This window comes from Schistocerca americana, chromosome 8, assembly GCF_021461395.2.
Source record: "Schistocerca americana isolate TAMUIC-IGC-003095 chromosome 8, iqSchAmer2.1, whole genome shotgun sequence".
NCBI classification, from domain to species: Eukaryota; Metazoa; Arthropoda; class Insecta; order Orthoptera; family Acrididae; genus Schistocerca; species Schistocerca americana.
Genome location: NC_060126.1, coordinates 149380818 through 149524996, shown reverse-complemented (window position 1 = coordinate 149524996; position 144179 = coordinate 149380818).

The following is a 144179-nucleotide window of genomic DNA, read 5'->3' as shown; positions in this document are numbered from 1 at the left end:
AATCGAACCAAACATACCACAATAAAAATGAGACCAATCGATGTTCGTGATAATTTACTCATGGATACGGTGTACTATCGCATGCTGGATCCACACAAATAGAAATTTACTGTAAGTGATTGGGTGTGTCTCTCAAAACACAAGACGGCATTTGAGAAATCATACCTATCGAACAGGCCAACGGAGATATTCACAGTTTCAAAGATGCGACGAACGAACCCTAGAACTTATACATTGAAGGATAGTAAAGATGAAGAAATTTCAGGCTGCTTCTACACGGAGCAGTTGCAGAAAAGCTCAGAACCGGATGTTTTTCTCGTGGAGAGAGTCATAAGACGTCATGGAAATAAAGCACAAGTCAAATGGCATGGTTTTCCTGCTCCATAAAACAGTTGAATTGATGCCAAGGATTTGCTATATAATGGGGGTGCATAGTCCACAACCACCGCAGTAGCATAACATGCGTGCTAGCAGACGCATTAGAGGAAGTGGTGGTATTCTAGAGAAACTGCCAGTGGAATTACACATCCCTGGGTATAACTACTGTGGATCTGGGACAAAGCTTCAGAAACGCTTGGGAAGAGATGATAAGGGGGTTAATCTGCTCGACGAAGCGTGTATCGGACATTGCATTTGCTGCAAATAAAGATCTATCAAGTCGTCACATTGCAGATAGGATTTTAGCTGGTAAGGCTAAGACGATATAGAGAAGAAAGGATATTGGTACACGTAAATGCATCGCGGCATTTGCAGTTGATTAAACCATGGGAGGAAAAATTGAGTTGGGTTTAGGAGTGATGAATTTCAAGCGAGTTATGAATGCTGCACGTTGTACACTAAACAAGAAGAAGAATGACAAGGGCGGGAAGCAGAGCTATTTGAAGAACTGTATCCTGACAGCGATGTATGCAGCTAAAAACGCACTCAAGCAGAAAGATGCGGGAAGCAGCCCCTCCAACCCCCTCTCTCATCCCCTCCTGATCCCCTATCTCTCTCCACCAACATTCCCTACCGTTCTCAGACTTTTCCTATCCATGCTGATCCCCATATGTAGCCCTTGCACAACAGGTCAATGAAGTAGTCCGATACCAATCCCACAAAACGCATGTTTAGGGCTGTAAAAGTGTTTCATGCCGCTGACATGTGGGCTGCCATGGAAAGTAGTTTGACAGAGTAGGCTAATACTATTCCCACACAATATGCCTGCTGCACAAGGCAGCCTATACACCTGGGGCTGAAAAAAAAACACGTTTTTGCCTGTATCTACATTCCTAGAGGAGCTAGAAATCTATAAACTCCACAGTGGTGATATTCGTTGACCGTGCTCTTTCTGTGTCAAATTGGGTTGAAAATGATCCAGGGATCTGAGAGAAGATCCCATACATACACACATATGGTCTACTTTATATGGAGTGGTCTCAAGAGCTTGTAAGGATATGTCCTACTGAGAAATAATTAAGAAAATGTTCGATACATTGCATAATTTCTGAGTTAATTAGCATTGAAATCAGTTCATTAGATAATTGCCTTCGCAAATTGAAGCAACGTGCCAGATGTAGTTAATGTCGGTAGTTCTCACTGTGTAGCGTCCCATGTACCATGTCTAATTTTTGTATTGTTCTCTTGTTTTACTATAGGAATCCAAATGGAGAACACATATAACAACCCTATCTCTCGTGAGCCGCTTGAATTTGTACGTTCAGTGGCCTGATTGGCTAAGTGCAATGCTAATTAACTCGAAAATGGCGAATCGAATTTTTTTAGAAGTTATTTCTCGGCACAGCAACTGTGAACTGTGTGACCTTTCTGATAGAAAATCAAGAATCCATCTTGCAGCTGAGACGATACTCCATGGGTAATCAGTCTGTTTAGAAGTCGCTTTTGAAGAGCAGTGTCGGAAGCCTCCTGAAAATTTAGAAATATGGAATGAAATTTATTTATTCATTTATTATTGTTTGTTCTGTATCACTGTTGTTGATACTTGTAAATGGGCTTCAGGGTTAAATAGTTCTTAGATTTGTGCTTAAAAGCAACAGTGTCTGACCAATCCCTATTGATTTTGAGAGCCACAATAAAAATTAGGTCGTACGTTACTCACAGAAAGATGTTTTATCCAGTCGCTATTGAGATGTGTCTAACAGTGCCATACAGCTTGTCAAGTTCAGTGTCTGTTCAGAATACATGAAGACGCACACTATTCTCAGTTTTTACTGGATTTAATTATTGTCCTCTTTGATTCTGTTCAGTGGCCATAAAAGATTACTGTTCCATATTGCACAGTAATAATCATTGAATAAGTACCTCGTACTCCTGTTTGCACCATCAGGGGCTGCACCCCCTTTTGTACTTCTTCCCTCACGAGCCGATCTCGCAGACTAACTACCTCTGTACCTTTCTGGATGTGCCAGAGCTTACCTGCTTCCTAACCGAGAGGACATCCCGAGCCACCTGTGAGCTTGGGCCCAGTAAATATGAGTAAGTATAAGGTTCTATACATTGTAGCGGTATCGATATCTATACCTTTACAACACTACAACATGGTCTTAATGCACACTGGCCAAAAGAATTAGGGGAATATGACTCTGTGCGTCTGCCATATTCCTCTGAGCAATGATAGAGGACTGTTATCTTTCACAAATTAAGTACAGAACAAAACATCATTACATTCTCGATCGTTTACGTAAAAAGAACTAAAATTTTTGGCAGGTGTCGTGAAAAGGGGGACATAATCATTCATCTCGTCTTCCTTGGTACTTTCATTGGATTTTTCAGAGCGTCAATAAAGTGTATGCACTTCGTGAGTGTTTATCGCTACCTGATACTCATATGGCATGCTTCGTCTTAGTCAACAGAGGTCGCTCTGTGATATTCACGTTCCCATTTTTCAATGAAAGGCCATGAGAGTTCTTGAAGATTCTGTGGTCAACATGACGACCAGGAACACGTCTGTCGAGCATATCCAGATATGTACGATGACGTTTATATCGGGACTCACCATTATTTCAAAGAGCATGTTTCACAAGACATCCCTGGTGACAGGTGCCACATAGACCCTGGCATTAGAAGGAAATAAGGGCCAGTCCGAACGCCGTGGTCTAGTGGCTTGCGTTGCTGCCTCTGGATCACGGGGTCCCAGGTTCGATTCCCGGCCGGCTTGTGGATTTTCTCTGGCCGGGGACTGAGTGTGTTGTCCTCGTCATTTCATCATCATTCGTGACAGTGGCTCGATTGGATTGGTAAAAATTAGAACTCGGTACGGGCGCTGATGACCGCGCAGTTGAACGCCCCACAAACCAAACATCATCATCAATTCAGGGCCACCACCGTATGCAGCAGCCACCACATGGTCCAACAGAATATGGTGAAATACTACCTGGCGGTAAGGCGACCATGGACGGCGACAAGATGCGGATGATTGTCCACACCACAGCCTCCGCACATCATCACAGAACCTTGGCAATCAGTCGACTTCCTGGTCAATATTTGATCTGTACCGCTCACCGTGGATATCTGCACATTAACTCGGGCGTCATCCTGCCTGAGAGGATGCCTCAACTCGTCTGAGAATAACACGTTTCGCGACGTAGTTGGCTCTGGCCATTGTGGCCGAGCGGTTCTAGGCGCTTCAGTCCAGAACCGCGCTGCTGCTACCGTCGCAGGTTCGAATCCTGCCTCCGGCATGGATGTGTGTGCTGTCGTTAGTTAGGTTTAAGTAGTTCTAGGGGACTGATGACCTCAGATGTTAAGTCCCATAGTGCTCAGAGCCATTTGAACCATTTGAACGTAGTTGGCGGTTGACATGGGAAGGGTAGGACAGAGGCGAGCTGCAAGATGTAGTCGTGTCAAGTGGGATACTCGAACAGTACGTTAGGTCGTAAGATTCTTTCTTGTAATCTATTCATTACACTCTGATTGGACACAGCGGCTCCAGTGGCCCTTCTCAGATCTTCTTGCAGTGCTCTGGCGGTACCCGTACGACGCCGCAACGGACAGATGGCCTGATATCGGTCTCCACATGGAGCTGCAAAACGTGGAGCAACAGCAATCTGCAGCAACACGACCGAACTTCCATCCTGTTTGGATCAAAAAGACCGCTCTTGCAACTTGCACTGTATTGCATGTGCTAGGTTGAACACACTGTCCATCTCACTCTGAGAGGTCATCTGATACAGTAATTCATAAGACAGCCAATATATGGTGAATGATTTTTGTTGTTGCCTACACTGAAAGCGAAGATCTCAAAACATGCCGTACGACCTCAGGTACCGACTGTATCAAAATAGATTGAAGATGCGGACATTGACACACGCGTTCCCCTAATTCTTTTGAACAGTGTATTTTAGACTCGACAGACGATGTCACAACTAAGAACCGTACGACAGACAGTAGTGGACAGCAAAACATCCTGAAGAAGATCCCAGCAGAGGGGTCGAAAACTCGAACATTTTAAAAGAAATATGACGCGGCCTAATAACGCGGAAGATTTTAACTTTAGTGACAACGGCCACGAAAGCCCGCAGACTTACAGAATCGGGAGTCTTTGTTAATTTGTATGAAGGCTCTGAGACTGCTATCTGTAACGACTCGCGTTGGCTGCGTAACTGCGCTCGGGCAGAGACGTCCGACTGTGGCAGGGGGCGCTGACGCGTCACCGGCCCGCTGGCCCGCCCCAGGGGCAGCCAATCAGGCGGGCATGCTCTGGGCGGGGCTCGCCGGGGAATCCCCCGACCAACTAGCCTCGCTGCCGCCCCTTCACCCTAACCATCCAACCAACTCATCAATCGGCCTGGGAATGGGCGTGGAGGAGGGGGGGGAGGGGGTGGGCTCCCTCTCTCTTCCGGTGCTCATCCGTCGCGGACCCCCGCAAGATTAAACGACATTCGGCATCAAAGATAAAATTTAATGAGAAACATCTCCGAGTTACAATGCGCCCGTGTAGCCTTCCCTTCCAGCGTCCTTTTGTCCGGGGAATGTGGCGGCCACAGCGAACGCAACGTCTATTTCCGTTTCCATCTCTTTCTCCTGTTTATCCATCACGGGATGAAAGGCCGCAGAAACCACTTTCGGCGCAGAAGGGGCAGGGGTGCGGGGGCGGGGTTCGCAGAAACAACACCTACACACTTACACTCACCCGTACATAAGGCAGTCTGTGTGGGCGGCGGACAACTTCGTTATGGAAATAGCCGCGCGTTATTAAGTTACGCTACACTTGACAAAGGACGCACCGGCGCGACATCTCGACGGACAGCGCGCCGCGCTCACCGTAATGAGACATTACTCTTTAACTCTTTTGTTTCGGCTCGGAATGTAGAACATGCGGAAAGGCACATTTCCTGTAGAAAACGCTGTTATACGCCGAAACAACGGGCAAAACAGCACACAACGTACACCGTTCAGAACTGTCGGAAGAATGTGCAACCAAAGACTGATTCGCAAAACTCCCACTTTTTTTTGGGAAAGATATTATTGGAGAATCTCCTGTGTAGTGTCACGGGACAATTAAGTACCAAGATTATGAGATTTCCATGTACACTATTTCTCAGTAAGATACCAAAGATCCATTCACAAACGCAGGTGACAGTAAAATGCAGTGTGAGCCACGTAACGGTTCAAGATGTCGAGATTCTGGATCATCCTTCGTGTAAAAGAATGGGAAATTCAGGTAACGGCGGTGGACGCGGATAATGATCATGCACCTCGCTCTCCCAAACATACTAAACAGGCTCAATAACACTGAGATCTGATGACTGTGGTGCCCAGGGGACATGCGGCAATTCGTCTTCGCGAACGCAAACCAGTCGTGGTTTTCTAAACAGTGGCACTATCGTACTGGAACACAGCATCGTCACTGGGAAAGAAACACTATACCATGGGATGGAGCTGATGGGCCAAACTGGTCACATAATCTTGGCAGTAAAGCGGTCTTGCAGAGTAACCATGGGCTCCATGGAATATCACCATGTGGCTGAGCCGGTGGGTTTCTGGCGCCAGACGATATCGATTCTTATTTCCATCTTTGATCGTTGTCCCTGTGCCTTGTTCTCTTTGCGCTTTTTTTTTTTTTTTTTTTTTTTTTTTTTTTTTTTTTTTTTTTTTTTTTTTTTTTTTTTTTTTTTTTTTAGGCGGAGCCCCTCCACGCCCACACCGGCATGATGGCCAACACAATAGGTCTACTGCCATCTCTGCATAAGGGTTAGTATTCACTAATGGTGTCGCAAAATGTGGGTACTGCGAAGTTTGCGTACGTCTGGTTAAGGTTAACCATTAATACGGGCCCATCTGGAGATAGATTGGGTCGAAATCGAACGAAGGGTAGCAGTTTGAAGGGCAGAGGAAAAAAAGTGCTAAGGCAAGAGCCAAGGGAAAAAAACCTCTGCGATAGTTAGGTCGGGTGGTAAGAGCAGTAGCGGTTGTCTTGCTGCCTGCGATAGGTCGTGCAAGGGTAGGCTTTGTTAGTAGTGGGTATCATGCACGTCGATACCTTGACGTTGTGCGTTTGTGTTGCTCGGAGGCTGGCGCTGGGTGCTGGTGTAGAGTCCTCGTTCAGCGCCAGCAACCTGCAACAGGTTTATTATCGATCTTGTGTCCGATAGGTCATATATCGGAAGCACAGTGTGAGGGAATGTTGGCGGATTGTTTGTGCGTCTGTGGGCGAGCTCGTCGGTATCCCTGCTGTGGCCTGTTGGTCGGCTCTAATAGCAGCTGGTAGTTACCAGTCAGTGTTGCTGATATGCAGGGGCTTGCCGACGTTTGTCGCTTGTTTGCGTGTGTAAGTTGGTCATAGGTGGCTATGCCCTAGCTAGCAGTGTTTTTGGCCGCTTGTGCTTCCACCTGTGGTTGTGATCGTAGTTTCCCAGAGTGAGGATGAAAGGATTGTTCGAGTGTCTCGAGTTCCTGTATAGTCGTGTGGCGTGTTTTTTGAACACTTCCTTGAGGGTTTCAAGGCGGTATTCTTGGTGAAGATCCACGGTGCGTGTGTAGCTTAGAGCATTGCTTATGATTCGTAGCACCTTGTTCTGTATGATCTGCAGGCGGCGCAGTCGTGTAGGAGCTGCATATCCCCAGACGGGAGCTGCGTACGTCATCAGAGGTCTATTCAGTGTCATGTATATGGACCTTGACACCCTCCTATTCAGTGTGCTTTCCCTGTTGAGCATTGGGTAGAGTTGTTTGAGCCTCGCGTGCGCTCGGTTGGCGTCTTTGAGGCAGGCTATTTATGGTGGCGCGCATGCGCAAGTCGAGAAGAGTGGGTCCGCGCATCAGCCGAGTCAGTCTGTGACGTGACGTGCTTTCGATGTTGTCGGTGTGGGGAGTTGGCGACACCATGTCACGTGGCACGGGCGTGTGCCGTGAGGACCAGTTGAGTTGGAGCAACGAAGAAGCATGGGCCGCTGCCGGAAAGTATTAAAGTTGCATTGACACGGCTGGCCAGTGGCAACCGGGATTTGCTAATTCCTCGAGAGCTATGTGGATGGATGGCGTGTAATTTTCACAAGAAGAAGAAAAAATTAATCGCCAAGATTGGGTTCCTCCTCCTATATATAGAGAATATTATTGCGTACTTAAGGACTGTTGACTGTTGTAGTTGCTCGTGTTAGTGGACAGCAAAACATTCACCGCATTTGTGGCGAGGCGAGTTATGTTCTGGAACGACCATGAAATTATGTTACTAAAGTGGTTAGAAATAGCGCCTCACGTCTGGATTTGGTGCACGCTGAGGGTAGCTGGTTCACTTGAACGTCATTTCTTAATTTAGTTATATATTTAAAATTTTCTGGTCTTACGAATTAGTGGTAGTTATTGTTTCTTAATAATTTCTTGTGTGTATGGAAGGCAAGTGGCCATGATAAATATAGGTCACATTGTGTTTTATGGTAGGATAGAGGCCGTGTGCATTTTGGTCTGTGGCCATAGGGGCCGTGTTTATGGCATTAGCGACCTATTGAAGTGACATTAGTTTTCTATTGCAATTTCAAATACCTATCTGAAGGTTGATTGTCACGTTAGGTACTGAACGTTTGTGTAATTTGTAAATACTACAATGAGTCTGCGGCTCATGTTTCCTGTTGTCAGAAACGTGTATAGTGGTCGACGCGAGCTAACCTCGCCCCGCGAGCTTGCACTGTGACGGAAATCTCAGGATTTGAACTCAGGGCTGTCCAGACCCCGTTAACGCGTGTTTTCTCTATTCCATTCAACGAGAGGCTTGTTTTAGGCAAAAGATTTCATACTGCCCAAAGTTGAGTATAAGTTCACTCTTTGGATCGTGTGTTTGTGAAATCGTAATAGATTAACGTTTGCTGGCGTCCATCACATGTTCATCCAATTGACGTTTTGCCTTAAGCTTGCATAAAGTCTAAAACCTTCCGGACGTTGAGTGTAGTAGAATGCTAAGTGTAAACACAACAATTAATAGTACCCTTCAGGTCAGATAGCATCAAATTAATTTTACCTTTTCAGTAAGTGTAAAACTGATTGAGAAAGGCGATAGCCGACATTGTAAACATTTGGTTGTCTATTTCATCTGTTATTTTTGTTGTTGTAACCGGCACGTAAAGGGGCCTTTGTCACAAGTGTGACGTTTAATATTGTAAATACTAATTGTGGATAGGGCCTTGATATGCAAATGTTGTTAATTGATTATTACTGCTGATGAATTCACGTGTATGTGTAATCAATAAAGAAGTGTTGCAACTACAAACTGGTTGTGTTACTTGTATACAAGGTTAGAGTGTGCAGTCGCCACACCAATGGCTGTCCAAATCATCACCGAACCCTCACTACGTTTCATTCATGGGAAGCAAACTGGGCGAGGAGTTGGAACTGTGTGGAGCAGGACACATCCCACCAAATGACTTTCTTCCATTGCTTAATGGTCCACGTTTTATGGCTTCAACGCCACGTTTCACTGTTACAGGCATTTGCACCGCTGATGAGGGGTTTTGGAATTCCAGCTCGCCAAGCAGTGCAACATCTACGTAGCTCGTGAGAGCAACATTCATTTGTGCAATGGTTTTTTCATCTGTTGTCCTCTTATCTATTGTTACATTCCTCTTCAGTGACCGATCACCAGTCACACTATTTTGTTTTAGCGAGTGAAGTTTTGCAGTTTTTCTCTATGTGATATACATCTACGATACGGTGCCTCTTGAAACACCAAATACTTCGGCCACCTAGGTTACGTAAGCAACCACCAGATGAGCACCAGCGATTAACCCACATTGGAATTCAGTTATCTTCTACATAACTCACTCAAAAATGCACACAACGCTGACCCGACCACGGCTGATACTTGCAACATATTGAGGACATTGCAAAGCGCCGTTTGTGGTCCAGTACTGGTTTGATGCGGCCCGTCACGAGTTCCTCTCTTGTGCCAACCTCTTCATCTCCGAGTAGCACTTGCAACCTACGTCCTCAATTATTTTCTGGATGTATTCCAATCTCTGTCTTTCTCTACAGGTCTTGCCCTCTAAAATTCCCTTTAGTACCATGGGAGTCATTCCCTCACGTCTTAACAAATGTTCTATCATCCTGCCCTTCTCCTTATCAGTGTTTTCCGCTACATCTACATGGATATTCTGCAAATCACATTTAAATGCCTGGCAGAGGGTTCATCGAACCACCTTCTCAATTCTCTATTATTCCAATCTCGTATAACGCGGGGAAAGAATGAACACCGACATCTTTCCGTACGAGCTCTGATTTCCCTTATTTTATCGTGATGATCGTTCCTCGATATGTAGGTCGGTGTCAACAAAATATTTTCGCCTTCGGAGGAGAAAGTTGGTGATTGGAATTTCGTGAGAAGATTCCGTCGCAACGAGAAACGCCTTTCTTTTAATGATTTCCAGCCCAAATCCTGTATCATCTCTGTGACACTCTTTCCCATATTTCGCGATAATACAAAACGTGCTGCCTTTCTTTGAACTTCTTCGACGTACTCCGTCAGTCCTATCTGGTAAGGATCCCACACCGCGCAGCAGTATTTTCTACGTGTCCTGCCAATAAAACGCACCCTTTGGTTAGCATTCCCTACAGCATTTTCTGTGTGTTCTTTCCGATTTAAGTTGTTCGTGATTGTAATACCTAGGTATTTAGTTCAATTTACGGCTTTTAGATTAGACTGATTTATCGTGTAACCGAAGTTTAACGAGTTACTTTTAGCACTCATGTGGATGACCTCACACTTTTAGTTATTTAGGGTCAACTGCCACTTTTCTCACCATTCAGATATCTTTTCTAAATCGTTTTTGTATTTGTTTTGATCTTCGGATGAATTTTTAGCCGATAACGACAGCGTCATCTGCAAACAACCTAAGACGGTTACTCAGATTGTCTCCCAAATCGTTTATATAGATAAGGAACAGTAAAGGGCCTATAACACTACCTTGGGGAACGCCTGAAATCACTTCTGTTTTACTCGATGACTTTCCGTTAATTACTACGAAGGGTGACCTCTCTGACAAGGAATCGCAAATCCAGTCACATAACTGAGACGATATTCCATAAGTACGCAATTTCACTAAGAGCCACTTTTGTGCTACAGTGTCAAAAGCCTTCCGGAAATCCAGAAATACGGAATCGATTTGAAATCCCTTGTCAATACCACTCAGCACTTCATGTGAATAAAGAGCTAGTGGTGTTTCAGGGGAACGATGTTTTCTAGACCCATGTTGACTGTGTGTCAATAGACCTTTTCCTTCGAGGTAATTTATAATTTTCGAACACAATATATGTTCTAAAATCCTGCTGCATATCGACGATAACGATATGGGCCTGTAATTTAGTGGATTACTCCTACTACCTTTTTTGAATATTGGTGTGACCTGTGCAACTTTCCAGTCTTTGGGTACGGATCTTTCGTCGAGCGAACGGTTGTACACTCCTGGAAATTGAAATAAGAACACCGTGAATTCATTGTCCCAGGAAGGGGAAACTTTATTGACACATTCCTGGGGTCAGATACATCACATGATCACACTGACAGAACCACAGGCACATAGACACAGGCAACAGAGCATGCACAATGTCGGCCCTAGTACAGTGTATATCCACCTTTCGCAGCAATGCAGGCTGCTATTCTCCCATGGAGACGATCGTAGAGATGCTGGATGTAGTCCTGTGGAACGGCTTGCCATGCCATTTCCACCTGGCCGCTCAGTTGGACCAGCGTTCGTGCTGGACGTGCAGACCGCGTGAGACGACGCTTCATCCAGTCCCAAACAAGCTCAATGGGGGACAGATCCGGAGATCTTGCTGGCCAGGGTAGTTGACTTACACGTTCTAGAGCACGTTGGGTGGCACGGGATACATGCGGACGTGCATTGTCCTGTTGGAACAGCAAGTTCCCTTGCCGGTCTAGGAATGGTAGAACGATGGGTTCGATAACGGTTTGGATGTACCGTGCACTATTCAGTGTCCCCTCGACGATCACCAGTGGTGTACGGCCAGTGTAGGAGGTCGCTCCCCACACCATGATGCCGGGTGTTGGCCCTGTGTGCCTCGATCGTATGCAGTCCTGATTGTGGCGCTCACCTGCACGGCGCCAAACACGCATACGACCATCATTGGCACCAAGGCAGAAGCGACTCTCATCGCTGAAGACGACACGTCTCCATTCGTCCCTCCATTCACGCCTGTCGCGACACCACTGGAGGCGGGCTGCACGATGTTGGGGCGTGAGCGGAAGACGGCCTAACGGTGTGCGGGACCGTAGCCCAGCTTCATGGAGACGGTTGCGAATGGTCCTCGCCGATACCCCAGGAGCAACAGTGTCCCTAATTTGCTGGGAAGTGGCGGTGTGGTCCCCTACGGCACTGCGTAGGATCCTACGGTCTTGGCGTGCATCCGTGCGTAGCTGCGGTCCGGTCCCAGGTCGACGGGCACGTGCACCTTCCGCCGACCACTGGCGACAACATCGATGTACTGTGGAGACCTCACGCCCCACGTGTTGAGCAATTCGGCGGTACGTCCACCCGGCCTCCCGCATGCCCACTATACGCCCTCGCTCAAAGTCCGTCAACTGCACATACGGTTCACGTCCACGCTGTCGCGGCATGCTACCAGTGTTAAAGACTGCGATGGAGCTCCGTATGCCACGGCAAACTGGCTGACACTGACGGCGGCGGTGCACAAATGCTGCGCAGCTAGCGCCATTCGACGGCCAACACCGCGGTTCCTGGTGTGTCCGCTGTGCCGTGCGTGTGATCATTGCTTGTACAGCCCTCTCGCAGTGTCCGGAGCAAGTATGGTGGGTCTGACACACCGGTGTCAATGTGTTCTTTTTTCCATTTCCAGGAGTGTATATGATTGTTAAGTATGGAGCTAATGCATCAGCATACTCGGAGAGGAACCTGATGTCATACAGTCTGGATCAGAAGACTTGCTTTTATTAAGTGATTTGAGTTACTCATGTTGGCAGCTGTTCTCAATTTGAATTATGGAACGTTTAATTCGTCTTCTTTTGTGAAGGCATTTCGGAAGGCTGAGTTTAGTAACTCTGCTTTGGCAGCACTGTCTTCGACAGTATCTTCATTGCTATCGTGCAGAGAAGGCATTGATTTTTTCTTGCCGCTAACATACTTCACATACGACCAGAATCTCTTTGGATTTTCTGCCAGGTTTAGATACTTTCATTGTGGAAACTGTTATAGGAATCTCGCATTGAACTCCGCGCAAAAATTCGAGCTTCTGTAAAAGATCGGCAATCTTGGGGATTTTGTGTCTGTTTAAATTTGGCATGTTTGTTTCGTTGTTTCTGCAACAGTGTTCTAATCCGTTTTGTGTACCTAGGAGGATCAGCTCCGTCGTTTGTTAGTTTATTTGGTATAAAGCTCTCAATCGCTGCCGATACTATTTCTTTAAATTTAAGCCACATATGGTCTACACCTATATTATTAATTAATGAATGGAGATTGTCTCTCAGGAAGGTGTCAAGTGAATTTTTATCTGCTTTTTGAATAGGTATATTTTTTGCTTAATTTCGAGGATTTGGGGATTATAATATTTAATCTCGCTACGACAACCCTGTGTTCACTAATCCCTATATCGATTTTGATGCTCGTTATTAACTCAGGATTATTTGATGCTAAGAGGTCAAGTGTGTTTTCACAACCGTTTACTATTCGCGTGGGCTCATGAACTAACTGCTCGAAATAATTTTCAGTGAATGCGTTTAGCACAATTTCGGATGATATTTTATGCGTACCTCCGAAATTAAACATGCATTTTCGCCAACATATCGAGGGTGAATTAAAGTCACCACCAACTATTATCGTATGAGTCGGGTACGTGTTTGAAATCAACCTCAAGTTTTCTTTGAAGCTTTCAGCAACTGTATCATCTGAACTGGGAGGTCGATAAAAGAATCCAATTATTATTTTATTCCGGTTGCCAACAATGACCTCTGCCCATACTAACTCACAGGAAGTATCTACTTCAATTTCGCGACAAGTTAAACTACTTCTGACAGCAACAAACACGCCACCGCCAACCGTGTTTAGACTATCTTTTCGGAACACCGTTAGGTTCTTCGCAAAAATTTCGGTTGAGCTTATATGCGGCTTTAGCCAGCTTTCAGTGCCTATAACGATTTGAGCATCAGTTCTTTCTATTAGCGCTTGGAGCTCTGGTACTTTCCCCAACACAGCCACGACAATTTACAACTGTTATACCAATGGTTCCTGTATCTATGTTTTTCCTGTGTTCAGCCTGCACCCTTTGTGACTGAAGCCCTTCTTTTGTTTTCCTGAGAGCCTCTAACCTAAAAACCGCCCAGTCGACGCCACACAGGACCTGCTACCAGTGTATCCGCCTCCCATGTATAGTGGATACCAACCACATATTCCTTTCCTCTCCATTTATGTGGAGAACCTCATTCCTTACCTTATCAGTCCACCTAATTTTCAACATTCGTCTGTAGCACCACATATCAAATGCTTAGATTCTTTTCTGTTCAGGTTTTCCAACAGTCCATGTTTCACTACCATTCAGTGCTGTACTCCAAACGTACATTCTTAGAAATTTATTCCTCAAATTAAGGCCTATATTTGACACTTCTCCTGCCCAGATATGTCCTTTTTGCTATTGCTAGTCTGATTTTCATGTCCTCCTTGCTCTGTCAGTCATTGCTTATTTCACTGCCTAGGTAGCAAATTTTCTTAACGTCATCTACTTCGTGACCATCAATTCCGATTTCAAGTTTCACTATGTTCTCAGTTCTGCTGCTTTTCATTACTTTCGTCTTTCTTCGATTTACTCTCAGTCCGTATTCTGTACTCATTGGAATGTTCTTTCCATTTAGCAGATCATGCAATTCTTCTTCACTTTCACTTGGAATAGCAGTGTCATCAGCGAATCGTATTTTTTATATCCTTCCACCTTGAATTTTAATTCCACTTCTGAAGCTTTCTTTTATATCGATCATTGCGTCTTAACATATTGAATATTAGGGGCGAAAGACTACACTTCGTTCTTGGTCTTCCACTCTTATTATTCCCTCTTGGCTGTTGTACGTATTGTATATTACCCGTCTTTCCCTATAACTTCAATTTTTCTCATAATTTCGAACATCTTGCAGCTTTGACTTTGCCGAACGCTTTTTCCAGGTAGATAAACGCTATGAATGAGTCTTGATTTTTCTTTAGTCTTGCTTCCATTATCAACCGCAACGTCAGAATTGCCTCCTCCTGCCTTTACCTCTTCTAAAGCCAAACTGTTCGTCATGTAGCAAATCCTCAGTTTTTGTTTCCATTCTTCTGTATATTATTCTTGTCAGCAACAGGGCTGCATGAGCCGTTAAGCTGACTGTGCGATAATTCTCGCTCTTGTCAGCTCTTGCAGTCTTCGGAATTGTGTGGATGATATTTTTCCGAAAGTAAGACGGTATGTTGCCAGACTCATACATTCTACACACCAACGTGAACAGTCATTTAATTTCCATTTCCCCCAATGATTTTAGAAATTTTGTTAATGGTTTTCTGTGAGGTACTGGATGGGTTAAACAAACGATTTTGAACGCTAAGCATATTTTTTGATTTAACTAGGGCGTTTGATTGTGTTGGTCACAAAATATTGCTCCAGAAGCTGGACCATTACGAAATACCGGAAGAGCTCACAATTAGTTCACCTCTTACTCTAGCAACAGACAGCAGAAAGTCGTATTCACAGTGTTGAGGACGGCTGTGATGTGGGGTCGGACTGGCCAAATGGGGGGTGCCCCAGGGATCAGTGCTGGGGTCATTCCTGTTCCTTATTTATATAAATGATAGGTCCTCTAGTATTACGGGTAACTATAAAATATTTATGTTTGCTGATGGCATTAGCTTGGTAGTAAAGGATGTTGTGTGAAAACATTGACTCGGTTTCAAATAGAGCAGTTCAAGACCTAAGTTCATGACTTATAGAAAATAAACTAACGCTAAATCACAGTGCGACTCAGTGTTTACAGTTTCTAACACACAATTTATCAAAACCTGAGGTTTTAATTTCACAGAATGGGCATATGATGAGTGAAACCGAACAGTTCAATTTTCTAGTTGTTCAGATAGTAAACTGTCGTGGAAAGCCAACGTTCACTGGCTTGTTCAAAGACTTAATTCTGACATTTTTACTATTCGAACGGTATCTGAAGTAAGTGATCGTTCGACACGAAAAATTAGTCTACTTTGCTTATTTTCATTCGCTTATGTTATATGTTATTATATTTTGGGATAACTCTTCCCATCCTAAAAGAGTATTTTTGGCTCATAAACGGGTGGTTCAGGTAACAAGTGATGCAAGTTCACGAACCTCTTGCCGACTCCTGTTCGCGAGTCTCAGTATTCTGACACTGGTCTCTCAATATACAGGGTGTAAATTTTAAGTTGACAAAGCAGAATAACTCGAAAAATAAGCTTCACACGAAAAAATGTGTAGAATCCAAAGCTGATTATTTTCGAGGGAGACATCTGCTGGTGCTAAAATTAGCCCGCCATCCCAGCCCCTTGGGGGTAGGTTGGGAGGCAACTTTAAAATTTCAAATGGGAACCCCCATTTTTACTGCAGAGTCAGATTCTACATAAAAAACTACGTACATTTTGTCTTATGCATTTGATTCTTGGTAGTTGGCGCTATTTTTATTCGCTAAGGCTAAAACTCCCCCTATCTCCCCATAGGGTGGGGTTTGAGAAAGAGAGGAATCAGAGTTTTACAAATGTTGACCCAAATATTAATGGGTCAACACTTGTAAAACTCTGATTCCTCTCTCTCTCAAACCCCACCCTATGGGGAGAGAGGGGGAATTTTAGCCTTAGCGAATGAAAATTTACGAAGTAGATAAGTATTTTTTACTTATCCATGACCATTTTCCACGGAAAAATGAGAACATGAATTTTCTTGAATTACAGCACCAACAACCAAGCATCAAAAGAAATGTTTAATAGAAAATGTATGTAGTTTTTTATGTAGAATCTGATTCTGCAATAAAAAATGGGGGTTCCCATTTGAAATTGTAAAGTTGTCTCCCACCCCACCCCCCAGAGGGCTGGAGTGGCGGGCTAATTTTAGCACCAGCAGATGTCCCCCGCGAAAATAATCAACTCTGGATTCTACACATGTTTTCGCGTGAAGCTTTATTTTTCGAGTTATTCTGGTTTGTCAACTTAAAATTTACAGCTTACATATACAGGGTGAGTAATAAATGAGGAAAAATATGTCGTGCCAATTGTCACACACTGAGCTGCAAATATAAATTCGTTTTCCGCATGTCCCTATGTCAAGAAATGACAGTGCAGTTGAATGGTAAAAATCTGGAAATATGAAGTGGACGTTTGAGTGTTACTGTGCGCCGACATTGGCCAAGGGGACAGATCGGCAACAGCGCACAACATGCGAGTGTTGCACGTAGTCTAGCCGCTCACGAGAAGGGGAGGCATGCGGCGCCAAACGTCGGTCTGCGTGACGCTGCGGGCAATGACATCGCCCACATGTATCTCGTAATGGTTACGCTGGGCAGTATTGTGTATAGTGGGTAGTTGACACAGGGAAAGGAACGTGAGGAGGGGCTGCACTACTGTACATGCATGTTTTATAATTTGGTTTTCGTGTCCCAGACTAAGAAGCGAGTACATAGATGCAGAATACACAATACAACTACACAGGTATGTGGCAGTTAATACAAACGAATACAATACAGCTGTACAAATCGAAACTAACATAGAAACACATGACCAGAAGCTGCAGTGGCGGGGATAATTACTGTTCGAAATGGCGGCCACGATGTGTGTGGCAAAGTTGAACTCTTCGCAGGAAGGATTGCTGAACAGAGCCGGCCGTTGTGACCGAGCGGTTCTAGGCGCTTAAGTCTGGAACCGCGTGACCGCTACCATCACAGGTTCAAATCCTGCCTCGGGCATGGACGTGTGCGACGTCCTTAGGTTAGTTAGGTATAAGTAGTTCTACGTTCTAGGGGACTGGTGACCTCAGATATCATGTCCCATAGTGCTCAGAGCCATTTGAACCATTTGATCTCTTTGCGTAATATCACAGGCATGTTGTATTCTGCGTTGAAGGGTGTTGACATCAACAACCTCTCCTTCATAAATCACAGATTTCAGATGGCCCCACAAAAAGAAATCCAGTGGATTCAGGACTGGCGTTCTTGCTGGACATGCTACAGGGCCTCCACGACCGATCCATTTCGAAGGGAAGGCGCTGTCCAGGTGGCGTCGCACTGTGCCGCTGAAGTGAGCGGGGCCACCACCATGCATGTACCACAGGTTCATACGAGAGGCCAAACTAACGTCTTCCAACAATTACGGTAATGTAGCATCCAGGAAACGCAGATACCGCTCTCCTGTAAGCCTTTGTGGCAGCACGTGTGGCCCTATGAGATGGTGATCAATAATACCAGACCAGATACTGAAACCACATCGTTGTTGTTACCCACGTATCACTGTGCTGTGGGGGTTTTATTCCGCCCACTCGTGCCAATTATGCGAATTCATTATATCTTCCTTCGTGAAATAGGCTTCGTCGGTGAACAGGATTGATTGCGAAAAATGCTGGTCGTGGGTCTGATGCCGTAGTATAAAGTTGCAGAAGTCGAGCCTCCTCTGGTACTTCCGGCAATAATGCCTCTACCTTCTGCATGCGAAAGGGATGGTAATGGCTTTTACGGAATACTCGCATAACAGTAGATTGTGACATTCCGACCGCAGTGGCGAGAGACCTGGTGCCTATTGTTCGGTCCTACGTAACAGTTTGTAAAATTTTTTCTTCGTCATCCGCACTGTACGTCGACGGTCGGCCACGACCACTAAATCCTGGAGGTGCTACACATGCACCATACTCCCTCAAGCGCCTGTCCACAGAGTAAAACGTTTTTGGGAATAAAAGCGGCGCCGGCTAGGAAACCTCTTGTGATACAGTTGCCTTGCAACGTCATCTCTTCCATCTGCAAGCCCATAGATGAGGTGGATCTCGGCGTATTCCTCGTTTGTGAAACTTGCCATGATACTGTAGTAACACTGCGACGAGGCCGTTAGCAGCTGTCGACACGGCGAGTATCGGGCAGAATGAGCAGCGCAGAGGTGTTGTAAACATGTCATGCACGCCGTTGTTTTACTTCCACCGTTAGCCACTCTTTTCGCTTACAGGACACACATTCCCTAGCATGGGACTGTACTCTCCGTTACCGCCGGCAACGTGTGATTCACAAGTTCTGATACAATTTCACATACTTTACGATGGGATTTGTTCTTTCTCGTATCTTTCAAACACTAGCTCATTGGTGTGTCATGTGTTGTATCTATGAGTGAATGACATGTTCTAACCGTGAGGCTCGTCGGTATCCCGTTCAATGGTTAACAGGTGTTTTTGTTTTACATACATAGTACACCGAAGAGAACGAAATCAACAACGGTGTGTCACGTGCTACGCAGCAGCATGCGGTCCTCGACACAGTTATCCTCATTTATGACTCATCCTGTATATTCCTTACTGTCATTTCTTGCTAACAAAATTAGCTTACTCCCAAGAATAAGGATCTTTCACTCAGTTAATACTCTGCATAAATCAAACCTGCATTTGAATTGGACTTTCTTAACTCTTGTGCAGAAAGGTGTGCAGTATACTGCTGCATCCATTTTCAATGAGCTACCACTAAAATTAAAAACTCTTAACAGTAATCCGCGTGCTTTCAAATCGAAATTTCTGTTCTGTCGAGGAGTTCCTTGAAAAATTAAGCTGATTCTTGTTTTGTGGTTGATTGCGTTTACTTAAACTTATTGCTTGACTTTTTTCGGGTTCATAGACATTTTATTTTTATCTATTGTTGCTTTTATGTTGTAATTTCATCTACTCACACTTTGGAGATTTGCTTCTCAATTTGGTCCTACGGAACTTGACGTGTAAATAAAAATAAAATAAAATTAGTGAGGGTCTTACATCTTCTGGTACCAATAGAGCCTAGCTTTTCGATTTAGTTAACTCTGGGTAGAGCATTAATGTTCGAAAGGTAATTATAGAAATACTGATTATGGCTGTCAATAGGATGTTAAGGTTGAAGACACTTCTCTTTAGTAGGTGCCACAAAAATCTAATAACCCAAGCAGGCAGTATAACTCGTACGCAATATTGAAAATGTCGAGCATATGCGTATGAACAAAGTTTAAGGGTAATTCACAGCACGCCATAGAAAGGCATGTGCAATTTAAGTATTATTTCGTTTCCACACCCTCTTCCGGTCGTCTACCTTTTCGTCAGGAAGTGTAGTTTGTTGTTAATGCAATACTTGTATATCTATGATCACAGTAACTCAGGTCCTCTAATTATGCAATCAGCTGAGTTTATAAATGTCCAAGCATCTATCAGCACCTTTGTTCTATCTTCTGTGATCCATTTTATTCAGTCCTGTGAAATGTAAACATTATTACAACACTGAATAGCAGAATTATTTAGTGGTTCAAATGGCTCTGAGCACTACGGGACTTAACATCTGAGGTCATCAGTCCCCTAGAACTTAGAACTACTTAAACCAAACTAACCTAAGGACATCACACACATCCATGCCCGAGGCAGGATTCGAACCTGCGACCGTAGCAGTCGCGCGGTTCCGTACTGAAGCGCCTAGAACCGCTTGGCCACCGCGGCCGGCAATTATTTAGTGACTACGACAAGAAGGTTCTGCAATATTTTAGAGCATTTATAAGGTGCTATCTGAGAACGCTACTGCAGCGTACATGCAACGTAGAGCGACACCGATGCGGGTGGGTAAGCACCGATATGTGCGAAAGGAATTAATGTGTCATTCGTGGCTAGCCGACGCGCGTGCGGTAAACGCGCAAACATGGACTATGGCAACGCTATTACCAAATGCTTCCCAGCAGGATCAACGTGCTGTTGTTCTGTTCTTGGCTGCCGAAGCACAAATGCCGGTAGATGTCCATCGGAGACCGAGGAATGGAGTACACTTGTATGTGGTACCCGAGTATGATATTAATACTTACGTAAATTAAAATAAAACTATTTAGTTATAAACGATGTATGTCTCTGACTGGCTTTATATAGTGGATCGCTGACTGTGCACGACCGCAGAGCCAAAGATACTGCTTCTGGTCTGAGATCGTAGTACTGGAGTAAGCTGTTTGTGAGTGAAAGAGGATGGAGTAGGCAGTTTTTGTGGTGTGCTCTGTGAAGCCACCAAGTGTTAGATTAATGTAGCAACTACGAGAGCATGTAAGCAGAAGTCTTCTCGAAAGCAAGGTAACGATGTTAAATATTCATGACTCTCGCTTTGCCAGCGCGTTAGTGTAGATGAGTTGGCTGATAATTTGTAATTGTTGAGTAACCCCAGAATGTCTGTAAAGTGATTTGATGTAAAGGCTAATTAGATATTTCCTTTTTGTAATGTTTCTAAGATTTGTTAACACAGGTACATGTAATTTGATGATTTTTATTTATGCTTTTTTAGTGAGGTTAGATAATGCTTGCTGTATAAAGCTCACTGTTTGTCAATCAGTTAGTAAAAAGGATGTAATTTTTTTGAGTAATGTAATTTCAATTGTCAGGTGTTTTGAAAAGCCAAACTTAACTTGGAACATAATTTCAGAAAAAAAGTCGGTGTTAGTCGTTCACCACAATCAGTACCACCTCCCTATCAAGGTCATAAGTTTTTCAAAGACGTTGGATATTTCTTAAACGTTATTATTTATCAGAAAAAATTTCGATTTCATGGTATTACGGCCAGCATTGCACACCGCTGAGCCTGTAGCTACCATATTACAGGGTGGTCCATTGATAGTGACCGGGCCAAATATCTCCCGAAATAAGCATCAAACGAAAAAACTACAAAGAACGAAACTCGTCTAGCTTGAAGGGGGAAACCAGGTGGCTCTAAGGTTGACCCGCTAGATGGCTCTCCCATAGGTTAAACGGATATCAACTGCGTTTTTTTAAAAATAAGAACCCCCATTTTTTATTACATATTCGTGTTGTACGTAAAGAAATATGAATGTTGTAGTTGGACCACTTTTTTCGCTTTGTGATAGATGGCGCTGTAATAGTCACAAATGTGTAAGTACGTGGTATCATGTAACATTCCGTCAGTGCGGACGGTATTTGCTTCGTGATACATTACCCGTGTTAAAATGGACCGTTTATCAATTGCGGAAAAGGTCGATATCGTGTTGAAATGGCTATTGTGATCAAAATGCCCAACGGGCGTGTGCTATGTATGCTGCTCGGTATCCTAGACACCGTTCGCCGGATAGTTACGTTATTTAAGGAAACAGAAAGTGTTCAGCCACATGTGAAACATCAACCACGACCTGCAACAAATGATGATGCCCAAGTAGGTGTTTAGCCTCCTGTGGCGCTAATCCGCACATCAGTAGCAGACAAATTGCGCGAGAATCGGGAATCTCAAAAACGTCGGTGTTGAGAATTCTACATCAACATCGATTCCACCCGTACAATATTCCTATGCACCAGGAATTGCATGGTGACGACTTTGAACGTCGTGTACAGTTCTGCCACTGGGCGCAAGAGAAATTACGAGACGATGACAGATTTTTTGCACGCGTTCTATTTAGCGACGAAGCGTCATTCACCAACAGCGGTAACGTAACGTAAACCGCCATAATATGCACTATTGGGCAACGGAAAATCAACGATGGCTGCGGCAGCTGGATCATCAGAGACCTTGGCGGGTTAATGTATGGTGCGGCATTATGGGAGGAAGGATAATTGGCCCCCATTTTATCGATGGCAATATAAATGGTGTAATGTATGCTGATTTCCTACGTAATGTTCTACCGATGTTACTACAAGATGTTTCACTGCATGCCAGAATGGCGATGTACTTCCAACATGATGGATGTCCGGCACATAGCTTGCTTGCGGTCGAAGCGGTATTGAATAGCATATTTCATGATAGGTGGATTGGTCGTCGAAGCACCATACCATGGCCCGCACGTTCACCGGATCTGACGTCCCCGGATTTCTTTCTGTGGGGAAAATTGAAGGATATTTGCTATCGTGATCCACCGACAATGCCTGACAACATGCGTCAGCGCATTGTCAATGCATGTGCGAACGTTAAGGAAGGCGAAATACTCGCTGTTGAGAGGAATGTCGTTACACGTATTGCCAAATGTAGTGAGGTTGATGGACATCATTTTGAGCATTTATTCCATTAATGTGGTATTTACAGGTAATCACGCTGTAACAGCATGCGTTCTCGGAAACGATAAGTTCACAAAGGTACATGTATCACATTGGAACAACCGAAATAAAATGTTCAAACGTACCTACGTTCTGTATTTTAATTTGAAAAACCTACCTGTTACCATCTGTTCGACAAAATTGTGAGCCATATGTATGTGACTATTACAGCACCATCTATCACAAAGCTATAAAAGTGGTCCAACTAAAACATTCATATTTCTTTACGTACTAGAGAATATGTAATAAAAGTGGGGATTCCTATTTTTAAAAAAAGGCAGTTGATATCCGTTTGATCTATGGCAGCGCCATCTACCGGGCCAACGATACCGCCATCTGGTTTCCCCCTTCAAGCTAGACAAGTGTTGTTCTTTGTAGTTTTTTAGTTTGACGCTTATTTCGTGGGTTATTTGGCCCGGTCACTATCAATGGACCACCCTGCATATATCTACCGGGTGATCAAAAAGTCAGATTAAATTTGAAAACTGAATAAATCACGGAATAATGTAGACAGAGAGGTACAAATTGACACACATGCTTGGAATGACATGGGTTTTATTAGAACTAAAAAAATACAAAAGTTCAAAAAATGTCCGACAGATGGCGCTTCATCTGATCAGAATAGCAATAATTAGCATAACAAAGTAAGACAAAGCAAAGATGATGTTCTTTACAGGAAATACTCTATATGTCCACCATCATTCCTCAACAATAGCTGTAGTCGAGGAATAATGTTGTGAACAGCACTCTAAAGCATGTCCGAAATTATGGTGAGGCACTGGCGTCGGATGTTGTCTTTCAGCATCGCTAGAGATGTCGGTCGATCACGATACACTTGCAGCTTCAGGTAACCCCAAAGCCAATAATCACACGGACTGAGGTCTGGGGATCTGGGAGGCCAAGCATGACGAAAGTGGCGGCTGAGCACACGATCATCACCAAACGACGCGCGCAAGTGATCTGTCAGACATTTTGTGAACTTTTTTTTGTTCTAATAAAACCCCATGTCATTCCAAGCATTGTGTGTCAATTTTTACCTCTCTATCTACATTATTCCGTGGTTTATTTCGTTTTCAAATTTATACTGACTTTTTGATCATCCGGTATATTATGAGAGACCAGAATATATCTCGTTCCACAGCTGCTGCTTCAGAGGTAAGACTATTTAATTGATTTGTTGCGTGCACAGCGACCAAAGTTACCAGTTTTGAGCAGCTCCAGAGGATTCAGTGCCTAAGGGGCTGAATGTATTTTGCAGTGACTGTATTTCTGTATTGATAGTGGGAGTTGCATTGCCCAATCTGTTCGTATAAAGTTTTCCTAACAATCACACAGAGTAAGTACACCACTTGCAGTTACAACACGCTACACGATAACTCCTAAGTTCAGGCATCCATTCAAAGCAATCAAAGAATTACTTTTAAAGATCGTTACAATGTCTGTGCAAAACCACCGTTGTGGATTGATGTGCCGAGTTCCGTGGTGGTCACGGTTCGACACACGACGCCCGTCGATCTGGAAGACCAGCATCGCACATTACGGACAAGTGGGAGACACTAGAGCACCAAGTTTATGGTTCTGACCGCTCCTCATGTGATTATCAAGACTTCGGTCCATTGGATCTGACGAGAAAGTGCAGCAGGCAGTTACTGACTTCTTCACGCAGCAGGACACAGCATTTTACCAATCGGGTATCTTCAACCTGGTCTGTGGTCTCGATGGTTACCTCAGTGCTGACGGGAGTTTGGTCTGATTGGGATACCGACTTCGGACTGTACGGCCTTGTAACGGAAACTTTTTAATTGCCCCTCATGTAAAGAACAGTTGTTTGCTTAATTGGCTTCCCTGAAATCCAGCAAACTTTATGTGCAAACCTGGCTACTGCTTGAAGGTTAAAACTTAATTTCTAACATTTGCTTGTGTTTCGTTAATGCATAACGACTTATTCGACATTTCTGAAGGTTCTTCTTTTCGGTGTGATGTATGAGACATTACGAATGAATGAATGAGTTGAGGCGGCCAGTGGTTGGTCGATACAGGTTACTGCATGATGAAATGATTTTGTGATTGCAGACGCACTACAAGAAATAGCAGAGAAAGTAGGCCTTAGAATGTCATTTGAAAAAACGGAGATTATGCTAACTGATCCACCACTTGCAAACAAAATTACAATAGGAGAACAGGAAATCAAAATTGTTGATAAATTTAAATATTTAAGCGAAATAATAACATACAATCTAAATGAGAAGCCATCATGACAGAATAGAATAAAAAAACTGAACTACGCAAATTACATTACCAAAACTACATACAACAAAAAAAGCCTATCTATAGATGCAAAATTAAAACACTATAAAACAGTTACACAACCAGAAATAACTTATGCAGCTGAAACTATCTTCAAAACAACTAATACAGCAGAAATTGACAGAATACTAAAAATAGAAAGCTGAATAAATAGGACATGTATAAATAAACAGTATAAAATAAATGAAACTTCCTGGCAGATTAAATCTGTGTGCCGGACCGAGACTCGAACTCGGGACCTTTGCCTTTCGCGGGCAAGTGCTCTACCATCTGAGCTATGCAAGCACGACTCGCGCCCCGTCCTCACAGCTTTTCTTCTGCCAGTACCTCGTCTCCTACCTTCCAAACCTTACAGAAGCTCTCCTGCGAACCTTGCTTGGGTAGCTCAGTTGGTAGAGCACTTACCCGCGAAAGGCAAAGGTCCCGAGTTCGAGTCTCGGTCCGGCACACAGTTTTAATCTGCCAGGAAGTTTCATATCAGCGTACACTCCGCTGTAGAGTGAAAATTGCAATCTAAAATAAATGGACATTGGAGAATAGCATCAAATGAAACAGTATATAAGAAAATAGAACCAGTCATGGGCACAGTCAGGAAGAAACGCATCTCATTCTTTGGACATCTGATGAGAACTCCAGAAAACAGAAATAGTAAAAAAAATAATACAAAAATTGTGGAATAGCAAGAGCGAACATTAAATGGATCACAGAAATTAAGGAAGATATAAAAGAACTTCAAATTACAGTAGATGACCTAAAAAACAAGACAGAGAAAACCAGAATACTGAAAGACCCGCATACCAGACTATAAATGAAAATCAGTAAAAGGAGTACAGGAAGAGTGGTCTCAGATGAAGAAAGAAAGAAAATATCTGAAAGAGTGAAGAAATATTGGGCAGACAGAAGAGCAAAACACCTTTCATATAAGAATAGACTCCAATAATTATATTATCTAAATATCATATTAAGTTATTGTTGAACCAAATTGTATCCCTGTATAACAACTTGTTTATAACTTTGTATTTTTGACTAGAGTGGTCCAATGAAGCCCATAAAATAAATAATAGTAATTGTTCCTAAAGGATGTATCTACACACTGTAAAACTTTCAAACATGTAGAATAAAAGATGGATTTGAAAAAAAATAGTCTGCATTTTGAAGTGCCCCTCGTAATAACGTAATCTCTATTCATTTTACTGCAAAGCTAATTTTAATCGAGCCGCAGTCAGTCCGCGACGGTAGGTCTGCGGGAACTCTGTACAGCTAACACTAGCGGGTGTAAGCGACCGAGGAGGGAGAACCGGGAGCCGTTGCCCCGCGGTGCGCCCACCACTCGCCGTTACCAGAAGCTCTGCAGGCGGCGGCGGCAGGGGCGGCGCCACGCACCATTACGTCCGGGGCATCCCGCGGCAGGCTCAGCCCAACAGCCGACCGGCGCCTCTCCCGCAATCTCGGCTGCCACGGCTCGCCAATTTTCTGAGCCATCTGGCTAACGGAGAAGGAGCACCAGCAGTACCGACACCGGCAACGGCACCGGGCGACAGGTTGATGGGGGGTCGCGCGCAGTCTGAGTGTCGCCGCATGCTGTTGTCAGTGGCTGCGGCAGAGGGAGCTTACTGCGTGGCGCTTGTGAAGTCTGCAAAGGTTGGACAAAAATATGGAAACAGGGCGATGCTATTGAAGTCTACTGATTGCGATGTTGTATTTGACCACGAACTGCACCTGTGAACTGTAGTCGATACGTTGGAAGTGCCAGTCGTGGTCAGAAGAGTTCCTGGATAACAAAACGCAGCATGTCATTCTCAATGGAGAGAAGTCTTCCGAAGTAAGAGTGATTTCAGGTGTGCCGCAGGGGAGTGTCGTAGGACCGTTGTTATCACAATAAACGTACATAAATGACCTTGTGGATGACATCGGAATTTCACTGACGCTTTTTGCGGGTGATGCTGTGGTATATCGAGAGGTTGTAACAATGGAAAATTGTACTGAAATGCAGGAGGATCTGCAGCGCATTGACGCATGGTGCAGGGAATGGCAATTGAATCTCAATGTAGACAAGTGTAATGTGCTGCGAATACATAGAAAGATAGATCCCTTATCATTTAGCTACAAAATAGCGGGTCAGCAACTGCAAGCAGTTAATTCCATAAATTATCTGGGAGTACGCATTAGGAATGATTTAAAATGGAATGATCATATAAAGTTGATCGTTGGTAAAGCAGATGCCAGACTGAGATTCATTGGCAGAATCCTAAGGAAATGCAATCCGAAAACAAAGGAAGTAGGTTACAGTACGCTTGTTCGCCCACTGCTTGAAACTGCTCAGCAGTGTTGGATCCGTACCAGATAGGGTTGATAGAAGAGATAGAGAGGATCCGGCGGGGAGCGGCGCGCTTCGTTACGGGATCATTTAGTAATCGCGAGAGCGTTGCGGAGATGATGGATAGACTCCAGTGGGGCATTCTGCAGGAGAGACGCTCAGTAGCTCGGTACGGGCTTTTGATAAAGTTTCGAGAACATACCTTCACCGAAGAGTCAAGCAGTATATTGCTCCCTCCTACGTATATCTCGCGAAGAGACCATGAGGATAAAATCAGCGAGATTAGAGCCCTCACAGAAGCATACCGACAATCCTTCTTTCCACGAACAATACGAGACTGGAAAAGGAGGGAGAACCGATAGAGATACTCAAGGTTCCCTCCGCCACACACCGTCGGGTGGCTTGCGGAGTATGGATGTAGATGTAGAAGAGTGTTCCGTGTGGGTGCGACCTCATTATTTTGGGACTGACTGATTTCTAACGTGGAGAAATTATTGGTGTTTCCAGGGCTCTCGGGTGTCCGACCGGATGCGATCGTTGAAGTCCCAAAATATTTCGGCGAATTACCTTTCCGCTATCATCAGGTGGTTCTCATAGGTCTGTCTGACGCTAACGCCGACGCTGACGCTGAAAAGATGAGCCCATCCTTGGCTCGAGATGGTGCAGTTTGGACAAAAATTTGTCATTCCTGCGGTTCCTAGGGGGAAAGATGTTACCATTATTGTTGATTTGTCCTTGCTGGTGGAGCCTGAAAAAGAGAAACACACTCTCATTGGGGATTAGTAGAACTTAATCCGTCAGCAAGTCAGGCCAACGAGTGGTTGACCTGTGATGAGGTTGTTGGCCCAGTCCACGGATGAGCTGGTTGCGGGAGTGTCCCGCTTTCTCGTCGAACTTCTTGGCGATGGCGCGAAGCCTGTCTCTTAGAGGCAGGATCCCGGTGTCCTCGTGGAGTTGGTGCGTCGAGAAGCGCCTCGGAAGATGCGTGGCAGTCTTTAGGCGCGGTTCTGTATCCGCTGCAGAGTCACAATATGCTCGCTCACCGATAGATCTGTACCAACAAATTGGAAAATTGCGCAGGTCGCACCAGTGTTTAAGAAGGGTAGTAGGAGTAATCCCTCGAACTACAGACCTATATCATTGACGTCGGTTTCCAGTAGGATTTTGGAGCATATACTGTATTCAAACATTATTAATCACCTCGAAGAGAAAGATCTATTGATACGTATCAGCATGGTTTGAGAAAACATCGTTCTTGTGCAGCGCACGAAGTAATGGCCGCTATCGACAGGGGATCTCAATTTGATTCCGTATTTCTAGATTTCCGGAATGCTTTTGACACCGTTCCTCACAAGCGACTTCTAATCAAGCTGCGGGCCTATGGGGTATCGTCTCAGTTGTGCGACTGGATTCGTCATCTCCTTTCAGGAAGGTCGCCCTTCGTAGTAATAAACGGCAAATCATCAAGTAAAACTGAAGTGATATCAGGTGTTCCCCAGGGAAGCGTCCTGGGACCTCTGCTGTTCCTGATCTATATAAATGACCTGGGTGACAATCTGAGCAGTTCTCATAGGTTGTTCGCAGACGATGCTGTAATTTACCGTCTAGTAAGGTCATCCGAAGACCAGTATCAGTTGCAAAGCGATTTAGAAAAGATTGCTGTATGGTGTGGCAGGTGGCAGTTGTCGCTAAATAACGAAAAGTGTGAGGTGATCCACATGAGTTCCAAAAGAAATTCGTTGGAATTCTATTACTCGATAAATAGTACAATTCTCAAGGCTGACAATTCAACTAAGTACCTAGGTGTTAAAATTACGAACAACTTCAGTTGGAAAGACCACATAGATAATATTGTGGGGAAGGCGAGCCAAGGTTGCGTTTCATTGGCAGGACACTTAGAAGATGCAACAAGTCCACTAAAGAGATAGCTTACACTACACTCGTTCGTCCTCTGTTAGAATATTGCTGCGCGGTGTGGTATCCTTACCAGGTGGCATTGACGGAGGACATCGAAACGATGCAAAAAGGGCAGCTCGTTTTGTATTATCACGTAATAAGGGAGAGAGTGTGGCAGATATGATACGCGAGTTGGGATGGAAGTCATTAAAGCAAAGACGTTTTTCGTCGCGGCAAGATCTATTTACGAAATTTCAGTCTCCAACTTTCTCTTCCGAATGCGAAAATATTTTGTTGAGCCCAACCTACATAGGTAAGAATGATCATCAAAATAAAATAAGAGAAAACAGAGCTGGAACAGAAAAGTTTAGGTGTTCGTTTTTCCCTCGCGCTTTTCGGGTGTGGAATGGTAGAGAGATAGTATGATTGTGGTTCGATGAACCCTCTGCCAAGCACTTAAATGTGAAATGCAGAGTAATCATGTAGATGTAGATGTAGATGCGGCTTTCCCCCAGACCACGGCCGCATACTCTAACAGTGGGCGGACCATTGTTAGCTACAACGTGATGCCGTGTTGCGGTGGCAATGACAACTGCGGGCTTAGCAGCGGATACAGGGCGCGAAGGCGTCCTATTGCTCTCCCTTTCACATCACGGATATGATGCTTCCAGGTGAGCCTGCTGTCTAGGGTGACCTCTCCCTAGGTATTTCGCCGTCCCACTCCATGGGATAGGTTCTCGCAGGATTTCGACTGGCGTAAGCCCTGTCTGCTCATTGTCAGTGTTATATATGTCCGTTATTCGGGCTTCGATTCCCTGCGCCGACGGTGAGATTGCGGCCGCCGACCATCCATCAGAACCACCTGATGATGGAGGAAAGGTTATTCACCGAAATATCATGGGACTTCAGCGATCGCATCTGGCTCGACACCCGAGAGCCTTGGAAACAACACATACGCCGGGTAAGCCTCCGATCACATATAAATTATTGGTGCTCGTACGGTGGGCGCTTCCGTAACCAAAGGAGGCGAAATGTTTGGTGTTTCAGGATACACTGATCGAAGATTTATACCACATATAGAGAAAGCGGAAAAACATCCGCTAAGTCACAGAGCACACGAATGTGTGTGTCAAGTCATCGTGACGGACGGTCATTTAAGAGGATTGTGACGGAAAATAGGCGGCCGATACTTGCAATAGTCGCTGCAGAACTGAATGTCGTACTTGCGAACCCTTTCAGCTCCAACACAACACAAAGGGAGCTCCTTCAGCAGGCAACTGCAGGGCGACCTGTATTTCCAAAACCACGCATTAGTTATCAATTGGTCGTAACAGGAAAACCTGCTGCCGAAGCCATAAAATCTGGACTGTGGAACAACAGAAGAATGTCTTTTCTACGGATGAGTTTTATTTCAAACTGTTTCCAACCCCTGACCGAGCTTACGTCCCAAGAGTGAAGCGCGGTGCTGTTTCGGTGATGGTATGGACAGCCATAATGTGGTACCCTATGGGCCCCTTTGGTCACTGTGTAACGCCGCTTTATTGCCAAGGATTATGTGACCATTTTGCTTCATCACGTCCCTCCCATGGTTCAATATTCGTTTCTCAATGATGCTAATGTGTCCGAAGACGACAAGGGTCCCCTTCTCACAGCATGCATCGTCCAGGCTGTGTTTTGTGATCACGAGGATGAATTGTCGCATCTCTCCTGCCACTACAGTAACAAGATCTCAATATTATTGAGCCTTTGTGGCCTACTTTTTAGAGAAGTGTGGTTGATCGCTATGCACATCCATCACCTTTACATGAACTTGCCACTATGTTGCGGGAAGAGTGATAAAAACGGCTCTGAGCGCTGTGGGACTTAACATCTGAGGTCATCAGTCCCCTAGAACTTAGAACTATTTAAACCTACCTAACCTAAGGACATCGCACACATCCATGCCCGAGGCAGGATTCGAACCTGCGACCATAGTGGTCGCGCGGTTCCAGACTGAAGCGCCTAGAACCGCTCGGCCACAAGGGCCGGCAGAGCGATAAAAGATTCACTTAAAAACCGTACAGAACCATATCAAGACGAATGGAAACTGTTATGAATGTCAACGCTTTTCCTACAGCGTAATAGGCGTGGTAATGTTTTTTGTGGCTGCATAGCTTTGTTCAAGCGCTTTTGCACATACATAGTGAGCAAAGTGAATATGCGGTACTAACTAAGAAGTAATGAATTTAGTGCAGTACTACTACTACTACTACTACTTGTGCTACTGCTGCTGTTAATACCACTATTAATAATAACAATAATAATAATAGTGATAACTCCTCTATTACCGGTCCCAAGCCCAGGCCCCTGTCTAGCGAGTGACAGGGAAGGAGGAGGGGGAGGAGTAACAGCCTCGTTAAAAAACCTGGGTCCGTCTGGCTCCGGATGATAGTACCCCGTGAAAGCCCCTGCCTAGTGTTACAGACGAAACCCAGCCAATGGTCTCGAACTCGGTAGAGGAAATCTGAGATCTGGAGAGAACGGAAGAGCCTACCGGAGTGAACCACGAACAGAAAGTCAAATTTCTGACTAACAGTCCGACCTTATTTTGGAATTCAATTCCTTACTTTAAATGTAATACAATTTCAGTTGCAGCATGGGAAGTCTGGAAAATGAATGCACTACCCCAGATGGTAACTTGAGAGAGGACTCCACCATTGCGTCAAGCACTGCATTGGGACCAAGGGTGCTGCGCAGTACCAACAACTGCAATCAGAGGGTTGAATCAGAGCAACCTTGGAATTTTTCTAAAGTATAATTCGAAAAGAAATTCTTTCTAGGCGCTTTCAATGTAAATCCTCTAACCAAGACTGGTAAACAAAAAGAACTAGAAATGGTTTTAGAGAATAACAAAATTCAAATTTAAGCAGTTCAAGTAGCTTGGTTTCTAGATGAAAACGTAGTAGATACTTGTAACTATAGAATATTCAAAAGCAAATCAACACTCAAAATTATGAATCAGATGCCATTATTGGGTACAACTTTCTATGTTCATAAAGGTATAATAGGAAATATGACAGAATTTATATCCATCTGAGACAGAACATCTTTCCTATCAGTTAGATGCAAAAACAAGATATACACACTTGTTAATTGCCATGGACCAAGAAATGAAGACAACAGGAAAAAACCACAAAAACAGAGAAAATCTCGGATATTTTGGAAACTGAAATATCTAAAATCCAAACATGAACACCATATTATTAGGCGATTTCAGTGCACAAATAGACACAGAGAAGAAATTTATAAATTTAGTAGGTCAATATTCAGCTCATAGAAGAATCAACGCATATGGCAGAGGCTAATCAGTTTGTGTCAAAACTCTCACCTGAAACTACTGTCAACCATCTTTAGGAAACTCCTAAGAAAAGATAAAACGTGGATACCTCCCAATCCAGTATTCAGAAAATTTCAGTTATATCACGTGGATAGTTCGCAAACAAGTGCAATGGAAATTATGAATGTGAAACTAATAAGGAATGGTGAATTTGATTCTGATCATTACCTCTTTAAAATTAAAGTCAAGCTCCTACCTAATAAAGAAGAAAGAAAGTCACAAAGTATGATAACATATAAAATAGACAGACTTACTGTAACAAGAACTAGAACTCCCTCAGAACAGGTCTTGGAAGGTGCAAAGGGTACCGACCGGCCGCCGTGTCATCCTGAACCACAGGCGTCACTGGATGCGGATATGGAGGGAGACATGATGTTCGAATACGTGTGCTCGCACTGTGTAACAACGTCACGACTGTATTTAACAGTATTGACAACGACATGCAAATGTGTCAGCTTACATTACGTTGACATCGCTTAAAGCCATAATATCAGCACTTGATTATGGCCTAAGGCCGAATTTGCAATAGTGTAATACAAACTTATAACAATCACTGGCGTAAAGGTGATGCCCATCAAAAAACGTTAGAGATCAATTACTTCAAAGAGAGCTCCGAGCCAGACGCCTTGTAACGTGCCTTCCACCGACCCCAAACTACTGCCATTTGCGTCTTCAGTGGAGTCAAGCGAAAGCTTATTCGAGGACGTGATAAAAACGTCTATTGTGTTTTCTGATGAAAACTGGTTCTACATATGCATAATGTATAAGTATACAAGTACAGTATCCCTGACAGTTTCTGTACGGTGGGTGCAGCTGTTTCGCGTGTCTGTATCTCGATTTTGTGAACGTCTCTATTGCAAAGTCTCTTCATAAGTTTATAGACGGCTATTTTTTTCGTTTGCATCCGTTTGCTTGTCGCTGTTGAAAGATGTCAAAAGCGCTGCCAGGTGTCAGGGACTTTCGTAAGCTGACTAGACCCTAGGAGTGTCTTAGTAGTAAAGAGTAAATGCTTGTATTAAAGCTTCATGCATGACTCGGCGTTTTTTGACGCATGTCAGTGTCTATGACGTCATATCTCTTGAACTTTATGTTTTAATCTTACATGTGTGTAATTACATTCAGCGGAATATGTGAATACCATATGCGACATATGTTACGAATAGAGGTAGCAGTAAGGAAATAACAAATTTAAACGTCATGCACGATGCAGCAGTTTTTCACACATTTCATTGTCATACTCGTCATACTCCCGAACTCTGATAGGTAGTTGGTTCTTACTCCCACAGCGACTATTACCTGACAAAAAGGGATATGTGTACCAGGTTTGGTTGAAATCGGTTGAGTGGTTTAGGAGGAAATGTCGAACATACATACATACATACATACATTTCTGTAATATGTGACGATAACAGAAAAATGCAAATGAGAAATTACTCTTCAACAAAATAATATGTCACAGTAACTAAAACAAGTCATGAGGCTCAGGTAGTTTTTGGATTCCATGACTGCTGAAAGCTACTTGTTCGGAGATAAAGATGTCGTCAACCCAGGTTTAAATTGCGTTTTCGTCCACAAATAAATTTTGTTGATAGTTGTTCGATAAACAGCAAGAAAGACAAACGTTTGAGAACCTAAGAAAGAAGAAAAAATTTGGTGGGAATGGTTATCCAGCCGAGCTGGTAGATAGGTTCCTTAGCGAAATCGGCAAAGTGCGAACGGGCGTTCTTATACTGTAGCAACATTTGACGCAATTTCCTGGTCAGTTTTTTTTTTTAAATTTTGTTACCGCAAGGAGCCTCAGTTGTTGGCAACGGATGCCAGCTGCTATGTGCATAGACCTTGGGTGAAGTTCCTACAGTAAAACACGTTCTTTCTGCCACCAGCGGCATAACATTACGTTTGGGGGTCTCACAAGGGGGAGGCCTCAGACACGGCCAACCAATTCGGCTCAAAATTGGCAGATTGCTTTATACAACCTACAACGAAGGGATCTAAGATATTTTGGGTCTACACCCCCCTCCCCCCTGGTTTTTGTGAAAATCGCCTGTAAAAGTTATGATGAGCAATCGATCCACAGTTGGTCGGATCGACAGATAATTGTTAATAGAGAATTTTTCATCATCAGGTATGGGATCCGCAAACGCATACTTTTCCAGATATTAAGGAAAGAAACTTTTACAACTGCCGCTTATGCACTCACATGGTACACGCCTTTCGGCGAGAGCGCCAATAGCGGAACGGTCAAGGTAAGCCGGCACGGTGGCTCAGCGTGTTCGGTCAGAGAGCTGGTTGGCCTCTGTAATAAAAAAAAAAAAACGTGAGAAGAAAGATCAACAAACGAACTTGAACGGATGTCATGTGACGTCCCCAACGACAAAACACAACGATCAAGAACGAACAAAATGGAAAAAAAAAGGTAACTGGCTGGGAAGCGGAGAACCCGTGTTCGAATCTCGAGGAAACTGTATGGTTTTAATTTTTTTTTAATTGTAGTTTTTCGTATCAGAATTCGTAGGGATGGGAGGGTTAATAAGGTGCGCAACTCAACACGGAATAATGATAGCAATAAGGTAGGCAAACTAATTTCCCAAACGACGTGGATTAGTAAAGAATTACTCTTTTTTGCCTTGTCACATGAAAACCAAGTAAGAGTGCTGCGAGTTCCTCACGAGGGACCACAGATAGGCAACCGCGCGACCTGGTTTACAGAGGCACGGGACAGAATGCACACGCGGAGAGTTATGTTGTCAAGGTTGCATGTTCGCCTTACCATAGCTGTGAACCTCGAAGAGTGAGGGTGTCCAGCACGAACCCTATAGAATTCAATTGGGGAGAGTTGTTTTCCGTCATTAGGTTGCCGCGAACTACGAAGATATATGTAATGATTTGTCATCTTTAATCCGGCGAATAAAATATGTTTTGTGAAAAAATACAGTGATCTCCCGTAAATAACATGTGACTTGTACAGTATTCAGTTTGTAGTAATTACCTTTTCTGTTTATGCCGTAGTAACTAGTTATTGTTTGTTCTGTCATACCTTTCAGTTGCATGATCTCAATAATGGAGGATGTACACCTTTCGACCAGCTCTGAAATATATACACTCATGCTCATAAATTAAGGATAATTGCATAATGTGGTACCACACAACGTGGCACTACACAAAACTGGCACTAATAGCATAGGCATATAGGGAACACACATGACACAGACCTCTAAGTCCACGGTATTGGTGAAAAGGTGAGAAAACCGTCCCGAAACACATGTGCTGCAAAACGCCACTGTTTCCTGCACATGTACCCCGACATCAATATGGGATATGATCACCATGCACACGCACACAGGCTACACAACGGGTTAGCATACTCTGGATCAGGTGGTCGAGCAGCTCCTGGGGTATAGCCTCCCATTCTTGCACCAGTGCATGTAGGGGCTCCTGAAGTGTCCTAGGGGTTTGAAGACGTGCAGCGATACGTCGACCGAGAGCATCCCAGACGTGCTCGATGGGGTTTAGATATGGAGAACGGGATGGCCACTCCATTCGCCTGATATCTTCTGTTTCAAGGTACTCCTCCACGATGACAGCTCGATGGGGCCGTGCATTATCATCCATCAGTAGGAAGGTGGGACCCACGGCACCCCTGAAAAGGCGGACACACTTGTGCAAAATGACGTCCCGATACACCTGACCTGTTACAGTTATGTGCACCAATCCACCCTACGTCATCAAACCGCGACCCCCATACAGGCCCCTTTCAAGGACATTAAGGTGTCGGTATCTGGTTGCTGGTTCACGCCAGATGAAAACCCGGCGAGAATCACTGTTCAGACTATACCTGGACTCGTCCGTGTACATAACCTAGGACCACTGTCCCAATGACCATGTACTGTGTTCTTGAAACCAGGATTTCCGGGCTCTCTTGTGACTAGGGGTCAGTGGAACGCATCTTGCAGGTCTCCGGGCGAATAAACCGTCTGTTCAGTCGTCTATAGACTGTGTGTCTGGAGACAACTGTCCCAGTGACTGCGGTAAGGTCCCAAGCAAGGTTACCTGCAGTAATCCGTGGCCGTCCTCTGGCACTGATGGTTAAATATTGGTGTTCTTGTGGTTTTAAACACTGTGAACGTCTCGTACTGTAGCGTCTGGACACGTTTCCTGCCATTATCTTGAGATCACACTTTGTGGTACACTTCGGGCCCGTGCTACGAACTGCTGTTTGACCAGCCTCCAGCCGCCCTAGTATTCTACCCCTCATAACGTTATCAATATTTGTTCTTTGAGCCATTTTCAACACACAGTCACCATTAGCACGTCTGAAAACGTCTGCACACTTATTCGCTGCTCCGTACTCCGACATGCACCAACACACCTCTGCGTATGTGGACTGCTGCCAGCGCCACCGTGCGACGACAGCAGGTCAAATGCACCGCATGGTCATACCACGAGGTGATTTAAACCCGCAAACCGCCCACCAAAGCGTTGTTTCACCATTTAGCAGCATTATCTTTAATTTATGAACATGAGTGTAGTTGGGAGCCTGTCACAGACGACGGCAAGCGGGAAGTTACCGACACTGTGTTTTGATTTGTGAAAGTGTTGCAAGACAGATGTATTATCAATGCACTAGCGGAAGCAGGCAGTTCTGTTTCTCGGCGTTGCACATAGATAGGAGTGGCTTTCGTCGAGTGATTTTTGGAGCTAAAGAACGAAATGACTTTTGTTGATACTGAATAACCATACCATGAAGGCAAAACAGAAGGTTATACAGTGGAATGTATCACGACTAGTGAAACGCAAAATAAACATAACACTTTGGAAATGTCCGCGTCATAAGCATTCTGTGCTGCATCTCTTCCCGATGAGTATTACGAAGCAGCTACTAAACGATTAAACTACGGCGCTATACCCCTTTAAGTAAAAGTAAAGGCGGTAGCGCTAGCAAGGAATCATCCAAATTGCAACCTACAAAGACTGCAAAAGAATGGAGCAACAACAGGCCAGAAAGGAAGAAGGACCTAAAAATGTGGGAAAATGATATCGTTAAAGGAGAGACAAGATACGACAAATACCAGGCAATAAATAAGTGGACGTACGACCGATTTGTTGAATCCCGTCGTTGTAACGAGAATGTAACAACGAGAATACTCTAGGAGTGGGCTGCAAGTGCAGCGCTTTAATATACGACCAACAAGGATGTTACGTTTGCTGCATCATTATCTTGGGCAAGAAATTTCAAATCGGAATATAAAATTCGTCAGCGGTACGTCACTAAATATGTCTCCCACAAGGAGGTAGAAAATATAGAAGATATACAGAAAGTGGCGGCCCTTTTCAGCACGAAACGGCGTCTCTTGTAACCGCTTTTAATTGTGATTACGTGATCAACATCGATCAAACAGGATGCGAGTATCGGGTGAACATTCGACTTGCGTTATCGCATAAGGGAGAAAAACTAACCCTTTACAGTCTCTGGAAAAGTGTTACCTAAGGTTTTCCTGTGTTTACAAGAAACGAATGTCACATTTGGTCCTCGTTGAAAATGTTTCCATTACTTACTCCAAATCGGGAAATTGAGAAATGCGATTTACAGAACATTTCTTGAGAATGTTTTAAAACCATACGTTGCTGATAACAAGTTTTGTCTAATATTCGATTCCTGGGGTGGACAGACTAATACTCTAATATATGACACCATGTTTATAGATGACGGGTCAACCGACGTGCACAGTAAAAGTAATACCGCCAAACTGCAAACCTGTGTGCCAGCCGTGTGACGTTTATTTCTGTCGCCAGGTTAAAAACTTTATTTAGAGGCTTCAGAATTGAAGTGTCCTTCTGTAAGCCCCGCGGGAATTGCACAACCACATGGATGCAATATCTATTCACAACATAATTGATAAGCAACTTTCACCACCAATTTTTCAGGGAATGATATCGTATGCGTGATACGCATCAAAATTAATTCCCGAAAAAGACATAGTTTTAAAAGTAAACCAAGTTTGTTTCCCGCCGACTCTTCGGAAAGAACAGTGCAGTTTTCGAAATACTGCATTCATTAGATGCTCTCGGTGCCGTGAGTATACTTGTTTCGAATGTTTATATGACAAGTACCATCCATCTAGTTGTTCGAAGAAAAGTGATGAACGTAACAGTGACTGGAAGAGCTATTGTAAAGTGACCTGGAGTAACATTTTAGTTGTTTACTATCCCAATAGCTTTGACAAATTTATTTGCCAACCTTTTTATCATTCCTTATCAATTTACTTACCTTATTAACCCTCTTACCCTTAGCAATTGAGACTGGAAAAATACGAACGAGAAAAATGACATCCTTTAGGTTTCCACGAGATTCGAACACGGGTTCTCCGCTTCGCAGCCAGTTACCTTGGCTGTTGCGCTATCGGCAACGAGGCGCAAAATGTTTAATTCCTTAATAATTCTTCGTCGTTTTGGAAATTAGTTTGCCTGACTTATTACTGTTATTATTCCGTGTTGAGTTGCGTACCATATTAACCCTCCTATCCCTACGAATTCTGATACGAAAACAACAGTTTAAAAAAATGAAAACCGTACACTATCCTCGAGGTTCGAACACGGGTTTTCCGCTTCCCTGCTAATTGCCTCGGCTGTTGCGTTATGGCACTCTCCCCGAAAAGCGTTTAGCACGTGGATACAGAAGCGGCAGTTTAAAAGTTTCTTTCTAGATTTCTGGAAAAGTGTGTATTTGTGGACCCCATACCTATTGATGAAAAGTGCTCTATTTACATTTATCTATCGATAACGCAAATTTTGGATCGATTTTTCGTCATAACCTTTAGGGGCTATTTTCTCAAAAACGGGAGGGTGTTGAAGCAAAATATCTTAGAGTCCCTCGTTTTAGTTTGTACACAAGCGACCTGCCAAATCTGAACCGAATGTGACATGTTAAGAACGGTGACTGTGCCCTGTCTTTGACGTCTCTGTGAAGTTAACTTTCAAGAAGATAACTCAAGACAGTACGTTCGCGTTGCTATCTTGAACGAGCTCTATTCAGAGAGTGTTCGACTGTTGACCTGGCCGGTACTACATCTATGCGCAGAGTGGTCGATTACTCACCTGGCAGCACGCTTCACAAGCGCCTCACGGCTTGAAATGATCCGGTCAGGCTGCTGCGATACTGGCGCTCCAGCACTTGCCGGATACTGCTACTGATGAACTGTAGCATAGAGTTTACACATCATGAAATCACTACTGTTATCTGTCATTCATGATCAGTTGGACTAGATTAGAGAGACCGTTTATCGAGAAATGATAGCTTTGTGTAGTAATTTTGCATTCTTCTTCTTCCTCAATTACCTGCAAATATAATTGTTTACTGTCACTGCTATATTTTACACATACCATGTGTAAAATTTCGTTGTTTGCTAACCTTCCCGGGGCTACAGTGTTCGGCTCTACTTAGTGACAAGTTGTAGCGCAATATTGTGTGACATGAGCTGAGCCATCTTTCTGAAAAGAGAAAAAGTACATGGTTGGAGGGGTAATAGTGATTCTGAATTTCATATGCACATCTGCCTTCTTCCGCCTGGTTTCAGAGATATAACATATTCAGTAAAATTTTTGTACGCTTCTCTTAAATAACTCGAAAGCCGCACCCTCCAGCGGTGGACTCAAGGACTGACAGTTTGTGCGAAAAGAGTGCGACAATAATAAAAATTTCGCACGTCGCCCATGGGCTGTACCATAGGCAGTTTTTGCAGGTCAGTTCCAGGTTGTTACACGACTTCATAGATCACCAGTGTACTGTATCAAATTGTTCGTCTAGACCTCCTCTACACTATTGTAGAACGTTGTAAACAATGATAATTTTGAATATTACAGAAAATAAATAACAGTTTGCATTACATGTGTTCTACCTCGGAAACCATTCGCTATGGGGCATATGTTCATAAGAACTTTTTTGTTCATACCACTAATATTGACACGCCTCAAAATATGGTTTTAATTAAAGTGGTGCTACTTACGAAGGCCCATTGTGGGCTGTGATGATCGTATAGCAGCGAAACTGCTAATGAATTAACGTGGTAGCGATTCATGCTTCTACTTTTGGCCACCAGATGAAAATATGGCACTGTATCACTGTCTGCATGGCGGTATGACATTCACGCTGTCATTCGACAAACCATAACCTGAGTGAACAGTATGGACTTCGAGAAGAGAGGCTGTGCATGTTAGTGAAACTGTTTTATGTGTTCCGTAGCAACTACAGTGCTGCATTGACGAAGTATCGCCGACTGAAAGCTCTGAGGAGAGAACCGATGTCATTAAATGGTGTAAAGAAGATGATAATGAAATTAGAAAACACGAGTGAGCTTGGTGCGGCAGCTGGAAGAGGAAGGCCTCCTATCCCGGTGGAACATATTCACGACGGTGCGGTTGCCGCAACTCACCACGCCTCACGTGCCGCGGGTAGTGTTGTGGCTCGTGCAGTGTCACGAGAATTGCCCATCCCATGGTCAGCAGTACGGAAAGTTTAGCGGTCTGTTTTACGCTGGTATCCGTACAAGATCCAGACGGTGCAGCGACTGAAATCTCATAACCCGCAGCCAAGTTCCGAATTGCTCGTCGGTTTCAGGGACGGACTGAAGTTGATGACACGTGGCCCGGTGATATTCTAGGGAGCGACGAGGCTCATTTTACACTACAGGATGCAGTGAATTCACTGAACTGCCCCATTTGGAGTACTGTTAAGCCGCTCGTTGTGCACCAGTAGCCACTGCACTCGCCCCGTATGTGAATGTGTGGTGTGGATTCACAAACACCTTCCCCGTCCTATCTTATCTGAAGACAATGCGCCAAGAGGACCTATAAGGTGTACCGTGATGTCTGCACCTTATGGAGACCTCGTTCTGCAGCTTGTGATCCCTGCTTTGGAAGAGTGTAACTGTGTAGAAACCACTGCTTTCATGCAAGATGGCGCAACACTTCATACGGTTGTCGAGTGAAAAATCTGCTTAAGGGGGACGTCGAGAAAAAACACACACTATTTCAAAAATGCACCAAATCCACAGTTTTGGAGATATGTCAATGCAATTTTGTACCACACTTTATATGAAAGTAACACATTTATATATAAAATCCTCTGATTATATATATTCAACTTTTTTTGAATGAAATTCTAAGTTTCTTTTTCAAAAAATAATGTTTATTCCTTTTTCTCAGGTATTCAAGAGATTTCTGCAAACATTTCTGTGATTCATCTCTTTATATGTTGTAAGATTCTCTCATGAGGTTTTTGGAATAGGTCGAATAGGAGAATTTTCATAATTTTTTAATTATAATTCCACAAGTACAATTTTAAATTCATGCAAAATTCCAAGTACTTTGCCCCATATCTCAGCTTGCAATCAGAGTTTCAAAATTTTCTCTTGAAACAACGTTTCTTAGTTTTACAGAAATATGTGTATAAAATTTCATAATTGTAGAATTCATAGAATCTGAGGAAAAGGTACATAAACTTCAAAAACAAACTTTTCAGGATATGCAATTTAAAGTTCAACCTAACTTTTTTCCTTATGCCACTTCTTCAGAAGGCATCACATTTGTGCTCTGGGTCGTTTTTCCCTTCAAGGCTTCTCTTCTGGTTTCTTGTTGTCTATCTTCTTTCCTTTACCAGATCTTCAACTGACTTTGCAGCTGCAGAGACGTGCTGTAAATCTATTTTTCTCAGGATGTCTTGAGTAAAATTTGCTATCTTGAAGCCCATTCTCTCTAACACCTGCATCTTCCTCACGTTCCCATCATTAAATCCAATAACTGCATCATAAGTTGCAATTCCGACAACTGTAGCAGATGCAAATGTGTTTTTAGGGCATCGTTTCCATATGAGTGAATTTAGAGACTCATTTGGATTTTGGGCTTTGACATGAACACACTTTTTGAGAACTGCAGCATAGGCCAAAGGTGATCTATAAAAGCGAAGAGCATGTATCACAGCCTTCTAGATACGTTTGGTTGAAAGTAATATACAGAATAGTTGTTCACTCAGCCGGTACTGAAGTGCTGCTTCAAAACGTGGGCGTGGCAGGGAGGCCGCGTCACACTTTTAATTAATTTTCAGGCATTTTGTATGCGATGTCAACTTTGGGAACTTATTGTCCATGTGTTGTACTCACAAATAAAAAATAAATCGAAAATTGACATTTTTATGTCAATTTCATCAACGTGCCCCGTTAATGCAACCTTCCACGAACGTATTGTCTCCATAAGTTTTCCAGATGGATGGCCTGTAGGATGTCCTGATCTGAATCCATCTGACTTTTGGCTCCTGGGATATCTAAAAGAACCTTGTTTACCAAGGACACGTGCGGTCTCCGTCTGATCTGGAGGACCGTATACAGGAACATGTAGCTCAGATTTCTCCGGAACTGCAGCGAGCAACTGTTGATGACGTCGTTTTACGGGTGCAGCATGTGTTTAAAAAGATGACTTCAGGTATGAAAACTTCGGAAAAGAAAATGGCAAGAGTCTGGTCCGTTCATCTTTGAGGCCAGTAACGTAAGACTGAATCATCGGGTTCAGTGCGACCGATCCATTGTTCAGTAATCCTTTGATTTAAAAATTCCCGCACTTCCAGATGCTAGTGTGGCGGTGCCCCACCCTGTTGGTAATTGAAGTTGTTCGAATCGTCTCTAGCTGTGGGAAAAGAAAGCTCTCAAGCATATCGAGATATGTGCTGTAACAGTAAGTGAGATTGTCTGTTCCTGCAAGCTTGCCTGAAGGACATTGTACTGTGAAGATAAAGACACTGTGTAAACATACTGCCGGCCGAAGTGACCGTGCGGTTAAAGGCGCTGCAGTCTGGAACCGCAAGACCGCTACGGTCGCAGGTTCGAATCCTGCCTCGGGCATGGATGTTTGTGACGTCCCTAGGTTAGTTAGGTTTAACTAGTTCTAAGTTCTAGGGGACTAATGACCTCAGCAGTTGAGTCCCATAGTGCTCAGAGCCATTTGAACCATTTTTTTGTAAACATACTGATTTTAACTGCTGAGATGAGTGCTGAACACTGCAGAACGCATCGAGACTGGAGCAATACCATCGTAACATTCGAAAGTATTTACTAGAGGGTATATCAAAGAGGATCATCCGATTAAAATATCACAACTATTATGTTGTTTGACATATGTACATGAATAACGTATTGTTGGAAAGACCAAATTCTCGAGTTTCACATGGTTCCCGCTAGGTAGCAGCAGTGTGCGCTCACTTCAGTTCTACTAAAAATGATGCGGGATAACAGACTAATAACTATTCAGCGTGACTTGCGTGCTAGGTATGGTGTGGATCGTCCCACAGCACAGAGCATTAGACGATGGCATGAACAATTCCGAGAAACAGATTGTTTGTGTAAAGGCAAATGGCCAGGGCCATCTCCGAGTGTCTTACACAGACGTCGAACGCATCCACCATCATTTCACAAGGAGGCCTCAGAAACCCGTTCGCCGTGCAGCTCGACAGCTCAACATGTCCACGATGTGTGTCTAGTGTGTCCTGCATCGAGGTTTACACATGAAACCACGCAAAATTCAGTTGCTGCGAACTCTTCGAGAAGGTGACAAACAACAACCTGTGGAGTCCTGTAATTTCGTTCTTGGCAAGATGGAGAATGACAGTTTTCTTCCACGCTTAGTGTTTAGTAACGAGGCAACATTCCGTTTGAATGGAAAGGTGAACCACCATAATGCCAGAATATGGGATACGGAACAACCACATGAAGTTGTACAACATGAGAAGGACTCCCCAAAATTTAATATGCTTTGTGCAGTTCTACGGGAAAAAGTGTATGGTCCATTTTTCTTTGCCGAGACCACTGTTACAGGAAGCACATATCTCGATATGCTTGAGAGCTTTCTTTTCCCACAGCTAGAGACGATTCGAACAACTTCATTTACCAACTGGATGGGGCACCGCCACACTGGCATCTGGAAGTGCGGGCATTATTAAATCAAAGGATTACTGAACAATGGATCGGTCGCACTGAACCCGACGGTTCAGTCTTACGTTACTGGCCTCCAAGATGAACGGACCAGACTGTATGTGATTATTTCTTGTGGGGGTTTATAAAAGACCCTGTTTATGTGCTTCCGTTACCAAAAACAATGAATGAACTGAGAGATCGCATGGATTAGATTAGATTAGATTTACTTTCATTCCAATTGATCCGTAGTGAGGAGGTCCTCCAGGATGTAGAACATGTCAGCTGTGGAGGCTGTATCTCAAGACACGCTCGCCGTAGTTTGGGAACAATTTGAATACTGCATTGACATATGCTGTGCATCTCGAGAGGCACATATTGAACACGTATGAAACTGTATGTAAAAAAAAAAATAAAAAAATAAAAAACTTTTGAGTTTCTCGTTTCTCAAAAAACAAAAATCACTGTATATGTTTATTAGTTTCAGAAATATAGACGTGCCAGATCCGATGATTACAGTGAAATAAGAAAAACGCAAAAAAGTGCTCACTGTGTTAATGTTCATGATTTGAAGTTAGAGACTCATCATTTGATGAAATATATTTTTAGTAAAGTCAGCTTAAATACCTTATAATGTAGCTGTTTGTGTCCAATTATTCTTTTGATCATAGCATCTCAATATGCTTCCTTGTGTATCTCGATGGTTAAAATCAGTATGTTTACACAGTGTCTTTGTCTTCACAGTACAATGTCCTTCAGGGAAGCTTGCAGGAACAGACAATCTCACTTACTGTTACAGCCGTGATAAACATTTCGGAATAGTTTCGGATTCTGCAAATATGCATTGACTTCAGTTGTTTGCGACGCATTAAAATTTGTGCCAGATTGAGACCAGAGGCGCGTTAGGGCAGCCGAAGCGCGTAAGGTGACCAGTCACGGTAAGTGGGGAAATCCGAGTTCGAATGCTAGTCCGGCAGAAGTTCCCATGTGTCGCAAACAGCTGAAGTCAATGCACAGTCGCAGAATGCGAAACTACTTCGTAGTGCTTGTATACAAATTCACTTACACTCTTCGGTGACCGAGCGAGGTGGCGCAGTGGTTAGACACTGGACTCGCATTCGGGAGGACGACGGTTCAATCCCGCGTCCGGCCATCCTGATTTAGGTTTTCCGTGATTTCCCTAAATCGCTCCAGGCAAACGCCGGGATGGTTCCTTTCAAAGGGCACGGCCGACTTCCTTCCCCGTCCTTCCCTAATCCGATGAGACCGATGACTTCGCCGTCTGGTCTCCTTCCCCGAAACAACCAACCAACTCTTCGGTGATTGACTTAATTGTCAGACGAAGATTTGAGACGTGCTCTCAATACTTAAAAAAATGACTTATTCTTAGCAACGTACACAATGTTTATAATTTACTCTTCATTTCGTAATCATCAACAGTGGTTTTGAATTAGTCTACTGGCATAATGGTAAAAATTGTCAAATTTAGAGACAGGAATCTCAAATACGGACACGAGTAACTTAATACACAAAAATTTAGCCAGTTATTTCTCCCATCCCCAGCTGTTCAACACAAGCCTCTTCACTGAGGAACAAACAGACAATTTTACAGACACTTGCTTTTCCGTAGTAGTTGTTGTTTTTATGGCGTATAGGGAACGTATACGACTTGGATATGGCAACGTGGACGGCAATATATTGCTAATGTTGTGGGAATTCTAGTCCTCTTTGTTTTTCTCAGTCACAATAGCGGCGTATGGTTGAAGCATTCTACCAAGTAAAACCACCATCTTCTTGTTAGTCCAACGACTGTTTTCATCAATATTTTTTCGCGTTTGCAAAACGCACATGCTTTTATTCCTATTGATGAAACGGAAGATTTTTGAAAAGAGAGACAACGCTAATTAACGAGTAGAACTTGTAGCGAGCGGGTGGGATAATTTCGCAGAACGCCCTGATCAACTGGAAGTTTCTGCAACAGCTGCCTAACTTATATATTATTTATGTTAACCAGCTTAATTTATCTTTCGAAGTGTTTTACGTCTTAAGCAAAAGTAAGGAAAGTTTCAATGAACAGTGCCCTGAAGATACTGTATGCTCACAATGGATTAATTAACTGCCGTAACAGGATAAAGACAGGTATCTGGGATAGCCACCCGAAGGGATAAGAAACTTTGACAACGATCGTATAAGCTGTGATGTAAACAGTCGAGAGAAAAACAGAAGACTGGAAGGCAAGATAATTAATGAGAAAGTTGATTCGCCCACGTTATAGCCCAGTTAAGCCACCGCGGTACCTCGTATCGAGGGAGACCATTCTGGAGTTGTAGGCAGGAGAAAACCTCTTGGGATGAGCAGGCAATCAATACCTCATCCATGCTGGTCAGAGCATGTCATCTATGAGGGACGTAGTTAATTTCTAACGGATCTGCAATAGGGAAGAGGACAGCGGCTCGTCTTTTCCAAAAAGCTTTTAAAAAAATGGCTCTGAGCACTATGGGATTTAGTAAGCTTTTAAAATTGTAGTATCAAATGACAACTATGAAACCATGATTTAATACTGATTCGGTCTATAGCTGATACTGTGTTGACATCGCCATGTGGTAAGCTGAATCGATCAGGTCTGCTGCGAAAAATTATATCTGTTTTTTATACATCATTTCTGGGTGACATTTGTCAGCAAACGTAAATAAACGTAATGCACTGCTCACAGATAGGTGGAAAAGCTCATTTACGATAAATATCTGGAAACAGTCACAGCCGTTAAATATCCGGGAGTAGCTGTCTGGAACGATCTAAATTGGAACGTTATGACGGTTCTGTTTTTCTTGCTGCTAATACTGCTCAAGAACCCCCAAAGACGTATTGAACCTGATAGGTTGCTTACCCCAGGTAGATTCCTAAAATGTACGGTACTACTTGAGCCTTAGGCTCCAGACTGCAGCGACAAACGAAAATTTGTACCAAAGCGAGGATTTCATCGCGTTTCTTCTGCGCACTAACTACTACACCAACTTGGCACAGTGATTTTCAACAACTGTATCTACTATCCCTACACTCCTGTGTCTTCAAACCTGACTCGCGAATGGCAGTTTGGAGTGAGGAGCGAAGCGTGCTAGCATAATTTGTGCAGTTGTGCAAAGCCGAGTGGCGCTGTCGTTAGTGCATCTCCCTAGTAAGTAGGAGACATAGGTTCGAATCACACCCTTGGTACAAATTTTCATTCATCACTTCAGTCTGTATATATACCTCGTACATATTTGATACTTCAAAAGGTGTCTGGAACCATATAGTTTCAGTTGATTGAATCTGTATTTATGGAGGTTTATTTGAGGAACCACTAATGACTTATTATATAATCAATTTCGGTACTAGCAACCTCCTGCAAAATATTCCAAAATTACATTACACGTGCGTTATAACAGTATTACTGTATGTTAAAAGTCGTCAAGCCTCTACTGGTCATGAGATCAGATTAAAATTCCTTACCAGTTACAAGATCAAACTGAAATTCTCAGGCATAATCCAGACTATACACGCAATTTCAGTTATTAATTATTATAGAAAAAATATTAGTATGTTCTGCACTAAGTGTGTCAAATACCATTATAAAATGCTGGCAATCAATTCACATTTGAATTTAGAACCATTTAGAGAGAGAGTGCGTATATTGCTCTCAACTAGCATCAACCATTTATGGCGTCAAGAAAAAACCTCTACGATAAAAGCGACACCAAGACATAATAAAATGAGATTCCATGTTCCATCAGTTATAAAGGATGGTCTGAAAACGGTCTGAAAAGCTTGCAAAGGTGTTGCAGGGTAGGTTGTACTGAGAAGTAATTGCTAAGAAAAAATATCGATACGTCGCTCTGTTTCCTAGTTAATTATCATTGAAGTTAGCCAATCAGGTAGTCATGGATGCAAATTCGAGCACCCTGCCAGGGGTGATGCCGCCAAACGTGTGCTTAGTTTGGTTTTCTCAAACCGAACAAACATAGCTTCTGCTCACCTAGTTTAAATTTATCACTTCCGAAAAAACAGGTAATGAGCATTTCAACAGCTGGTAAGTCAGAGACCCACAAATGACTGTGCATTACTACATTTTAGCGCTTAAAAGCGATTGAAATTGCATGCGAAACTACGTGATTGGTTAACGTGAATGCTAAATAACTCTTAAATGGCGCAACAAATAGAGGATTTTTCTTAGAAATTATTCCTCCACACAATCTTTTTTAAAAAACCTTACAAGCTTTTCAGACTATTTCTGACCACTCTGTATATTCATGGATTAAAATTAGGCAACTGTTAACCTGTGTGACCGTGACAGGATAAAGTAATACTTCCTAGAAATAGTAGGAATTATTTTGTTTAATACAAGGTACAATTACTCATAGCTACAGCTAAGAAGTTAATAAAATAATATTTGACACCTTATGTGTGTTTAATTTCTTCCTATAATGTTGGCAACCAATTTTCATTTGAATTAAGGACCACTTACAGCGCGAGAGTGTACATTACTCTCTACAAACATAAACCATTCATGGCGTTAAGAACAAATCTCTGTGATAAAGCAGTAACTCACACATAATAAAGTATTATTCTGTGTCACTGGCAAACACACTCGTTGACTAACATTAAGTAACTGTTCTCCTTTGAGAACATAATACGATAAAATAACAGTTACTGGAGTCAATACGACCTAGTCCGTTTCATACATGGTATTATTGTCTTACTTTGCCAAGTATTTAATCTAGTCCATTGTAGGTGGTTTTGTACTTACATTATGTGATCAAAAGTGTCTGGACACCCCCAAAAACATACGTTTTTCACATTAAGTGCATTGTGCTGCCACCTACTGCCAGGTACTCCATATCAGCGACCTCAGTAATCATTAGACATCGTGAGAGAGCAAAATGGACCGGACTTCGAATGTGATCAGGCGATTGGGTGTCACTTGTGTGATACGTCTGTACGAGAGATTTCCACACTCTTAAACATCCCTAGATTTCCGATGTGATAGTCAAGTGGAAACATGAAGGGACACGTACAGCACAAGGGCATACAGGCCGACCTCGTCTGTTGACTGACAGACCGCCGACAGTTGAAGAGGGTCGTAATGTGTGATAGGCTGACATCTATCCAGAACATCACACGGGAACTCCAAACTGCACCAGGATCCACTGCAAGTACTATGACAGTTAGGTGGGAGGTCAGAAAACTTGGATTTCATGGTCGAGCGGCTACTCATAAGCCACACATCACGCCGGTAAATGCCAAACGACGCTTCGCTTGGTGTAAGGAGCGTAAACGTTGGACGATTGAACAGTGAAAAACATTGTGTAGAGTGACGAATCACGGTACACAATGTGGCGATCCGATGGCAGGGCGTGGGTATGGCGAAAGCCTGGTGAACGTCATCTGCTAGCGTGTGTAGTGCCAACAGCAAAATTCTGAGGCGGTGGTGATATGGTGCGGTCGTGTTTTTCATGGAAGGGGGTTGCACCTCTTGTTGTTTTGCGTGGCACTGTCACAGCACAGGCTGACACTGATGTTTTAAGCACATTCTTGCTTCCCACTGTTGAAGAGCAATTCGGGGATAGCGATTACATCTTTCGACACGATCGAGCACGTGTTCATAATGCACGGTCTGTGGCGGAGTGGTGACATGACCATAACATCCCTGTAATGGACTGGCCTGCACAGAGTCCTGATCTGCATCCTATAGAACACCTTTGGGATGTTTTGGAACGCCGACTTCATGGAAGGTCCCACAGACTGACATCGATACCTCTCCTCAGTGCAGCACTCCGTGAAGAATGGACTGCCATTCCCCAAATCTTCCAGCACCTGACTGACCTTATGCCTGCGAGAGTGGAAGGGTGGGCCAACACCATTTTGAATTCCAGCATTACTGATGATCATTTTCAGCCAGATGTCTGGATACTTTGGTCACATAGTGTAGGTACTGTGAGTCTCACGTAAGATTACGTGAAGATGTTCTACACATGTGGATTAACCCACTGTCGTTGGTAACATAGAGACATAGCAGTATGGGACCCAGTGTACGCAAATATCTACTGTATTAAATCTCAGCTTCAACCAAGCATGCCTGACGAACCCAATAATCTGCGAGGCACATGTATAAGCTAGCGCAACATGTAACATATTGATTATTCCTTGCTTCTGTAGTGTTATCTTGAAAACTTATAAACTTGTAGTGCTCTGTAGTTGTTGGCTTAGTGTTCATATTGGTCATGGTAAGCGCTAAGTTCTTATTCTTTATTAGGCCTACTCCTGTATTACCCATATTTGATTTTGTGTTGATAATCCTGTACTTCAACTTATCTACTTCTCTCCTTAAATCCTCTAACATACTTCCTACTTGTAGAATGCCAACTTTGTTTCTCCTGATCACATTACCTTTCTCAGTAGTCCCCGCCCAGATATCAAAATGAGGAACTGTTTTTCCTCCAGAATGTTTTATCAGAGAGGATGCCATCATAATTAAGCCACATAGTAGAGCCGCATGTCCTGGGAAAATGTAACGACACTTTCAGCCATTCGCAGTACCAACATAGGAATACTGTGTTGGCTAATGTCACAAGGACAGCCCCTGCAGCTACTGACACGTCTGCTGCACTTCTTTGGAAACCATGGATCAGTTTGGCCTTTTCACACATACCTCTCTGTTGTTGTTTCACCTGCGGTATGGCCATATGTATCGGTAAGGCACGCACCCCGCCCCACGTCGGCAAGGTTCATGTTTCATGTAATGTAATAACGTGTACATAATAGATATATGAAAATAATATGAGAGTCTGACAGATTCATTGCTTGAATCCCAAGCAGGGATAATTCATACTCGAAGAAATGTCTTACAAAACAGTCGTTCGGCCAGTTCTAAGATATTGCTCGTCACTCTGCGACAATTACCAGGTAGGGTTGTGGAGACAGAGAAGATGAAAAGAAGATGGGCGCTTTCCATTACGAGTTACTTTACCAAGCGCAGCAGCACCCCTAAGGTAATTGTCGAACTCCAGGTGCAGACGCTATGGGACAGGCGTTCTTCATCACCGGATGGAACGCTGTTAAAATTATAAGAGCTTATTTTCGTATAATAACCTGGTAACACATTGCTTCCCCCTAATATACGACTGGCAAAGTATCTACCGCCAAACACTGTAAGGAGCTTTGCAGCATATGTTGTGGATTTAGATTTCACAGGCTTGCCATCGTGTATTACACCACCTGGATTTACTTAAAGTTCATTAGATGTACTTCCGCAAATAAATATGGTTTTTGTAAATAATTTTGTGCCTTTACTGCATCCAAATCTTTCCAGACATTTCTTGTTTTACGAAATAATAAGAATGACATTAATATCAATAGCAACAACAGTTTCTGGTGCGACTTGTGCTATAATGTGACGCCTAGCGTTTGCGCCGTTTCTTTAGTAGAGAGTCGTTAGTTTTGTTTCACGAAAATAAATCCGGGCCTCTACCTTCGTCAATGTATGGCATCCATACAGCCACCAAAAGCTGCGTATCTTACTACATACTGGCTATGTTGGCCTTTCTCTGAAACTTCATGTATACATTTGTTAGATTACAAGACACAAAATAAGCATTTTTTTCGTAGATATTTATAAGGAGAAATACATCTTCTCGCGGCTTTGGAAACGGCTCACGGAAATTGCATATATTATACGAAGAGATGATGATGTACTGGATACCCTCTGCCACACAACGTAAGGGGCTTTATGTAGTATGGACATAGATACATATGTTGGTGTAGGTAACAAACACTCAAAAGAGGTTTCACGATGTTAATATGGAAGCATTAGTACTGCGATAAGCCATAAACTCTACAGGCATACACACACCGTCACCTAAGGAGAAGGCCGCGGTGCGCCCGGTATGACGTCACGCATAGTGGTCAGGGTCGACGAGACACTACTGACAGAATCGAGGTGCACGCCCTACAATCTTTCTCAAACTGTTTTACAGAATCTATTCGGTAACAGTTTCGTTTCTAAGTTACTTGCACCTCTATATGTCAGCTTTGTGGTGAAGTGGCGTCGTTTCATTAATGATGCTTGATATTGTGAAATTTCACATATGAATAACAAATTCGAAAACGTTGCAGCGAAATGTAGGGGTATCTAAGAAATTGCATTTGCTACATATTAGACCATATGTCAAGACGCAACAGTATCAATGGCATTATCTGACAGTGGGCATTGATTTAAATAAATGGGGCAATTCGAAAATGTGTGCCAGACAGGGATTCGAACTCTGATATCCTGTTTACTAGGCAGGTGCGCTGATCACTACGCTGCCCAGACACAGTGGTCAAAGCAACTGCACGGATTACCATAGCACATCTCCAGCCAGACTCAAATTTTCAAGTTATTCACGCATTACTGAAGCAGTGTCATTTACCCGTTGTCCTAATTTTTTGCGTCAATTCTCCGATTCTTGTAAAGTGTGTATCCACTCTGAAGTGATCAATGGCTGTGCATGCCTTAATTACACATGTGGTGTCTGTTGTTCCAGACGTGTCAGACATTTTGACCCTGTAGCTACTATGAATCAAGACAAAAAGGAATTAATGACATTAGCTGCCAGAGGGCATTGCTTTAAATAAATGGGGAAATTTGAATATTTGTGCAGGACTGGGACTGTGACTCTGGTCTCCTGATTATTAGGCACAAGTGCTGACCAGTGTGACATCTGGACACAGTGATCGTCGCAGCTGAATGGAACATATGTTGCTAGGTATGAAATGTAGCAAACATCTTGAATTTTTCTTTAAGCTTAGGAGAAGATCAATAATTGTCTCCAGTTTCGAGAAAATGAATCGTTCAAATTCTGAGCACCATGGGACTTAACATTTGAGGTCATCAGTCCCCTAGAACTTAGAACTACTTAAACCTAACTAACCTAAGGACATGACACACATCCATGCCCAAGGCAGGATTCGAACCTGCTACCGTAGCGGTCGCGCCGTTCCAGACTGAAGCGCCTAGAACCGCTCGGCCACTCCGGCAGGCGGGAAAATGAATTTAATGAAGCATGTTCACGGGAATGAAATATTTATAACATCCCTCAGATCTTGAAAGTCGTTCGAGATATAGAAACGAGATTTTGGTCAATGATAACACGCAAAGAGAAGAGCATTTTGCCTTTATCTATGGCGGTATAAGAGAGGCTGCAGTTTTTATTTTACTTTTTTTCAAATCATTACTCAAATTTTGTAAGAATCTACAACAGCTAGTGAACAGAGAATTGTCTAGTATGAAAAACACGAAATTTCTCCTTTTATGTTACTCCAAACAGACATAGTGAAACATACCAAAGAATCGTCATTTTTTTCTGTTTTCTGTCTTTCCCTCAGTTGCTCTAAATTCGTGGAGGCACATACCGTCTATGCAACTAAATGAAGGCAGTTTGTTTATTGCCATTCGCGTTTCGCTTCTTTTATTTGGGAAGCATCATCGGTGGCCTGAAATTCATGTTTCCTTTATACATACAATAAACTTATCAAGTGGTAGGTACAATATGCTGCTATATTACATTTTGTCGTGTGTTTCTCTTGCTTTTTAGGTTAGCATCAGCTTTTGTACCACAAATTCCGTAATGTGAACTTATCGTTCGGTGTTACTTACGATTACCAGCCCTGTTAACTCATGTATGTGGTCCTGGAGATGTGTTTGTTAGTTTCCATACTCCAGCAGCCGATTTCTGACGTTCTTCCACCCACATTTGTCACATCGCATGTATCACTTGCACTTTCCATTTTGTGGTCAACATATGTGTGATTTCGGTGTGTAGTGTTGTGTGTTTGTCTGTCTTCTGTTTGTTTTTTGTTGTGGTTTTGTTTTGGTGGCTAGCATGAACAGAGAGTTATTACTTCTATGGATTTGATCTTTGAGTACATTACTTTCCTTTGCAATGGCTCTTTGTATGTGAAAGTTTTCTTGCAGTGTCAAGAGCTTTTTGTTGTGATTATTCACTCTGATAACTGTCACGTCACAGTCCATGTTGGATGGTTCATGTACGTTTTTTATCAGGTTTTCGGCTAAGGTAGAATGGCTATTTTCATATTTTCAGTTTCTTATATGTTCTTTACATCTAGTTTTAATGTTCATGCTTGTCATCGCCAGATATACTGACTTACATTCTTGGCACTCTAGGTGGCATATACCTGCTCCTTGGTATTTATCTGGTTTGTATGTTGTTTGTAAATGTGACTGGAGTGTGTCTCTTCTTCTGTAAGCTATGTGTAGTCCCTGTTTCCGTAGTGTATTTACTATCTAGTGTGTTGCTTTGTGTTTGTATGTAAGGGTGTACCATTTTTCCCTCTTATTCATGTCATTAGTGTTATTGTTTGGTGTTGCCCTGTGCGCGATGTACTGTCTGTGGGGTTCTTTCGAGTCTGTGTTCTCTGCTTGTTTTGTCTGTTCTTTGGTTGTGTTTTAATTTTTTGGTTCAGTTTATGTACTATATGTGTGCTGTAACCATTGTTTGTAGCTATGGGTTGTACTATTTGTAATTATTTTTCATAGTTTTCTTTGCTGAGTAGTATTTTATTTAATCTGTGTAACATGTGTCGTAGGACCGTTAATTTTTGGTTTTGCAGGTAGGATGGATGAAGCATATGTAATTATCTCTGTGGCTGTTCACTTTGTGAAGATATCAAATATGTGTTCATTGTTGTCTCTCTTTGTTGTTATATCCAAGACATGTATTTGCTTTTGTGTTTCTTTTTCCATGGTGAATTGAGTATTTTTATGTATGTTGTTTATATCTGTACGAAATTTATCAATTTCCTCGGTTGTTTCGTCTACCATACACATCATGTCGTCCACATATCTGTACCAGTAAACAATTTCGTATCCTTTCTTTGTGATGACTGTGTCAAAGATTGTGTTTTCTATGTGGTTGATGAATATGTTCACCAGTGCTCCTGAAATTGGGGATCCCATTGGAAGCCCATCTTCTAAGTAAAATTCCTTTTCAAATTGGAAGTAATTTTGGGATGTGATTGCTTTGAGCCATTTAGCTATTTTATTGTCTGCAGGTAGTTTGTTGCACGTCAGTAAGTTTTCTTCAGTTAGTTTTATTGTGTCTGCAGTGGGTACTGAGGTGTACATGTTCTCTATGTCAAAAGAGATGAGTGATGCTGTGTGTGGGATGTGTAAGTCTTTTATTTGTTTTGTGAGTTCATTCGTGTTCTTCACTGTTCTGTTGTTTTTCCATTTGATAATCTTGAATTACGATTTTGTTCATGTGTTTTGCCACATGGTATGATGGTTCATTCATGAAATTAATAACAGGCCTCAATAGAATCTGGGGTTTGTGGACCTTGGGCTGGCTTCTGAGTGTTGGTGCTTTTGGGTTCTTCTGTGTGATGTATTGCTTTTGTTTATCTGTGAGCAGGTGTCTGATGACTTTAAGGTTGTTTTTTATGCATGTCTGATAGCGTGCTGATGAATCAGATTTTAGTTTTGTGATACTGTTACAGGAGATGAAATCTTTAGTTTTTTCTATATATTGTTCTTTATTGATCAGAACTGTGCTGTTCCTTTTATCAGTGCTTGGGACTATAATGTTGTTAGCTTGTTTTTTCTTTTAGTTTCTTAGTGGTGTTTTTTTCTGTTAGAAGTTTACTGTTTTGCTCTTTCTTTGACACGGTGATTATGTTATTTATTTATTTCTTCACTAGTTCTCGTGTTAGTCCAATATTTATAGCGCTATGTTCTTTTTTCTCCTCCTCTGTCAGGATGTTTTCTGATTCCACAATCAGGTTTCCTTTGTAGTTGTTATCTATTTTTGTACTGATGTCGTGTTTGAGCACTTTCTCTAACAGCTGTGTTTCTTTCTCTGTTAATTGCGTATCTGTGAGATTTATTAATTTTGGGTGATATTTATAGTGGTGGGTGTGTTGCACTTTGTCATGCTTTTCTTTATAGTTATTTTTGTTAGTGAGTGTTATGATTTTTCTTTTGTGTTTGTTCTACGTGTATTGCAATATTCTTGCTGTGATGTGTTCAGTTTTTTGTATTATGTTGACCATCACTTATGAATTGTTAATAAACGCTGATAACTCGAGATGTAAGTCATATAAACTGCTATTAAGTATGAATTTCTTAGTATAAAACCATTTGATTTGATTTCCAAACGTCTGTTATTTCTGATATATGAAAAGTTACAGCAGATAGTGTACTATCTTCCTGTTCTTGTCCCTGTACAGAGTGAGTGAGTGAATCCTCTCTTAATTCATCAGTAAAAGTGACTTTGACGAATTGTTGGCCAGGCTCTTCAAGTCATCAGCTTGTCTCTTAGGTGATGATGGGGTACGCCGGGTTGCTGCCAATCAGATGCACTAGCTATTATTCGGTCACCGTATTATTGCACCTGGAAGTGTAGGCGCTTCGGTCGGCTTATTGCCAGTTTTTAATACAGTATTTCGCGAGGATACGCTGGAGCACTTGACAGTATATGCTCAACTTTCTTGAAATTATTCACAGAGCCGTACTTTTCCCTTAGTTACCAGTGTACTTGTTCACTGTAAAGTGACCGCGAGTTTCCGATAACGGTCACGTGAGGCCAAGTGCAATAATATGGTGATGTAGTAGTGTGGTGCCCTCAGGAAACCGACGGACTCAATCCGGAATTGATACATTCACAATGGACTGTTTCCAGCTGAACCACCAGTGGGCGTCACAATGCCGTGTGGCACCTGTCTCACCGTTAGCGGAGTGCGCACCGCTGTAAAACAGCTCTGCAATCGTTGGTACCACTTCTCTTACGCGAAATTACGTTCCTCCTGGACGCTGTACCAGTGTTCTTCCGCCAAGCGGCTTTTTAGTTCCCCTCCCGGCCGCTCTAAAGCCAGTTCACACTCCGGCCTAATGCCGACAAGTCTAGCAGGCGTTAACCGGAGTCCAAGACGCCGAGCGGAGCGACGATCAACTCACTGCATCATCCGAGCGGTTAGGCCACCAATGAGAGTTTTCTCCACTCATCGCCTCGCTGGACTATCTTCGGGCTCACCGTGCCGTTGGAATTAACCCTCAACCACCCACGAGCTCGCTGCTTCACTGAACCCTGTGTTCCACCCTCCTCGAGGTCTCTATCTCACCCGATTTGATCTTCGACCACCATGAGGTCACCACCTCCTTGGACCCTATCTTCACTCCGTCCTCGAACAGCGAACCGCTCACAGCAGACTAAGGCCTCTTGGATGTCGTATATGAAAGAACATTCCTGTGTAACGTCTGATATTGACTTTCAGCCTGAGCCAAGCAGTCTGGGCCGACGTCCACAGAAACAGTGTCGTATTTTCTGCATTACACTTCATAAACATATCACTGTTCATTGCTCACTGCTACGTGGGAACTTCAGTTCTAGTCTGCTGCTCCCCTCGGTTACAGACACAAAAGCTAGTAGCAGACATTATGACCCAATTATAAATTATTTTTCTAATCCAAGACACACATCGTTCTACGTCAGTAAGTGGTGTAGCCTCTCAGAAATTTGCTGCGAAACTGATTAATGCTATGCATTCTCTTGTACAGCCGAGTTGTTGATTCCAATTTGTTGTTTGTTGTTTGGTCTTCAGTCCTGAGACTGGTTTGATGCAGCTCTCCATGCTACTCTATCCTGTGCAAGCTTTTTCATCTCCCAGTACCTGCTGCAACCTACATCCTTCTGAATCTGCTTAGTGTATTCATCTCTTGGTCTCCCTCTACGATTTTTACCCTCCACGCTGCCCTCCAATACTAAATTGGTGATCCCTTGATGCCTCAGAACATGTCCTACCAACCGATCCCTTCTTCTGGTCAAGTTGTGCCACAAACTTCTCTTCTCCCCAATCCTATTCAATACTTCCTCATTAGTTATGTGATCTACCCATCTAATCTTCAGCATTCTTCTGTAGCACCACATTTCGAAAGCTTCTATTCTCTTCTTGTCCAAACTATTTATCGTCCATGTTTCGCTTCCATACATGGCTACACTCCATACGAATACTTTCAGAAATGACTTCCTGACACTTAAATCAATACTGGATGTTAACAAACTTCTCTTCTTCAGAAACGATTTCCTTGCCATTGCCAGTCTACATTTTATATCCTCTCTACTTCGACCATCATCAGTTATTTCGCTCCCCAAATAGCAAAACTCCTTTACTACTTTAAGTACCTCATTTCCTAATCTAATTCCCTCAGCATCACCCGACTTAATTAGACTACATTCCATTATCCTTGTTTTGCTTTTGTTGATGTTCATCTTATATCCTCCTTTCAAGACACTGTCCACTTGATTCAACTGCTCTTCCAAGTCCTTTGCTGTCTCTGACAGAATTACAATGTCATCGGCGAACCTCAAAGTTTTTATTTCTTCTCCCTGAATTTTAATACCTACTCCGAATTTTTCTTTTGTTTCCTTTACTGCTTGCTCAATATACAGATTGAACAACATCGGGGAGAGGCTACAACCCTGTCTTACTCCCTTCCCAACCACTGCTTCCCTTTCATGTCCCTCGACTCTTATAACTGCCATCTGGTTTCTGTACAAATTGTAAATAGCCTTTCGCTCCCTGTATTTTATCCCTGCCACCTTTAGAATTTGAAAGAGAGTATTCCAGTCAACATTGTCAAAAGCTTTCTCTAAGTCTACAAATGCTAGAAACGTAGGTTTGCCTTTCCTTAATCTTTCTTCTAAGATAAGTCGTAAGGTCAGTATTGCCTCACGTGTTCCAGTGTTTCTACGGAATCCGAACTGATCTTCCCCGAGGTTGGCTTCTACTAGTTTTTCCATTCGTCTGTAAAGAATTCGTGTTAGTATTTTGCAGCTGTGACTTATTAAGCTGATAGTTCGGTAATTTTCACATCTGTCAACACCTGCTTTCTTTGGGATTGGAATTATTATATTCTTCTTGAAGTCTGAGGGTATTTCGCCTGTTTCATACATGTTGCTCACCAGATGGTAGAGTTTTGTCAGGACTGGCTCTCCCACGGCCGTCAGTAGTTCCAATGGAATATTGTCTACTCCGGGGGCCTTGTTTCGACTCAGGTCTTTCAGTGCTCTGTCAAACTCTTCACGCAGTATCATATCTCCCATTTCATCTTCATCTACATCCTCTTCCATTTCCATAATATTGTCCTCAAGTACATCGCCCTTGTATAGACCCTCTATATACTCCTTCCACCTTTCTGCTTTCCCTTCTTTGCTTAGAACTGGGTTTCCATCTGAGCTCTTGATATTCATACAAGTCGTTCTCTTATCTCCAAAGGTCTCTTTAATTTTCCTGTAGGCGGTATCTATCTTACCCCTAGTGAGATAGGCCTCTACATCCTTACATTTGTCCTCTAGCCATCCCTGCTTAGCCATTTTGCACTTCCTGTCGATCTCATTTTTGAGACGTTTGTATTCCTTTTTACCTGTTTCACTTACTGCATTTTTGTATTTTCTCCTTTCATCAATTAAATTCAATATTTCTTCTGTCACCCAAGGATTTCTACTAGCCCTCGTCTTTTTACCTACTTGATCCTCTGCTGCCTTCACTACTTCATCCCTCAAAGCTACCCATTCTTCTTCTACTGTATTTATTTCCCCCATTCCTGTCAATTGCTCCCTTATGCTCTCACTGAATCTCTGTACAATCTCTGGTTCTTTCAGTTTATCCAGGTCCCATCTCCTTAAATTCCCACCTTTTTGCAGTTTCTTCAGTTTTAATCTACTGGTCATAACCAATAGATTGTGGTCAGAGTCCACATCTGCCCCTGGAAATGTCTTACAATTTAAAACCTGGTTCCTAAATCTCTGTCTTACCATTATATAATCTATCTGATACCTTTTAGTATCTCCAGGGTTCTTCCATGTGTACAACATTCTTTCATGATTCTTAAACCAAGTGTTAGTTATGATTATGTTGTGCTCTGTGCAAAATTCTACCAGGCGGCTTCCTCTTTCATTTCTGTCCCCCAATCCATATTCACCTACTATGTTTCCTTCTCTCCCTTTTCCTACACTCGAATTCCAGTCACCCATGACTATTAAATTTTCGTCTCCCTTCACTATCTGAATAATTTCTTTTATTTCATCATACATTTCTTCAATTTCTTCGTCATCTGCAGAGCTAGTTGGCATATAAACTTGTACTACTGTAGTAGGTGTGGGCTTCGTATCTATCTTGGCCACAATAATGCGTTCACAATGCTGTTTGTAGTAGCTTACCCGCATTCCTATTTTCCTATTCATTATTAAACCTACTCCTGCATTACCCCTATTTGATTTTGTGTTTATAACCCTGTAGTCACCTGACCAGAAGTCTTGTTCCTCCTGCCACCGAACTTCACTAATTCCCACTATATCTAACTTCAACCTATCCATTTCCCTTTTTAAATTTTCTAACCTACCTGCCCGATTAAGGGATCTGACATTCCACGCTCCGATCCGTAGAACGCCAGTTTTCTTTCTCCTGATAATGACATCCTCTTGAGTAGTCCCCGCCCGGAGATCCGAATGGGGGACTATTTTACCTCCGGAATATTTTACCCAAGAGGACGCCATCATCATGCAATCATACAGTAAAGCTGCATGCCCTCGGGAAAAATTACGGCTGTAGTTTCCCCTTGCTTTCAGCCGTTCGCAGTACCAGCACAGCAAGGCCGTTTTGGTTGTTGTTACAAGGCCAGATCAGTCAATCATCCAGACTGTTGCCCTTGCAACTACTGAAAAGGCTGCTGCCCCTCTTCAGGAACCACACGTTTGTCTCGCCTCTCAACAGATACCCCTCCGTTGTGGTTGCACCTACGGTACGGCTATCTGTATCGCTGAGGCACGCAAGCCTCCCCACCAATGGCAAGGTCCATGGTTCATGGGGGGGGGATTCCAATTTATGCAAAATATTTTGACCACCGACACAACTGTTTTTTGGTGCCGTGTCGCTGTTTATATTCGAGTTCGACTCCCGATGCCCACTGCATACTTTGGTGCAATTTTTTTTCATAACCCGCATCGTTATGCCCTGCAACGCGGTTTCCAGATCCGGTGGATGAGGTGTCCGGTATGATTCATAAATTGAGTACTGGCCCTTAAAACGTATCTGAACTGGAATCTGCTCCAAAGTTTGTTAGTGTATCAGTATCTTCATTTTGATAGACACCTTAATTAAGTTTTCCCAGAAACTTATCGCCGCATTCCGGCGCTGATGTCGTGAGCTCTCATTTGATGATTATGTTCGAGACAGTGCTCGGTGACAGCTGATTTGTTTTGTTGTTTTAGTCCCGCGCATAGTTCATGTTCATTGCACCTCTCCACGACTTTCCCAGCTGCTGCCCCATATACACTGGAGAGCCAAAGAAACTGGAACAACTACCTAACATAGTATAGAGACCTCGCGAGCACGCGGAAGTGCTACAGTACGACGTGGCATGGACTCGACGAATGTCTGAAGTCGTGATGGAGGGAACTGACACCAGGAATCCTTCAGTGCTCTCCATGAATCCGTAAGAGTACTAGGCGGTGGAGATCTCTTCTGAACAGCACGTTGCAAGGCACCCCAGATTTCCTCAATTATGTTCATGTCTGCGGAGTTTGGTGGTGGAAGTATTTAAACTCAGAAGAGTGTTCCTGGAGCCAAACTGTAGCAGTTCTGCGTGTATGGGGTGTCTCATTGTCCTGCTGGAATTGTACAAGTCTGTCGAAGTGCACAGTGGACATAAATGGATGCAGGTGATCAGACAGGATGCTTACGTACGTGTCACCTTTCAGATTCGTATCTAGACGTATGACGGGTCCCACATCACTCCAACTGCTCACGCCCCACACAATTACAGAGCCTCCACCAGCTTGAACAGTCCCCTGCTGACATGCAGGGTCCAGTGATTTATGAGGTTGTCTCCATAACCGTACACGTCCATCCGCTCGATACAATTTGACACGAGACTTGTCCGACCAGGCAACATGTTTCCAGTCATCAACAGTCCAATGTCGGTGTTTACAGGCCCAGGCAAGGCGTAAAGCCTTGTGTCGTGCATTCATCAAGTGTGCACGAGTGGTCCTTCTTCTCCGAAAGCCCATATCGATATTGTTTCGTTGAATGGTTGGCACGTTGACAGTTGTTGATGGCCCAGCGTTGAAATCTGCAGCAATCTGCGGAAGGGTTGCACTTCTGTCACATTGAACGATTCCCTTCCGTCGTTGGTCCCGTTCTTGCAGGATCCTCTCCCGGCCTCAGCGGTGTCGGAGATTTAATAGTTTACTGGATACCTAATATTCACGTAGACTTCATCGCTACCTCAAAGATGCCGTGTCCCATCACTCTCCAGTAACCGGTCCTACCACAGCGCCATATTATGCCTTTTTATATATCTCCGTATTTGAATACGCATGGCTATACCGGTTTCTTTGGCGCTTCAATGTAACATATGCAACGTTCTCATGGAATGCGAAAAACACCCGGCTCTCTGAGACCTAGATTGTCTTTAACCTTACAATGAACACTCCTTCCTTCGATAACGGAAGTGAAATGCACTGGATGTCATGGTCACCAAATCGTAGTGCTAACGCCAAATTTATTAGGTAGTGTAAGGAAGTATTCTTTTGAAATGAAAGTGCTTGGAAAACCTATTAAAATCGTGATAGAATTTTCAAGTAAACAAGGTTAGGAACCGAACACTCAGTTAATTATATCTCACTGACCATTTCATTGGCCAGGGCTGGAACACGCTGAGTGAGTGTGCGCATCACGCAATAACAGTGTGGTCTCTGAAGAAAGTATGAGTGTTACAACGCATTATTCCATATTGATTTGAATTTATTAGTCAGATTTCTATTTCAGACCAGATGTGCATACTACTGGACATTTTTACAACTTTTCAGGTATTTCACAGTACTGTTTATAGTATGGAAGTTTTTCTGGATCATTACGTGTTCTCGCTAAGTTGTGCACATCCTAGTTCATGAAGAGACTTTGATAGTTGTAAGGACGCGAAATTTCTTTTGACTTCTCATTATTACATTTAATTATCTTCTTAGGGAAACTACATACAAATCGGACGTGCTGCGTCTTCACAAAATCGTTATTAAGCAATTAGTCATTTCTCACCGTAATTCAGTACAAGGCTGCATTGTTCCTTCAGTTATAGCTCACACATCAGTTTCTCTGCTCTCGTTAATCGCTTGCAGAGACTCGACAACTTTTATCACTTGGAATAACTCGTTTTCCGTTCACCTTTATACACCTTTTTCACTAACTATTAGTCCTCGAGTCATTGAAATCTTCATTAGCGTACATTCGATCCGAAAACCTCACACCATTGCCCTCTCTATGCCCAATCTCGTTCAACTGTCTGTTCCTCTGATTTTACATAGACATTAATCACTCTGAGCACAGCACCCCTGCAGCAGAAAATATACGTTTATGAGTGATTCATTTACATACATACAAATTACACAGGTAATATTAAAGAAAAATATGAAAAAAACCACACTAGGAAAATTCCGTTGCAAACCCTTACTTTTGCATGTATAAACTGGGTAACAGGAGCGTGATTAATTGCATATTTCGTCTCGAATTTCAGTTCGGAGAGATGGAAAATCGCCCATATCAGAGCAAAGCCACAATATCGGGGACACACAAGTCAGCGGACGCGAAAGCTTTTAGGAGAGGAATGGGATGAGTGAGGTGGTGGTGGGGGGGGGGGGGGGGGGAGCTGCACTCGGATTGGATGATGACGAAAAAAGTGAGGCGCTTCTGTTTCTCTCAATCACTCGAATCGGCAGCGGCAAGGTGCGCTCGTCGACGCAGAAGCTTTTGATATGTTTCAGGCAGTTGCGTTCTACGGAGCTGAGATCATTTCCGACTCGTAAACTGCGAAATTATTCCGCACGGGGGTGCACTGCCTTTGTGTAAGCCGTTCTCCCTCTCCGAAGACAATCTCTTTTCCTACGTTCCTTTCTGTGCTCGGCTTCTCCATCTCTGTCAGCCACGCCTGCTGTCACAGACAGTGATTGCACGTGAGTCCCCAGCCCCCTCCCCCCCTCCCACCGCCTACACACACATACAAACACACACACACAAACACACACACACGCACACGCACACGCACATACACAAATATGGCTGCAGAAGCTGGGGGCAAGCTGAAAGGTAAGTTCGAGCATTGGCTTTCCACAAGAGGTTCTTCCGAGAAACGACCCTGTGTTTGCCGGAAATATTGCGGACCTTACAGACTGCCTTTTTCTGTAAACCTTATTTCCATCCTGCCGCCGTTTGGGCAGCGTTGAATTTGTCACCTCTGACATTCCGCAGAGCACCTGCATCCCCGCTTCCGATTCGCTGGGTGGGTGATTTGCAGATACTTGGCACCCTGCTTGCGTGCAGTGTGAAAATCACGGCCTTTGCTTTAAAAGCGTTCACCGTATTTCGTTGTGAAACTTTATTCGATGGCTCCTTAATGTAGTTTCTACAGTAAGTTGTAAAACGTTATTCGATGGGCAATGTTATCGCTGGATTCTCAGTAGTAGCTTCTATAGTTCGTCTAACGAACGATTACAGGAAATCAGTGGCAATTATATTAACTGTAGACAGTTTTATTGTCAATATGAGTAGACACCATCTTAATTCGTACATTCATTCCCAAATGAAAAAGAATGGATCTGATGTATTAAGTAGCATCGAATTTAAAAAGAGAACTCGCAAATGGAGTGAAGGGCAAAAATAATACGAAAAACGGTAGCAGACTATCTACACGGTATATAAATATTCAGCTTGCGTATGTTCGTGATGACAAAACTCGAAAAGTAATCGTTCAGTTGTCTTTAAAATGTGACGCAAAGTTGTATTCAGATAGTTGCGTGTGTTTATATTGGGAGGAGTCTGTCATCGTCCCGTAATTTCTCTTGTGCGCAGTGGCAGAACTGTACACGACGTTCAAAGTCGTCGCCATGTAATTCCTGGTGCATAGAAATATGGTACGGGTGCAATAGATGTTGACGTAGCGTACTCAACACCGACGTTTTTGAGATTCCCAATTCTCGCGCAATTTGTCTGCTACTGACGTGCGGATTAGCCGCGACAGCAGCTAAAACACCTTCTTGGGCATCATCATTTGTTGAAGGTCGTGGTTGACGTTTCACATATGGGTGAACACTTCCTGTTTCCTTAAGTAACATAACTATCCGGCGAACGGTTAATTGGACAGGCACCCACAGCTGAACTTTTGCATCTTGCATAAAACCGCTGCAGCTGTTGTTCATCCTTTATTAAAAGCACGATCAGTTTGGTAATTTAAATTATATCATCATGTACAAATCTGAATAAAAAGAGGACAGTGACCGTAAACAATATCAGACAGTGACCACATCATAGTGATAAACTCTGTCCGCAAGACTGAATATTTATAACTAGGAATTCGGGTGGGAAGATTTGGGATCGTGTCACCCTAAGGGAAGGACTAGTATCCCCGTATAAATGCTTCAGCGTCTATTATCCTTCATACAAAATTTGCCTTTATTAAAATCAAACGGATTTTAATAACAATCAACAGTAAAATTATAGGGTGTAGAAAGATGTCTGCTACCAGTCACAAATTGTGACCAGGAACAGTCACGGAGTTCGACAGCATCTACTATGGATAAAATTCATTTAATAGTAAAATTTACTGAGAAGACCTTACGGAAATAACTTTTAAACAGTTATCACTAATTATGGACTACCAGCCATCACGTATACACCAAAAGTACAGTAGTTCAAGAACAGGTAACTGCAGTTATCAAAATTCACTGAGCAGTTTTTCCTCACTAGATGACCATTAAACAACTGCCATTAATTATGAACCCACCACCACCCAGCAGACAGCAAAGGTACAGAATATTAAAAACAACTGACAGTAACTGAGAAAACAGCTACATTTTACCAAAATTCACTGATCAGATTTTAAACAAATGATTGCTAAACAGCTGCTATTACTTATGAACCCATTGTCATTCAGGAGACAGTAAAGCCACAGAATTTTGAAACAATTAACAGTCACTGAATAAGCAGTCACAGTTAGCCAAAATTCACTGATCAGATTTTAAGCAAACAACCTCTTAGTCGCTGGTGTGTTCCCCAAAATATCATGTCCACTCACAGAAACCGCTTCGCAGGGCAGGTGATATCCAATCGTCAAAACTAGACTCGGCCCCCTCATTCGTTCTGTCGTATGCCATCCACAACTCCAAACCTCTCGTGCCCTTGACAGACTCGCCGCGCACACCACACACTCACCGCCCAAATCTTCCGGCTTCACGGCGTTTGACCCCACTGATGGTGCCACCGGCGTATCTCCAACGTTACCCATACAAAGATCGTTGATGAGGGGCGAAATCGATAGGACGCCCAGCCCGCACGGCTCAAATTGCAGTGGCGAGCCACTTTTACAGTCCGATTCCAACCTTTCCTTTAAAATTAAGGGATATTCGCGAAAAGCTATAGTCATGCAATAAAACGCTGCAGTGAAACTGGAACCTATGGAAAAATGGGGAGAGAGAAAATATTATAAAAAGCATCAGAAAGAGGGATGAGAAAGATGACGTGTAGAGTAAACACTACTTCGGTTGTAGCCGCGCGGGGACGGTAAGTTGCCATGCACCAAACGGATGGATATTAAAACATAGACCCCTAGGGAAGCGACGCAGGCCGTTTTTCCATCGCCTTCGTTAAACTCAGATGTTGGCCTGATATATTCGACGGTGCCCTTTGGCTACACTGACTAAAGGATTCTTCTACGAAATACCAAATTAAGATAACCTGAAGATGCTTAAAAAAGGCGAAACGCATAGTTAAATAAATGAAAAGCTAAAATTGCAACCAAGACTGGTTTTAACCAATACTGTTAAGTACTGGTTTGCTGTATGCCACATATGGATTGGAAGAATTTCCATTATATTTATCATCTATGTTATCGGCACTATAAAAATCCTGCCACTCTTGTTCCCTGATGAGGTTTAAGAAACTCTCTATTGCTGTTGGATTAGCTTTCCTACATAGTTTGTAATTATATGAGTCATTTGTTTGAGTACAAAAGGCTTTTAGTGTTAAAAGTTGTACATCATGTTCTGAAAAGCCATTCACCCTTTTACGAACAGAATGCCCATGTAGTAATGAAGAATGAATAAAAATATGTCCATTTCGACCCGCCCCTTCATCTATCTCCTCTTTTTCTCTCTCTGGCCTTGAGACTTATTTATTGTTATTGCACATTCAAATTCTGTAATAGTATTCTAGTCATAAGCCAGGAAAACAATTTTCCTGATCCCTATAAGGAAGAAAACAAAACAGTACAATGTTGTGCGTACAGTTTAAGTTTAGTCCTGACTAGAACATCGAGCACTGCCCCTTCTTAAGAAAATACCTCGTACAGTCGAGCAAACAATACATACATCAGGTAAATATCACATTTGATTTTAACCAACGCGTCTTAGCCCTTTAACAAACATTATTGTATACGCACATCATAAAGAGTATTGCATCACCTCGGTTCCGAGAGTTCCGGAACCTGTAGAGAAAATTTGAATGAAGCATCATTTCCGCCCTTTTTATTGCTCATGGAAACCACACATTGAATGTTGTACCACCATAGTGTGAGACCTACAGAGTGGTGGTCCAGATTGCTGTACACACAGGTACCTCTAATACCCAGTAGCACGTCCTCTTGCATTGATGCATGCCTGTATTCCTCGTGGCATACAATCCACAAGTTCATCAAGGCACTGTTGGTCCAGGTTGTCCCAGTCCTCAACGGCGATTCGGTGTAGATCCTTCAGAGTGGTTGGTAGGTTACGTCGTCCATAGACAGACCTTTTCAATCTATCCCAGGCATGTTCGATAGGGTTCATGTCTGGAGAACATGCTGGCCACTAGTCGAGCGATGTCGTTATCCTGAAGAAAGTCATTCACAAGCTGTTCACGATGGGATCGTGAACTGTCGTCCATATGAAGACGAATGCCTCGCCAATATTCTGCCGATATGGTTGCACTGTCGGTCGCAGGATGGTATTCACGTATCGTACAGCCGTTACAGCGCCTTCCATGGCCACTAGCGGCGTACTTCGGCCTCACATAATGCCACCCCAAAACAGCAGGGAACCTCCACCTTGCTGCACTCGCTGGACAGTGTGTCTAAGGCGTTCAGCCTGACCAGGTTGCCTCCAAACACGTCTCCGACGATTGTCTGGTTGAAGGCATATGCGACACTCATCGGTGAAGAGAACGTGATGCCAATCCTGAGAGTGCCGGCCGGTGTGGCCGTGCGGTTCTAGTCGCTACAGTCTGGAACCGCGAGACCGCTACGGTCGCAGGTTCGAATCTTGCCTCGGGCATGGATGTGCGTGATGTCCTTAGGTTTAAGTAGTACTAAGTTCTAGGGGACTGATGACCTCAGATGTTAAGTCCCATAGTGCTCAGAGCCATTTGAACCAATCTTGAGAGGTCCATTCGGAATGCTGTTGGCCCCATGTCTACCTCGCTGCGCAATGTCGTGGTTGCAAAGATGACCTCGCCATCGATGTCGGGAGTGAAGTTGTGGATCATGCAGTCCACTGCGCACAGTTTGAGTCATAACACGACGTCCTGTGGATGCACGAAAAGCATTATTCAAGATGGTGACGGTGCTGTCAATGTTCCTCCGAGCCATAATCCGTAGGTAGCGGTCATCGATTGCCGTAGTGGCCGTTGGGCTGCCTGAGCGAGGCATGTCGGAACAACCACGCTTTGATTCACTCCGAGACGCTTGGACACTTCCCTTGTTGAGAGCCCTTCCTGGCACAAAGTAACAATGCGGACGCGATCGGACTGCGGTATTGACCGTTTAGGCATGGTTGAACTCCAGACAACACGAGCAGTGTACCTCTTTCCTGATGGACTGACTGGAGCTGATCGGCAGTCGGACCCCCTCCGTCTAAGAGGCGCTGCTCATGGATGGTTGTTTACATCTTTGGTCGTGTTTAGTGACGCCTCGGAACCGGCAAAGGGACTGTGTGTGTGATACAATATCTACAGTCAACGCCTATCTTCAGGAGCTCTTGGAACTGGGGCGATGCAAAACTTTTTTGATGTGTGTATAATGAGGAGGAATGTATATGGCAGAAACAATACAATGTTTTATATGTATGCTATCGCTGTAAAGAGGGCTGCAACAAAGGAAAGCAAACCGCACATTTTCACAGCAGAGCGGCCAGTTTTAAAATAAATATTGTACAACGTTGTTTAAAAATATATAGTCTATATCCGTCTAAATGTTTCATCGAACAGCGTTTAAACTTTGAAGTAAATCGGCCATGAACTTTCCGAGATTTTTGCTAAAAGTGTTTCATAATTGTACAGGGTGATTTTTTTTTCCAACGTGTACAAACTCTAGGGATTGATCGACTAGGGGATACGGAACAAAAAAGGCGTAATGAACGTGTGTCCTGAAACGCATCGTTTCCGTGCTAAAGACCATTTATTCAATGATACTTTGTTACAGAGACTAGGGTCTAATACGTGCTGTACCATGCAGCCACGGTTACAGTATGCATGATTTCCTCCTAGAGGGTGGTACTGTTCATCATATGTCATGCCCTAGCGCCCTCTCCTGCGATAGTAATTGGTAATTTTTTGTCCGATTTACTTTTCTTTTTTACTCACCTTGTAGTGGATGTGATACAGCGTTGCAGACAATCGTTCAGTATTCGAATCGAGAACTTGTCGACATCGTGTTTTTTACAGGACAAATATCATCGGGCGGCGGGCAGCGAAGTAGTATATATTTATTTTATGTATTTACTCGTCAAGTTCCGTAGGACAAAATTGAGGAGCAAATCTCCAAGGTCATGGAATGTGTCAGTACATGAAACTACAACATAAAAGTAACAACAGGTAAAAATAAAAGGACATAAGTTCAGTAGACCTTTTTTGTTCTGTATCCTCGCGTCGATCAATTCCTACAGTTTGTACACGGTGGAAAAAATCATCCTGCATTTGATGTGAGACAACCAGCATGGTTTTACAGTGGATGATAACACAGAAAATGCAACCTAGATAATATCTTTGTTAGTGACAGAATCAGTGGTCAGACATAAAAAAATGTGGGAAACCCAATGCCGCAGACGCAACACAGACCAAAAATTTACATCAGTGTGGCTGTCAGGTCCGATGTCAAAAGATGCTTTAATTTTCAAACAGCAAAATGGCACGGCTTTACAGACAAATTAGACTGAGAGATGATGCAGTTGGAATGACATACCAGTTATTGCGACAACTTTGTTCTGCTGCTTAAAAAAAGGAAAATCATATACAGAAAGTACATAACGAGGGACTGTAGGGCTGAATACATTGCAAGCACTGAAGGAGGGTCTAAAAAACTTCTAGAGCCATACTATTTGATGTACTACGGCGATCTTTTCCCATAAAACACTTTGGAAGCAGGCGAAGTCCTACAAGCAGTGTAAACAGCGCGAATGGAAAGATAGTCCAAACTGGAAACGAATTTTAGCATGAAGCAAAAGTACCGGCGAGCCTGGAAGTTAGTAAAAAGCCCCTTCAATGACCCTATAGCTCCATCATCTGATCTAACTGGAGTAATTCCAGATAGGATAACTCACTGCCCTTTATTAAAAGGGAATATACCATTTAAAGCAAAAAGAGTGAAAGTCCAACTTGATATGTGAAATTTAGTTTAAAAAAAGTGGTTCAAATGGTTCTGAGCGCTATGGGACTTCTGAGATCATCAGTCCCCTAGAACTTAGAACTACTTAAACCTAACTAACCTGAGGACATCACACACATCCATGCCCGAGGCAGGATTCGAACCTGCGACCGTAGCGGCCGCGCGTTTCCAGACTGTAGCGCCTAGAACCGCTCGGCCATTGAGTACTGTAAAGAAGAACGATCCACCAAATGTAGGAACGCAAAGATGCTGGTGTGGATGATGCCTATACTGAATAAATAAAGCATTTCGGACCTGAAGCCCTAAAATCGGTAAGTAATTATATCACTACCATGCACATTCTCAAACTCTGGAAGAAAGCCAAGGTAGTGTAACGTAGCAGATTATTACGAGTTTTCATCTTGCATTGAAAACGTAACTTGCCGTGGGTTCGGCAGGAGAGCAGATGTTGGTTCTAATGCTGGCCCAGCTGACGCTGGCTCAGCCATGCGCGACTCATGTTCGTGCGTTTATTACTTGACATCTTGCCTTTGCGGTACTGCCGTCCCGTTTCTAATTCGATTTACTGGCGTCACTAAGTTTCTGGCCTGCCTGCCCGCGAGTGGCAGCAGCAGCGCCTATTGATAAGAGCACCGTCATACTATCTTTGGAGCGACCGCTAGTATTTCCGGGTCGTGGTGTGCGGTGAGTTCAGTCGGGATTGAGGTCCAATGAGGTCTGGACAGCCGGTACTCGCCGGACCGTTTCTGGGCCCCTTGAGTTGGTCATCTTGCGGGACGTGGGTCAGTTCCTTCCCTGTGCAGATATGTCGGGTGGGCAATTGGCAAGCGTTCCCTCTGCATGGTTGGGTCCGAGCTAGTGTCTCCGGGTCGTTGTGTGTCGGAGTTGCGAATAAACATCATGGGAGTCGGGATGGAGCAGCAGTGAGGTCCGGACAGCCATGACTCGCCCGACCGTTGCTGACACACATGACGTGAGTGGGGACGACCTTGGTTGGTCGTTCGGTCGGTCGTCTCATCGGAAGACGTGTATTTGGTCACCGACCGCTTCTGGGTTCTCTGTGTGTGTCGACTTGCGATTTGTCCTTGTTGTTCCACAGTGACTGGTTTTAGCGTTGTTCGACTTATTTGTGTAAGCGTTCCGCGGAACCGTGTGTAGCTTGTGCGGTTTTGACTGAGCAGTTATTTTAATGCTGACTGTGTGCTGGATGGAGTCGGTCGGTTGGGGCAGAGCAGCCAGGAAGTCTCCGCGGCGCTAGGCCAGGTCGGGCACGCTGCCGGCGTGCACGCGGTCGGATTTGTGAGGCGCTATCTGCGAGAGCTACAAAGTTCGTCACCCACCGAACCTGGACACTGAAGTTGAGTGATCACTTGACCTGTTATGAAATCTCAACTGTGTGTTGTTGCTTTCGGGACCGTTCCTGCAAGCAGCAACGTATGATGTATTGGAGTCGGCGAAAATCTTGCATCCGTCTTCCTATGTTGTGATTAATTATTAAATTGACTGTTTATTATCAGTGAAGTGCACCAGCGGTATTTTCTGCCCTGTGGCCGTTAACGCTCCAGTTACCTGCTCTTGTCGTTAGTGTTGTTTGTAGGCAGTGTGCCTTCTCCTCGTCGTGTTGCTGTCCAGCACGGCACGTAGTTCGACAGCCTTTCAAGTTGTTTCGTCCTTATTTTGCTTAGAGTGGTTATTGTTCCCCTGGCTGTTTTTAGACTCCAATTTCTGCAGGCGTAGTGCTGTTGTTATTCTCGTCCTCGGCCTACATTCTCCAACGATGTGCCGCTGGTCGGACGGAAGGGAATTGGTAAATTGTTGGTTGGTCCTTGGGCCATCCCTAGTTTGGGTTGCCATCCGATTATCTAACTTCAGCTCTTGGCTGCCTGTCTGACATCACCTTACGTTTGTGCTACCTTCCCAGGCCGACCCTTGGAACGCTTCTGAGTACCCTTGTCCTGTTGGTTTTAGGTTGTGATTTTTGTCTCACATATGGTGCGAGGCCTTCAGCAGCCTATTAATTTAGTTTGTTTTAATTTTAAAATAAGGCCTTCAGCCTTCTTAAAACAAGATTCTTGTTAGAACTAATTTTTTTTTAAAAGAAAAAAGGGGAAATTTGCTGTATTGCAAATCCTTGTTATCCAGACCTTAAGCCATGAGTTGTTCTATGCTCAGTATGTGGCCTTCAGCCGAGCTTTTAGGTCAAATATTTTTAAGATAAGGCCTTCAGCTGTCTTAAATTAAAATTTGAAAATTCACTTGTTTAAAACCTTTTTTAATTTGCATCTCTATTCGAAATTCTTGTTATCCAGGCCTTAAGCCTCAGTTCTTCTGTGTCCAGTGTGTGACCTTCAGCCGAGTATTTACGTAAGATTTTATTTTTTAAGTAAGGCCTTCAGCCTCGTGTATTCCTTAAAGCAATTGTAAGAACTTGTGTTCGGGCTTTCAGCCGTATTGTTTTGAATTCTTTTAAGGGCGTGTGTGATTAAGTGTTTTTAGAAAATAAAGTTTTTGTGTTATGTGCAACTGACAATAACTGATTTTGGCCCCTTTCCACAACCGTAACCAGATCCGCTCTATTCTGGGAAGCCAGATTTCACTGGCTACTGGGCCGAGCGAGCCGTGTACTTGCTTAACACTGCGAGCAGTACGTTACACGTACTTTCTATGAATCTGAAGTAATACTGTTAAATATTAATAGATCTTTTTTATGCTTAGTATATAGCAAATTCTATGGATAACACAAACATGCTATTAAAATTTCAAATCAATAATTTCAGTACTTTGGCAGATATGAATTTTTACCTAAAACACATAATAACCTTTCTGGCATTGTGAAACTGAGTCAGAGACTGTAATGTATTCATTTATAGTATCAATTGAAACTACAGACAAGAGGACAGGTTTATATAATCTAATTTTCTGGATGTTCTTTAGTTTCATTACCACAAATTTCTGACGTAATTGAAAGTTCTTTTGGTTGTGTGTGGGTTTTGGTGAAACCGAGAAAGTGAATGGAGGATATAAATAGAGAGAGAATGTGATATTTTATTAAAACTATGTAAATGTATGCTTGAGAATGTTGTTGCGCAATAGGGGAATTTGAGATGTATGTTCGATTTTTGAGGTGGTAAGCTTCTGTGGGACAAACTGCCGAGGTCATCGGTGCCTAGGCTTACGAGCTACTTAATCTAACTTAAACTAACTTACGCTAACGACAACACACACACCCATGACCGAGGTAGAACTCGAACCTCCGACGGTGGAGCCGCGATGTAGCCACGCGGCACGTATGTTCGAGTGAGCTTGATTCTGTGAAAGGCAGCCAGAAGGGGCACTGAGTATTAAATTTATTAATAATTTATTTTGTGGAAAGGAATCGTATTTTGTTTTTATTAAATTTATTTAGTTTGAGAATTACGAGATTTCTAGTGTAAATTACTTGTGGTAATCTGATTGGCCGTCATTAGAATTACCGCGAATATAGAAGTGCTCGAGATGATCTGATTTGCTGCTTAAAGTACCAGCCAATAGGAATTCAGCATTTCTCGCACGTTTGGGTAGGGCCTCAGGTCTACGAGTCAAGACAGTCTCTCGGGCTGCTACGGTCGCAGTTTCGAATCCTGCCTCGGGCATGGATGTGTGTAATGTCTTTAGGTTAGTTAGGTTTAAGTAGTTCTAAGTCCAGGGGACTGATGATCTCAGATGTTAACTCCCATAGTGCTCAGAGCCATTTGAACCAGTCGCTCGGTAACCGTCTTCTGGTAAACACCGATATTAAACTGCCCTGATCAAATTTGAACCAAATGAAGAAATTAGCGTGTTTGATTGGTTCTCGTGTCGCTGATGAAAAGCGACTAAAGTATTGAGTATTATGTGAAAGTTTGAGCTTTGAAAGTACACTACTGGCCATTAAAATTGCTACACCACGAAGATACCGTGCTACAGACGCGAAATTTAACAGACAGGAAGACGATGCTGTGATATGCAAATGACTAGCTTTTCAGAGCATTCACAAAAGGTTGGCGCCGGTGGCGATACCTACAACGTGCTGACATGAGGGAAGTTTCCAACCGATTTCTCATACACAAACAGCAGTTGACCGGCGTTGCCTGGTGAAACATTGTTGTGATGCCTCGTGTAAGGAGGAGAAATGTTTACCATAACGTTTCCGACTTTAATAAATGTCGAATTGTAGCCTATCGCGATTGCGATTTATCATATTGCGACATTTGCTGCTCGCGTTGGTCGAGATCCAATGACTATTAGCAGAATATGGAATCGGTGGGTTCAGGAGGGTAATACGGAACGCCGTGCTGGATCCCAACGACCTCGTATCACCAGCAGTCGGGATGACAGGCATCTTATCAGCGTGGCTGTAACGGATCGTGCAGCCACGGTTCGATCCCTGAGTCAACAGATGCGGACGTTTGCAAGACAACAACCATCCTCACGAACAGTTCGAGGGCGTTTGCAACTGCTTGGACTATCAGCTCGGAGAACATGGCTGCGGTAACCCTTAACGCTGCATCACAAACAGGAGCGCCTGTGATGGTATACTCAACGGCGAAACTCGGTGCACGAATGGCGAAACGTCATTTTTTCGGATGAATCCAGGTTCTGTTTACAGCATCATGATGGTCGCATCCGTGTTTGGCGACATCGCGGTGAACGCACATTGGAAGCGTGTATTCGTCATCGCCATACTGGCGTATCACCCGGTGTGATGGTATGAGGTGCCATTGGTTACACGTCTCGGTCACCTCTTGTTCACATTGACGGGACTTTGAACAGTGGACGTTACATTTCAGATGTGTTACGACCCGTGGCTCTACCCTTCATTCGATCCCTGCGATACCCTAAATTTCAGCAGGATAATGCACGACCGCATGTTGCAGGTCCTGTACGGTCCTTTCTGGATATAGAAAATGTTCCACTGCTGCCCTGGCCAGCACATTCTCCAGATCTCTCACCAATTGAAAACGTGTGGTCAATGGTGGCCCAGCAACTGGCTCGTCACAATACGCCAGTCACTACTCGTGATGAACTATGGTATCGTGTTGAAGCTGCATGGGAAGCTGTACCTGTACACGCTATCCAAGCTCTGTTTGACTCAATGCCCAGGCGTATCAAGGCCGGAGGTGGTTGTTCTGGGTACTGATTTCACAGGATCTATGTACCCAAATTGCGTGAAAATGTAGTCACATGTCAGTTCTAGTATAATATTTGTCCAATGAATACCCGGTTATCATCTGCATTTCGTTTTGGTGTTGTAATTTTTATGGCCAGTAGTGTAGTTTATTTTAGGAGAACATTTCTCGTCGTATATAAACTTTGAGTGGCGTGTTTCTTGCAGATTATGAGACACTACGCCAGAACCTCTTTACAAGAATCCTACTGAACGACTGAATGTGTTAACACACTAGTAGTCATGGGTCAGTGATTGTTTAGGAAGTTCAGAATATCTAGGCGGACCAAATATCTCCTAGCTCCTTTGAAGTGAGAACTAGTAAACAGAGACAGTCAGTAACATTGCGTAATTGATGTCGGGGTGCTGAATACGTACTCGACAGCCATTTTCCATGTTTTATAGACAATAAACCAACTTAAACGAAATTGTTGACATTTTCTTCTGAAAGCATTTTTAACGCAAAAATCTGTAAAATTTTAATTTGGCTTTCCTGTTTGAAATTAAAAAAGGAGCTGCAGAGAGTAAGAACTGTAGGTTGGAACACATCCAGGAGAAGTAACTGAGGAAGTTACGTGTAAATGGTACTCTGACATGAAGAGTTTGGCACGGGAGAAGAAGGCGTGGCGGACCGCGTCAAACCAGTCAGAAACCCGACGTCCCTAAAGTAATGTAATCCCTAAGGCATCCTTGTTCAATAAATGTATTACAAACATGAATGGCATTCATACAGACATAGAAATCCGTGGGGGGTTCCAAGTTATATTTTGATCCACTGAATCACGTTGTAAACTGGACTTCGGTGTCTTCGGAAATTGTTACAAATGTTAATTCGGTTCGTAAGACATTCTGTAATTTAACGTAGGGTTTGGTTCACACAACAATAATGACGTCTACAGCCACTTTAATGAAGGAAACATTTTCATCTTAAGGCAGGCATTTCTGGAGAGTTTTAAGTGAGTCAGGAATGGTAGTAGGTGAATGACTGGGTAATATTCACAGACGATGCAGTTCCAATAAATACTGTTAGACCAACTCTGCTTCTTTTGTTATTGTGGACCAGTCCTTTTATTTCATGCCGAATGATAATAAATACTCATTGTGCAAAATATTTATTTTTCATCCATTTCCAATCACCTCCGACATACAGGATTACAATTATTGAACTATATGAAATAAAATCGTCATAGCTTCTGAACGGTTTGCGTTAGGACGTTCAAACTGCACGGTTGGCCGTGGGGCACGATGAGAATTAGTATGCGCATGCATGGTTTGGTTGTTTGGATGGGTTCGTAAATAAGCAAAACTGGCACATTGGGGGACCGAGAATCCACATTTCGCGATCGAGAAGTCTCTTCACCCTCAACACGTGACTGTGTGCTGTACAATGTACAGCCAGGGAATAATCGGTGCGATATTCCTTGATGGCACGGTGACTACCGAACGGTACGTGAAGTTTTTGGAAGATGATTTCATCCCCATTACCCAAAGTGACCCTGGTTTCGACAAGATGTGGTTCAGGCAAGACGGATCTCGACCCCTTCGGAGCAGGAGAGTGTCTGATGAACACTTTGGGACCCCATTCTGGCTCTGGGGTACCCAGAGGCCACTCTCATGGGCATCGACTGGCCGCCATAGTCTCCGCATCTGAACACATGCGACTCCTTTTTTGTGGGGCTATATTAAAGACAAGGTGTACGGCAATAAGCCCAAAAGCATTGCTGAGATGAAAACAGCCATTCAGGAAGTCATCGACAGTATCGATGTTCCGACACTTCAGCGGGTCGTGCAGAATTTCGCTATTCGTCTGCGCCACATCATCACCAATGGTGGTAGGCATATCGAACATATTATAACCTAAATATGAATATCTGTAGTAACATTTACTTGTTGAATAAAGTGTGTGCACGCCTTTGTTCTTAACTAATTTCCATTTTATTTTCATATAGTGCAATAATTGTTACCCTGTATGAAGCCGTGAACTTGCAACCTTGCACAAAATCAATCGAGGTAAGAATAAGTATTCCACAAGAGCTGTGGTTTGACAATCTACTGATGAACGCTCGCCTTTCATGCAAAATCAGAAAAAAAATGTTAATCATCTCACTATTTATGCGAAAACCAAATCGAAACTGTTAGGCGTGTATCTGAAATCCACTGACCCCGGCGAAGAAAGGAGCGGATCACCATACAACAGGCAGAAACTTAAAATGTACTTTACTAAGTAACGAATAATACTCCTGTGTTCATGGTGATAATAGGGAACACGTTTGCGAGAACATGACGCTTTCACTAGCAATATTACTTATCGCGAAAGCAGTGCATAAAAATAGAAAGCGGTGAACCAGCTGGGAGTGCAGCCTCGCACATCGGCCAACTCATCACGGAGTGGAAGCAACTCTACTCCACGCACACATCTCACGCTGAAAGCGCGGGCTGGGCGCTAACGTACACCCAGTCGACAGAAAGTTATCTCTTTAGCTCAGCATCAAGTTAGAGGGGACCCCATTGTGAGATAGCTTTGAAAGGAAAATTATTTGCATGTATATTACTTTCTGTTCAGGCGCAAACTGTACCGAGCGTTTGACTAACTTCCTCGTAGGCTACGGGCGGGGGCAGACGCCCTGAACGGAGCTACTCGTTCCTGTAGAGTCACATTCGTCTCTCTCGCATTGAAAATGTACCAGACCTTTCCGTAACATGTAAACAAGGATCATATACTATCTGATCAAAGGTTTCACAAGCTGCGACATGGTCGCGAATTGAATGATGGCTCGAAAATAGAATAAATTTCCTTTATGTCTATGGTCACAATTTATTATATCATCAGACTACCGGCTTCGGCATATATTGACCATCTTCAGATCTGTTTTATGAAAACATGTCCTAATATACTGGAGACGGTGCCACTATGGCTCCAGTATATTAGGAGACTTTTTATAAAACAGATCTGAAGATGGTCACTATAGACCGAAACCGGTAGTCTGATAACATAAAAATTTGTGATCATAGACGTGAAGTAAAAGAATTTCATTGTGATCAAAAGTGTCCGGACAGCTCTACGAAATGCGGAAATGGCCATTAGGTGTTATGAGAGTCGGAAATACCTGTATAAAAACAAGATGTTCAGTATTGTCAGCAGAATTGCAGTAACAGCAGGAAGGGTTGAACGTGGACTAGTCCTTGGATGTCACCTGGGTCAGAAATCCATCAGAGACATTTCAGCCCTTCTAAAGCGGCCCAAGTCGACTGTGTGAAATAGAAACGCGAGGGAACAACCAGAGCTAAATCAAAACAAGACAGTCCTCACGTACTGACTAAGTCGTACCATCGAGCATTGCGGAGGGTGAGTGTACAAAATCTCATAAAATCAGCGTATGGAATAATTCGTGAATTCCGAAGTGCTGCCGGCAGTCCAGCAAGCCCAATGACAGCCCCTAGGGATGTAATAAACAATGTGGTACAATGTTCGAGCGGCTCCTCATAAGTCGCTTATTTCTGTTGTCAACGGTAAGCTCCCTTTGATGTGGTGTAAAGAGCGGCGCCAGTAGACAGTGGATGACTGGAAACGACTGATTTGGCGTGATGAATCATGCTATGTCCTGTGGCAATCAGATTGAAAGATTTGGCTTTGATGAATCCCTGAAGAACCTTATCTGCCACTGTGTGTAGCGCCAACAATGAAGCATGGAGGAGATGGTGCTGTAGAGGCACCACAGTTTAAGATAGGAAAGTTAGTTTTGTGCGATATTCGGAGCATGGGTTACAGCCAGGTGTGGGCCAGATTTCATTAAGTTACGCATACCAGCTGTTGTGAAGGCAAATAGAGGCCACAGGGGCGTAGAACTGCCAGAGAGGGCGCATTCAGCAGTTTCCATAGCGCAAGACACAGGCAGAAGAGGGCCACTGGCCATCCTAAGTGTTACGCATACATGACGCAAAGTAGTGTGCTCGGCAGAACAGAGGTGCACAGCTGAGTATAAATAGGTGCCATTTTCTATCGAGATTCATTCAAGTGTGGCAGCTCTCTTGGATGGTGGGGTGTATCACACCACCGAGCTACACGCAGCAACAGATGGGGCACTAGCACCCTAGTCCACAGTGGGTCATTGGTTTGACCCTCTGAGGCCGAAGCAGGGTCCGCAGCCAGCCAGCGGCGGGGCACTCTTCGGCTCGCTACCGCGGGCAGTCATCTCAGCTCCCAATACACGCCGGAGACTTCTGAGGTGAGGGCCGCAGATTCGGACGCGAGATAATGGGCGGTCATTGCTGCCGTGTTCTCAGCTATGCCAGCGAGGTAGAAGCAGCAATGGGGCCGGCCTACGGCTTCCGGTGGAGGAGCGTGGCTCACACTGAGCAACGCTGAGTCAACTGCTGGCGCAGCCATTCTGACATCATCGGAACTCAGCGGGCCGGCCAAGGCTGACGCGACACAGTGTTGCATTGCACAGGTCGCTGGGGTGCTTCCTCAGAATTACGGGGCCCTGTGACACAGACCTACGTGAATGGAGCACTGTAGTGGAAACAAATAAATCATTTGGAAAGTTGTCGCCGAGTTTTAATATGGCACCTCCTGGCACCCATCCACTACATTTGGTGTCTTCCTGCTACATTTGGTCATCCTGATACATTCTGTGGCAGAAGTCGCCACTACAGTGCTATTATATGGGTGCGTTTTTTCTGGTTATTGTGTGGTGCCCTTGTTGAGCTTAAGAAAATGCTAAGCACGAAAGGATGTGGACACGTTTACAACTCTGTGTACTGCCTACAGTAGAGGAACATTTCGGAGATGATGACTGTTTTTATCAGCATGACTATACACCCTATTATAAACCAGCATCTGAGAAACAGTGATTATGCACAGTAATATTTCTGAACCGGAAGGACACCTTAGGGGTGAGTCTGAACACCGGTTTTCCTCCAAATCCTCCAGACACATTCAGACAAAAAATGTTCAAATGTGTGTGAAATCTTATGGGACTTAAATGCTATGGTCATCAGTCCCTAAGCTTACACACTACTTAAACTAAATTAGCCTAAGGACAAACACACACACCCATGCCCGAGGGAGGACTCGAACCTCCGTCGCGACCAGCCGCACAGTTCCTGACTGCAGCGCCTTACACCGCATGGCTAATCCCGCGCGGCACACATTCGGACACCGCATTGGAAATATTCCCAGCAGAGTTCAAACCATCATTTGATGTTATACTGAGCCAGAATTCATCATGTGTCTTCCGCCCACCTCCGAAAACGCGTGCCCTGCTAGGTACAGTAAAAGATGACCTGGGACTCCGCAAACCGGGTGTTTACCGTATTCAGTGTAAATGGGGTAACGCATACATCGGGAAAACTGTACGGACAATCGAAGAAAGATGCCAGGAACACAGAAGGCACACTGAACTGAAGCAGCCTACAAAATCTGCGGTTGCGGGACATTACATGGATACTGGAGATAGTATGGAGTACGCGAAAACGGAAGTTTTACGGCAGGCCTCGTCTTTATGGGACTGTGTTCTGAAGGAGGCGATTGAAATACGTGTAGCTGATGCTGATCAACGGAGACGCCGGGTTCAACCTCAGCAAAGCCTGGGATCCAGCACTCAGCCAACTAAAAGCACAGCGCAGACCCAAAGCGACTTCCGCGCCCGACGAAGGCCACAAGACATCTGGTGGTCCACAGTTCGCATCCAGCAGCCAGCAGCCCGCCCCTCCCCACCACCACTCCTCGCAGCGCCGCGTGCGGCATGACGCGGGGGAAGGGGTGGGGAGTGATCAGAGTATAAAGGGGAGGAGATTCAGCGGACACGCTCAGTCTGCAGGTATCACCTGAAGATGACGGCAACGAACGCTGTCGAAATATCGTGGTTTGAAAACGACTGCACCCGGCTGGAGACCCGAGAACAGTTCAAACAGCTGCTCATATTGTTTTGACGATGGTGCAGTGGTACAACTCATTTGTAGTTAACGCAAATAAGAGTAAACGGATAAGCAAACACCAGTAAATCTTACGATATTGAGGAGCATTCGACGTATAACTGTCCAGGTACAAATTAAGCGACAACCCGAAAAGTTAGGTTAAAATATACGATAAGGCAAGGGCTCTACGAAAATACGCTTTTAGATCTATATCTACAACTACGTGATTACTCTGATACTCCCAATTAAGTGCCTGGCAGAGGGTTCAATGAACCACCTTCAAGCTGTCTTTCTACCGTCCCACTCTGGAACGGCGCGCGGGAAAAACAAGCACTTAATTTTTTCCGTGCGAGGTCTGATTTCTCTTATTTTATCGTGATGATCATTTCTCCCAATCAAGGTGGGTGCCAACAGAATGTTTTCGCCATCGGAGGGGGAAACTGGTGATTGAAATTTCATGAGAAGATCCCTTCGCAACGTAAAACGCCTTTGTTTTAATGATTGCCACTCCAGTTCACATATCTTGTCTGTGGCACTATCACCCATATTTCGTGATAATACAAAACGAGCAGCCCTTCTTTGAACTTTTTCAATATCATCCGTCAGTCCCACCTGATGCGAATCCCAAACCGCACAGCAATACTCCAGAATAGGGCGGACAAGAGTAGTGTAAGCAGTCTCTTTAGTAGATCTGTTGAACTTTCTATATCTTCTGCCAATGAATCGCAGTCTTTGGTTTGCTCTACCAACAACATTATCTATGTGATCGTTCCAACTTAGGTTATTTGTAGCTGTAATCCCTAAGTATTTAGTTGAATTTACAGCCTTCAGATTTGAGTGAATTATCGCGTAATCGAAATTTAGCGGATTTCTTATAGTACTCACGTGAGTAACTTCACACTTTTCTTTATTCAGGGTCAATTTCCACCATACAGATATCTTATCTAAATCACTTTGCAATTCAGTTTGGTCATCTGATGACTTTACAAGACGGTAAATGACATCATTATCTGCAAATAATCTAAGCCGGCTACTAAGATTGTCTCCTATGTCGTTAATGTAGATCAGGAACTATAGAGGGGCTATAAAACTTCCTTGGGGAACGCTTCTGTTTTACTCGATGACTTTCCGTCTATTACTACGAACTGTGACGTTTCTGAGAGGAAATCAGGAATCCAGTCGCACAACTGAGGCAATATTCCATAGGCACACAGTTTGGTTAGAAGACGCTTGTGAGGAACGGTGTCAAAAGCCTTCTGAAAATCTAAAAATATGGACTAAATTTGACATTCCCTGTCGATAGCACTCAATACTTCATGAGTATAAAGAGCTAGGTGTTTCGCAAGAACGATATTTTCCGAATCCGTGCTGACTATGTGTCAATAAATCGTTTTCTTCGAGGTACTTCATGATGTTCGAATATAGTATATGTTCCAAAACCCTACTGCAAATCGACGTTAGTGATACGGGCCTGTAATTGAGCGGATTACTCCTGTTTCCCTTTTTGGGTACTGGTGTGACTTGAGCAACTTTCCAGTCCTTAGGTACGGAACTTTCTGTGAGCGAGCGGTTGTACATAATTGCTATATGGAGCTATTGCATCTGCATACTCTGAAAGGAACCTGACTGGTATACCATCTGGACCAGAAGCCTTGCCTTTATTAAGTGATTTCAGCTGCTTTGCTACACCGAGGATATCTACTTCTATGTTTCTCATCTTGGCAGTTGTTCTCGATTGGAATTCGGGAATATTTACTCCGTCTTCTTTGGTGAAGGAGTTTCGGAAAACCATGTTTAATAACTATGCTTTTAGTGGCACTGTCATCAGTGACTTCACGGTTGTTATCGCGCAGTGAAGGTATTGACTGCGTCTTGCCAGATCAGACAACCTGACTGATTCGCAGAAAAAAAAACTACAACTGACTTTACCGTTAATAATTACAAGATTCTTACAAATGGTTCAAATGGCTCTAAGCACTATGGGACTTAACACCTGATGTCTTCAGTCCCCTAGACTTAGAACTACTTAAACCTAACTAACCTAAGGACATCACACACATCCATGCTCGAGGCAGGATTCGAACTTGCGACCGTTGCAGCAGCACGTTTACGGACTGAAGCGCCTAGAAACGCTCGGTCACAGCGGCCGGCGAGATTCTTACAAGTCATGGTTATGTACGTGATAGCTCATGCACGTGTCAATATGTAATGACCGTTCATGACAGTCGTTGAGCAGTTTTGTGGGCGTGTTTCTGGTTAGAATAGCTGCCATTACTGGTGTAAGTAAGAGATGGGATGGTGAAATGCAAGTATACGTTGTGTACTTAAATTAAAATAGCTTTGTGATTGACGTTTCAGTGAGTCAAGTGTTACGGTCTAGACGATCTCAGGTCTTTCCCTGTGGCCATGTGCTCCCTGTCTTGATTATTTCAGAGGTACTTACATGGCCTTATAAAATGTAGTTGACCGGACGCTGGCAACACTACTTCTTCACTTAATTCTATCTCCGGCCGGAGTGGCCGAGCGGTTAAAGGCGCTACAGTCTGGAACCGCACGACCGCTACGGTCGCAGGTTCGAATCCTGCCTCGGCATGGATGTGTGTGATGTCATTAGGTTAGTTAGGTTTAAGTAGTTCTACGTTCTAGGGGACTTATGACCACAGCAGTTGAGTCACATAGTGCTCAGAACCATTTTTGAACTTAATTCTATCAGTTATTAACATATTTTATTCGAGCTATGGAAACACTGGTTGTATCGCATTCTGAGGACGTGCAAGAAAAACGTATCAATAAAAATACATGACAACTAGTCCAATTGCATCCGCCAATGGCGGACGACGCTGCAGCGATCAGTGCAAGTATGTTGTCACGACGCCGGTGATGGATCGAGAAGTGAAAGAATAGCGATTAACATACCGTTCATAAAGCTCATTAGAGATGGAGCGCAAGCTTGGAACAAGGAAAGAAACTGACAGAGACATTCACTAAGAAATGTCTCGGCATTTGCCTTAAGCATTTTAGGTGAACCTTAATATGGATGGCCAGATGAGTATTTGAACTCCGCCGTAATCAACTGTCTTAAGAACTGCGCCACAAGAGGCCGCCTGTTGATGAAGGAAGGCGAAGACAGCTCAGCCTGTTTGTTATGTGAGTGAATAAACTGTTTAGCTTTTAATTCTTTAATCTGTAAATCCTTTAAGAAAAGCCTTCTGCAAACCCACGAGTAACGAAACCAATCGCAACTTTAAAACGACTCACGCCCCTTCCTCATAGCTTTACTCCTGCCAGTACCTCGTCTCCTACCTTCCAAACTTTACAGAAGCTCTCCCGCGAACCTTGCAGAACTAGCAGCCCTGAAAGAAAGGATATTGTGAAGACACGGCTTAGCCACAGCCTGGGGGATATTTCCAGAATGAGAGTTTCACTCTGCAGCGGAGTGTGCGCTGATATGAAACTTCCTGGCAGGTAGGAGACGAGGTACTGGCAGAAGTGAGGTTGTGAGGACGGGGCGTAAGTCGTGCTTGGATAGCTCAGATGGTAGAGCACTTGTCCGCGAAAGGCAAGGGTCCCGAGTCTCGGTCCGGCACACAGTTTTAATCTGCCAGGAGGTTTCATATCAGCGCACACTCCACTGCAGACTGAAAATCTCATTCTCGCAAACCAAAGTAGGCTCGCGTAAGAAGATGACTACAGTGAAACTGACAAAAGAAACGACAGCACAAAAAGAACCTTTAAGTCTGCTGACTGCATCAACGTTGCAAGGGAAGGCGTATTTAGTTCACCCACTTCAGGCAGCGCTACGTCCAGGTGAGAAACGAATTGGAAAAAAGGAGGCAGCGCCAGCACACTGACACAACGGGGCATCGCATCGCACAAGGAGGTGTCCTGAGTTACGTTTCCATGCTGATTTTCCCTAGTCGCTGCAGTCAGCCAGGTTGTGACCTGCAGATGACATGGAAAGAGGACGCACAGGATAAAACGGTGCTGGACCCATACGAAACAAGACGAAGAGAGGATACTGACACCGGGTGAGCGTCACAGATACATTGAGAAACCTGAATTGGCAGACACTGGAGTATAGACGGCAGCTAACAACCGAAAGCTTACTTGCAAAGCTTCAAGAGGCTCTTTAAGTGAGGGATCTAGGAATAATTCGTAATACCGTTGATATCGATCGTTTAGGGACCATGAAGTCAGGGTTACACTAACACAAATGCGCACAGAGGTGTTTAAGCAATCATACTTCCCGTACTCCATAACCGAATAGAACGGAGCGAAGTGCTAATAAATGGTAAATATTGCCTTGTACTTCGCATTTCGATGAAACTTAGACTATATTCAGAAAGAGTAATGAAAACACTCGCAACTTTAAACTGGCAAACGAAGGTTGGCTCGCGTAAGAAGATGACTACTGTGGAACTGACGAAAGAAACGACAGAAGAAAAAGAATCTTGAAGTCTGCTGACTGCACCAGCAAGCTATAGTGCAGAAGGCAGGTGAAAGACGTAAAAAGGCGGGACGTTGTTTTGGTTCTTAATAGGGTGTGTGATCACCGCGGACGACAATACGCGCTTTGGAACGTTGTCCCATGCTGGCCGCAAGGTAGGTAAGGCGTGCTTGTGGTGTGACGTTCTATTTATACACTAGCGTCGGTGACAATTGCTGAATTATCGTCGGTGCATGTCGACCTGTTGCAACGCGTCTCTCCAGCACGTACCGCACATGGTCGATGGGATTTACTTGGGGGGAGCAGGTAATCCAGTCCATTCGCCGAATATCCTCGATCCAACAGCATCTCCACTTGCGCTAGTCGATGCAGTCGTGTTTTGTCGTCCATAAAAATGAAGTCGGGCTCGAGTACACTCCTGAAAAGACGCACATGGAGAAGGTCTACAGCGTGATGATATCGTTGGCTGGTTAGTAACAATGTTCAAACACTTTAACGTAATTATGCAACATTATGCCTCCACACACCACAACACATGGATCACCAAAAACGATCATGTTCAACAATGTGTATGAGGCGTTATGTGTTCCCATCTCTTGCCATATGAGGGTACATCCAGTATTCAATGATCTACGAGTTATGGTGTAAGTAGGCATAATGTCGCATGGTCGTACTGATCTTCAGGTCTTTTATCAAGGTTATTGTGACACTATACTCCTTCCCGATGTGCGTCTTTTCAGCGGTGCATTCGGCCCTTACTTCAACTTTTTTTTTTAGAATGCACTGATCAGCGCATGTGGATGAGCTCTTGGACCGAGAGGATTTTCGCCGAAAGGACTCGGTTGTCTGGTCTCCCGAATGAAATACCATCAAAGCACGTGTGTGATGCTTCGTAAGACGAGCTGCAGCGTCTCCAAATGCACCAGAGACCGCCCAGCAGCTGTCAACCGCGCTTGCGTGGGAATGGAACGCTTTACCACACGAAGTCCTTACCAACCACTTGACCAACATGGGAGCTCGTTCCAGAGTATTCACTACCGTCCGTCGTGATGATGCACTGCATTACGAACTGTGTCTCGTCCTTTGTTTTGTTCCAGAGGACCATCATATAAAAGACATGGGACAGCGATACGCACATATACAGTTAGCAGTAGCATCGCGTACACAAGAAATGAAAGGGCAGTACACTGGTGGAATTGTCATTTGTACTTAGGTAATTCACTTGAAACTGTTTCCGAAGTGATTGTGGCCGCACGACGGGATTTAACAGACTTCGAACGCGACATGGTAGTTTGAGCTAGAAGCATGGGACATTGCATTTGGGAAATAGTTAGGGAATACAATATTTCTAGATCCACCCAAAGTGTGCCGAGAATACCAAATTTCAGGAATTACATCTCACCACGAACAAAGGAGTGGCCGACCCCCTTCACTTAACGCTCGAGAGCAGCGACGTTTGCGTAGAGTTATCAGTTCTAACAGACAAGCAACACAGCTGTGTAACAGTGGCAGGGGGAAGTTGTGGCCGGCCGGAGTGGCCGAGCAGTTCTAGGCGCTACAGTCAGGAACCGCGAGACCACTACGGTCGCAGGTTCGAATCCTGCCTCAGGCATCGATGTGTGTGTTGTCCTTAGGTTAGTTAGGTTTAAATAGTTCTAAGTTCTAGGGGACTGATGACCTCAGAAGTTAAGTCCCATAGGGCTCAGAGCCATTTTGAGAAATTGTCTTAGCAGTATGAGTGCAACATGGCGGCGAGTGAGTGACGTGCGTTAGCTTGGCTCGCAGGTTTACGTGAAATCTGGAGGTGTTTTAAGCAGTTAGGCTAGTCTACATATACTAAAGCCGTATATTTACTGCCAAGTGTCGTATTTTACATCACATACTGAGCACCAATTACACGGAATCGCACTTAAAATGGAAAATCGCCGAACAACGCGCAGTGCAGCCAACGGCCAGGCCGGAGACAGCGCAGGCGTGGAGTCCACACCGGGAGCTGCGGCCGCCCCGCCCGGCACCGCTGACGCCGCCGCACTCGTGAAGGCTGAGGTGAGGTGAGTGCCGCAGTGCAGCCAGGCTAAGGAGACGCTCGGGCTCGTTGTTCAAACCATCACTGATGCCGTCACTGCAGCAGTGACGGACAAAATACAGAAAACTCTGGAGGCGAATGCGAGCGAGATCCGTGCACTGGACACATCGTTAAAAGCAAGTGAGGAGAAAGCACGACTGCTCGAACAGAAATTGATCGAGAAGACGGACGAGCTCGAACAATATCAGAGACGCAATAATCTCAGACTGTTCGGCATTCGAGAGAGCAGCAGAGAGAACACAGATGAACTTGTGATAAACCTTGTCCAAGAAAAGCTAGGCGTACAGGTGGCTCTGAGTGACATTGACAGAAGCCATAGAGTGGGTCGTAAGTCGCCAGGTTCTACAAAACCAAGACCTATAATAGTGAAATTTGTGTCGTATAGGAAAAGATCTGAAATCTTCAGAGCAAAGAAGAATCTCGCGAAGTCGGGTCTGACAGTACGCGAGGATCTGACCTCTGAAAGACTGAACATTTTGAAGAGCGCGATTTCGAAATTTGGTCTACAGAACGTATGGACAAATGACGGCAGGATAATGGTTAAGACCGAAAACGGAAAGAAAACAATTTGCAGTGTTAATCTACTCGAAAGCCTGTGCTTTAGAAGCTAAATCATGTCTAATATTGCTGCCACTAACCTGTATGTTTATATTGTTTACACTGTCAACCATATCTTAGCTAATGTATTACCAAATTGTTCGTTTCTCTACATAACTATTTTTTTTATCTCTAGTTATTTTTTCTCGTGTAATTTTCGTTATTATTTGTATTATCAACTTTTCGTTCTCCACATAACTATTTTCATCTTTAATTGTTTTTCTCATGTAATTTTGTTAATTATTACATAAGGTAGTCTCACTTCCATCCTTAATTAGCAACCCACCATCATACTTCAGTTGTTATCCTCATAAGTGAAATTAATATCACACTCTGTCGTAACGTGCAGATTAGCGAAATTCCTTCTCCTGCCAGCCCACGGCGACTTCCAGAACAGTTGCAGACCTCGCTGACCTTGGCCGTAGATCCCGTTGCCTCCCCGGGGACCTACCTCCTCCCCCTCACGGCCGCTTTCACTGCACGGAACTGGGAGGACACACCCTCAACCCCCCCCCCCCCCCCTCCTTCACACGCCTTCCGCATTCCTCATGCCAGACCCTCTTGTCACCGCTAGCCACGATCTGCAAACATCGGTCGGCAGCCTCCTCGGGCAATCAATACCCGAACGCACCAAGCTGCATATTGCACATGCAAATGTCCAGTCTCTGCCAGCTCACTTCGACGAGTTCAAATACATATTTCAAACTGCTGATATACACGTAATACTTTTGTCAGAGACTTGGCTCAAACCAAGTATTCCTACAACTTCCGTAAACCTAGATGGCTATATCTTTCTGAGGCACGACAGATGAGGGGGCGGAGTAGGGGCGTACATACGTTCTGATTTGTCACCTACAGTACTACACACATCCGACAACAATGTAGATAAACAAGTGGAACATATGTTCATAGAGATCAAATCACTTAACAGAAAGTGCTTAATATGTGTCCTTTACAAACCTCCTAAAGTAGGTGGGTTCGCCTGCTTCGAAACTGCCCTCTCTGGGAATATAAAATCACAATGGCGGCAGGTAGTGTCAGGCGTTCCCCAAGGCTCAGTATTAGATCCTATACTCTTCTCTCTGTATGTCAATGATGTGTCATCGGTTCTGACCTATTGCAAATATCATATGTATGCTGATGACCTTCAGTTGTATCTAAGTGCGAAACCAAGCAATCTCAAGAAAGCTATTGAAAATTTCAATACTGACCTCGATGCACTGTCAAAATGGGCACAGGACACAGGTCTAAAACTAAACCCATCTAAAACCCAAGCCGTACTTGTTGGTCACTCTAAGCTCATTAGCCCAAAACATTGGGAATCCGTACCACCTCTTATCCTAAATGGAACAAATATTAACTTCTCTCCCTCAGCAAAAAGTTTGGGAGTAATAATAGATGAAAATCTAAATTGGACAGAGCACGTAACTGCAGTGTGCAAAAAAGCATCAGCATCCCTTCATGTCCTACAAAAATATAAAAAACTCTTCCCTTTAGATCTGAGAAAGAAATTAGTACAAACGCTTATACTCCCAATCATTGACTACAGCGATATTATCTTGCAAGGCCTCTCTCAGGAAAATTCCCGACGTCTAGAACTGGTCATGAATGCCTGCGTCCGATATATCTGTGTCGTTCGACTTTTTGATCACATTTCACCAGCATATGCAAAATTGTCTTGGCCACGTGCAGACAAGCGCAGAGATTTCGATACACTCTGTGTCATGTACTGCCTTATAAATGTACACTGTCCCTCATATCTCTCCTCGTCCCTAACATTCATGTCGGAACAACATGACAGAAACACACGTTCCCATTATAATAAAATCCTCTCCGTTCCACTGCATCGCTCAGTCACCTTCTCCAAGTCCTTTACCGTAGCGGGAACCCGATTCTGGAATAACCTCCCTCGTTATGTTAGAGAACTTAAAAACATGTCCGGCTTCAAAAAACAGTTAATGACGTATCTCCTTAAGCAACAGTAATGCCTTCCTCTGTACGTGAATGCACTTCACCTCATTACTTCCCTCTTTCCCCCTCCTTAAATCTCCCTTCCCCAAAACTCGCTATACTAGTAAACATCTACTTTACACACCAAGATATTAATGTACATCTGCACAAACCTTCATTACTATTGCCAATCTTTCTCATGTTTGTCATTATTATTTGATTTTTTTACTGTTATTATTATTGCTTTTATCATAATCTGTATGTATACCACCTGTTGTAAAAATACTGCCAGCATTTACTTTATTAGGTCTTAGTCATGTTCATCATTATTATTTGATTTTTTTACTGTTATTATTATTGCTTTTATCATAATCTGTATGTATAGCACCTGTTGCAAAAATACTGCCGCATTTACTTTATTAGGTCTTAGTCACTACTCTTTATTCATATTGTCACTAGAGTAAGCTAATTTTCTCATTTAAACTACGGTCATGATGTAACCCTGATGTGTGAAATGCTGCATGTGTGGAACACTGGTCCGATGTAAGAGAGGGCCTGATGGCCCTAATCTGATCAGGTTAAATAAATAAATAAATAAAATAGATAAAATATACTGAACCAGAAGCCGTTTCACGAACTTACAAACTTGGCCTGCTGTAACAGTAGCAACTCGGCCTCCACAGCACGAGCGACGAAGCCTTTACAAAACTGGTGTCAAGATTTACAAAAATCATGACACTTTTTTCAATTACACCCCACGTCTCCTGCGGATACACTTTGCGTGTTTTTAATGCAGCTGTTTCCATTGTCTTCTGCTTCCACATGCCTCTGTTCATTGGTAATTCTTCCTCCTTTAAAGTAACAGTTTCCCACACTAAGGGCAAGAGAGTAGTGTCCTGATTCTCCGTCCGTTCCTCCGGCCTCTTTGACAAGGCCATCGTCAGAACGAGGTTGTCTTCTTACGCTGGAAGTCTTTGACCTGCCATTGCTGATGATTTATATTCAAAATTTAAGTATTGGGTGGGTTCTAACATGGGGCCCAGGACGTTTTGATTATAAGCCCTATCTACTACTTCTCCCATGCATGGGTGTATGATATGCAAATAGCTGAAAAGTAGTTTGCTGCACTGGATGAAGACAGTTAAACATTACAGATAATTATTCCATAAACAATGGCTGAGAAAGACGCAAAAAAAAAAAAAAAAGAAGGTCTCCGCCAATTCATTGAGGGTTGGGAAAAATGAGCCCCTTTGAAGGATGAATATATAGCACAAACACCAGTCACCATGTTTCAGGGTCGTATCCTGCCTTTCATGAGTAGACGATTAAAGCATTTGGACTACATGTACACAACTGGCCATTAAAATTGCTACACCAAGTAGAAATGCAGATGATAAATGGGTATTCATTGGACAAACAGTCTATACGAGAACTGACATGTGATTACATTTTCTCGCAATTTGGGTGCATAGATCCTGAGAAATCAGTACCCAGAACAACCACCTCTGGCCGTAATAACGGCCTTGATACGCCTGGGCATTGAGTCAGAGCTCGGATGGCGTGTACAGATACAGCTTCAACATGATACCACAGTTCATCAAGAGTAGTGACTGGTGTATTGTGACGAGCCAGTTGCTCGGCCACCATTGACCAGACGTTTTCAATTGGTGAGAGATCTGGAGAATGTGCTGGCCAGGGCAGCAGTGGAACATTTTCTGTATCCAGAAAGGCACGTACAGGACCTGCAACATGCGGTCGTGCATTATCCTGCTGAAATGTAGGGTTTCGCAGGGATCGAATGAAGGGTAGAGCCACGGGTCGTAACATATCTGAAATGTAACGTCCACTGTTCAAAGTGCCGTCAATGCGAACAAGAGGTGACCGAGACGTGTAACCAATGGTACCCCATACCATGATGCCGGGTGATACGCCAGTAGATGACGAATACACGCTTCCAATGTGCATTCACCGCGATTTCGCCAAACACGGATGCGACCATCACGATGCTGCTAACAGAACTTGGATTCATCCGAAAAATGACGTTTTGCCATTCGTGCTGCAAGGTTCGTCGTTGAGTACACCATCGCAGGCGCTCCTGTCTGTGATGCAGCGTCAAGGATAACCGCAGCCATGGTCTCCGAGCTGATAGTCCATGCTGCTGCAAACGTCCTCGAACTGTTCATGCAGATGGTTGTTGTCTTGCAAACGTCCCCATCTGTTGACTCATGGATCGAGACGTGGCTGCACGATCCGTCACAGCCATGCGGATAAGATGGCTGTTATCTCGACTGCCGGCCGCTGTGGCCGTGCGGTTCTAGGCGCTTCAGTCTGGAACCGCGTGACCGCTACGGTCGCAGGTTCGAATCCTGCCTCGGGCATGGATGTGTGTGATGTCCTTAGGTTAGTTAGGTTTAATTCGTTCTAAGTTCTAGGCGACGATGACCTCAGAAGTTAAGTCGCATAGTGCTCCGAGCCATTTGAACCATTTGTTATCTCGACTGCTAGTGATACGAGGCCGTTGGGATCCATCACGGCGTTCCGTATTACCCTCCTGAACCCACAGATTCTATATTATGCTAACAGTCATTGGATCTCGACCGACGCGAGCATCAATGTCGCGATACGATAAATCGCAATCGCGATTGGCTAGAATCCGAGCTTTATCAAAGTCGGAAACGTGATAATACGCATTTCTTCTACTTACACGAGGCATCACAACAACGTTTCACCAGGTAACGCCGGTCAACTGCTGTTTGTATATGAGAAATCGGTTGGAAACGTTCCTCATGCCAGCACGTTGTAGGTGTCGCCACTGGCGCCAACCTGTGTGAATGCTCTGAAAAGTTAATCATTTGCATATCACAGCATCTTCTTCCTGTCGGTTAAATTTCGCGTTTGTAGCACGACATCTTCGTGGTGAAGCAATTTTAATGGCCAGTAGTGTAGTAACATGTACTAAAGGCAGGTGTATCCTTGTCTTTCACCCTCATCATTTTCTGCAAAGTGTTTCAGGTGAACGCAGGGCGGTGTGCCAGCCTCTGCGTCCTCAGAGTCGCCGCTCCAGGTCTCAGGTAGAGTTCCAGCAGCAGCAGCAGCGGCAGCAGCCTCTCACCTCTGTGTGGCCGAGGGTGCTCCTAAATTAAAGTCCGCCTTCATTAAAAGGCCGCCAGCGAAAACATTATGGCGCAGCAGGCAGCAGGCCACTAGCGCGACCCGCGTCTGTCATTTTAATTAAGACCGTGCTGGAGCGCCTGCTCTCCCCTCCCCCCTAACCCCCCCCCCCCCCCCCCCCCCGTCCTGCCGCTGTCCTTTGTCATTCCCTCGGGTCGCGTCAGTTTCGTCCCACCGCCTCCTCCCAGCGTGCGCTGCTCCACCCGAGATTGCTGTTGAAGATCGCAGCACTTTCTCGGTGCCTGTTGTTCTTATTCCTGTAAGTAAATGTTCCTCTCACGCCGAGATCTGAACTAATTACGTAGTCAGCAGGGGGTTCGGATGCCGTGGGCGGAGTTCGTTTGTTGCGAGAGAGCGCTGAAATCAAAGTAATGCTTGCCGATGTGTTCAGTGGGAATCCAAATTACAGTCACTACGTCGTAAAGGTCTACCTATATTGTAAACGTGGATCGAAAGAAAGATTTTCTGGAAAAATGAACTGGACTACCATGGTAATATCATCTTCTTAGGCCTTTGCCCATCAGGTAGGCTAGCAGCATCTCAACGTGCTTCTCTGTCCTTGGCCTCCTTCTTGAGAGTGGTGTAGGTGGTGAAACTGGTATCGCCCATAATTTGGTTGAATTTTTCCAGACTCATTCTGTCTCTTGTGTTCTTCCCCTCTACTGCTACTTCAGCAACAAGTTTAATAACAACACCATCTCTCAGCTGATGGCCAACCCACAGGTACCTCCAATGTTAAATAAGCTTCCAACGACACAGCTTCTCTTCCTCCTCTATGTGGAGCTCGTCTTCATTCGATACCTTGTCTATGCAGGCAATCATTAGCATTCTGCTGTAGCAGATTATAGTTTTCTGGTTTTCTGCGTGACAAGCAACAAGCTCCAACAAACACATTTATGAGGTTGGTTGGTTTGTTTCGTGGAAGTGACCAAACAGCGAGGTCATCGGTTCATCAGATTACCGAAGGATAGGGAAGGAAGTCGCCCGTGCCCTTTCAAAGAAACCATCCCGGCATTTACCTGGAGCGATTTAGGGAAATCACGGAAAACCTAAATGAGGATGGCTGGAGACGGGATTGAACCGTCGTCCTCCCGAATGCGAGTTCAGAGTGCTAACCACTGCGCCACCTCGCTCGGTGACATTTATGAGGTCTATTCTAAGATGTTCCTCTAAGCAACTGGATGTGAATAGGTATCTTCTTTTGTTAAAAGCAGCTTTCGCTTGGTGGATTCAATTAGGAATATCTTTCTTTGTTCTTCCATCTGAAGTTATTTCACTTCCTACGTTGACAAGATTGTTAAGCGTCCGTTGAACAACGGTGTTTTGTCTACTTACGAATAAGATGTTTACGTTGTTATTTCACATTGTCTAACAGGGAGACTGGCAATCTGTTACGTTAATATGTGTGTATAAAAGTAATAGATCAAGAGCACAAAAATTCCTCTACTGATAATTAGGTCCAGCTCATTAACCAGCCATCTTCAGATAAAACAAATTACTATTTAATTCGGCATGTATCATTCACCAGCCATACACTTCAGTTCCTCCTATAACACTCAGTTTCTCTTCGACTTCTTCTATTTCCTTCTAAATGTATCCATTGAAGAAGACAGGAAGAGAGTCAGCAGCCCAGTCGTATACGCTGTTTAATAGTAACTTCTTTATGTTCTCCACGTCTTATAACGCCACCTCTTATCTCTACAGTATCTTCACTATTCCTCAGTGCTTTTATTTCATGCCACTCTGTCTCAGCATCTCAACAATCTGTCGCCAGTCCGCTAGGTAAAACGCTTCTTCAAAGTCGACGAAGCCAATACAGCGTGTTCCAGGACGAATGATCAATATTCGGGGAGATGTCAGGAAGATTAATTGAAGCAAAAATGTCTAGTAAACATGGATACAAATTTAAAATCTTAAGAGTAATGAGCACTTCTTGATCTTCCATACTACGAAACAAATCTCGTCTACTGCAAACTCTTTGCTCTCCATACTTTGAGACATGGCAGTATCCAATACAAGAAAAACGTATCCTGTAAACACGGGCTGTAAAGGGCATACCCTAAGAACTTGTTCATCTTGGTTACTATGAAATATATCTTCAACTGAAAAAAGAGCTCGTAGTTAAGTTACGCATTTTAGAGGCCATGTTTACTAGGCAACTTGTTCTTAGTTTGGTTCATACTATCACGTGCCAAATTATAGAGAGCAAAGAGCTTGCCGTACAAGAAAATTCTTTCGTGGTATCAAAGATGAAGGAGCGCCCGTAGCTCTTAAAGTATGCACTTTAGATCACATGTTTACTGGATTTCTTTGCTTCCAATGATCGTTCGTGTCATATCCATGAATACTGGCAATTTCTCCGCGGGCATCTAAGAGTGTTCTGGACCTTCCTCAATCTTCTCTCAAGAATAAATCTTAAACCGATTATTGTTTCTCGTGAGCCCACGCCTCTTTAAGTTTCAAGGTCGTCGTCAGTGGCCATTGCTTCTGTCCTCTATCCTACCTTAGATCCTCCTTAGAATGATAGAGGTCAAGATCTTGCAGGCATGTGTTACCAAACTGAGGGTCCTATGGTGTTCACATTCGTTTTCAGAGTCTCCCTTTGATATTGGCACTGTAACAATTTTTAAGGTCTGTTGGTGGCACCCTGGTTTCGTATATGACTTGTATGAGATGGAACAGTTTATTATGTAGCTATTCTCCAATAACGGTGATGCGTCCTGGTGGTACATCATCAACTTCAGTGGCTTTCCAAGGTTTTAGCTGCCTGACTGTGTGGTTGAACTCATTTCACAAGCTATAGTCTCCCTCGTCTTCCAAATCGACTTCCTCAGTGTTCTACAGTTCCAGAACATTATTCTCTGCATAGAGGTATTCAAGATATTTTTTGCGTCTTTTCCATGTGCCTTTCTGTTCATTGTACATTATTCAAACTAGCCGAGTACCCAGCATTTCTTGAGAATATATTTATTCCAATCTTCTATTAGCCCAAATCCTCTCTGTCCATCTCCTCCTTCCCGCCTTTCCGTCCATCTGCTCCTCCCACCTCTGTCCATCTGATCCTTCGCCCTCTTTCCATCTCCTCCATCTGCCACAAATTCCTTCCCCTCCTTCATTATCTCTTTGTCGATCTCGTCCTCTCCCCTCTCTCTGCCCATTTCTTCTTCCCACCTGTCTTTGCCCATCTACTCCTTCTTCGTTTCTCAGTCTACCTCCTCCTCTCCTCTGTCTGTGTCTGTTTCTCTCCTCCCTCTCTCTCCGACGATCTCCTCCCCCCTTATCAGTGTCCATCTTCTTCTTCACCCTGTCGGTCTCCATCTTCTCCTCTCCTCTTCTCTTTCCACGTTAGCACATCACCCAAATAGTAAGCTGGTGGTTCTTAACCCCGCAGTATTTCTTTTCTGATCGTAACTTATATGTGTGCCAAATTTGGTTGAAATGGTTCCAAGTCTTTTGGATGACTTTTTACCCGTGGTTTAGCTCACATACGCACATGTAGATTACATTTCACACATATTGAACACATTTAACACGTATTTTGCACAGATATTTCAGCTGTATTACTAGCGAATTTCGTTCCACAGTTTAAATTTCACGGAGTTAAAAGATTATGACATCCTATCTCCTGTGTCGCACACTGACATAACATTGCAGGTACATCAGGTGGTATATGTGGTTACTGTCTGTGTAAGGTGTTGTGGATAGAGGTAGTTGTAAAGAAGTAATAAATCAAAATGCCATTCTTCACACGGCAGTTTTACTGCATGGACGGCGAAATCGTAATAAGTGATAAAGTTTTGCCTTTCATATTTTATGGGGGTTGCCACCGAGAAAAAATTTCTTAAAGGTTTGAAATTATGTGCAAAGTTGCTTACAAGTCACTGAACGCTCTCATTGTCAAATACTGGATGAATAAATTATGGGTATCCATATGTGCCGGCCGCGGTGGTCTAGCGGTTCTGGCGCTGCAGTCCGGAACCGCGGGACTGTTACGGCCGCAGGTTCGAATCCTGCCTCGGGCATGGGTGTGTGTTATGTCTTTAGGTTAGTTAGGTTTAAGTAGTTCTAAGTTCTAGGGGACTTATGACCTAAGATGTTGAGTCCCATGGTGCTCAGAGCCATTTTTTTTATTCATATGTCGTGGGTAACACTTTTTTTTCACTCCCACACCTACCCCTCGATAGGTAGGTGGCTCTTACCCAACATTGATTCTTTTCAGGCAGTAAGCGATATGTGTACCAAGTTTCCTTGAAATCAATTTTAATTTTAATAACCAACAGCCTCAGTTGCAACGTTTACCTAGAATTTACCTAGGTTTCAGTCGGGATAACCCAACCTTCTTCAGAATAAAAGTAACTACCGTTTGCCTATAGTGGACATAGTCAAGCTAAAACTACAAATCCAAAAATTGTCGTTAGACTGTAAAAACTTGTCTGAAACTGCCTCGGCCGAACTTCGAGACCGCGATGCGGCAGCCACGAGTGCTGTACTGGAACTGACCGTAGCGTCATGAGGCCCGCCTAGGCGGACACAGTACCTTGCGCCTGCGCATAAACTGTGTGATAGTTACTTGTTGGGACAAGACGCGAACTTAACTCCTGACCTTGAATTTACTAGTAAAGTGAAATAAAAGGTATAGCTGAGGAAAAGGGCGTATATGTTACCCTGTGTAGAACGTACTTAGATCGACTGTCTAAACATTTATGAAGTATTCGTCGGTCATGATATGAGGAAGACATCATGCACTTAAAAGGCCTGTTCTAGGAAAATTTTGTGCTTAAGCACGAAGTTTAATCACCTAAAAAGAACTTAGGAGTGGGAAGGATAATATAAAGCCAACATCGTCATTATTACGACTAGGTCTAGAAATTTTTGAGACGTAAATGTTAAGCGCTTGCTTAGCTATGGTTACAACGCATGAACATCCTATTGACTTGGTACACAAATGGTCGTGATTGATCTTATGAACAAGTATGCTAATTATCGGAAGCTCCATATTTGGGCACGTTACGGAGCTCCTTTTGGAATTAGGTCTAGAAATGGAATGAAATCTAATGCGTCCTCCGTATCTTCGCAGCAATGCCTTATCCGAGGTGAGGAGGAGGCCTTAAATGCGGCTATCGAGCGAACAGGGTGCAGTCGTCTGCAAGTTATGGTTCACGCCGGCACCAATGACGTCTGATGCTTCGGTTCCGAGGTCATCCTCAACTCAAGTGGGCCAGTGGAGGAAGCGGTGAAGGCTGCGGAGTGTAAGAAGGGCTCGCAATTTGCAGCAATGTTCCCAGAGCTGATTGGGGTCCTTTGGGTTGGAGCCGAGTGAAGGGCCTTAGCCGAAGGCTCCATCCATTTTGTGACCGTCTTCGCTGTAGATTTAAGGACTTGCGTTGTGGAGTTGTAGGACTCACCTTGGTAGCTCAGGGGTGCATTACGCAGAGGAAACTGGTAGCATCATACTTCTATACTTCTGGATTGCACATGCAGGGTAGTTTCAGGTGATCTTGTAAAAGCTCGCCAGACGGTAGGCAGAGAGCGAAATCAGAGTGCATACAAAGTAATGTCAAAAAGTTAAGACTAATCGGTCGAAATTTTCATAACAAAGTTCCTGAATGTACTGCCCCCGAGGTAAGTTGTCGCGCTCAAGTTAGTCTCCTAATCGAGAGCTGGGTGAAACCCGAAGCATAGCGCTGTGAAATATTTAACAAGGTGTGGAACGTATATTGGACGCCATGTGTATTCCTGTCGACAACGATGTTGATTATCGATGTCGAAATTGAGTCTGAATGTGAAGCTATCTGGACGCGTGTTAGAGGTCCAGGTGAACTCAAGCTTACTATCGGTTGCTTTATCGGCAACCCGATGGCTCCGTGACAATTTTGGGATAATTCAAAGAATTCCTACCCTCAGTAGACCCAGAGCATGCAGTATTAGTGGGAGGCCACTTTAAGCTACCGAGTATAGTCTAAGAAATTCATCCAATTTATATGTGGCTACAGCAAACCAGTGCTTAACAATATTGGTTAAAAACATTCTTGGTTGCAATTTTAGTTTTTTATTTTTCAACTACGCGTTTTGCCTTATTTAGGCATCTTCAGATTGATCTTAATTTGGTATTTCTTAGACCGATCCTTTAAACAATGTACCCAAACGGTATCTTCGAATACTTCAGGCCAACATCGCCTTTGTTAAACTCAGTAAAAACTTTTCTAGATGGACGCGAGTGACTCCAAAACCTGCATAACGCGTTCCCGTTCACAGGAGCGAGTAACGGAATAAGATGGGGCTCAGGTAGTAAGCATAATACACCACAGCGTCGTGTCGAAACGCGTAGTTGAAAAATAAAAAACTAAAATTACAACCAACACTGTTTTTAACCAATTTAGTTTAAGGCGTCCATGGATTTATTGCAGATGTTATGGACAGGGAAGAATGTGAAATACTTTTGAACAAGTCTTATTCTTAATTTATTTACCCTCAATGTGGGTTCACAATAAGTTTAAGTGAAGTGTCTTTCATTGTGTTGCAGGAAGGATGAGACTGAGATGAAAATCCTCATATGTAATGACGCTAAGCAAGTGTGGAAGAAAATGAAGGACTCTACCATGAGAAGACCTGACTGAATTTTACCACTTCCCAAGAACCAGTGATGTTAGTGACGAAATGGCTCAAAGATTTAAGAGTCTCTCCTCCAGGACTGACCTGATTTTCTCTTTACTGTCTGCAGGACTGACGTGATTTTCTCGCTACTGTCTGCTGGTAGATTTTGAGATGGCACTGCTATTTTCTTGGAAGTAGGCTTCTTGATACCTTCAAAACAAACCCAAATTTGACGGGAAAATGGTTCAAATGGCTCTGATCACTATGGGACTTAACATCTGAGGTCATCAACACCCTAGAACTTAGAACTACTTAAACCTAACTAACCTAAGAACATCACACACATCCATGCCCGAGGCAGGATTCGAACCTGCGACCGTAGCAGTCGCGCGGTTCCGGACTGAACCGCCTATATCCGCTCGGCCACTTCGGCCGGCTTAGACAGACAACATGAAAAATATAACCCGCTGGTGGTACACCAAATGCGACCATAAGAAGTCATATTCAAATTCTAAGCGTAGCTGTCGAAAGGTACTAGTCTTTTTTGAAGTGTTTGCTGCATACATATGTGTGCTGGATCAATTACTTTTCTGTTCTTACGGCCACAGCACATATCAAAGGGCAGTCAGTGCAAGTGTTGTTGCGGATAGCAGAAACAACAAGCTAAATTCAGTAGTATAATAAAACATAACTTCCTAGCGACTATTTACTACTTGTTCTGCCAACAAGGGTGGACTCTGTAGCAGCATGAGGCTCGGAGTAAGCGAAGAAAAGTGACCTTTGAACACAGTCATTCTGGAAATATCATGCGTGTACGCCATGCAGGTGTCACGCGCTCTCGCGTGATAAGCCCCACCCGTATACGTAAGGGTAGAAACTTCCAGAAAGACGGGGCCGTGCCCAAAGACGCCAATAAAGGCTACCCACCCTACTGGAAAGGTCTTCTGTTGCAAAGTCGTGGGCAGGAGGCTTGCCAGTGTCACTGTGTGGCAGGGGATGTAGTCGAACCTTAGGCCGGCACGCTCGCCTCTGCACCACGAGACTTAGGCTCACTGAAGAACAGGAAGTCTTATAACCGAATGTAAATACTTTGTAGCATAGGGAATGTGCCAGTTGGAAATGTGTGCCCCGATCAGGATTCGAACCAGGGACCTCCTGCTTACATGTTAGACGCTCTACCCGACTGAGTCATCGAGGACACAGTGCATACTGCGACTGCAGGGTCTTAATCTCTGGCGTACTTCCCGTGAGACCCACATTTCCAACTTACTGCCCACACACTACATTTGTCGTGAGCCTGCCCACTATACTCGTTACTCAAGGAAGTCAGTCTACCGATTCCTGCAAGAGTTTGAGCAATGTGAGTGCATCAGCACTGAAGAAGATCATTGGCCGGTAAGCCTTATCTATATAAATATGGTATCTGTTCTTTCGGACATATCCGACTGCCGCGAGTAATGAGTAAAGTGGGCAAGGGCACTAAAAACGTAGTGTGGACAGTAACTTTGAAATGTGGGTCTCACAAGGAGCGTGCCAGAGAAAAGTCCCTGTAATCTTCTGCGTACTCGATGGCACAGTCGGATAGAGCGTCTGCCATGTAAGCAGGAGAACCCGCTTCGAGTCCCGGTCGGGTCACAAATTTTCAACTGTCCCCGTTGATATTATTCAACGCCTCTGACAACTAATAGTCTGGATATCATTGTAATTTCATTCTTCGAGAGCTACAAGATCACCATGTCCAATTACCAAAATCACCATGCTCGAAAGAACAGATACCATCTTCATATGGTTTAATATTGCTCGTCACTGTGGGACCAACCCCAGATGCGACTCATATAAGAAACAGAGAAGATCGAAAAAAGAGTAGTGCGTTTCGTAACATGTTTATTTAGTAAGCACCAATGCATCACGGAGGTGCTCAGCCAATTCCAGGGGCAGACGCTACAAGGGAGGCGCTCTGCATCACGCTGTGCTTTGTTGTCGGAGAACCAGTCGCGGCTGGAACAAGAAAGAGATGAAGTGACATTGGCACTCGAAGTGTCCTCCGCCACACAACACAGCGAGGGGTGTGGAGTAATGATGTAAATGCAGGTACGTATCTCTCTATCTGGAACGCCAGGAAAGCTTCCTGGGCGCTAATCGTGCCTTCAAATCGCCATATTGGCTCCAGAACGAGATTTTCACTCTGCAGCGGAGTGTGCGCTGATATGAAACTTCCTGGCAGATTAAAACTGTGTGCCCGACCGAGACTCGAACTCGGGACCTTTGCCTTTCGCGGGCAAGTGCTCTACCATCTGAGCTACCGAAGCACGACTCACGCCCGGTACTCACAGCTTTACTTCTGCCAGTATCTCGTCTCCTACCTTCCAAACTTTACAGAAGCTCTCCTGCGAACCTTGCAGAACTAGCACTCCTGAAAGAAAGGATATAGTGGAGACATGGCTTAGCCACAGCCTGGGGAATGTTTCCGGAATGAGATTTTCACTCTGCAGCGGAGTGTGCGCTGATATGAAACTTCCTGGCAGGTTCGCAGGAACATCCCCCAGGCTGTGGCTAAGCCATGTCTGCGCTATATCCTTTCTTTCAGGAGTGATAGTTCTGCAAGGTTCGCAGGAGAGCTTCTGGAAGGTAGGAGACGAGATACTGGCAGAAGTAAAGCTGTGAGTACCGGGCGTGAGTCGTGCTTCGGTAGCTCAGATGGTAGAGCACTTTCCCGCGAAAGGCAAAGGTCCCGAGTTCGAGTCTCGGTCGGGCACACTGTTTTAATCTGCCAGGAAGTTTCGCCATATTGGCTCTTTGTTCACTCGAACTGTTTTATCACGCTGGACAATATATGGTGTTCAATAAACACATTAACAGTTTCAGCTTTGCCCACTAAAAGCTTCAAAGACCTATACAGAGTTTTCGTATTAAATACTAGAAGTCTGACGACACATATGGTGCTAGATTAGAATGAGGCACATGCATGTAAGTCTTGTAAATTTTACATCGGAGGTCATTGTCTGCGCGCAAAGAAAGGTTGCTGAAAGGATTGGTGTACTTGTTAGGTAAGCTCTCGAGCTATTTAGAATAGGAAAAAACCCTCTGTAATGGGATACATGCATTTTCCGTCACATGGCAAAATAATTACATCGAAACCACCACAGTTGAAGCCACTAGTAGTCTTCATAAGTCTACATTTTTGGAAATGGAATTGTTGAGTTGCCACTTTGACGAATAAAAACGAAATACGTTTAAAAATATGTGTGAGTTGGAGAAGTGATGGTAATAAACTGGGGGGGGGGGGGGGGACGTGGGAGGAGATGGTTCTATTGGCTCTGAGCACTTTGCGACTTAGCTTCTGAGGTCATCAGTCACCTAGAACTTAGAAATAATTAAACCTAACTAACCTAAGGACATCACACACATCCATGCCTGAGGCAGGATTCGAACCTGCGACTGTAGCGGTCGCTCGGCAGTATTGCAATATTCTGAGGAGGGGTGGATTGGATTGCATTGTTTGAGGGAAGAGACCAAACAGCGAGGTCATCGGTCTCATCGGATTAAGGAAGGACGGGGAAGGAAGTCGGCCGTGCCCTTTCAAAGGAACCATCCCGGCATATGCCTGGAGCGATTTAGGGAAATCACGGAAAACCTAAATCAAGCTGGCCGGACGCGGGATTGAATCGTCGTCCTCCCGAATGCGAGTCCAGTGTGCTAATCACTGCGCCACCTCGCTCGGTGGTCGCTCGGCTCCAGACTGTAGCGCCTAGAACCGCACGGCCACTCCGGTCGGCGGGGGAGGAGATGAATACCAGAGATGTTCCCGTGCTGCGAAGTTATTCCATACCCAGCAGCAATAACCATTATTTATCGCTTTTACAAGCAATTCGGACTGCTTCACCTATTCGCGAGAGGGTTCGTGACCTATACTTCCGACGATTTACTATTTACCATGCTTTACAAGGGATAGGTTTTTTCCTTTCTGTCGCCTGTCGCCGTTACTAGGCATCACAAAAAGTCATATTTATGAAGGAACAAAAAATAAAAGGAGTTTATTGATGCCTTTAGCAATGAGAGCCTAGTTGAATTTGGACTACAATTGTGTTCACACACACACACACACACACACACACACACACACACGCACATTGTACAGAAAACTTAGAAGCACCTTGATACCTTCTCTCCAAATTTGTCTGTTGAGCTGGTACCTCACCACATGTCTCTGGATGTCAACTCAAACGCGAGTGAACTTAAGGAACAATTTCCCGACTGTTATCTTCGAGAAGACAAAGGCAAGCACTTCCCACAGTTGGCAAGACGCAACAACAAGACAGTACCGAAAGAACCGGAAGTCACTGTGTGCTGTACATTTGGCGCCAGGCTCAAGAGAATCCTGGTATTCTTTCGCCTAACGGCCAAAATTGGCGTCCTCTTTACCGTACCAAGACTTTCGAAGCTGCTTTTCTCCACTTTTTGCAACATTACTGTTGACATAAATAAATGTGCCATGCATGTCGCATTTAATGTGAAGAAAGTAAAAGTGGGGGACCGTTTAATGCGGTGACTAGCTCTTGTAGCAGTTTACAATTATTAGATGATTAAAGTTTCGTATTACGAGGAGAACACATTGTTAATTAATTACTTCACAAGAACGGATTCGTTATTCGCTACCCATTCATTCCTACAACTGGCAATAACCTACCGATCTGCGTATTTATCTTTGAGACGTGGGACACACGCTCAAGGATACTTCAGCTCAATAAAGACAAGGCAAACACAAACTCTCGCTTGTAATTTCCAACAGATTTGATGTGACACTTGCATGACAACAGCAAACTGATCTTACCCCAGAATAATATATATGATTGCCCTAGAATATGAAATTTTACTAAACAGACAAAATGCATACGGGCGTCAAATCCCACCCCAAACAGTAAATAATTTTAAAACCCTCGTTACGTAATTCTTAAGAACCATACAGACAATAGATGGTTTACTGAGAAAACTTCCACAGAAGCAGGACACCTTTTAAGATATAACAGCAGAAACATCTCACAATATCTCTTTCTCAATAAGATATTAAAAGCCCAGTACAATGAAAGGCATCTTTCAGGGATTACAAAATTTCAGTGACAAGTGGCACATCAGAGGTGCACGGAAACTACAACTCAGGTCGAGCCTGAATGAAAGCTGAAAGGAACGGTGAAGAAGAAAAGACGGACGCCTCGGCGTCACCAGAAACAAGTAATAAAATACTCAAATTCACCGAAGAGCGATCTCGCTATCGGTTACGATTCAAACTGGGCGCCGCCAAGGCGTCGTCCACCAGTTAAACGACCAGCTACAACGGATGACGCGCACCGCTGATTATAACACTGAAACAAAAACATAAAAACACAAAGCAATGGGGCAGTATCCCGAGTAACACTAGCTTTAGAACATTAGAAAAGTTTCAAAACAAGAATACAGCCACAAGGGACCCACAAGCCATTAACATTCAGAAATAACCACTTTAAATGTCTGCACTACCGTCTCATTAATAATATGTGCAGATAGGCTTATTACTGCCAGAGCAGGAAGTCATAAAATACTACAATATGTAAGAAGCTGGTCATAGTACTAAGTCACGTTTGGTCCCATAGGAATTCACACACATTTGAACATTTTTTGCTAAATCGCGCTCTCGTAACATAGCGCCAGATCCGATTAATTATATTATATGTATTCCATAAACACACAGTCAATAGTTACAATACGATAGGATTCTAGCACACAAGTTCGTGCGCTTAAATAGCCGAAAAGCAACCAAAGAAGAAAACTGCGGTCTCGCTATTACAGAGCCCATCGCAGAGATCTTAAATGAATATAGAGAAGCGACTGGCGCCAACGGCGCACAGTATCAATCTTACGACTTTTTAAAGAGAGGAAGGCAGCTGCAGTCTCTCGAATCTGCTTTGTAAAATATTTGATACAGATCGTTTTGTATAATGTGTGGTGTGAATAGGCCTACAGCCAACTTGCTTGCCGTACATCCAACGTAAAGGGTTGTTCATGGTCTGTAGAAAATACGTTTGGGCAGTAAGCGTTACGTGGTGCTATTGGTTGACACTGTGGCGTCACTAAGAAACAGTGGTTGCCTCGGGAGCATCGCAAGAGGGTGTGGTGCCTGCACTTATACAATGTATTTCGGTTAACACCGAAATAATGAAACATAAACTGCTATTGTACTACTGCTACACTGTTACTGCTATATTCTGTATCTTGTCAGGCTTTAAAACAGACACTGCTGTTTGTAAAGCGAAAAGGCAAAAAAACGCATATTATAATCTGTTTTTGCGATTTTCTGTTAAACTGAATGTTCTAAACGAGTATACAAGTTTTAGAGTTTGGTCTGAGAAACGTTTTGCCGAGTAAACACGATCTATGTAACGCTTTTTTTTAAATTTTGTATTCATCATAAGCTTAAAAGAATTTAAGGTAATAGCTAGTCATTCTACAAGTCCCTTATTTCTAGAGAGCATTAGAATTAGCTAATATAGCTAAAGCATCTTTCAAAATCCTGATGGTAACGGGAACTGCTGTTTGTCCAAGAGCGCATGGTTGACCTGCGGGTAGGATATCCAAGTTTTTCGCTGAGAAAATTGCAACTTTTCTACGAAATGGTGCTCAGTGTAATCAAGCTGCAAATGTTCTCTTTGATGACCATCTAACCCTTTTTGACCCGTGTAATAAGCTATTGATTTGTTGGGTGAAAATATTCCGCACGAGTATTCTGTTAATTTTACCGAAAGCTTGTGCGTGTTCTTTGCTTTCTTCATTGTGCAGACGTTGTTGCGTTGATGACAACTGTTTTCGAAGACATTTATTGCGTACTAGGAATTCCACAGACATGTTTTCCAGATGAGTATTTCTCTTCTGTAATAGCGCTAACCCTATAATTCTTCGAGTTGGTGTTAACCAAATCATTACAGCCAACTTCACCTGTAAGTGTATATATATTACAAGTCTTCTTGCGTGGTGAAAATTTTCCTAAAGCCTCTACGGTTTGCTTCGAATTTCACGTTTGTTGATACGTTTCTTCCTTTGTTTGTTGCACGCAGTGTGCTAACACTGGCGCTACAAGTACAACTGAAAATGCGCTATGGAAATGCCTCGCTCTTAAGCACTTATTTCCGCAGTAATTCTAACAGTCAAATCTCAAGTCCCTATTAATCAGTTTATTTGAAATGAGGATATTACATCGTTTGCAACATATTCGGCGTCTTGGGTGAAAACGTCAGCAGCCAAATATTTTGCAGACTTGCATCACGAGGGAAAGCACAAAGCACTTGTTCAGTCCCTTTAGTGCTGCTTTTGTGAGAATTACAGCCAAAAACAGCATAACCTTGCACTGCTTGCACACACTTAAACACCTTCACTTGCAGACCACCCAGTACACAAAAGTAACGAAGTGGAAATGACAGCACTCACGAATTCGCACATCTCCAACATACAAGATATGGGCTGGAAGTGCTTCTCTATGATGTCACGCGCATAGTGACAGAAACGCCTTTGGTTGTATGCAGCGTTTACTGTTCCCTCCTGGGGTTGTTAAATGATGTCTTTATAATATAATTTTTTTTTCGAGTTGCGTGCTACGAAATTTATTGAGGTTAATTTTAGCTCGTACTATTATGACTGTGATTGGTTGTCTCTCTTTAACTTCGTTCAATAAGTAATGTTTAATGTGCTCAGTTCAAAAGATATAATCATTAATCTGAAAGGTGAAATAACTTAATAATAGTGAAAATGGTTTAATACAAGACTACATGTCTAGCCATGTGCAGTTTGGACGTAAAATCTATTGCAAGTGACATGCCAAGTGGGATTTGTTGTCATTTGAAATTTCCCGTTGCTGGTGCCCGAGGTGAATACGGCCGTGCGAATCCCAGCCCAGGTTTCAATTGAAACGGAAATACGCAGTAGTACTGGTTTTAATGTTCACAAAGAGTACCCAAGAGGCTCATTGATGTGCGAACTGTGTCCAGACCAGAACAAAAGCACGCCCGTATTACTGAAATGAATGTCGGCCTACTCGTTTACGGGACTGGAGAGCGACAGCGGTCACAATATCGCATCTGAAAACGGAAACACGGCGGAACGGTTCTGCTGCCTGACAGTCACTTTCTGGATATAACTACTCATTAAATTCAAACTCTGAACTGAAAATATAACTGATTTTAAAGCCAAAGCAATTCCTTGTCTTAGCGCACACGACTTTACTTTTCAGTAGCAGAATATTTACTAGCACTTTCATTGCTGTTAAAGCTTCGAAATTATCGAATTGTTCTTCCATGTGACATTGTACTGAGTAGAGTATTGGAAAAAGATAACGAACTAGGAACCAAACGGCTTCACTGCACAATCGTAGCTGATCTGCTCTTGATTGGTAGCTGTAATTACTGACGTTATGTTCTGAGTTTCGCATGTATGTGTACCCATGAATACTGTGTTGTCGATCCGAAACCACTAATTTAGTGAATGTGTTTGATTCCTCTATGTTTCTTCTTCCGATTTCAAGTGATTCAGTTGCGTTCTATGTTCAGCCGTCAACGTAATTACAGTTCCAGTCGCAAGTCCTCTGTGTCACTTTTGTTTGTGCTACAGTTTTTTAAACATGTCTCTAATTTCGAGGTCTTCGTTTGCGAATTCTATTTTTTAGATGATGCCCTCTGCAACAACCATACTGGTAGGTCTGGCGGCAACGATTCCGACTGACGGTATTTATAATTCTTACGCCCGATGAACTGTGGAATGTGTTGGAAGTAAGGTAATGAACAAGACTACACTGGCACGATAGTAAGGGCAATGGTTCACCAAGAGACAGCTTTCATACAGTTTCGCGTAATGTTTTCACGGTCATATTAAGCTTCGCGTATCTACAGGGTAGATATACGATGGCTAATCGGAAAGTAGGTTCCGATGGGGTGCGAAAAGGAAAACACCGTGAAAATCCGATGGTTTCTGTTCTGTTCCGAGCGCACAGTGAGCATGTAAAGATGTTTAGAGTAATAGTGTCTCCTGCCAAGTATGAGGGCATGATGTGAGATTTCGCATGATGACATGCAGCCTACGTAACATAACAGTCGCACGTTTCCTTCTGCATGTCAATTCTCGGCTGCACTCTGAAGGGGAAATGAAGATGTTCCTGCAGCGTTTCCGATTGGAAGTGTTTGATTACCGACAATAAAATCCATAATTGACTTTCCCTGACTTTCATCCCTGCACACATGAACCGTTACCTATGAAGACATCGTTCTGGTACAGAAAACGAGCTGTAGACCAGCGTAGAGAATTGGCAGGAAGCACAGGCGACTTCCTTCTATGACGAGGGTATTGGAAAGTTGGTACAACGCTACGACAAATGTCTAAGTCGGAGCGGCGACGGTGTAGAGAAGTAGCTGGAAGATGTAGCTAAATGTTGAAAATGAAACATTTTTGATCCTCACGATATTTTCCATTCTGCGGCCAATGGGACCTTACTTCACGAATAGGTTTCGTAATTAAACTTTTGCTACTTGAGTGATGTATGCAGAACACAACACTGCCCAACAAAATTAAAAGATCACTTTCTCGAAACCCCATCATTGTCTCCCATTGCGAAATATGAGTTTGAGGTTTGACTGAAAGGTTCCTGCAACTTTCCTTTGTAACGGTGGAAAATGTGGCCCCCTGCGACGCCACCCTCAGTTCGAACAGCAAAGCGTCGATACATGTGAAAACTGCCATAGCTCTGAAGTTCATTTCAGCTATAAAGTGGCTTCCTGATGTCACATTTTCACCAAACTTCACCACAATTCTGTCTAACACCACCTTGGACATGTCACATGATAGGAAGGTCGTCACACTCTTGCCCACAATTCACCCCTTCTTTTGACGCCTCTGCGATGGAGGTCAGAACTGTGACATCCAGTGTTAAAATCACGCAATTTTGTTATGAGTGACCAAGGGAAACATTTCAGACTCATACCCGTCAGAACCGACACATAAAGCTTCAGGATGTGGTACAAAGGTTGTCAATGCAACCATCCCTTCCCTTGGGCCGTTGTGTCCCACGCACTTCGCGGTCGAAAACAACACTTCATAGAGCTATGAGCACCAGGACGAAGTTCCTCACAACGTTCGACAATGTTACCAGCTCCTGGGTGTTTCAAGCCTACGTCAAGGACATTATGGGGCTACAATCCCACTGAATGTGATCTGACCCCTTGGGAGCGTAGTGCGATGTCAATATTCGCTCTGGTATATGGGGTGGAGTACATGGGGATTGTTCAAAACCATTCGACGAAATTTGAAAGTGATCCGCAGCAGCAAAGGTTGTTGATGCTTTCTCAGCACTCGGTTTTGCGCCTTCCTGTGGCGTGATCATACGCACATGTGTGTGAATAAAGTAGCAAAGGGTCACTCTAAGATATCCCCCTCCCCCCTCCCCCTGTTTGGAGACACTCCCGGTGCCACCCACACACTTTTGCTGAGCACTTTAAAAATGTGCCTGTCAGAAACTTTGATATCAATTCAGCTTCGCAGCAGCTCTAACACCTGAGGGTTAGGCAACCCCTTTGACACCCCTTTACTTACCTTCATGGGCTAGAAGTGACGCAAGGCTGAATTGGTGCCGATGTTTCTGATTGGTACATCTGTACTGTGCTCAACAAACGTGCGTGGGTGGCACCGAAAGTGTTTCACGCTCATGTTAATGTTGCATTCCCTCGTGGTGACGCCACAGGAAGGCACAAACACGAGGGCTGAAAAAGAAAACACCATTTGCTGCACTTGATCACTTTCAAATTTCTTCGAATGATTTTGAACAGTTCCTACGTTCACCACTCTATGTACCAGAGCAAAAATTGCGGTCGCATCACACTGAGGAAGCGCCAGATCACGTTCAGTGGGGCTGCAGCCCAGCAGACTCGTTAGGGTAGGCTTGAAACGCCCAGGGGATGGCAGCAGTGTCGAACGGCGTCACGAACTGCGTCATGTTGCTCATACCAGCAAAATGCGTGAGAATCAATGCTGCTAGAAAAGGAGTGGTTTCGTCGAGGCCTTTTATACAACCTTCTGAGGCTTTGTGTCCATAATGAACGGCTATAAGGTCCGAAATCCTTTCGTTCGCCACGAATAACGAAATCAAGTGATTTCAACGCTGAGTGTCGCGGTTATGACCTCCACCGTATAACATTAAAAGAAGGAGTGAAATGCGTCTCATGACCCTCATATCATGCGACAGCTCCACGACGGCGTTGGACAGAATTGTGATATCATTATCCCATCTTACAGATTACATGAACTTCTGAGCTGTGGGCTTTTTTGGATGTGTCGACACCTTGTTTTCCGAAGCGTTGCCAAGCGCAAGATTGACTTCAGAGGGAGCCACGCTTTGGCACCAGTACAGACGAAGGCTGGAGGTACCTTTGCGCCAAATTTCAAACTAATGTTTCATAATGGAGGACAATTATAGGTTTCAAAAAAGTGATCCTTTAATTTTGTTACACAGCATATTTGCGGTAGGGGTGCCCAGTTTTATAGGCCTGATGTTCAGAGTGTGCGCTGTAGGATTTGCGTTGTGTTAGTGTCATGACATACAAGGTGAGCAGAGCTTACTTGCAAGGCTGTCTTATCAAAACAACAGGAATAATGCTGTTCCTCTTTGCGAGCATCGACGCAATAAAAGAATAGAGAGAGGTCACCTTTCCACACCGGGCTTGAAGCACGTGTTTCGGAGGTTCGTAGTTACTGGCGATTTGGGAATTGGTGCTCGAGAGGCCGACGGCCAATTGCGCGACAAACTGTTGAAGTTATTGTTGAAATGGCTGAAAATGCTGGACGTTTTCTGCAATCTTCGGGCATTGCGCGTGCTGTGTCACGACAGTTGAATATTATAGACTCCACCGTCCGGAAAAAGCTGCGAACAGTTGTGAAATGCAGTCTCTAATGCGGTTCTAGGCTGTCATGGATGCAGGTGGTCGTCACACTGAACAACGTTTGTAACGCGTAGAGTAGACACTGCGATATGGACACAACGGCAGTAGCAGACCTTAACCACATCATAGTGGTAGGTTCTAAGTAGAGGACTGCACAATTAGACTTGTATAAGAAGTTGGTTATGAGAGGTTACTCCCTCCCTACCAGTGTTTCTGTTTTATTCCACCGATTTGATAATTATAGCTTGTTCACAGACTATTTGAAAGCCACCAGCACCCAAATGTAATCTGTGAGTTACTGATGTCTTCATTTTCAAACCGTATCAGCCTGGTTCGTAATCGGGTGCGTCGTTTTGTGTTTTAATTTACATGTGGACCTCCTTTTGTACATTAAATTTTCGATATTGCTGTCTTGCGCATTTTATGTCACTGTTCTACTGGCACTATTGTACATACCGTCGATTGTATGGTATTAGACTTTTGGGTTTTTCTTTTATTTTAAGTACGTTTGTCTGTATGCTAAATTTCTCACATTGTTATGTTATGTTATTTGCAATTCTGTTCTTCAGCTAATGTTATTCTTATTTTATGATGTACAGTGTTTGCCCTTTCATGTTTGCCCAAAGACTGGTTTGATGCAGCTCTCCATGCTGCTCTATCCTGTGGAAGCCTCTTCATCTCCGAGTTACTACTGCAACCAACATCCCTCTGAATCTGCTTAATGTATTCATCTCTTGGTGTCCTTCAACGATTTTTATCCCTTACGTTTCTCTCCAGTACTAAACTGGTGATCCTCTGACGGCTCAGAACGTGTCCTGCCAACCAAACCCTTCTTTTAGTCAGGTTGTACCACAAATTTCTCTTGTCCTCAGTTCTGTTCAGTACCTTCTCATTAGTCACGTGATCTACCCATCTTATCTACAGCATTCTTCTGCAGCACCATGTTTCAAAAGCTTATATTCTCTTCCTGTCTAAACTGTTTATCGTCCACATGTCACTTCCATACATGACTACACTTCATACAAATACTTTCGTTAAGGACTTCCTGACACTTAAATCCATACTCGATGTTAACAAATTTCTCTTCTTCAGAAACGCTTTTCTTGCTATTGCCAGTCTATATTTTATATCGGCCCTACTTCGATCATCATCAGTTATTTTGCTTCCTGAATAGCAAAACTTATTGTCAGGAAAAACAAGAGCATATATACATTGGTCATAATGTTACTGTACGGTGCTGTTTGCAATTCTCCTCCAGTGTCATTGCATCACAGACGTCGGCTCTCTGGTGTTCGTCTATTTGCGGTTTTATTTTACTTTAATAGTGTGTTTATATGCTAACTTCATAATTTTGTGCTAGTCTGCTTTTTTGCAATTGTGTTTCTTTAGCACTTTATAACTGTTGTTGGCTATGTGGCCCTTGTAACTCAAAGCCAAAATAAATAAATAAAGAACATGAAACATAAACATGGTACGCAATTAACAAATGTTACCCTCTTATGTACCTATTCCCATCAGATCACCAAAGTTAAGCGCTGTCGGGCTGTACTCTACTTGGATGGATGACCATCCAGTCTGCCGAGCGGGGTGCACCATGCCCTTATGAGGTAAACTGAGGAGCTACTTGATCGAGAAGTAGCGACTCCGGTCCCGTGAACTGACATACTGCCGGGAGAGCGGTGAGCTGACCATATACCCATCCATATCCACATCCAGTGACGCCTGTGCGCTGAGGATGACACGGCGGCTGGTCGGTACCAATGGGCATTCATAGCCTGTTCGGGTCGAGTTTAGTTTTACCCACTTATCTGGAAATTAAAATGTGCTTCCTGAAATCTTTTATTCCTTATTACCCTTCCACATGTCCTTACAATTGTTTCCACAAAGTCTTATTAATTTTTCACGTGTGCCCTCTCAAGTAGCTGAAGTTTAGTTATTGCCATTCAGTATACAGAGTATTACTGAACCGGTGTCCCGGGACACTGTGCAGTTGCAGGTTGACTATCTAACGGCTGCCAGGGGCAACAAAAATTTGATTTTCGGTATTTCGCGTAATTATTAAGGGATATAATCTTATGTTAAAAGCTTAACAAATAAGAGAAGTATTACAGTTAGAAGATGCCTTTGTGTCGAGGTACCTTATATGATGGTCCGCAAATATGCGGGCTTCATTCATTCGGTGTTTGAGAATGAGAGCACTTAGCAACTTACAGTAAATTTTACACGTAATTTCAGACTTTTCGAAATTTTTCTTGGTGGAACCCCCTGAAAAATGAGGATAGGAGTACATCATACAGTAAAACGGCCGCATCGTGCTTCGAGTTTTTATTTATTACTTCTTTACTAGCGATCAGTTCTCAGCAGGGCTTGCTTACAATTTTTACATGCATCAATGAATGTATCTGCAAAAATGTATTAGTGTACGATACTGTTCAGGAGATATAACGTCGTAAATGTTCCGATCGTGAAGAACTAACATTTGATTAAGCTAATCCATTACGGATATTTTACAGTCCGTGTCTGTTAATTGAATGTAAATTAGTTACATAAAACAGCAACCAGTTAATTTTTTGAATAATTATGTTTTATTCCATGGAGCGGTTTTCTAACCATTCCAGATTCATCTTCAGATGGTTTCTAGAGGTTACATCGTTATTTTTAGCATAATGCTGTGTGCTGGCTCTGTGACAGGAAGATGGAACACGCTTCATTGTATCGCCATGGCTATCATTTATCTGACGATGTGGATGTAAATTTAGTGTTTTATTTACTGCGACAGTATGGGCGGCTTGTTTCGTTAGTGTCCATCTGTCTATTTCCATTTTTTTATGGATAGTTGGTATATCACTTCGCACACTTTAACACAATATATATTAATTTAAAGTCTGACAGCGAAAGTTTGTCAGCAACCAGCATGTACTGTACAACTGTTGCTTGCAACAAAGAGCTTGACAAAAAAACATAGCATAGGCCTGCATGGCACAGAGATGTAATTAGTTCTTTTTTACATCTATTGAAGTCGATATAAGCGCAAATATTTTAGTCATACTGGCGATAACACGATATCACAAAATAAAATAAATAAAGAAATGAATTACTACTTCAAAAAGAGAAAGATACAAGATATAAGGGTAATAAACAGGAAATTAGAATCCTTAAGACCATTAACAAAAAACTAATTACTGATAAATCAATCATTACGAAAGCAGATAAGGCAACACCCTTGTAATCATAACCGAAAGTGTCTATATTTCCAAAATTAAAGAATATTGTCAAGAGAATGACATTAACGTAATTACAAAGGACCCACTACCCAATTTTCAAGCAAAAATTCGGAAAATGGTAGACGAAAATGAAAATCTATTTTGTCCTACAGAAAAATTCCTTCTCAAGATAATGAACCCACAAATGCCAAGTCTTAGAGCCCAAATAAAACTGCACAAACAAGGCTGGCCTATAGGACCAGTTGTTAATAACATAGGATGTCCTTCATATAACCTCAACAAAAAACTGAATATGTTACTAAAACAATATTATGTGTATGACGAGAGCTACACAGTGAAAAAATCCTATGAACTAGTGACAGAAATACATAATATTAGTATACCGGTGACTGCTAAATTCGCCTATTAGATATAAAAGTTAATATACTAATATACCAGTAACAGATACTATCACAATCATTAGAGAGAATTTTATAGGTCACAACACTCTCAACCATGAAGAGATAACTGAGCTAATTCACTCGAGGAAACCTTAGGTTTTAATTATTATACCTTTAATGATCAGATTTATCAACAGAAAGATGGTCTAGTCATGGGGAATTCACTAGCGGGAACTATAGCAGACATCTTTGTTAACAGCAAAGAAATAACATTTTTAAAAATCATCCTTATATACGTCAAAAATAATATAGTACAAACGAAACGTTGACGATACTTTAATATTATTTGACAGCACAACAGAAGAAATAAATAACTTGACAGAAATAATGAATAGTATACATCCAAAACTTAGGTTCACAGTGAACACGAACAACATAAAAGTATTAATTATCTGGATCTAACAATTTATAACGATAATGGACAGCATACATTTGGCATATATTTTAAACCGACCACTACTGATACAATAATCCATGCCAAGTCATGCCACCCAATGAGATACAAAAAAGCTATTTTCGTTTCGATGATAAATCGGTTGAATAAGATACCATTAATGCCAGAGCAGAGACAAAAAGAAGTCAACATATTAAAATAAATAGCTACATCCAGTGCATACGATGCCAATATAGTAGAGACAATACAAAAGAAAATACAGGCACAACGTCCCAAAATATCCCCCCCCCCCTCCAAAAAAGGAATTTTCTCGAAAATGCCATATATGGGGACGATATCGGATAAAATAAATTGACTATTTAAGGAATCAGACATTACGATAGGCTTTTCCTCGAACAGCCTAGCAAATAACCTTAGACATAGCATACGAGATTTTAAAAATAAAATCTTCTCTACATCGGACGTCTACAAACTAATTTGCAAAGACTGTAAAAAAATCTACATTCGACAGACAGGAAGAAATTTTAAAACTAGGTTCAAAGAATATACCACGGGATTAACACGCTAAATCGCTATTTGGACAACACCTAGATGCCGAGAAACACACAGAAATTAATATAGAAGAAAATGTAAGGGTATTGCATGTAGCCCAGAAGGTACCCAAGATGGACATCTTGGAAAATTTAGAGATCTTCCTGCACAACAAACAGGATCCAACGGCAATTCTTAATGAAAAAATAGTAACTTGTGAAAATAATTATTTTGAAATCTTCGCAAATATCATTAGTTCATGACGCTACTGATTCTCCTTCTCAGCTATAATTTAATATTGTATGACGATGTATATTGATACTAATTTTTATTATAGTGTTTTAATTTTATAATGAAGACCTGCAAAGTTTAAAGATAACCTTATATAAGTCCTAAAATCTTAACATATAATTCAGAAACAACTTTGTGGAAGAATATCCATAATATAACGACTTATGTGAATCGATGGCAGCATGATGAAGGGAGAATGTCGTACACCGATGCTACGACATCGAATGCCGTGCTACAGCAGATGACACGTACGAGGAGGCTACTATGACGACGGAATGCTAGCCAAATAGGCTAAGTGGTACGTGACATACTTCGTTTTTTCTAATATGTTAAATTCATAATGGAGAATACACTGATTTTAAAGTTTTTTGCTAATTACTAGGAACAACTTTTATGGATAGCAGCCAGAACACACCACGACAACGCATGCTGTACAAAGATAACGCCGCAGCAGAAGACCATATCGATTGACAACAACTTGGCGGAAGAATCGTTATGGTACGCCGTTACCATATCAACGAACGGCGCGCAAAGATGGTATTACAGCAGACGACCTATACGAAGCGGCAACCATGACGACAGCGTACCAACCATACAGGCTAGGGGGCGCTTGATATGTACTATCGCCCATGGAAACGGCGTCTCTACCACAAAAGATAGAGGGCTCTATCTACAAACGATATGAAAAATGAATGGGACAACAGTTATCTGAATTTTAAATAATTGTAAATTTATCGAGATTTAATTAGTTATAATTATATTTATTATGTTTTATATTATGACTGGAACAAACTTTAAAATTTACGATTTCTTGGTTAAATATGTAACTAACATTGGTCACCGTGGAGGGCGTTACCGTCTGTCCACGTATTGTTGGCCGTTATTTAAGCTCATGCAGAGAGTCAGTCATCCATAGTTACCAACCGTGCACGGGCAGGGCGACAACTCCAGCGAGCGACCAAATGGGTGTAAAAAAATTTGTTTATTTATGTAACTTTGACTAATTGCTTGTACCACCTCTGGCCCTTATGGAAACAGTTATTCGGCTTGGCATTGATTAAAAGGCTTGTTGTATATCCTCCGGAGGGATATCGTGTCAATTTTTTTCCAACTGGCACGTTGGATCGTCAAAATCCTACACAGGATGGAGGGAGCTACCCGCAGTACTCCAAAGCTACTCGACTGGGGAGAGAACCGGCGACCTTGCTGGCCAAGGTAGGGTATGGCAAACACGAAGGCAAGCAGAAAATTGATGCAGTGGTATGTCTTGCAAAAATATTGACATCAAAATTAGTAGAGAAATCTCTGGTTGTTGGGGCTCATTTCGAAGCGCGACTGATCGCTGAAGACAGTTCTATTCTAGCCAATGAGACTCCAGGAAAAGACGTGTCTGGACACGGCCCGGACGGCAATGTGATGCTAAACAAAATGTCACCTGCCATACAACCCGACAAGCAAGAGTGATGGTTTAGGGTGCCATTTCTTTTCACAACAGGACCCTTTGGTTGTCGTTTGCGACACCTTTACAGCACAGCGATACGTCGTCGATGTTCTACTCCCCGTTTTGTTGTTCTACGTTGCAAGTCGTCCCGATCATACATTTCAACAAGACAGTGCCCGCCCACACATGTCAGGACCCTACCTTGTCCATTAGTGTCACCAGAACTCTCCTCGAATGGGAATATTTGGTACGTTATGGGCAGGGTCCTCCAACCATTTTGGGATCTTGACGATCTACGTTGCATCTGCCAGCTGGGCAGAATTTGACATGACATCCATCAGAAGCAACTTAAATCACTTAATAAAAGCAAGTCTTCTGGTCCAGAATGTATACCAATTAGGTTCCTTTCGGAGTATGCTGATGCATTAGCTCCATACTTAACAATCATACACAACCGTTCGCTCGACGAAAGATCCGTACCCAAAGACTGGAAAGTTGCACAGTTCACACCAATATTCAAGAATGATAGTAGGAGTAATTCACCAAATTACAGGTCCATATCGTTAACGTCGATATGCAGGAGGATTTTAGAACATATATTGTGTTCGAACATTATGAATTACCTCGAAGAAAACGGTCTATTGACGCACAGTCAACATGAGATTAGAAAACATCGTTCCTGTGAAACACAACTATCTCTTTATTCACATGAAGTATTGAGTGGTATTGACTGGGGATTTCAGATCGATTCCGTATTCCTGGATTTCCTAAAGGCTTTTAACACTGTACCACACAAGCGGCTCGTAGTGAAATTCCGTGCTCATGGAATATCGTCTCAGTTATGTGACTGGATTTGTGATTTCCTGTCAGAGAGGTCACAGTTCGTAGTAACTGACGGAAAGTCATCGAGTAAAACAGAAGTGATTTCTGGCGTTCCCCAAGGTAGTGTTAGAAGCCCTTTGCTTTCCTTATCTCTGTTAACGATTTTGGAGGCAATCTGAGCAGTCGTCTTCGGTTGTTTGCGGATGACGCTGTCGTTCATCGAGTAATAAAGTCATCAGAAGACCAAAACAAACTGCAAAACGATTTAGAAAAGATATCTGAATGGTGCGAAAAGTGGCAGTTGACCCTAAATAACGAGAAGTGTGAGGTCATTCACATGAGTGCTAAAAGAAACTCGTTAAACTTCCGTTACACGATAAATTATTCTAATTTAAAAGCCATAAATTCAACTAAATACCTACGTATTACAATTACGAACAACTTAAATTGGAAGGAACACAGAAAATGTAGTGGGGAAGGCTAACCAAAGACTGCGTTTTATTGGCAGGACACTTAGAAAATGTAACAGATCTACCAAGGAGACTGCCTACACTACGCTTGTCCGTCCTCTTTCAGAATACTGCTGCGCGGTGTGGGATCCTTACCAGATAGGACTGACGGAGTACATCGAAAAAGTTCAAAGGAAGGCAGCATGTTTTATATTATCGCGAAATATGGGAGAGAGTGTCACAGAAATGATACAGGCTTTGGGCTGGACGTCATTAAGAGAAAGGCGTTTTTCGTTGCGACGGAATCTTCTCACGAAATTCCAATGACCAACTTTCTCCTCCGAATGCGAAAATATTTTGTTGAAACCGAGCTACATAGGGACGAACGATCACGAGCGTAAAATAAGGGAAATCAGAGCTCGTACCGAAAGATATAGGTGTTCATTCTTTCCGCGCTATACGAGATGGGAATAATCGAGAATTGTGATGGTGGATCGATGAACCCTCTGTCAGGTACTTAAATGTGATTTGCAGAGTATACATGTAGATGTAGATGTAAAAGGACATCCAAGAATTCTGTCAATCAAAGCCAAGTCGAATGCAGAAAGGCCAGACATGGCTCTATGCCACATTGACTTCCTCAATTTGTGAAGCTGATTCTCTTGATACCGATTTCCGACCCAATGGGACAATATATTCGTGGTGCGTAGTTTTTCATTTTCTTAGAGTTTATATACACTGCGTGTGCCAAAATTAAGAATGAAAGTAACTTTCGCATGTTGTCTCATTAAGAAATAACATAGCTGGAGGAAACGCGGGTCTTACATAGAAAGAACTGCTACAGTGCAGTGCAGTACTGTACAGTACTGTACAGTACAGTACAGAAGGTAACTGAAAGAAAAACGCAGTGAGACGAGAAGAAAGGATACTTTCATTCAAAAGGCAATAGTTACGCTGCAGTCAATGCGATTCATGGTGATCGCCTGGACAGTGCAATAGGTTCTGTAGGGTGTGTGATCAACAAGTTTGGCAATGAATGCAGTAGGTCTCCCCACCGCATCTTACAGGTGCTCGACGCGACTGAAGTTGGGGGAATGGGCAGTCCAGTTCATTCGCCGAGTATCTTCAGTTTCCTGGAGCTCCTCCACCTTCGATAATCGATGTGTTCGAGCATTATCATCCATAAAAATAAGCCTGGGCTGAATGTATTTATGGAAAGAAGGGCATGGGAAGGAATAATGTGTCAGAATAGTGTTGACCGATGAGCGTACCGTCTTCAACAATTTGGTGGCCAGTGCCCCCATGCAACATTATGCACCTCCACTGCATAGTGTGTGGAACACCGAAACGATCATGTTAAAGAATGGTGGTGTACCCTCATGCAGCGAGAGTTGGGCACACGTGATGCACCCAAGAACATAGTCGAAAATGATTGTTTTAGTGGTCCAGGTGTTATGGTGTGGTAAGATATAACGCTCCATTGGTGTACTGACCTTCAAAAATCTGAGCACGGCGCAGTCAGTGGTCAACACTACTGTGACACCGTAGGGTAAAGTGCTCATGCTTAGAGTGGTTCTCAAATTCAGGGTAGCTGAATATCTCTCTCGGTTGGTCCTGCATTCCTTAACTAGTTCTGACAACCACATGCGGACATCATTCTGATACGCAATTGTCAGTTCGGTGCCGTTGCTCACTTCGTTTCGTTCTCCACAGCTATTTTTGCATTAAGATCCAGATAAACATTTTCTACATAGTTCAGTCGGAAGTACTTCCTCAAGCCAGATAAGACGTGCTTTCAAAGAATTTGATAAGAGACAGTAGTCTGAAACATGCTCTTTTCTATCTGACCGATAAAACGTGTTGTTCATAGTGCACTTAATTAGGTTGTACCTAAATAGAAATGAGTGGTCCCATATAGCTGGTACTAAAAGGTTGCACTGTTTTGGGCGAAACTTTGTGTCAGTTTATACAAATAGATTTTCTGAGTTTTATTCAAGATGCCAGATTTCTGGTATTTGAGAGACAGAGCAATCGGGTCATTGATGCGTCGGGCATACAGCAGAGCTGGAGCACTGGAGTGGCTGCAAATGGTTTTAAAAATGTTTCTTCATCTATGGATTTTCCTCTTCATAAGTCAGCAGCAAATCCGGATAAGGCCTTAGAAGCCTAAGCAGGGCCGTTGTCGCCGGCCGGAGTGGCCGAGCGGTTCTAGGCGCTACAGTCTGGAGCCGAGCGACCGCTACGGTCGCAGGTTCGAAACCTGCCTCGGGCATGGATGTGTGTGATGTCCTTAGGTTCGTTAGGTTTAATTAGTTCTAAGTTATAGGCGACTGATTACCTCAGAAGTCGCATAGTGCTCAGAGCCATTTGAACCAGGGCCGTTGTCGACTGCAGTTAGTGGAAAGCAAGAAAGAGCGTTTCCATGGTTTCTACTTCTGAAACAAGCCCACCTCCTGTACTTCCACCATCAGACCTAAAACTGAGCAGGAAAAGTAATAGTGTTGAAGTTACCTCTTTTTAAAAAAGCTTTGGAGCAGTTCCTGGCTATAGCGAAAAAGAAAACAAGTACCAAAATACAGCGAAGATACTACCTTCAGCAAAACTTGGTCGAGGTGCTTTGTTTGATGCATCTGATAGACTTTTAGCATCTGAGGCTACCAAAATGGAAGCTCTTAATTTAAGAAGGACCCAAAGAGTCAGGAAGCAGCAGCATTATGGTGTGGAAGACTCTGATTCAAATGTTGATGAAACTGCACTATGTGATCAAAAGTATCCGGACAATTGGCTGAAAATGACTTAAAATTTTGTGGTGCCATCCATCGGTAAGACAGGCATTCAGTATTGTCTTGGCCCACCCTTAACCTTGTAGATAGCTTTCACTCTCGCTGGCATACGCTCAGTCAGGCGCTGGAAGGTGTCTTGGGGAATTGCAGCCCATTCTTCACGGAGTGCAGCACTCAGAAGAGATATCGATGTCAGTCGCTGATGCCTGCCACAAAGTCAGGGTTCCAAAACGTCTCAACGAATAGGATTCACGTTTGAACTCTTTGCAGGCCAGTCCATTACAGGGATTTATTGTCGTATAACGACTCCGCCGCAGGCCGTGCTTTATGAACAGGTGCTCGATCGTGTTGAAAGATATAGTCGCCATCCCCGAATTGCTCTTTAACAGTGGGAAGCAACAAGGTGCTCAAAACATCAATGTAGCCCTGTGATGTGATAGTGCCACGCAAAACAACAATGGATGCAAGCCCCCTCCATGAAAAACACGACCACACCACAACTCCACCGCCTCCGAAGTTTACTGTTGGCACTATGCACGCTGGCAGATGACGTCCACAGGGCATTTGCCAAACCCACGCTCTGCCATCGGATCGCATTGTGTACAGTGATTCGTCACGAAACACAACGTTTCCCCACTGTTCAATCGTCCAATGTTTTCGCTCCTTACACCAAGCGAGGAGTCGTTTGGCACTTATCGACCATGAAATCCAAGTTTTCTCACCTCCCACCTCTTTCATAGTACTTGCAGTGGATCCTGATGCAGTTTGGAATTCCTGTGTGATGGTCTGGATAGGTGTCAGCCTATTACACATTACGACCCTCTTCAACTGTCGGCGGACTCCGTCAGTCAACAGGCGAGGTCGGAATGCACGCTTTTGCGCTACAAGTGTCCCTTCACGTTTCCACTTCACTATCGCATCGGGAACAGTGGACCTAGGGATGTTTAGGAGTGTGGAAATCTCACGCACAGTCGTATGACACAAGTGACACCCAATCACCTGACGACGTTCGAAGTCCGTGAGTTTCGCGGAGCGCCCCATTCTTCTTAGGTGACCAGATGGAAAACATAAAATGCTCTTGTTCTCACCTAACTTAGTGTCTATTATAAACAAGAGTGATGAAAGTTCCTAACTTAAACACAACCTAATTTTTCTGAGCGAGCTATGTGTGATGAAAAAGCATAGTGTAGGGATTTCAGCGTACTGTTGAATACTGAAGCCACTGAATGTATTAATTGCAGTCAGTCGTCTGGTAATCTCTTTCCACCTTTCTTATCCGAATCCGAGAAATAAATTTCAGTTCTGGAACTGTCTTCTCCAGCGTTGATAACGAATCGATCATCAACAGAACCCACGAAGCCATACAGGCGCTGCATTTTCTCCTCTTCCGTTATGACGAGCCGTTCTACATCCCGCCACTGTTCGGCAGCGATGTGTAAAAAATTTGCGTCCGTTAGTTTCAGTGCATCTGGCACCTTAACAGTATTGTTATTTCTCGGGCGAAATCCCTTGAGTTCACTCCGTATGAGTTCTGTTGTGTTCGTATTGTAATGGCACAGTAGCAAATGTAAAAATGCAGCCTTTGCATGGTGTGAAAATTATTGTTTTTCATGTTTCTACGGAACTTATCACTCTGGTTTGCGTGAGACTACATGTGCGGTATAAAACAATGGACATGCAGTCAAAACAAAGAGTATTTGATATTTCATTATTTGCCTAAAAAATTAAATTGCTAAGTTTTCTCAATTTAAGCCACCTTTATTAGCAATGTTCATAAAATACCGATAATTAAGAATTTAGATTTGAAATGAAAACAGGAATTTCGCCTGCAATATGTAATTAGAAACAAAAAGACATACATTATTCATAAAAAGAGCATTAATTTTAGAATCCCGCGTCCGGCCATCCCGATTTAGGTTTTCCGTGATTTCCCTAACTCGCTCCAGGCAAAAGCCGGGATGGTTCCTTCGAATGGGCACGGCCAACTTCCTTCCCTAATCCGATGAGACCGATGACCTCCTCCCCCACAACAACCCAACCCGTTAATTTTACTGTTACGAGATGTAGGTATTTCAAACTGAACGAAAAAAAAGACTAAAACGCGGCTTCAACCAGCGCTCCATGAAATGCACTGTGTTACCAAGCTATTACGCTGTCTACTCCGCTATACATCCAATGCGTGTTTGTGTCTGAACTGTATCACAACCCCTCAGAAAACTTCAAAGCCGATTTTTTCTGTAATTTTATGAGAAACATTAAGAACAACCTGTTTCCCGGCACTTTTAACAGTGTTCCACAGCCATTTTCATACTGAGTATTAACAGTGCGTCATTCAGTGTACAACAGCACTCCATTGTGACTGTACACGATTCTCGAAATAAAAACTACGTAGCTTAAGTGTGATTACGGAAAACGTTGATCGGTGTTAATAAATTAGAACATCTTAAACTTTCATTTTAGGTAAATTAATAACAATAACATACACCTGCCTCAAAGAGCGTAACAACACCATTTTATGTGTAGTGCGGCTTTTCAACAATCATCGCCTTTGTGTTTGCTTACATCAGGTTTGTTCTTATGCAGAACAGAGCGTAGTGAATTCTTATTGGCTGGCGACTTGTTAAGTCACCCAGTAGCCAGTGCAGCCACCACACCACACAGATAAAATGAGCTCGCCTACTGTGTGGAGAGGGGGAGTGGTCCTTCAGCAGTGGGGATGCTGGTAGGGGTGAAAGCATACTGTGAAGTGCTGAAAATACACTTTTCGTGCAGATGATGTGCTGTGACAGAGATTTGACATGATACAGTTGCAACAACTATATACACTACTCATGTATATATACTTTACAATGCCCACATCACAACTGTAGATGGTAAATATTAGTAGCAGTGATAGAGGACATAAACCATACTGTAGCACCTGAGCTTCCTTCCAGATTTACTTTTTACACAGTGTACAGAAATTCACTGAGCCGACTTGTAGTATGCTTGTAACGCCAACTGGGGATTGGTTCAAATGGCTCTGAGCACTATGGGACATAACATCTGAGGTCATCAGTCCCATAGAACATTAGAACTACTTAAACCTAACTAACCTAAGGACATCACACACATCCATGCCCGAGGCAGGATTCGAACCTGCGACCGTAGCAGCAGCGCGGTTACTGACTGAAGCGCCTAGAACCGCTCGGCCACATCGGACTGCTCAATTGGGGAAGTAAACTCATTTTTTCACGTCTGTATCTCCGGTCAAGCCTAAAATTCAATGGAGGTGAGCATATTACATGCAGCTCGTAAGAAGAATATTAAACCATAACAAGAATGGTGACAAGTATCTCGTTAAGCAGATGTCCGCATTTATGCATATGCTTTAGCCACTTAGCTGCTGAGATGTTTTTGATTTAATTCACCCATGTTCATCAACTTTTACTTTTTCTGCGTGAGCACAGAGAATGTTCTCTCAAAAATACGTGTTTTGAATATGTAATTTGTGGTTGTAGCTTGTAAAATAGCTCGATTACTTTGTTCCCAGATACCAATTTCAATTTTTTGATGAAGTTTTGCATGCTGTTAGAAATCTTTGATTTTTTCAGAACTGAGGAAATTCATTACCTAAAATTATTATATAAACATAGTATTATACATTTAATTTCCTTCACTTAGGCATATTTTATACGATGTATTGGTGGGGATGGCGATTTTTAATGATATATGCCAATTCAATGTGTTTCTGCTCATATTTTGGGGGTTTTATCATTTTCTTTGATTCTGCGTTTCCCTCAGTTTCGCATTTCTTAAGTCTGAACTGGTCGAAGAAGTAAAATAGAGATGTTACTGTATTTCGATTCTGTTCTTTTTTCTTTTTATCTCACATCAAAGAGAACTGTGATAACATAGATTTTCTAAATACGTTTTGTAACTATCAACTAGAGAATCGTTATTTTTCACTTTTGTTTTTATGTACTTAATAAAATATTTCTATGTGCATTAAATCATACATTTAAGTAAAATTTTAATTTAGCTCAGAAATTTAAAATATTTTAACTTATGCAATACTCTGAGAGGGATGAGCTTTGAAATGTATCGTGAGGTCGCTATGTGAGAAGGTAATAGCCGAGTCGGAAGATTAACAGACACATTACTGTCGTGCGTGAGTGAGCGAATAGCGTGTTCCTAGTGGCAGTTGTTTATAGATCGTTTTCGGTGTACCGTAACACGCTGACAGTTTTTGATGCAACTCGCGGACTGTATAGTTAAAAGATAAACATGTGCTTCCTATGGTGGCCTGTCATTTCACAGAGTGAACTTGGGAATTACGCTGTGCGAACAGGGGAGTAACGTGTTTGCTAAGTGACTGGACTCAGTGTGTAGTGTGGACTGTGAACTTAATGGGTGACTACATCAGAACATAATGCTGTGAAGGCTACGAACACAAAGCGAACAGACAGGTTTACAAAGTGGAATGTCCAGTGCATTGTGACGACTGTGAAGTTAACAATAAAAACATGTACAAACATACTTCTTTTCATGTACTCGTATTTAACGAACAGAATAATTTGAAACCTACGAGATTCAGACAGTGAAATAACGTGTTTACCAAGTGAATGGATTTCGATATGTAACGTGGACCTTAAAATATGAATGTACTGAAGTGTTTCTTACGATAAGGAAATATAAAAAATAAATATACAAAAAGAAATATATAAAATATATAAATATATAAAATATATAAATATAAATATATATAAATGTATAAAAAGAAATATAAAAAATATTAAATTTGAAACTATTTCCTAATGTTCTGCAAAATTGTATTTACTTGGTCACGATCTGGCTTTTGGCTTCTTAGAGCATGAAAAATTTTCTTCTGGCAGGTGTTAGCAGCAGAGATATACTTTGATAAATACATTATATACACTGTTTTGTCTTAGAATATATTTATTCACTATCAGTTTCGATCATGAATCATCTTCCCAACGGAAAAAACATCTATTGCAATAACGTGATATGGCATACACGCTATTTAATCAGGACTTGGGTATTAGATATCAATTTTCTTAACTTTTAAAGTCATCATTGACGAATACTTTCCTGGTTAAATGTCATGGACAATGATCGAAACCGATGGTGAAAAAATATATTGTAAGACAGCACAATGTATCACGCATTTCTCCAAGTTCTTATGCTATCTTCAGGTCACAACTGATTTCCTAATCACAGATAAAAGTGATGTGTACCTAACATAGATACTTTTAGGACATAATGAGGATGAATTGACAGTTTCAATCTAATATCTGTAACAAAAACTTAATTTAAAAGCGGGAAGAAGAAAACTGATTCTGACCATTTACGAGTAATATTTAGGCATTTTGTACCATTTTTTTATGTCGGTTTCCAGTATTTGTAGTACAGTCATCTTTCAACTTTTTTTAACAGAATATAAAACTTCACGTTTGCCTTCATATGACTGGTTTTCTGTTAAAAGATAATTAGTAAATGCTGAGTCTTTCTTCCTTTATCTCCAGCTACTTTCACGATCAGATAACCAAATTTGTTCAGCTCTGCCTGACTGACCAACATATACTTTTCCACATTGCCTGCTTGTGATTTTGTACATACCACTCTGTGCAAGGTTCATATGGTTCAAATGGCTCTGAGGTCATCAGTCCCCTAGCACCCAGAACTACTTAAACCTAACTAACCGAAGGACATCACACACATCCATGCCCGAGGCAGGATTCGAACCTGCGACCGTAGCGGTCGCGCGGTTCCAGACTGTAGCGCCTAGAACCGCTCGGCCACTCTGGCCGGCACTGTGCAAGGGTTGCAGTTTGTCTTTTACTGAATAAAATTTTTCATATGCTACAAGTACTATAAAACGTGGGTCTGTAGTTGCGAGACTTGAACTTTTCATCGAAATTATCCTCAATTTTGCCAGTACATGGGTTTAGGTGCCAATTTTTCGAACTTCTGGCGGTTTCCTGTTTACTAGCAGACGGAAGTGGTATAATTTTACGCATTCTATTTTGTCGTAGGATATCGTCAGTCAGGAAAAACTGTTACTGGAAGCACTATGTTTGATGATCTGCGGTTCTGTTTGAAAAGCCGATTCAAAAAATGGAAGAGATATGAGGCGATGGACAGTAGAATGGAGAGCTACATGTCTGATGCTGTGTGGATGGCGGGAGCTTGCAGGGATTACCGTATCTGTAATTGTATTTTTTCTGTAAATGCTGAATCACTGTCTTCTTGACCGAGCGAGGTGGCGCAGTGGTTAGGCACTGGACTCGCATTCGGGAGGACGACGGTTCAATCCCGCGTCCGGCCATCCTGATTTAGGTTTTCCGTGATTTCCCTAAATCGCTCCAGGCAAATGCCGGGATGGTTCCTTTGAAAGGGCACGGCCGACTTCCTTCCCCATCCTTCCCTAACCCGATGAGACCGATGACCTCGCTGTCTGGTCTCCTTCCCCAAACAACCCAACCCCCCCCCCCCCCCCAACTGTCTTCTTGTGCTAATATTTATAAAAGTTCCTTCCAACTCCTTTGCAAACTGAATTTTCTTATGTTGCGGATTTAAATATTGTAGTAACTGTTTAGTTATACAGACCACGAACACAGTGCATCATCTGCATATCTGAACCAATACTTAAGTTGGCAGTTCAGTAGCTCTTCCTGTAAGAAAAACTGTTCGAAACTGTCTATACAAATTTCAGACAGTATAGGCCTAAGAGGTGAACTCGTAATTAGGCCATCAGACTTACTATAATGAACATTCTGAGACTGGAGTAATTCTGCTTTACGCACATCTAGCTTGAAACAGTTATGTCATATAATTTTACAGAATTTACTTTGAAGTTGTGCAAAACATCTGTTGATATTGTTATACATTCATGTGTAGGGAAATCTATAAATTAGCTACTGACTTCAAACGATACGTCCACAACTGGTTGGGATTTGCACATCTTTAATTTTATCAAGAAAAGCTACAGAATTTTTGATACCAAGCTTAGGATTGAAAGTGGTTTTCTTTTAAATGACAAAATATAGATCTCTTGCTAGTAGGCAACAAGGAAGAGAAGAGAATGACACTAGTGGATGTACTGGAATGCTATCTATATGTAACGTCAAACAATATAATCTATGAGGCATAGGTCTCATATTAACAAGAATACAGCTATTAGACTCAAATATAATACTTTTACGTGATTCGATGGTTGTTTATTTTCGTTAGTTGAAAGTCAAAGTCAGATCTTTTTGTAGTTGTTGAAAATTGGAAAAATTGAGGAAATGGTTGACTTTGATAACATAATCAACTGTTTGATACGTTGACCTGATAGCGATGGTATTGTTGAAGTTTAGTTTTTTGTTAAACCGAAGATGGCCTAAGAAGCTGAAAGCCTGCTTGCCCCCAACTAAATTAATTTTGTGTGACTTAAGGAAGCTTTTTTACCAGTTTCATATTAGGTTCTCTAAACACGAAAAATCTGGAGATTAAAGAAGAAAGATTCAACATTAGCTGTTCATCGTTTAACAGAAAACGATTCTAATGATGTAAAATACGAAAATCTACAGTCTGTTAAGAAAAGCAGAAAGGAAACCCTACTGGAAGTGCTGAAAATCAACAAACACATGACACAGAACGCCTTAGTATTAAATTATCAGAATCAGTTTCCTTTTTCCCCTTGTTAAATTAAACATTCATTACAAATGCTAGATTCAGATTGTAATTTCTCTTATTTCTGATCAGTTCTTAAGTGTATGCCCACGTTAAATGTCTGTTTCCACCCCAGTTACTGTAATTATTCCAATGTGACAAAGCAAAGTAATGTTTCCCTACGTGAAAACTGTATGTAATTCGTATTTTCTGTACAAATAATACCTGTGCAAGTCGCACGCCATTTTATCAGTGTTGGCGACCAAACAAGAGTAATTTTGTAGAACATTAGGAAGCATCATTGCAAAATAATATTTTTATCAAGTTCTGCCAAACATGGACGGCAAATTTAGTCAAATATAAGAATGTGTAACGTTCGAACAGTAGCGAGAAAGTCGCAGTAACATTGGTAACCATCATATTTTATCGTGGTGAAGCACTTTTGATCTAAACCATCGACTACAGATACTTCACTCAATGAGGAGGCTATTAATAATACATTTTTAATGCGTTTAGAGCCTATACAAGGTGCCTCTTCAAGAGGACAGTTACGGAGGACATTCTTATTAAGTACTTCATGGTTTATTATTTTATTAAGTGCTGTGATTTTCAGCAACTGCAATATTATTTTCTCAGGATAAAATTCAGTCATCAGCTGCAAATAAATTTATTACACTTTATCTGTTTTGACCGAATTAATTTCTCATCTTCAGAAGCCTACAAAATTAAGGTAATTGTAATTCCTTAGACCTTGGCTATACATTTTTGTGGAGCATAAAATGTATGTTACAGAGACTCACTTAGTACTGCTTCAGCAGATGTCAATATCTTCTTCTTAGAAGCATAATGCCATGGTATGGCCTGAAATGTATGTATTATTTGTGAATATTTTAAAACACCGATTGACAGTTTACAGTAACTGAATCGCTTCAGTATATCTGTTGTACTAGCATCAAGTAATATATACATAAAAGTATATAAAAAGTATAACCAACATACACTCCTGGAAATGGAAAAAAGAACACATTGACACCGGTGTGTCAGACCCACCATACTTGCTCCGGACACTGCGAGAGGGCTGTACAAGCAATGATCACACGCACGGCACAGCGGACACACCAGGAACCGCGGTGTTGGCCGTCGAATGGCGCTAGCTGCGCAGCATTTTTGCACCGCCGCCGTCAGTGTCAGCCAGTTGACCGTGGCATACGGAGCTCCATCGCAGTCTTTCACACTGGTAGCATGCCGCGACAGCGAGGACGTGAACCGTATGTGCAGTTGACGGACTTTGAGCGAGGGCGTATAGTGGGCATGCGGGAGGCCGGGTGGACGTACCGCCGAATTGCTCAACACGTGGGCCGTGAGGTCTCCACAGTACACCGATGTTGTCGCCAGTGGTCGGCGGAAGGTGCACGTGCCCGTCGACCTGGGACCGGACCGCAGCGACGCACGGATCCACGCCAAGACCGTAGGATTCTACGCTTTGCCGTAGGGGACCGCACCGCCACTTCCCAGCAAATTAGGGACACTGTTGCTCCTGGGGTATCGGCGAGGACCATTCGCAACCGTCTCCATGAAGCTGGGCTACGGTCCCGCACACGTTAGGCCGTCTTCCGCTCACGCCCCAACATCGTGCAGCCCGCCTCCAGTGGTGTCGCGACAGGCGTGAATGGAGGGACGAATGGAGACGTGTCGTCTTCAGCGATGAGAGTCGCTTCTGCCTTGGTGCCAATGATGGTCGTATGCGTGTTTGGCGCCGTGCAGGTGAGCGCCACAATCAGGACTGCATACGACCGAGGCACACAGGGCCAACACCCGGCATCATGGTGTGGGGAGCGATCTCCTACACTGGCCGTACACCACTGGTGATCGTCAAGGGGACACTGAATAGTGCACGGTACATCCAAACCGTCATCGAACCCATCGTTCTACCATTCCTAGACCGGCAAGGGAACTTGCTGTTCCAACAGGACAATGCACGTCCGCATGTATCCCGTGCCACCCAACGTGCTCTAGAAGGTGTAAGTCAACTACCCTGGCCAGCAAGATCTCCGGATCTGTCCCCCATTGAGCATGTTTGGGATTGGATGAAGCGTCGTCTCACGCGGTCTGCACGTCCAGCACGAACGCTGGTCCAACTGAGGTGCCAGGTGGAAATGGCATGGCAAGCCGTTCCACAGGACTACATCCAGCATCTCTACGATCGTCTCCATGGGAGAATAGCAGCCTGCATTGCTGCGGAAGGTCGATATACACTGTACTAGTGCCGACATTGTGCATGCTCTGTTGCCTGTGTCTATGTACCTGTGGTTCTGTCAGTGTGATCATGTGATGTATCTGACCCCAGGAATGTGTCAATAAAGTTTCCCCTTCCTGGGACAATGAATTCACGGTGTTCTTATTTCAATTTCCAGGAGTGTATATAATGTCAGTGACATATAACATGTACCAGATATTAACAAGTTTAGTTTTGCCTCTGCAACCCGTACCGTTAATTCCTTTGAAGTGTGAAGACATCGTATTATCAAGAGGTACACTTCTAAACTCTAAAACAGTTAACAATTCTGTTACTTACATCGCATTTGTTGCGGCTTTTTCCGTCAGAATATTCATGTCCCGAAAACGGGCGTCAGTCGGTGGATCTACCAGCGCAGTACGAAATGAAAAGTGATTAGGAAGTTCTTAGACAAGCGACGAACGACAAGCAACGAAACAGATCGTTTACGAGATGCTCAGTAGGGTGCGTTAGAGCTGTTATCCAGTATCGGCGCATCAACTATTCATTTGCGCAAAATTAATCCACCACGACTGTATAATTGAAGCAGTGTCGTTGTCAAAAAGACTGGTGCCAAACGCCATCAACATGACAATTCTGAAGTGGCAAGTCAAATCGAGAAGATCTGCTGATTCCACATTTTCCCATTATTCCTACCGACATGCCATTTGGTCTCGAAAGACCACAATGCCACGTTCGCTGCGCATTCTCAATGACCATCAACATGCGAACTGTATGTTGAAAATCAGTGGCATTCAGATGATTAGTTACATTTTGCAACATGACGAGGGGATAACCGAAAAATTTATTTGCTTATACGGAAGACGGAAAGACCCAAGATATTGTATATCACAAAGCGTTTTAATATTTTTTTAATTTTAAAAGCCGCCTGGCTTGCCTCCTTCCATTTAGCCTAAATTTACCTGTCATTTGTCTCGGATAGCGACAGACAGGACACTTAGTTGCATATACACTACTTGCCATTAAAATTGCTACACCAAGAAGAAATGCAGATGATAAACGGGTATTCATTGGACAAATATATTATACTAGAACAGACATGTGATTACATTTTCACGCAATTTGGGTGCATAGATCCTGAGAAATCAATACCCAGAACAACCACCTCTGGCCGTAATAACGGCCTTGATACGCCTGGGCATTGAGTCAAACAGAGCTTGGATGGCGTGTACAGGTACAGCTTCCCATGCAGCTTCAACATGATACCACAGTTCATCAAGAAAAGTGACTGGCGAATTGTGACGAGCCAGTTGCTCGGCCACCGTTGACCAGACGATTTCAATTGGTGAGAGATCTGGAGAATGTGCTGGCCAGTGCACCAGTCGAACATTTTCTGTTTCCAGAAAGGCCCGTACAGGACCTGCAAGATACGGTCGTGCATTATTCTGCTGAAATGTAGGGTTTCGCAGGGATCGAATGAAGGGTAGAGCCGCGGGTCGTAACACATCTGAAGTGTAACGTCCAGTGTTCAAAGTGCCGTCAATGCGAACATGAGGTGACTGAGACGTGTAACCAATGGCACCCCATAACATCATGCCAGGTGATAGGCCAGTATGTCGATGACGAATACACGCTTTCAATGTGCGTTCACCGCGATGTCGCCAAACACGGATGTGACCATCATGATGCTGTAAATAGAACCTGGATTCATCGGAAAAAATGACGTTTTGCCATTCGGCCACTCAGGTTCGTCGTTGAGTACACTATCGCAGGCGCTCCTGTATATGATGCAGCGTCAAGGGCAACCGCAGCCATGGTCTCCGAGCTGATAGTCCATGCTACTGCAAACGTCGTCGAACTGTTCGTGGAGATGGTTGTTGTCTTTCAAACGTCTCCATCTGTTGCCTCACGGATCGAGACGTGGCTGCACGATCCGTTACAGCCATGCGGATAAGATGCCTGTCATCGCGACTACTAGTGATACGAGGACGTTGGGATCCAGCACGGCGTTCCGTATTACCGTCCTGAAACCACCTATTCCATATTCTGCTAACAGTCATTGAATATCGACCAACGCGAGTGGCAGTGTCGCGATACGATAAACCGCAATCGCGATAGGCTGCAATCCGACCTTTATCAAAGTCGGAAACGAGATGGTACGTTTTTCTCCTCCTTACACGAGACATCACAACAACGTTTCACCAGGCAACGCCGGTCAACTGCTGTTTGGGGACCATTAGGCCTGAGGACAGACAAGGATTTCTTCTTGGCGTTCGGCTTCGGAGCTGCCTTTTCTATGCTGGTAGATTAGCTGTAGGTTGACCCAATGGACAGCATACAGATAGGACTGGCAGGTCTGACTTGTCGTTTCCATTTTGTGAATTCTCTTGTGCGTGAAACGAGGTATACTACAGACAAACTGGGCTTCAAAAGTGGTTGGGTGAGGTCATGTCCTGGTGTGCTTGTCAAGATATTAAATAATTTGAGCTAACTTTGTATAGTTTATGGAAGAAGCCGATAATTAGCATTTCTGCGATAGTAAGTCGTCTTAAGTAAATTGTAGCCATGGATGCAATACTTTTTTCCGGACAACATATAGTGTTGCACGTATTACACCATCTTACTTGAAGAATGTCGCTTAAAGATAGAAATTATGGCGTATTTAGTATGTATAAATGATAGGAGACGTGATGAATCTGTGGAAGTGTTTTTGCACCACATTCTCAGCTGCACTGCTTCGGAAAATGCAAGCTGCAGCATTTAATTACTCCTCATCTTTGTAAGGAAAACCATACTTGTCTTGACAATAACTCTTATGAAAAGTGCTTCTGATTCATTATATTGACTGTTAATTCTAAGAAGTATTACCAATTTATTTTAAGTAACTATCATTATCATAGTTTAATCCATTACGTATTAAGTGCAAAAGTAACAACAGTAACTGCATTGTTGGGAGGTTTATTAAAATAACATTGATAGGCTGCTGTGTAACACTACTTGATTATATTTCGCTTGTTTGGATTCCTTTACTAAAAGTGTTAAGATTAAAGTAACTTCCGTCTAATGGAAATTACTAACTGCATTTTTTCTTGACAAATTTCGTACAGTAATATTTGAAAAGGAAATCATTTGGGATGTGGTTAGGTTCATTCTGGTACAAAAAGCAATAATTACGGTTATTAAAATATAAATTCATTACATATCCAAAGTATAACGAACACACTTACTTTCAAAATTGTTCATTCAGGGCTTGCCGATTGGTATAAGCAAATAGAATTATCAGGAGGAAGGTTCTCATGGAAAATGCTGACACTCTGTTACACTGGGGAACAGTAGTTATCAGAACGATAACCGAAGACTGGAAGAAGTGTTTTTGGATACGGCGACCTCTAGTTAGTCCATTAAATGCTCCGGAGGAAGGACAATACTGGCTAATCGATATTCAGTCACGCACAGTCGTGGTTAAGGTTAGTAAGAGAGTTCGTTTACTCTAACACAGTGTCAAATTGTCAATAATATTGCTTTCACTAGAGAGCCCAAAATTAGACGTTACCGGGGTTGTAACAAGGTCACACAACGTAACATGACAATACCCTAGTAATAACAGCCTATAAGACTACTCTATTTTCACAAATAGAGAAGAGGATGAAGGTTCGTTACGTACTGGTAGATGAAAGTTTTTCGTACAGCCAGAAACACAGAATCTGGGCAGCTGCAGGGAGAAACGTCACGAGAGGATACACTGTTTCCCCCCACCCGCCTCACCCCTTGTAGGCACCTACTCAGCTGCCTACCTACGTTACAATATTCCAAACTTCCGAAGACGTAAACAGTCAGCGTTTCCATCGACTTAATGCGTTGGCAAATTTAAAGACATTATACCTGGCCCGTGGAAAATGATGTGCAATTGACTGAAGTCTCCTTACGCTTTTCACGTGGCTTAAAGCCTGAGTGGTTTCGGAAGGAAGACTCTGAAATGACGTAAAATGCCGTGCACGTGTCCAGCCGCACATTCCGAGTAAGATGGGCATGTCAATCAAGCTTCCTTCTCCAGTACAGAAGTGGTTCCCTCGAATATCTGGGAAATACAGCTAAATATGTCACTCGCGTAAATTTGATCCAATTGCGGACGTAATAAAGACGACAGACTTCATTACAGATTTTTACACCAGACAAAACGGAGTAAATAAGCACAAAATTTTATTAAAAACAGAAAGCACAATAAATTTTTGTGAAAGTAAAAAAAGTGTGTATATGTACTTACTATTCTGATTAAAATTAAAAATATACGAAAGAACTGATCATTCTCACTGCATACGCTCATGCTATCTGTAATTACATGGTTGATGTGTCACTGACAGAGATTTTTGATGATAAATACAAAAGTTTTAACGAGGTTCACGTTATCTGTCCTCTAAAAAACAGTGTAGGCAAAAGATTTTATCAGGTAGTCTACATGACAGGTCGTCTATATATTTCACATTTCATTAACAATATTCTATTGACATTATCTACATTGTTTGCACTTTAATGAAATCGTTGAAGTGCTTCACAGAGGTCGCTGTAGACATAGTAACTATTTCATACATAGCAACTACTAAAACGCAAAACAATCACTAACTTGAATGTCACCGATTGCTAATAACAAGAGTGTTAATGCTAGTCTGAATTTAAGATGTGTTCGTGGTCAGCAAATCGTATTATGCTTCTATGTTTCCTCCTCAGTTTTAATAAGAAGCCAGCAAAAGGTGTCAAGACACATGTGCTGAGTGCTGAGTGCTGAGCACGATCTGCATTTTGCGTCTACGTACATTCAGTGACACTAAAGCAGAACAAACTGTACTAAAAAATGACACGGTTTGGAGTGACTTTTGCTGGAATGCGGTGTATCACTAAAACTGCCTATTTTCGTAATACGCAACGATAAATACGAAAACCACCATATATGACGTGATAACTTCGCACAAGGACGAATAAAAATGTGAGTGTTGGTCCCAGAATCTGTTACAAAAGGCGAAGATGAAAAAATATCTGTATTAGTACACAGGTGAACCTGTACCTGTTTCCTTCGTGTTCGTGATCAACCTCCCGAACCACTTTCTTAAGATATTTTTTTATTTTGTTACAAACACAAAACAAAACATGTGTTAAATTTATTCCACTTTTTTCATAAGGAAACAGAAAAAATTGCAAAATACCGTAAAGACAGATAATTGTTACAAAGTAATCAGGTATGTACTCCCTCAATAAATGTAAATAACTGACGTTGTGCCTAGTGAAAGAGCATCCGAATCTCCAACTCTGGAGCAGAGGAGTGCCAGTTGACTTCTCAGAATCCACAGTCCTTCAGGGCTCGTTCGTGTATCCAGTCATAAGCAACTACTCAGCAAAACTTCTCACAGTTGGGACACCGCAAATGTTGGAAGGATCCATGAACGCCTTTTTTAAGAAATTGGCATAATATGTTATACATTTCGTTCGGCGCTGTATCTTCTGGTGTTGTTCGTGTAAGTACACCCAAATGTGCAGCACAATCATTCTGTTATCGTCATACCTGCAACTCACCAGCATCCCTGCAATGCAATTTATCGCTTTGGCTTTTTGTCGGGGGAAGTATGTCACGCCTATGAAAAGAATTACCGCCGATATGATCTCTGAATAAGTGGTACGGCTAAGAAAGGGTATGATAGGACGTGTCAAGAGTCCACGTTTCCATCGTCTTTCTGCACACCAAACAGTGGTCATCCGTGTTCATCAGCTCGCAACATGTGCAAAGGGGCGAATCAACCATGTTTATTGCGTGAAGTCTGGTCCTTTTCGTATACTTGTGATTAATGAGAACATACCATCAGGATCGAGCAGCCGAGTTCAAGTACGGTGGATTCACTGAACGCTAGAGGGTGGGACAGTCTCGCATGTGGTATCGCCGTTACATCGAGTTCCTGTCGTGATACGACATTGAGAGAAGATAAATCTCGCACCGTCGGTTCTCCGGACGACGGCAGCTAATGGCAGACGTAGGTATAGTCTACAAGAAACTTTGTAAGGACCATTGGACCACGCTGAGTAGTGCTACGACGAACATTATTATTGATTTTACTATCACCTGGAGGCCTTTAATACCAATGTTTCTGAGCCGTGCGCGGCTCGCGGTCATGCCGTTTATTGCCCGCCATCTTGTTTTTACGGTTCTGTCGCCTCGTTTTCTTTTAATTCGATTTACTTGCCTTACTAGGTTGCTGGTTTGCTTGCCCGTGAGTGGCAGCAGCAGCGCTTATCGATAAGTGCACTGTCGTACTATCTCTGGAGCGACAGCTAGTATTTCCGGGTCGTCGTGTGTCTGGAGTTGAGTCGGGGACGGAGCGCCAGTGAAGCGCGGACAGCCTGTACATGCCGACCGCTGGCCACACACATGAACTGCCCTACGGAAGGAGATTGGGGCAGGAACGACCGTGGGTTGGTCGTTCGGTTGGTCGTCTCATTGGGCGACTTGTATTTGGTCTTTTGACCGTTTCTGGGCCTCGTGATCTGGTCATCTTGCCTCACGTGGGTCGGTTCCTTCCTCGTACAGAGATGTCGTCGCCGATGGGCAAGAGTTACCTCTGCATGGTTGGGTCAGAACCAGTGTGCCCGGGTCGCCGTGTGTCCGAGTTCCGAACGGACATAGAGTTGAGTCGGGTTGGAGCTGCAGTGAGCCCCGGACAGCCAAGACTCGTCCGACCGTTGCCGACACTCATAACTTGAGTGGGGACGACCTTGGGTGGTCGTTCGGTCGGTCGTCTCATCGGAAGACGTGTATTTGGTCACCGACCGCTTGTGTTCAAAAATGTTCAAATGTGTGTGAAATCTTATGGGACTTAACTGCTAAGGTCACCAGTCCCTAAGCTTACACACTACTTAACCTAAATTATCCTAAGGACAAACACACACACCCATGCCCGAGGGAGGACTCGTACCTCCGCCGGAACCAGCCGCACAGTCTATGACTGCAGCGCCTTAGACCGCTCGGCTAATCCCTCGCGGCACCGACCGCTTATGGAAACACTCTGTGTGTACGACTTGTCATTTCTCCTTGTTGTTCCACGGTGATTGGTTTTAGGATTGTCGGAGTCCTTGGTGCAAGTGTTTACGTGGAACTGTGTGTAGCTTTTGTGATTTCCGATGAGCAGATGAATGCTGTCTGCGTACTGGAGTAGCTAGTCGGTCAGATTTGATTAGGTTGTTGGTTGGCTCTTCAGCTGTCCCTAGGTCGTGCTGCCACCTGATTATTTAGTGTTACGCTTGGCTGCCTGTCTCACCTAAACTGTTGTTAGAGTTTTCTCCCCAGACCGACCGTTGGAGCACTTCTGAGCACCACTATTCTGCTGTTTAGGATTTTCTTTTGTCGCAAGTACTGTGCCAGGCCTTCAGCCATGTATTAATTTTGTCCTATGTTCAGTATATGACGGTCAGCCGAACAGTATGTGAAGTATTTTAAGATCAGGCCTTCAGCCGTGTTTTATTTAAAGTTCTTGTTTGCTCTGTATTTAGGCCTTCAGCCGCGTTGGTTTTAAAATTTGTGGTTTTCCTGTCTGTAAGGTTACTCTTTAATTATCTTGAATTCTTAAAATGGCTCAAAAATGGTTCAAATGGCTCTGAGCACTTGGGACTTAACTCCTGAGGTCATCAGTCCCCTAGAACTTAGAACTACTTAAACCTAACTAACCTAAGGACATCACACACATCCATGAGGGAGGCAGGATTCGAACCTGCGACCGTAGCGGTTTCAGACTGTAGCGCCTAGAACCGCTCGGTCACCCCGGCCGGCTTTTTACCTTAAAATGGCCTCCAGCCGTACTGTGTAAATGCTTATCTTAAGGTTTGTGTGTAATTATTTTGAACAATTGTTTGGGCCTTCAACCGTTAAGATATTTAATGTTTTCTTAAGATGGTTTTCTGTTTTATTGTGTTTCAAGGTTGCCTTTTATTATGTTGAAATATTATTGGGCCTTGAGCAGAGGAATTAATTCAAATTTTTCTTAATATGGATTTTAGCTGAAATTGGTAAATGCTTGCCTTTTAAGGAATTTCCTTTGTTGATCTGAAATATTATTCGAGCCTTTAGCTGAGAAGATATGTTAATTTTACTTAAGTAAGGCCTCAGCCGTTTGTCTAAATTCTTGTGCCGTAAAAGAAATTATTTAAGGTTTTTTAAATTTTACTCAAGTAAGACCTTCAGCCGTTTCTCTAAATCCTTGTTTTAAACGGAATTATTTATTGAGAAGTTACTTGGGCCCTCAGCTGGGAACTGATCCTTGTTGTTTTAAAGAGAAAACTGTGCATTGGTTTTCGAGGAATAAAGTTCTGTGTTCTTGTGTAACTAACAGTTAACTGATCTTGGCTCCTTTCCAGAACCTGATCCGCTCTGTTCTGCGAAACCAGACCTCAGCGTCATTAACTGATATTCATTTACAAGAATTAGTGCCAGTGCTGATGTGTTTGTATTAAATCTTTAGTGCGCTGTTCCCTTGAGACAGGTTACTTACTGCAAGTTAAAAAAAAGAAAAAAAACTCATTGGCAGCTAGCAAGGGGAAGAATGGGGGGAAGCCGTGGTGCAAGATTTAACATTTGCTGTACGTTTCGTTCACGTACTTGGTCAAGTAGACAGTCCCTGAATGACTGTCACAACTGGAGGAGGTAGCTGTATCCTGTGAGTAGCTACCAGGAGAGCTTAGGATTCCGGCCGCCAGACTGCGCTGTCCGCGGGTTTTGTCCCCAGGCGCAGAGCTGCTCGTCGGCCGCCCGGAGACCTGGAGGCCGGCGGGCGACGCTTTTACACGCGTGCGGGACTTGCATCGCTGAGCTGTGCTGCAGGGATGCCGCCACACCCTGAGCTCTTAAGCTGATTACCGCACGGGAACCGCAGCCGAGTGGCACCACCACCAGCAAGCCAGCCCCGTACCCGCCCAGTTGGCCGGAGACTCTGCGCGCTGAGGCAGCGGTCGTAAGGAGACAAATTAACCGTTATTACGCGCCACGTAAGTGGTCTGTCGAGGACTGCTACTCCAGGATCCGCTCGCTGCAGACTTAAAATTTCGGTCTGTGGGAGAGGAATTTTTCTTGCCGTAATTCCCTTGCTATTAGGTCGGGTCATACTCTTGGGCTACCGCGCCCAGCATGAAATAACCCAGCGCTGGTACAATGAAATTTGAAATGTCGCTATCTTGCAGTAAATTGGCATGTTATGGAGTAATAGGTTTCAAAAATGGTTCAGCTGGCTCTGAGCACTATGGGCTTAACTGCTGAAATCATCAGTCCCCTAGAATTTGGAACTACTTAAACCTAACTAAACTAAGGACATCACACACATCCATGCCCGAGGCAGACTGTAGCGCCTAGAACCACTCGGCCACTCCTGCTGGCCATAGTAGGTTTCCAACGGCTGAAAATATTCTTCTGCGTGAACAGATCAAATCGACACTCTCCCGAGAAGCTTTAGTTTATATCCGCTTCTTGTTATAGAGAACAGTGTCGTACCTTGGAATGCTTTTCAGACTTTCGCTTCTAACCAGTCCTGTAACGGAAGTTTAATGTATTATCTCAATCCATTTATAAATCATTGCATTAACACTTAATTTGCTGCATAATTTTTCCGAAAATCTAACATTTTTCTAAATGTGAAAACATGGTCATATTCGATTTTAATTTGAAAACGTTGCAGTCGGGGAAATCTTGACAGTGCTATATTCAATCGACTGTGTATTACATTATTAACGCACTAAATACCAATAATCAGTAAGTCAAATCAAGTGAATGAGAAGAATTAGGAAGAGCAAGTTACAAGTAAAAGACATTTTGAAATTGGCGCCACTGGAAAGCAGCACAAATTTCCATTTTCAAGACATGCAAAACTGATAAGACATTAATGAAACTCAGCCAGTTTACGAATATTTCGTGTCCATGGTGATACGTGTTACAATCCGGGCACAATAGGAAGGACCAGGCCCCTTTGCTTTTTTTCTTTTATCACTCGTTTATTACATCAGAGAAATACACATTTTAAGACAAAATTTAATTACATGAAATATTGCTCCCAGTAAGGGTTAACATAAGCAGTGACAAAACTTAGTTCTCTTAAGGGTTTCTGCTGGCAACAAAGTTTAAGGAGGCAATGTAAAATTTATATCAGTTTAGCTCAAACACGTAGCTAGTGATTGAATCACGACACAGACACTTTAACAATTTCGGCAACAAATAACTAGCGTGAATTTCCAATTAATCAACAGCCTTGCCATTTAACAAGTAGTAGGCCATTTGAAACGAATTAGCAACACCCAGCAACTTGAGGAGTTAATACCAACAGTCTTTAAATGTCTTGCTCCCCATTAAATAAACAAACTTACAGTAATTAAATGAATAACAAATCAAACACACTACGCTCCACTCAATTTCTTCAGTGGAAGACAAGCCAAAATGAAGATTCCATTAACTGACTAGCACTGAAGTCACACTAAAGCTCATCTCTGTGTTCCCAGACACATGGGGCAAACTTATACAAGACAAGATTTTGAAGGGAGCGCATCAGTAAAACCGGTGGTGGAGCTAACTCGTGCCACTGAAAATTAAGGTACTAGACCGGGGCACAACGTGGTATGCAATGAGGTTGCCTTAGTGCTATACTGCGCTCCAAAATATTAATCCAAATGGCCAATTCAAAATTAAGTACACATAAACCAGCACTAATTAACGAGGAGTGACACCAGGTCGCTCGAAGGGA